Source organism: Lithobates pipiens, unplaced genomic scaffold (genome assembly GCF_037356315.1).
Source record: "Lithobates pipiens isolate NorthernLeopardFrog02 unplaced genomic scaffold, aLitPip1_a1.2 Scaffold_3, whole genome shotgun sequence".
Lineage (NCBI taxonomy): Eukaryota > Metazoa > Chordata > Amphibia > Anura > Ranidae > Lithobates > Lithobates pipiens.
The window spans coordinates 17,487,663-17,605,031 of NW_027507790.1; the positions used below are offsets into that span (position 1 = coordinate 17,487,663).

At 43.6% G+C, this 117,369-nt stretch overlaps 1 protein-coding gene across 1 annotated transcript; it reads right to left on the reverse strand.

The window, feature by feature from the left end:
• Positions 1 to 1,069: 1,069 nt before the first annotated feature.
• GLTP (glycolipid transfer protein) lies at positions 1,070 to 106,862 on the reverse strand. The gene is made up of 5 exons (XM_077461331.1): positions 106,654 to 106,862; positions 28,020 to 28,078; positions 19,549 to 19,682; positions 9,510 to 9,660; positions 1,070 to 8,078 (listed from the first exon to the last, which is right to left on the reverse strand). The coding sequence occupies exons 1-5, from the start codon at positions 106,754 to 106,756 to the stop codon at positions 7,896 to 7,898; spliced, it is 630 nt and encodes a 209-aa protein (XP_077317457.1). The 5' UTR covers positions 106,757 to 106,862; the 3' UTR covers positions 1,070 to 7,895.
• Positions 106,863 to 117,369: the final 10,507 nt, after the last annotated feature.

The following is a 117,369-nucleotide window of genomic DNA, read 5'->3' on the forward strand; positions in this document are numbered from 1 at the left end:
ACTGTACGTGTGGTGTGTTGGTGCAACTCACCGATCCTCTCTCCTCGGTGCCGGAACGAAAAATACCGACACGGAGGAGAGATTACATCACTTCCTCTCCTGTGTTTACATTACAGGAGAGGAAGTGATGTCACGGAGCATTTCTATTCGTCGGGAGCGATCGCGAGGGGGTGGCCATGAATGAATGGCCGCCCCCTCATCCCGGATCGCTCCCGAACGAATACCGACCGCCGCAGGCACCGGGGGGGGCCTGATCGGGCCCCCCACCCGCAGGAAGGCAGGGACTTGTATATACGCCCATATGCCTGCCCGTGCCATTCTGCCGACGTATATCGTCGTGCGGCGGTCGGCAAGTGGTTAATCACTTCAATACAGGGTACTTATACACTTTCCAGCGCTGTCCCACTTTGAATGACAAATTGTGTGGTCATTCTACACTGTACCCAAACTAAGCTTGTTCCCACAAATAGAGCTTTCTTTTGGTGGTATTTGATCACCTCATGGGATTTTTATTTTTTGCTAAACAAAAAAAAATAAAACATTTTGAAATACAATATTTTTTTTCCTGTTACAAAAAAAGTTTGTAAACAAGCAAGTTTTCTCCTTCACTGATGGGCACTGATATACACTAATAGAGGGTAATGATGGGCATCGCTGGTGGTCCAGTGTCTCTCTCTTCCCCCCCCCCCATCAGGAGTAGCCGATCGCCTCTCCTTTACTTGCATCTGAAAGACGTGAGTGAGGAAAGCCAATCAATGGCTCCTCCAGTTTTCACTGTGATAGGACGTGGCTGAGCACGTGGTAAAGAGTCTCCGTCAGACTCTCTACCTAGATCGGTGGTGCAGTGTGTAAGCCCTTGTACACACGGTCGGAGAATCCGTCGGAATGTGTCCTATCGGACCGCGCCGATTGTGTGTGGTATGCATCGGATTGATTCCGTCGGCGTGTGTACAGGGGCTTAGACTGGCACACCGCATCACCGATCGCCATGGGGCGGGCCCAGCAGCAGCTACTTTATAACAGGCTGTATTATATGATCATATTACACACCAATCAAAGACAGACCACATTAACAATTACAATAATTTTATTCATTATTTAAATAAACACACAGTCATTTAAAAACAAGCCGTTTGGTCAAAGTTTAGTACTAAACACCTCAGTAATGCTAAAGTCTGAACAATACCTTTAAAAACCATACCTAAAGTCTATACTGGACCCTGGGGGGGGGGGGGGGGGGGGGGAAAGCACAATGAGCTTTAAAAAGGACATGCTGGTGATATTTAAACCTTTTACTGATGTGATGTAGGAAAAACAAAAAATAATGCCTGGGTAAGTGAAGGTGTGGCCTGTAGTAACCAAATTCTAACAGCTTTCATCATAGTTTTGAAAACCAACATTTGGTTATGATGGATAACATTACATTTTGTGTAGCCATGCGTTATATCCTTATTGTTGCTTTTTATGTGTATCGATAGATTTTTATCCAGGCAGAAAATATTTAATTAAAAAAGAAGGGAAATGCACAATATATTTTTTTCTCCACTTGAAGCTTTTTTTTCTATTGCAAAATCCACCCCTAGTTATAGACTGGGATAATAGACATAAGGCAGAAGAATTTCTAGTACTCTTAGTCACCTTCCACCACCAACTAATGGAGTAAAGAGAGTAGAGGTTTTGACACCTTTAGGCTGGGTTCACACCGCTGCAGCTGGGAGACCCGGATGTGATTCACACTGCACTGCAAATCACATCCGATCTCTGTGCGATGCGAGTTCAGCCATACAGATAGTATGGCTGAATTCGCATCACACCCGCTCCAAACTCGCACAGGACCCTTTTTTGGTCCGCAGCAGAATCGGATCGCATGGGTGTTCACACCATGCGATCCGATTCCTGTCCGAGTTTGCAGATCGCACTGCGATATGCCAACTGATCTGGGGGTGTCATTAAGATTTCACTGACACTCCCAGCAGTCCGCATAGGGCAGTGTGAACTGCCGGCGGGAGGCATGCGATGCGGGAACCCGCCGTGGATTTGGGGCGTTCCCGCATCGCTTCAGTGTGAACCCAGCCTTAAAGCAAACCCAAGGGCATGAAATCAAATGTTTTAGATGTGTAGCAAACACCTCTAGGTGCCGATTTGTCAGCTCCAACCTCCTATGGAGTGCCCGGGGAGCCCATAAACAATAGGGCGTCTCTTCGGTCTTACTATTGGTTCGTGAGGCACCCTATGACACTGATGCATCAATACTAAGGCTGAGGGGGCTGTAAGGCAGAGTGGATGATCACAAAAGTTGATCCCCATATGTATATGTTGCCCTGGATTTCTAGGTTGCTCAGAGCACTCTCTAAGAGATAAAATCCAGTGCACAGACCCCCAATTTTTTTATTTTATTAACAGGTACACTTTAAAAGGGCCCAGTAAGGCAAAACATAAGTGTACAGAGCTTCCAACAGCCAAACATATGCATTAACACCCATATGTGTATGTGTTCTGGGGATGAACTCATTTGGCAACCCCGGAACTGTGACTGAGCAGGCATAACCAGTCAGATGGGCTTACAATGATGTCATCAGTGTCCAGAAGCCCCGCCTAATAGCCTTGGCCATCCCAGCTCACATAAAGCAGAAGTTCCATTTTTGGGTGGAACGCTGCCTTAAGGGAAGGTGACCCCCTGCCATGCCACATTTGTAATTTTTTTTTTGGGGGGGGGGGGGCAGAAACCCTCCTTTTAGAGGGTTCTAGCTCTCACTTCCTCCCCGGGCTCCGCAGCGCCAGAAGAAAGTTCACCTCTGCCCCCCCCCCTCCCTCTTGGCAATCATCTGGGACAAATCACAGGTCCCAGATGATTGCCCGGCCAGTCACAGCGTGGGTCGCGCATGCACAGCCGAGCACCGCTGAACCCTAGGTCAGGTAAGTGTCCAATTATTAAAAGTCAGCAGCTGCAGTATTTGTAGCTACTAACTTAATTTTTTTCTTTTCGGTGGAACTCTGCTTTAAAAGGGCTGGCATCTACTGTCAAAGGTGATAACTATAGGTCATCTTATATGTATGAGCTTATTCAATAAAAAATAAAAAAACAGTGCAAGGAACAAACGATCAGTACCTCATAGCAACCTATCCAAATTTCGTGAACTCAGCAGCGCCACATAGTGTAATCTGATTGGTTGCTAGGAGGTACAGAATTTACCAATTTGCCACTTTGTTTCATTAAAGAATATTCTCCTACTTCTGTCACTGATAGAACTATTCACTGGAATACAGGAAAACATGATCATTTGCTATCCTTTTCTAAAGAAACTAAGGCATACAAGTGATACATTACTACCCAATTTAAGGAAAAAGGCACTATGGTTACACTATTCAAAAATCTGATTTCCTCATCCACACATTCGTTGTGGATGATGGAATCCATCCCGCTGTGATATTGTATTCCAACAGCAGGACGCCTTTCTCCTCTCGCCACCTAAATAAAATTATCAGTGCTGGCTGGTTGTACACAAGTTGATCAATAGATTGACTTTTGTATAGCCAGCCTGCCCATACGTGGATCAAAATTTGTCCGCTCTCTGCTTAACTTAAGCCAGCCATACATGTATTGAAGTTTTCAGGTAATGTATTTTACATACTGCATGATAACACTGAACAATATAAATAACAGAACAAAAAATCGTAATGCATTATTACGACTTGATTAATGAACAGCAAAGAAAAAATATTTTCTGCGATTCCCTAGCCACAAACTGTAAAAACGATAGGTTGGAAACTCCAGTTTTGTGAAAAGTTGTTGCGTAATTAACACATGACAAGCCTTCCTGGTTCAGTGGGAAGCTCGTCATTGCTTCCTGTAACTGCCAAAACACTGCAGAAGTCTTTCCCTTGTGACAGTATTCAATTTACAGGACAGAAATGGCAACTGTGTCCAAGCTGGGACTAATAATGTGAGATTAGCAAATATAAGTAAGAGCCTTCCCATTAGAGACCAGCAACAATACTAAAATTGTCTCTCTCAATATCTACAAAATAGAATCCAAGTAAAGATCTGAAATAAAATTTGCTAAAACTCTTGCAATGTACATAACTGACCTGCAGGGGATTATTTTTATTTTTTTCCCCTTCAGCAAAACTGGAGTTTAACTTTAAATATTATTAAAATTTCAGAAAAAAAATGATGTCCCGAGACAAGCTGGGACTGTATATCTGTATATAGACTGGTGCAGCAAGTATTTGCTCATAGCAACCAGATTTAAAGTGGAACAAGAGCAAAAATAAAATAAAAAATCAAGAGCAGGCCGGTTTTGTTATTTCAGAAAAGATGGAATAAGTTTCTTCTGAAATAAAACAAAATATGTGCAGCTCAGTGTACAATCTCAAGACACCTTGGTGATGGAATTAATGAACTCATCTACGCATGTGCAGTAGTTAGGTCATCTGCCACCAGCCAATCAAGGCAGCTGAAGAAGCTGGGGAGATGCCAGCAAGGCCAGTATTTGCAGAATTTGGTTCCACTTTAATAATTACTGGGATAAGGACTATTAACGCAAAGCACCTTTCTTTTGGTTCAGTTTTTTAGCTACACCTGAAGCAACATGCATGCCTAGCTATCCCTTTTATCATATGCTACATATCAAAGCAAAAAGAAAAAACTCCTAAAAAAATGGAATAACACGAGACAGTTTGTCAGAGGGAGACAGGTCTCTCTTAAGAGGCATATTTAGTGCCAAAGTGCAAGCAACCACATTGGTTTCCCTGTTGAGAGTGCCCCTGCCGAGCAACGACTGTTGTGTCAGTTCACACACATGCTGAATGCCTTGTTCACGTCAGTCAAGTTAAGGCGGTACATACAAAGGCTCCATGTAACAATTTGCACTGTTATGCTACATGTACACTGGAACTCCCCTAAACGTTAACTCTCCTGGCAGCAGAAAAACCTCTAAAACGTGGGAAAAAAACTCGCGTAAACGCAGTGCCGCTTGGACATTTATTCATTTCATGGCCAGAGTACTGGCCATAGAAATGAATAAATGCCCAAGCTCTAAATACAGCTAGCGCTTAGGTGCGTTTACACACAGTTTTGGTTTTTGCCAAAACGTTCCTCTCCTAAATGCAGAAGAATTGCATTCAGGAGAGGAACATTAAACTGCCCCTAAACGCTAGTAAAAGCTTAGTGTGTATGGACACATAGGCTTTTACCAAGTTGGGGTCAGGAGCTTTGGCAAAAAAAATTAAATAAAAAAAAAAAAATAGCTCCTAAACTCACGTTTAGAAGCAGCAGTGTACATGAGGCCTTACATTGTACATAAGACAGGTCTGTCCATGTGTATTGCTCTCCCAGATCTCCTGAGGATAAGTGCATTTAGCTCTGGGATTTCAACACAGGCACTGAATGGATTTGTGAAAGTGAGACATCAGCAGTGCAATGCAAACACGATCAAGCTAGGCCAGATTTGTTTAGCAGATCAAGCACTTCTCTATTAATCTGCATACAAGACCTTCAGGATATATTTTATGCCCAAGATGAGAATACACTAATAATAGACGATTCTATGGCTGTCTATGAGCGAGTATTAATGTAGACAATATATAGAATGTCAGTCATATCGGGGGGGGGGGGGGGGGGGTTCCCCCTAAAATTTATGTGAATCATCTTTATGGCCACCAGTTAACAAATCCTCCAGTAGCACAATAAAAAAAAAAAATGCAGTGTACCAAACTATAGTATGACTTTACTGTACTGCATGATTTGATGAGCCACTGCATACTTTAACCCACACCAATTAAATGGAATATCACAGACTGCTGTGGCTGCATTGTAGAATGCTATATGCACAAGCATACAGGGCCAAGTTAACAATTAGACCGGTATGTATTAAGAATACAGAAGTACTGGTTGAAGCTCAAAGCCTTTAACTTTTCTTCTTGATTATAGCTTTATACCTGTACAGAACGGCTAATTAGAGCAGGCAAATGGGCCATCTCTGAAATTCACTGGTGAGGATCATGGCAAACGTTCAATTACGATCGATTGTATTACTGAATCAGTTGGTAAGTTAACACTCATGTTAAAACATTTCTGTCCTTTAGAATTACAATTCTGTTGTGGGGATAATTAAGCCATGTTAAAGTATTAAACACTCATTAGAAAGAAAATGAAAGCCTAACTCCAGGTTTGCTTTCACATTAAATAGTTCATAAGGGCCAGGCTGGCCCAAACTAATTATTCCCTTTACAAACTGCAGTGTACAGCGCTGAGTTTTGGCAGCAGTACAAGGACTTTCCATCTGCTGCCAGAACAAAACTGAGCCAGGCTCAACCATTTCCATTTTACTTTATTAAAAAACACAAGGCTTCCTCCGATTGGTGGAGAGGCGGGCAGATAATGCCACAATCTCTTCCTCAGTGAATTGAAGGAAGCCTTGTAATTATTAGTAAAATACAAAGCTTCCTGGGATTGGCTGAGCAGCGCTCAGCCAATTTCAATTTCATTCAGCCAGCAGACAGAATATTCCTATACTTGCTGCCGCAACACCGCCCTGTTTACTGTATGCAGCTGATGATACCTGCTGTTTATACAGTACTGACAGCACCCGCAGCAATTGGTAAAGGAAAATGATTTGTTTGTACCAGCTTGACCCAATGAATGATTTAAAGTGAAAGTAAACCTGGAGTTGGGCTTTAAAGTGGATGTAAAACCTCACATATACTCAGTGAAGTGAACAGCCTCAGATGGATACACAGAGCTGAAACAAATCACCCTACATAAGTTTTACATGTATAGGTGTCGTCTTCGGCTTTATATATTCTTTAGAAAGTCCCAGGCAGAGGAAGGATTGTGCAGAGCTGTGCTGTGAATTTATCTCGGTTGTCGGAGAACTTGTCGGAAGTTATCATGCTGATAACAGAAGAACGGAGCAGAAGAAAGACAAGGGACTCAGGGCATTGGAGAGAGATATGTAAACACTACAGATATATGTGCCTAGGTCAAATTTCATGAATCAGGTTTACATTCACTTTAAAGCCCACATAAACTGAGTTAAAAGTAGTTAAATACATTCCGAGTTGCACAAAGTCTTAAATTTAATCTACATTAAAAAAAAAAAAAAAAAAAAAAAAAAAAAACAGCCATGGCCTTAGGACTGTCCCCTGCCTGCATGCTGCACAGTAGGACCCTTGCATTCTGTGGGGAAGCCGGGGTCTTTCTACAGAGATTTGACACACCCTCCTGAGTAACTACTAGAGCTCTCCAGTCATCATAGCTCAAGCTTTCTGCCAGTTAGAATTTTGATACAGTGTAAAGAGAGGGAGGGGGCGGGGGCACATCAGACCTCTGCAGAGAGACCATTACTTATGCACAGAGAGCAAATGTCCTTCTCTATAGCATGCTGGCAAAGTACAGGCTGCCTTCTTAAAAAACAAATAAAAAAACATACAACTAAGATTTTGAATACCCTTAGTTTTCATGTACCTGGATTGTTTTTAGTCAATTTAAACTAAAAGTTTAATTGGGCTGTAATAGGTTTTCAAGTAGAAATTTTCTTTAATAAGGTTTGTGCAGTTTTCTGTTGAGATAACACTTCGAGTATATTTGTAGCATATGGAGGAGATAGTGTAAGTTAGTGTTCTAAAATGATCTTAAAACCATAGATGAAAGGGTTTGGAGGAGAAGTATGTCTGCAGACTCCTGTGTACCGGTTATAATAAAATGTTACATATGGAAAATAGTGCACCAACTCCCTGCATATACTTTGTTAAACATGTTTTCATTAATTAACTTTGGTTATGGACCTTCCAAGCATCTAGTGAACGTTTCCAGGAGACATTCACAGAGAAGAGGCCATGTCCTGAGCTGTAGCTGAAACCAATAAGAGGGTAGGAGTCTTTACGCAAGCCAGCTAGACTTTGTAATCCAACTCTGCACCCATCTTGTTGTACATGATATAGATTGCGTCAATAGTGGGGGTGAAATTGACCAGGAACTGACGGATCTTCTCTATACATTCTTCCTCTCTTACGTTTTGTCCTTTTGAGAGGGCTTTGAGGAAATCATCTTTATATGGAGCAGCGAGGAGTGCAGTCTGAAAGAGAGCAAGGCAAAACCTATTATCAGTATATATATCTTAAAAAAAAAAAAATTGCATGGGAGGGAAGTCTGTATATAGATTAGCAATTCATGCACAAGATAAGTAGGGTACCTAAAAGTAAGATAGAGAAACTATAAAAAATAAATAAAAAACATCAGTAACCAACAGGGATGTAATAATACATAAGAAATCCAGTTTGTTCAATTAGCACCAAACTCCAAGAAACCTCATACAAGATTCTCACTCAGTGGTATGCCACACCCGATCAGCCACATTCTTGGTATCCTCAAACCACAGACTCCTGCTGGAGATGCAATAATGACATTGGATCTATGCTACTCCTTTGGTGGCATTGCCCTTTTATCTCTGAATTCTGGAAAAAGGTTTGGGAATTGACAAAGAAGATCACAGGGACAGATATTGAGCTTGACTCAGCTTTCTGTCTTCTTAAATATCTCTACACAACCTATACATTGCTACAAAAGCTCTCTGACTAGACACCTGCTGAATGCAGCAAAAGTTCTAATCCCCCAGAGCGTGGACAACTACATATACCCCTTCTCTTAAAGAATGGTTATCTGAGATCAATAATTTTCAACTATGGCCATTTCATATGATCGTTTAGATGGGTTTCGTATAGATTCTCTGATGATTATAACCACATTATGGGAACTGTGAAAGAAAAACCTCTGCTCCCATCCATCTTATATATTCCCAAATACTTTTATTATTATTATACACGATTTATATAGCGCCAACAGTTTACGCAGCACTTTACAATGTATAGGGGGGGACAACACAATTACAGTACAATACAAAAGGTACAGGAGGGACCTGCCTTTACGACTTTATATCTACCTATTTACCCGCCCAGCGCACCCGCGATGTTGGCACCCAAAGCCGATCTCTCGATCGTCTCTCGGGTGCTGCCGCCGCCATCTTGGGTATGGAAATCAGGAAGTGGAGCCTTGCGGCTTCATTTCCCGGTTCCCTACTGCGCATGCGTGAGTCGCGCTACGCAATAAGGATGGTCCCCGCTGTCTCTGGGATCCGTGTGTTTCCCAGCAGGCAGCGGGGGACCTTCAAAAAAGGGGTGTCGATTCTGCGGAAAGGGGCGTACCTTCTGCAGAATCTACGCTGGAAGTGGGTGCAGATACCTGTACTGTACAGGTATCTGCACCCCCCTCCCCCCTGAAAGGTGCCAATTGTGGCGCCGGAGGGGGGGAGGGTTCCAATGAGCGGAAGCTCCACTTTAGGGTGGACCTCCGCTTTAAAAATGGAACTCTTATTGTATCTCCAAGTTCTCTTACATAATGTATACCTTGTTTACTTCTTTCAAAACCTTTCAACAAAACATTGTGGAAAAAAAAAAAAGAAATATAGTTCTTTCTAAACCACTTTTATCATTCATCTTAAATGCCTTACCTGGAATAGTTTTTGCACCAACCAGCCATGATATTTCTTAAGTGCAATCTCATAGGCTTTTGTCACGTTAACTTTCATGAGATTTGGGTTTTGCTCATCTCTCTCCCCATCAGAGATGCTTTGTAATAAAACCTGAATGTACTTTAGACCTCTGTGATGCAAGAAGAGCAGAAACAGTGTAAAGAAAGATGCATACGAATTTATTTTATTTTTTTAATAATAAAAAAGGAAAAAGCGATTTTCATCTGCCATTTTGCAGGTTATAAAAGGAAAATCGTATTGTTTCAGAGAAGCCAAACAACTCAGTATAGGAATAAAGTTGTACATTTCATTTTTTAACACCTACCAATGATTAGAGGCTTCAGATTTTATGGCCCATGGAGAAAAAACAGGATTTTTGACTTACTGTAAAATGATTTTCTTGGAGTTCAATAAAGGACACAGAGTTAAGTAGCCTAGAAACACTGGGTTGTGCTACTGCTTGAGTTTGGACATTGGCAAACAAATCTGTAAAGGTCCAGATAACCCCTTCCACTTTCATCATTCTCCAGTTGGCGGAAAAGCAAGAGTAAAAGTGGGTCATAGAAATTAAGGGGAGTGCACTTACCGTGTGTGTCCCTTAATCGCTTCAATACAGGGTACTTTTCCCCCCTTCCTGCCCAGGACAATTTTCAGCTTTCAGCGCTGTCACACTTTGAATGACAATTGCGCTGTCATACAACACTGTACCCAAACTACATTTTTTATCATTTTCTTCCCACAAATAGAGCTTTCTTTTGATGGTATTTGATCACCACTGGGTTTTTCATTTTTTGCTAAACTAAAAAAATAATGAAATCATAAAATAAAAAAAAATAAAAAGGTTTTCTTACTTTGTCAAAAAATATTTGGTTTCTCCTTCACTGATGGGCACCGATATGTAGAGTTGATGGGCACCACTGATGAGGTACTGACAGGCAGTACAGATGGGCATCTGTGAAGGGCACCGACAGGCATTACTGATGGGCACTGATTAGAGATTTGGGTGGGCACTGACTGGCATTGTGGTGGGCACCTCTGATAAACAATGTGCCGATTATCAGTGCACACCACTCTGACAGGAGAGCCGCCAAGGCACAAACTGAGGAAAGCCGATTACCGGCACTTCCTGGTTCACGCTGTGATTGGCCCCACTTGATCACGTGGTAAAGGGCCTCCGTCAGAGGCTCTTTACCACAATTGGAGATGCGGTGTGTCACACCACCAATCCCTGTTCTGGGTGCCCCCGCAAGTGCACGCTGGCTTGTTATCCTGCTGGACGTCATGATGCCCAGTCAAGATAACTGAACCACTTCCTGGCCGTTATTCTGCTATAGGCTGGGTGGGAAGTGGTTCATGAACTCCATGAAAATGAATTGAAGAGTTCAATAATGGAAGGGTGAGGCAATTTGGGTACACTGGGATTGATTTAATAAAACTGGAGTGCACAAAATCTAGTGCAGCTGTGCATTGTAGCCCAATCAGCTTCTTTGTTAAATTCTTTATTTAAAAGTGGAGATCCACCCAAAAGGGGAAAGCTCCACTTATCTGCCTCCAACCCCCCTTTGGTGCCACATTTGGTACCTGGTTTTGGCAGATCATCCTGAAGTTCGGTCCCCGCTTCTCCTTCCCCTGCCGTCGGGCCATTCACATAGCACAGTGTGCTTCGCGTATGGGCAGTAGGGAACAGGCGGTGAAGCCGCAAGGCTTCACTGCCGGTTTCCCTTACAAGCAATGGTGACGGCAGCACCTGAGAGCCAAAGGGAAAAATTGCCTGGGGTGAAGGAAAATTGGCTGGGCTGAGGGATCCTGAACCTCCTCTTTAAAAAAGGTATGCGGTTGAATATAACGGTATGCCATGACATACCATCAATGAAATCCGTCAATAGACGAGAATACAACCGAATCAATGGATACCAACAAAATAACAGACAGGGTTCTAGTACAGCAATATAAAGTATCTGTAAACTGTGGGCAGTAGCCTCTACAACAAATATATCCTGTATCATAACCTGTAGTGTGGTGGAAGACCAAGAAAGAAATGCATTTGTCATGAACATACCAGGAAAAACACTAAACTAGCAGGTACTGAACCACTAAGGTAGGGAGGAAACCGTGGACGCTGCACAAAATATGGCTCTCAGCCCCATCCTCTCAGTAACAGCGCATACCGAGATATTTTTTATGTGTAGTAGAGAAAAAGGATGACACCCTAGGTGTCTAAGAAGTAAGAAGAGGTAAAAGTAGGAAAAGTAGTAAGAAGAGGTAAAAGTAGGAAAAGGAGTAAGGGAGGAGGAAGGGTGGAGAGCTTCAGATGGGTCGACAGGCGAGAGGCGTCAAAATCCCATGAAGGGATCCACTTAAGCACATGTCAAATATTCATCCAAGGACCGAAATATGTCCCAGTATAGCCAGTGCGTGTTGTGTCCCTCCGTCCTGTCCCTAAGGGCAGCTGTCAGGTATCTGTTAAATATTGTTCACCTTGGCAAACCACTGTGTCCCCATAGGTGGAGATTGCCATTTCCACATGTTGGAGATGCATGCCCTAGCTGCATTCAGATGTTTCAGCAGGGATTTACGGTATTTTTTTACGGGACATTGGGGTTAAGTTTAGGAGCACTGCTGCCAGATTGTCATGAAGAGAAACGTCAGACTGTAAACAATCTGCAGGACTTGTTGTCATAATGAGGCTAGCTTCAGACAATCCCAGATGATGTGGAGTAGTATGCCAGCCCGAGTACTACATCCCCAGCATAACAGGCTATGTCTTGGGAATACTGACACTAGTACCTAGTCCTGTACCAGCGCATCAAAATTTTAAACATGATCTCCCGATACTTGCTGCACAGGGAAGACTAATAAGCAAAGAAAATAATATGGTTCTTTTAATCCTCTGAATAATGTAACGTTGAGGCCTCATTCACATTTACTCAAATATGGGGGATCTTGTTGAGATGTGCCTGCAAGTAAAAAATACTATAAGAATAGGATAGAGATTTCTATAGGGCTCATCTTCCAGGCAGAGGTCTTCAAACCAAGTGGGTTGTCTACGGAAACAAGCATTTTCTGAGAGGGACCTAAAAAAGTCTGGACAATTAAAAAAAACTTCCACTTGCCTGAAATAGAGAAATTGAGGTCGGGACATAAGACTGATGGCTTGATGCACTTGGAGGGGCCAAGAAAGGTAGAAGCACTTAACCAGGTTCAGGTCTGGCTGGAGATGAAAAGCTATGTCAGAGAACTCTGGCACAAAGTCTGAGTGGCCGATAATAGGCATCAATGGAGAGGGAAAGCTGGACATCTCAGCTATCCTGTAGTACCTGTGACATTCCAGGAATGTGTGTTCAATAAAAGGGTGAGGAGACGCATATCCCAGTCCATGGAAGGCCGGGTAAGAAGACCGGTACTGATTCCTGTTCCAGGAAGACCCATATTTTGAAGTTGAATGTCTACACCAGTTGATCACTCTTGTTCATGTGGACCTCCGTGCAATATAGGGTCGGGTCAGGTCAGGGAGACCAACCCCTCCTCTAAGCTTTGGTCATGGTAGAAGTGATCTCGAGGCACGAAGGTTTGCCTTGCCAAACATAATTAAAAGGGGTTGTAAACGCTCGTGTTTTTTTCACCTTAATCGATCAAGGTGAAAAAAACACCTGGCAGTGACCGAGCATCCCGTTTTACTTACCTGAGCCCTGGAATTTGCCACAGAGGAGACGTGCTCTCTCTGCCCGAGGTTCTTGGCTCTTGATTGGATAGATGGATAGCAGTCCAGCATTCGACATCTGAGCCCTGGAATTTCCCATGGAGGAGACGTGCTCTCTCTGCCTGGGGTTTTTTGGCTCTTGATTGGATAGATTGATAGCAGCACAGCCATCGGCTCCCACTGCTGTCAATCAAATCCAATGATGCAGCACCTGAAGGCGGGGCCGAGTCCAGCATTTGGCATCCATGTACGCCAAATGCTAGACTCAGGAGTGCGCCCGCAAGGTACCCCCCCACCCCCCCGGGAGAACTCTTCTCCTAGGGGGTTATACAATGTGGGGAGGAGCTGCCAGCGCTGCCAGGGGACCCCAGAAGAGGATGATCAGGGTCACTCTGTGAAAAAGGAACTGCACAGTGGAGGTAAGTATGACATGTTTAAAAAAAAAAAAAAAACCCTCAAAAGCTTTACAATAATCACTTTAACCACTTGCCAACCAGCCGCCGTCATTATACGGTGGCAGGTCGGCTCGTTCCCACGAATTGCCATAACTGTACATCGGCCCTTTAAACAGCTATTGCAGGGGCACTGATGCTCATGACCGGCGGCCACCCGTGATCGCTCCACATAGAGGCAAACTGGGATCTGTCAATGTAAACAAGATCCCTGTTCTGACAGGGGAGTAGAGAGTGATCGTCTGTTCCTAGTAATTAGGAACAGCGATTTCTCTACTCCCCATCAGTCCCTTCCCCCCCCCCAGTTAGGAACACCTCCCAGGGAACACATTTAACCCATTGATCACCCCTAGTGTTAATCCCTTCCCTGCCAGTGACATTTATACAACGATCAGTGCTATAAAAATGCAATGATTACTGTATAAATGTCAATGGTCCCAAAAAAGTGTCAAGTGTTCCGATCAGTCCACCTCAATGTTGCAGTCCCGCGCAAAAGAAAAAGAAAGTAAAAGATAAATAATAATAATTAATAATAAATAAATATTAAAAATAAATAAAAATGCCATAAATCCAATTAATATACTACGTATACATATTATACGTATACATATACGAATACATATTGGCCTAAACTGATGAGAAATGTTTTTTTATATATATAATATTGTTTTTTTTTGTTTCGTTTTTCAAAATTGTTGTTTTTTGTTTATAGAGCAAAATAAATAAAAACTCAGAGGCGATCAAATACCACCAAAAGAAAGCTTTATTTGTGGGGGGGTAATTTTGTTTGGGTACATTGACCGAACAATTGTCAGTTAAAGCGACGCAGTGCTGTATCTTCTAGTCCTTAAGTGGTTAAAGTCCATTAGGAGCTTATGAAAAAACCAAGGAGTCTCTACTGGCAGTCAGGGGCGGACTGACAACTTATGGGGCCCCCAGGCAATAAGAGATTATGGGGCCCCCAGGCTTACAGATGGCCGCCACGTGGCAGCCATTTTTTTTTTTTTTTTTTTTTTTAGAGGAGGGGCACCAAGCTCGGCAACATGCAGGGTGGCAGGAGACCTAGAGCTGGTGACCCAGTAAAGGCACCACGAGCCTCTCATGGGCAGTGCCACCTTAACATCATGGTCCCCTGGGAAAAATACTGCACTGGGACCCCTACCAGGGAGATGATGATCTGTGGCATGCATAGTGAACCATGGCGAACAATGGGCATGGTCAATGGGAGAGTCTTAACCACTTCAGCCCCGGAAGTATTTACCCCCTCCCTGACCAGAGCACTTTTTGCGATTCGGCACTGTGTCGCTTTAGCTGACAATTGCGCAGTCGTGCGAGGTATGTCCCCTAACAAAAGTGATGTCCTTTAGTTCCCACAAATAGAGCTTTCTTTTGTGGGATTTTTAGTTTTTGCGCTATAAACGAAAAAAGGCAGACACTTTTTTTTAAAAAGCAATATTTTTTACTTTATACTATAAAAAAAGTAAGATAGATAGAGAGATGGATAGATATAAACACATTTTTTTCCAGAGTTTAGGCCAATATGTATTCTTCTACATATTTTTGTTAAAAAATAAAAATCACGATAAACGTATATTGATTGGTTTGCGCAAAAGTTATAGCGTCTACAAAATAGAGGATAGATTTATGGTATTTTTATTATATATTTTTTTCTTTTACTAGTAATGGCGGCGGGACTGCGACATTATGGCAGACAGATTGGACACTTTTGACAGGCCCTACGGCAGAGCCCCGAGAGTGCCACCTTCCATGAATATCCCCCCCCACACACACACACACACACACACACACACACACACACACCCACCTTTGCACCTTGGTGCTTGGTGAGGTAGGCAGCTGGTGGGCAAGGCCTTTAAAAAAAAAAAAATAAAGCCACATGTTGCAGGCTCTGAACTGCACATGTGCGGTCGTAGAGTCAGCGGAATAGTGAACTGCAGTGGTTGGCCTCAGATCGGGCAGTGGGGCATATGAATAAAAGCTGTGCACCATGTTATCACTGCACAGGTGTGCACCCAGACCTGCCTTGCTGCCTGATCTGAGGTTGAGCTCAGCAGTGCACCAATCAGATGGCTCCGAATGGCAACAAGGGCATTTTTCACAGGCACAGGATTGTTGGATCAAATTCTGTTGAGCGGCAGTGAGCACACATGGATCATACAGTATACACACACGCATGCACAGTACACACAGATGCACAGTATATACACAAACACATGCACAGTAACACAGACACAGTATACTTACAGACACACACACACACACTAGTGCACAGTATATACACACACACGCACACAGTATAGACACAGACACATGCCTGCACAGTATATATACACACAGTATATACACACACTATAAAAAGTCTGATGGAACACACTGCTGCCTCCATCTCCTGGCATGCTGGGACTTGTAGTACCCCCAGCAGCTCACAGACACAGGAATGCATGTGAGGGGACTGTGCCTGTGTACTGGTAAGCAGGTAATGAGTAGGGAGGTGTAGCACAGATGGGGGGGGGGGGGGGGGGAGACATTCAGCACATCCTCCAGAAGCAGTTCACTTCTCCTCAGACAAACGATCTAACTGCTTCAGAGACAGGAAGAGCTCTGCTTGAGCAAACACAGCCTCCCCTCTCCCCCTTGCTGACAAGGGTAAACCACTCATAATAATATATTCAGCTCAGTTGCTTACCTTCTATCAGGCTGCAGGCTGTGCCCTCCCCCTCCTTCTTCTTCTCTCCTCCAGCTGTCGGCATCTCCTGCTCATATCTCGAATAAGCCGCGCTGAAGAAGGGGGCGGGTACACTGTTTTCCCATTGGCTGAGGAGGCAGTGGAGAGGCGGGGCAACTACAATCTCGGGATTTTTACATTAAAAGTATGTCGGTAAGGGACATTTCAGGGACAGAAGTAAAAAAAACAGATTTTTTACATACTGTCCCTGGTTTTTATTATGGCTGACAACCCTGATGGGGCCCCCTAGTGGCTGGGCCCTCGGTCCGTGACCGAGTGACCGAATGGTCAGTCCGCCCCTGCTGGCAGTGCTTGTAAAAGATACAGAAGCCACAGCATGATTTTCATCTTTAAAACGTTGCACCTACCGAACCAAGAAAAAGCCAGAGTCTTCCATTTGATTGGAAGTTGTATTGGAAAATGAAGTGAAGATCAAGGAATCTTGGTGCCAAGGTATTGAATGGCTTGAGGGGCCCAGTAGAAAAGGGAAGTTGCTACTAAGGCGAGCAAGGAATAAGACTTTTTTTATGCAGGTTGACCTTAAAGTCCTCTGTTGTCGGGACTGAATGTAAATGTTGAAAAAGTGGTAAAGAAAGTATGAAGAGGAGCGGGGAAAGCAGGCAACCCTGTCTTGTTCCATTATTTATAGTAAAAGAATTGGAGGCAACTCCATTCACCTTGACTGTAGCAGTAGAGGTTTGAGTAAATAGCAGAAATACAAGATAAGAGAGAAGCTGGCATCCCAATATGTCACAAGGTTGCCGTGAAGTCCAATTCACCGTCGAATGCTTTTTCAGCATATGTTGATAAAAAGATGCTAGGACATCAATATTCCTTATGTTGTTATGTCCAGCTTCTCTGTGCCAATGAGCTTCCAACTTGTTCAATTAAGCATAAAAAAAAAAAAAACTGGAAACTGATTGGTTTCTTTGCAGAGCTGCACCAGATTTTGCACGGCCGTGTTTTTTGCAGGTTGCAACAGCTAGCGGGAGGGAGAAAATCCCCTGCTAGCTGTCAGACCTGGGGTTCCGGGACGGGTGCATCTGTAACATGTTACACGCCGAATATCAAGTCAAGTCTGTTTAAAGTGGAAGCTATAGCTGGGAGATGAACTCGAACAGTAAAAACTACATCCAGACAGAGGGAAAGCTCATTGAGATGTCTTGGAGCAGGGCATATATAGAAAGACAACTTTTTTTTTTTCCTTCTTCAACCAAGGACACCTTGGGAAGATTATTGGTTTAATGCCTCAATTCTTTGTGTAGCCCATGAAAGGGTTCTTTACAGGTTCAGTTCACCAACTCAAAAAATTGCCACACAGGGGTGTTTCTATGGAGGAAGGCAAAGTTGAACCATGCAAGCATAGTTACAATATCCCTGATCGGTTTCTGAATAATCAATGCTGTCACTGGGGAACGTGCAGGGGAAGCAATGAGACAAGCCCTGCACAAAGACTTTCAGGAGCGATGGGCAGTGTTTGAAAGACTGAAGGAGAATTGTTAGGGCCAAAATTTTACTCTTGGTGGTACTTGGGACCAAATGCTGATCAAGGCCTGACTGAAGAAAAGACAGAATGCATCCTATAGGGCGTTTCCTGTGATCGAATTTCCTTGCCTCGCACAATAAGAAATACGCTCTCAGTGTGATGGTAGACTTTGCAAGATGTCAATTTCCCAGCAACAAAATTGTAGCGATAGAATCAGCTAAACCCCTAGCCTAAAGTCAGTGACTGAGAAGCAGGGTGGTAAACGGGTACTTGAGACAGAAAGTCCAGGTGATCTGGAAGAACCCACAAAGTCCACCAGAAGCTTGACAAGGTCCAAGAACCATGTTTGCCTGGGTCATTTAGGTGCAATTACAATCACTGGTATGGCCTCCTTCTGGATTCTATGAAGCAGGTGAGAAAGGAACAGGAGCAGAAAGAAGCTGCAGAGGAGAGGTGTAGATTAGGTTAGACTGATCCCATGGAGTCACCAGTGCATCCACTACAGTAGCTAGAAGATTCCTTGACCTAGATACAAACTTGGTCAGTTTGTTAATAACCTGGAAGCCAAGAGGCCCACAACCAGCATTCCCCACCAGGTTGTTGACTCAATAGTTCTCCCACCAATTTTCCATGCCTAGAATGTGTATAGCAGACAGGGCTGGAACATGAAGTTTCACCCAAGCCAGACTGATTGGCTTCTCTTTCAGCTGTGGGACTCCTAGTTCCTTCCAAAAGGTTGGCTTAAGTAATAGCGATGGTATTGTCCAACTGAATCCTGGTCCAATGACCATGCAGATCAGGGATTTCAAACTATTTCAGTGTAGGCCACATCAGCAGTATGATTGTCCTTAGGTTGCATCTCTGGTGCATTGTGTACAGAGTGCAGGCTTAAGGGGTGCGCCATGCACAGTGTGCAACCCCCTCCCATTTCTCTCTCCTACCTGCCTCTAGTACCTCCCTGTGTAGCCAGCTCATCTTCTGGGGTCACCCACAAGCACTCTTGGCTCCTCCTCTTCTGTGTGCCACCATAGGAAGCCCCTTTCTATGGTGGCACACCTGTTGGCTTGTTCCCAAGCTGAGCTGTGTGTGTCCATTGACACACACCATGCAGACTGACCCCACCCCAATGGCTCCCACTGCTGTCTCAGAGCCTGTGAGGAGAGGGAGAGAGAGACTGTAGATGGGCACAGCGTTGGATCAAGATAGTACTCAGGAAAGTAAAAAGGAGCGATACAAGTAGTGGGACATTTTTTATCTTAATGCAGGGAATGCATAAAGGTAAGAAATATCCAGCTTTCAGAACCAAACCCACATTTGTTTGCCTTTTTTATTTTTTATTTTTTATTATGTCAGACTCGTGGACAAATGATTTATTGCAATGAAGACATGTCATCAGATTCTAAATTGTCATCCAAGTTTTGTTTTTTTATAGGTTTTTCCTTGACTGCTTGACTGAGAACTATTTAAAAGACCTCTCAATGAAAATTGTGTGTTCAATTACATTTATAAAACATTTGTTTCGTAAAAACCATGCGGATGAAAATTGTGTGTTTTGCAAAAAAAAAACAAAAAAACTCAGAGGTCCTAATCAAACAAATGCATCAGCAAACACAATTGATGTCGGATTATCTCACCTCTTTAGCCACATAAGGGATAGGGTTGCCCCAACCTTCGGCCATTGTGGCCCATGCATCTCCTTTTCCCCTTCCAAAATCTGCTGTAGTGTTTTGAACTTGGTAGGGTTGGTTTCATATACTTCACGTATTTTCTAGCATAAAGCAAAAAAAATAAAAAAAAATTATTTTACATTTGGACAATGCATCTTAGAACCAATTTAATGATATCTGCCATCTAATTCATATTATGTCTTACAGGGATCAAACATTGGCATGGAGCCACAAAAGCAAACCTGTCTGAATGAATATGGTAGGAAAGGAATATGAAATATAAAAAGGGAGATAGAACAGGAACAGTAAGGACATGGGAAAAAAAAAAAAAATAAGGAACTAAAGAGAAGGCAAGGAAAAAAAATAAAAAGCAACCGCCGGATAACTTGTCTCTCCTGGACTCCAACATCAGCAAGGGGAAGCAGAATCCAGATGCTGCAAGACAATACCCTTTCTAAAAGGGACACTGTAGAACTCGTAAAAAAATGTACTTGATCAAGCATAGTTTTTAGTGTTTTTACCTCTTTTGCTCATTAGTTAAAGCAGAACTACACTGCCTCTGAGCACCACAAGCTAAACCTGCATTTTCATTTTCAACATTCAAAGCAAACTCCCCCCATCCATCCATGTCTCCATGCTTTATTTTGCTAATAAATCACTTGGAAAAACATCCCCTAGCACTTCTGGCTGTGGTCATCTTGAGTAAGGGCAGAGGATTCATGTAGCATTTAATTCCCGGAATCCATCTGCCCTTAAACAGGCATGCAGGCAGGAGGGGGAGAAGGGGTTTTCTCAGCTAAACACGCCCTCCTGAGGGCTCCTGGGATGTATGACATCTATTGCCTAGGCCTGGAAATTAGGAAGTAACTGAAGAAGAAATAAAAAAAAAAAAATACAGATAGGAAAGTATATAACATGTACTTGTTTTATCTATTTTCTAATGCTAGCAGTACAAGAATTAGAAATAGTCAACGTTGACTGGGAGAAGTTCCACTTTAACAAGGAGTAAGGATAGGTTTACATCTATTTCGCATTTTTGTGGGTGTTTTTATGCGCATTTGAGGCATTTTTAGTTTTGGCCGATGTTGATGTTGCCAGGAGGTGGTCTCTGTTGTCATGCAGGAAAAACGCAGCAAAAAAAAAAAATGTATGCACGTTTGACGAGACTATTGAAGTCTATGAAGCAAAAACGCACTGTGCGGTGTGTAAAAAAAGTGTTGGTCTCTTTCCCAAAAAAAAATGAATTGCAGGAAACTGCATAGCTGTGAACAGAACTCATAGGAAAGAAGGAATAATGGATTGTAGTACATTTATGCAGATCTGCAATTGCACAAACGTGAACCTAGCCTTAAAGTGGTTGTAAGTCTAGTTGCACCACTTGTATGGTGTAACGATGCATACTAGCCCATTAATGCAGGGAACAAAAAAAAAAAAAGGTAAAACCAATAAGGACCATAGGGCAAGTACATGGATTGAAAACTGGCTACAGGGGCAAGTTCAGAGGGTGGTGATAAATGGGGAATACTCTCAATGGTCAGGGGTGGTAAGTGGGGTCCCCCAGGGTTTGTGCTGGGTCCAATCCTATTTATTTTGTTCATAAACGACCTGGAGGATGGGGTTCAATCTCTGTATTTGCTGATGACACCAAGCTAAGCAGGGCAATAACTTCTCTGCAGGATGTGGAAACCTTGCAAAAGATCTGAACAAATGAATGGGGTGAGCAACTACATGGCAAATGAGGTTTAATGTAAAAATAATGCATTTGTGTGGCAAAAATGTGAAGGCAATCTATACACTGGGGGGAGAACCTCTGGGGGAATCTAGGATGGAAAAGGACCTGGGGGACCTAGTAGATGATAGGCTCAGCAATGGCATGCAATGCCAAGCTGCTGCTAACAAAGAAAACAGAATATTGTCATGCATTAACTACTTTCGGACCGCCCACTGTCGTTATACGTCGGTAGTTTGAAGAGGAATATCGTAATGGCAGCAGCTAGCTGCCATAACCCCAGTATCTTCCTCTTCAGCAGGCGTTCCGCTTTCAGATAAAAGGGGTCTCTGGCGAATTTTCCGCAAGATCACTTTTATTGATGGTGGGAAAGGGGGGCCCCCCCCTCCGGCACCCTCCACTGCTTTCCGGAGATGTCGGCAGCGGCGGAGGCGATCGGATGTTTTCCCTAGTCTCTCCATATCATTGCAGGACTTCTGCCCATAGCTCTTAAAAAGGGGCCATTTTTTTTTTTTATCTTTTTATTTATTTATTTTTTTTGCATTTTAGTGTAAATATGAGATCTGAGGTCTTTTTGACCCCAGATCTCCTATTTAAGAGGTCCTGTCAGGCTTTTTTTTCTATTACAAGGGATGTTTACATTCCTTGTAATAGGAATAAGTGTGACATTTTTTTTTTTTTTTAAATAGTGTAAAAAAAAAAAGTATGCATGTCCCGTCCCGACGAGCTTGCATGCACAAGCGACCGCATACGTGAGTAGCGCCCGCATATGAAAACAGCGTTCAAACCACATGAGTGAGGCATCGCCGCGATCGGTAGAACAAGAGCAATCATTTTAGCCCTAGACCTCCTTGATAACAAAAAATGCAACCCGTAGAATTTTTTAAATATCGCCTATGGGGATTTTTAAGGGTAAAAGTTTGTTGCAATTCCACGAGCGGACACAATTTTATAGTATGACATGCTGGGTATCAATTTACTCAGCGTAACATTATCTTTGATCTGCTGGTACTGAATAGAAACCACTCCTAATATCTGTACCACCACTGCGCCAATGAATAATTAAATAAAATGTGAATACGCTGCCACTTTAGTGAATATGAATTAACAAAAAAAAATAAAAAATCACACCCACCCTTCAATATTTAAACTCACTTTTTAAACTCACATGTTAAAAGAAAAGTACCAACATCAAAATAAAATGTCAAAGCACACTGCAAACAATGGCTCAGCGGTGCACTGCAGTCACGGAGGACTCAAAGTGTGCACTTTAGCTCTCACCCACTCCAAGGCCCCTGCTCTTGGCGTCCGTGTATTAGTCACAGCAAGCAGCGTCTCACGTCAATGGAGTTGATTTCCGTGTAGCCACGCCCCTGCCAGAATCCCAGGAAGAAGTCAGTGACAAAACATGTTGGGGCCATGGCTACACGGAAATCAACTCCATTGACGTGAGATGCTGCTTGTTCTAATACACTGACGCTGAGAGCAGGGGCCTTTGAGGGGGCAAGAGCTAGAGCGCACACTTCGAGTCCACCGTGACCGCAATGCACCAATCCAAGGTCTCAAGGCCTTTCATCAATCCAATCTTACTCCAGTTAAAATGAAAAAAAAAAAAAAAAAAAAAAAAAATGGGCATAATGACCGAATGCTTTTTCGAAAAATGTGAACACATAGCCGACTTCCTCCACTGCTTCTGGACTTGTCCTATAGTACAGAACTTCTGGGTGAACATGGGTGCATTTCTCTAATAGCAATCACTGGTGCTAAACAACTTGAGGATATGCCACTGTTTCCAAGATGTACAGTTCTCATATTAAATAATCTTGAATGGCAGCATGCTGTCCCAGTTGACCATTAGCCAGGTTCCTTGACTACCAGCCCAACAGAATGTCACCGATGGGGAGGTCCTCACTGCTTTGTTACATAGATGCTCAATTTTTATAAAGTTCATTTCAAAAGGGACTGGATGAAGCATGTACACTTTCTTGCATTTGATTTGGATGACCTAAAATCACAAGTATAACATACTCCAGGGACTAGTTAAAAGTAAAAAATATAAATTTTGCAGTTATAAATCAAAAATCCCATATAAAATATTCCTATTAATTGTATGCAGGTATTTAAAAAAATAAAAATGCAATTTACGGTAATGAATGTATATATCCCACAGCATACTTCATAATAGGTACTCCACATCAAGAGGCACTTGGTAAACTATGGGGGAGATTTACTAAAACTGGTGGACACAGAATCTGGTGCAGCTGTGCATACTAACCAAAACAGCTTCGGGGTTTTATTGTCATAGCTTAACTGAACAAGCTGAAGTTAGAAGCTGATCGTTGCTATGCACAGCTGCACTGGATTCTGTGTTTTCCCGTTTTAGTAAGTCACCCCCATTGTGTTTTTATTTTTTTAGGCTCCTGAGCGCGCCGCAGTTAATGGCGATATACCGCAAGTGGCTGCTCCCGTGCGCATGCACGGGAGTGACATCATCGCGGCTCAGACGAATGATAGCGCTGGAGCAGCGAGACCCACCAAGAAGATGGATGCTCCGTACTATAGGGGACAGCGGTGACTTCGCTGGCTCCTGTGTCAGGTAAGTGACACATAATGGACTACTATGCAATGCATAGTAGTCCATTATGCTTTACCTTTGCAGGGAATCAAAGAGGAAGTAAACTCATCAGGGTTTACTTCCTCTTTAACAAAGCTCTGAGGCAAACTTCAGAACATATCACTAAAAGCCTCATAAAAGAGATGAGAGGTGGGTAGTCGCACTGAAGTGCTGGAAAACAGAGTGGATGAAATAGAAATTTCAGCACAGGAATACATGTCTGAACTGGATAATCATAAGGAGGAAAATCTAGCTTTGCAATCAAAATGAGAAGATTTTGAGAATAGGGCTAGACGCTCCAATATTAGAATCAGAGGTATCCCAGAGTCAGTGACAGACCTGCCAACTACCATTACTGCCTTATTTCAGGAACTTCTGCCTACATTGTCAGCAGAACGTTTTGAAATGGATAGAATCCATCGTACTCTTTCACCTAAAAAAGTAGACGGTCCCCCACACGATATAATCGCAAAGTTTCATTTTTATCGCACTAAGGAGAATCTGCTAGCAGCAGCAAGAGAAAGAAATGAACTATCTTTTCAAGGACAGAAGTACCAACTATTTGCTGATCTCTCTCAACTCACTATAAAACAAACGCCGAGCAATGAAAACGCCTACTACTAATATTACAAAATCATCACATAAACCATCAATGGGGATTCTCCTTTTCTTTAGGATTTGCATGCAAAGGCTCAAAATTCATCTGCAGATCAGAGGCAGAACTACAGCAAACTCTACAAAATCTGCATTTAATGGATACCATGTCTGATCTTGATTCCCCACACAGACGATCAGCGTCAGCATCTTCACAAAAAACCTCCAAACTTTCTGGAAACAACGGAAATCATTCCCACTCTCACAAAAGAAGTCGTTTGGATTCCCCTCCTCAGCAAACTGAAGAAAACACAGACTGAACAATTTAAGCTGTTCCCCTGACCCGCTATTATATTTGAATCATAATTTACCTACCCATTATTCACCTATTCACATGCCCATTCATTTTGAAACCCGGATGAAAACTCATTTGACTTCCTAAATTCAAAACATAATATTGCAACTCCTAATCTGAGTCTACGTGTTATGATATAGAACATAATTATATATATATATATATATATATATATATATATATATATATATATATATATATATATATATATATATATATACATACACACACACACACACACACACACACACACACACACACATTCATATTCTTATGTATTGAACACATGTAGTTCAACATATAAGTTGGCTCAAATACAAACATGATCGGCTAAATGAACGTTTGTTTGTTTAATGCTACATTTAATTCCCCTTTCCCCATATTATATTAATATATATATATATTTTTTTTTTGGGGGGACCAATCCCTTCAAGACTAAATTGGAAGGTCTTATTTGATTTTATTCTATTTTATTTTATCTTTGGGGGGAGAATGAAAAAAAATGAATGTTCAGGGAATCAACATACCACAAAAAAAGAACAAAAGCATTTTGTTCTTTTCAAGTTAAGGCTCATATAATATGCCTACAAGAAACTCACTTTACAGAAAATTCTACGCCTAAATATACGAGTCCTTTTTACCCTCAAGTCTTTACAGCCTCGGCCAGCATCAAAAAAAGGGGTACCCTTATAGCCTTCCACAGATCTACCCCGTTCTTAATCAAATCAGAAATGAAAGACCCTGAGGGGCATTATCTCATTATTACTGGTCACATTATGGATAATGCGGCAACAATAGTATCATACTACGCTCCTAATAGACAACCAACCCCATTTTTTTCACACTTTTTACAAAGTAGTAAATACTCATAAAATGGGTACGGTCATCATATGCGGTGACTAACCAGGTCCTCCTCCCATTTCTAGACAAAAATCGCCTTATATGCCCTCTCGCAACTCAAGCAATCAGATTAGATTAGAGCCAACAGTCACTGGAATAGAACTAGGTGGAATTCATCATAAACTTAGCTTATTTGCTGACAATATTTTATTGTTCCCGTCATCTCCTCAGGTTTCAGGCCCAAATCTAATACCTATTCTCAACATATTTGCTGCCATATCAGGGCTACAGATAAACTCCAAAAAATGTATAGCATTAAATATATCACTTTTCAACAATAGAACTAACCTCAGCAAAAGTAGCACTCCCTTTCACATGGGCAGCGAGATCAATTCAGTTTTTAGGCATTCACCTTACAGCCTCTTTATCAGACTTATACTCTGCTAATTACCCTAACATTTTAAAACACATTACAAACCTAATGAACAGTTGGTCCCACCTTCCCATCTCATGGTTGGGGAAAATAAATGTTGCTAAAATGTTGATTTTACCCAAATTACTATATTTAGAGTATTACCGATTGCAGTCCCCGCTCACTACTTACGTATTATCTAGAAAAGAGTATCTAAGTTTATTTGGGGATCTTCAAAGCCACGTATCCCTCTCAAAATATTATACTTGCCTAAAAATTTAGGTGGTCTGGGAGTACCAAATTATGCTACTTACTATAGAGCAGCTCACATAGCTAGTTTAACTAAATATCACGCCACTCAGGAAATTCCTTTATGAGTATTGATAGAGGCTTGTGATTGTGACCCTTTATAGATCTCCAATATATTATGGTTACATTCCAAAAATCGTATTGGCTTAAGTAATCCTATTACTAAACATTACTTATCCCTCTGGGAAAGGCTTAAATTTAAATATAAATTGCAATCTCCGCACAAACCCTCCTCTCCTTCAAAACTCCAACATTTTACCCAGCATGGATTTATCCTCTCTCTTTTAAAGCATGGTCTTCTTTAGGTATACGGAACTTCCACAACTTTGTTAACTCGTCATCTTATCTCTTTTCCATCTCTCTGCAAAGTAAACGGTATTCCTCAATCGGAATTGTTCCGATACTAATAATTAAAAAATTTCTTCACACCTAATACCATTTCTGATGTACCTTTGACCCACTTAACCAGTTTTGACTACACATGCAAGAACGAACCACTTGCTAGAGAACGAATTTCCTCCCTCTACTCTCAATTACTAATAAACTCTTATAAAGATATACCTACTTATGTGCAAAAATGGGAGGAGGACTTGGAATACACACTAGACGAGGCAGAGTGGATTAAAATTTGGTACTACTCGGTGGTAGTTAGTACCTGCCAAAATCGCTAAATTTACCCCTGGATACTCAGATCACTGTTTTCGGGGCTGTTTGGAAAAACGTACATATAAAACACATTTGGTGGTCCTGTCCAATAGTACAGACATTTTGGAAAGAAATATTTACATATGCCTCCAAAATGTTCAATATTATCCTTCATCCTAACTCTACGACGACACTACTATGCCTAAAACCAGAGTGTCTAACTCATGCCCAATTTAAAAAACGATTTGTATTTTTGCTCACAGCAGCAAAACAAACTGTGGCGAAAGCTTGGAAAACCCCCTCTTTACAGTTGGCCGAGACCAAACAAAGAATGAATAATTTTATGATACACACTAAAATGGCTGCTATTTAACAAAACCAAATACCTACATTTCTTAAACTATGGCAGCCTTGGTTAGAACATTTCTTACCATTATCATTCAATGATATTGTTTTACAGCCATGGTAGAGGATTTAAACTTATGCCAACAATACTGGTTAGACTGACTTCTGGATCGACCCGGTGGACCCCTCTTTTCATTTATTTTACCTTTTTTACTCTTCCTCTTATTCTTCCTCTCTCTACTCTGTCTCTCTTTACACCTTATGATTTAGCTATACCTTCGGTTACAAAGAAATCATTAGTAATGTAACACATTTCATTATATCAAGATTATTCAGGAAATCTTTAGTTTTTTCATACTATAATTAAAATATAAATATTAAATAATATTTGAATGTCTTCATCAATATTGGTTTAGTTCATAATTGTTAGCTAATTAGTTCAATTTTTCACAATGCTTTACCCCACGATCAATTCTATAATTGTAAGCACATATGATTACTACATAAGTATTCTGAATTGTACAATGCTCAATATTAATTTATTGTACTCAATTTCATTGAACTTAATAAAGTATTTTTGACAAGGAAAAAGTACCGTTATATTTTTTGAAATATCAGCTTTGATTGGAGAAAAGACGGCAGATCCAAGGCAGTCTGAAAAACAGAAAAGAAACAAATGTTAATCAATTAACAGGCTTGTTCTTTTTGGTACCTAAATTTCTGAAGCATGGGTTATTGGTTCTTCAAAAATGAGGGACAGCCTGCAATATAATTAGTGAGATTCTGAGTGAAATGGACGTATCCCAGCATAGGTACTCTTTCCGAATCATAAACCGAGTAAAGTACAGTGGACAAAATAATTCTACTAGCAAGAGAAAATTGAATTCTGAAGAAGAGAGAAGAAAGAAGAAAATCTAGATCTACAAAATCTGTGATGAGGTGTGACTTTTCGTTTCCATTTTATATTTGCAGGTTTAAAAATAAAAATAAAATTATAAAAAAAATTTCTGAAATAGCTAGCATAGCCAGTGTCTCTTTACTTTTAACTTTATGCTACCAGAAGGCATAGTATTGTCGCCTACACATGATTGGACTTTCTGGCAGACTAGGTCCGACGGTCTTCACAACAGACTTTCGGCTGAGTTCCGTCGGACTTTCCGAACGAACTTGGCCAAACACGAACGTACTAAGTCTGCTTAAAAGTCCGTTCGTTTTGAATGCGATGACGTAAACAGGACTAAACAAGGAAGTTCAATAGCCAGTAGCTTCCCTTGCGTCGTATTTGGTCCGTCGGACCCAGCACACAGACTAATGGTTTCCTGATTTTAGTCCGTTGGATAGATTTGAAACATGTTCCATTTCTAGGTCCGTCAGATTTTGCTTTTCTAAAAACAATCGGACTAGCCCACACACGATCGGATTTTCCGATGGACTAATCCCTTCAGACCTAGTCTGCCAGAAATTCCGGTCGTGTGCACACGGCATTAACACTATATTGACCCCACAGGGTGACCACGCTATAGTGGCAGTTTTAACACATTTCAGAAAATCAACATCGAGGATGAGCCATTTCGTTTTCCTAAAAATGTCTCACCATATCCAAATTTTCTCGGTTTGGTCTCAAAAGTAACCAGCGTAACTTTTAAAAGGGGTCAAGACAATACCTGTAACCATTTATACCAAAAAAACTTTTAGTAAGCCGAAGCTCAAGAGCACAAAGGTAACCCAGGAGATCTCACACACACACACACACACACACACACACACACACACACACACACACACACACACACACACACACACTTTAGCAATTTCTCATCTTCTGCTCATGCCTCAGTTTCCATCACTTGGCTGCATTCACACCCCTGGTCTCTGCTCAGATATTCAAGCCTGAATGCATCGATGTCCCACAACAGTGGAAAATTACCTAGTGAGCCCTGTCTTTTGAATGCAGCCATCGGCATCCACACTGTGAATAAATAATGAGTTAAATCCTAATTTCTGTGGCTGCGGGTCAGAGTGGAATGGCCTACTGTATCAAATTTATTTCATTATTTTTTTTGGCGTCTGTAACAAAAGGAATGATACCTGATCAGGCAACGCTACAGAGAAGGGCCGGCAGGTATCAAGTAACCTTCTAACATGGCTTGCCTATTGTGAGGCTGCTAATCAACACCTAGTACACACCTGATGGAGGTAAAATCACACAAGAACACCCATAAACTTTGCTAGTTGTAGTGAATTATAATAATAGATATAGAGCTATCTATCTACACATTATATATATATATATATATATACATACATATACACATATATATATATATATATATTTTTTTTTTTTTTTTATTACAACTCAGGGATGTACCATGCCACCCTGTAAAGCAAAAAGAACAACAGTAATACAAGACACACTGCCTCCCAGTGCATTAGTAACCCAGCCTCGGTCCCACCTGGCAAACTAGAAGTGGTCTGTCAGATAAGTACGAGTGGTCTGCCAGATAGGAGGCAGGATGGGTTGCTAATGCAATGGGAGGCAGTGGGTCTTCTATCACTGTTGTATGTATGATGTAGGATCTAAAACGTTCTTGGACCATTGTCCTTGTTATTATGAAGTGTATGTTATCTGGGACTTTTTGCTTTATAAGGTGGCATGATCCATACCAGAGTTTAAGAATGGGATGTCCCATTCCATTTTTTGCAAGCTACAATGAAGAAATCTGTAGCAATGTTACATGCAATGGTTTTGGGTATACCAACCAGTATATATGTGAACTATTTCCTGCTTTGCCAAAACCATGAATGTGGTTATTTTAACATGTTTTTAAGGATTGTGGAATTAAAAGAAGTAAAATGTTTTTATATTAAGGGGTTTATGGACTTTTTTGATTGCCTTTAAAATACCAATAATGGATTTACACATTGAATATATAGTGCTGAGGGATGATGGCAACCCATTTTTCCCTAGCAGAGTCAACTATATTACTTGTTTATAACGTTTTTTTTTACCTCTCATTTTACTAGGACGTTAGCTAAATGGAGAATGGCAAGCCAAGCAATAAAGCCATCAGTGACCTGCCCATGGATTGGTACTGGAACTTTTAGGTCAGTCCTCGGAGCGCTATAGGATGCCCCAGCCTGTACTGGAGAATCAGAGCATAAAAACAGAAGGGTTGAATGGCTCATCTCACTCGCAGGTTCATTAGTTAAAGTCACAAGGGAAAGTGTCCTCTAGGTGAAGGCACATGCTTTATACATGAGGATCCCCAGACATCTGAGCACTCAAATAACACAATGAGACTTCTCAGTGTAAGTGAGACAGATGTACAGCAATCAGATCATCAATTGTAGATCAGACTTGACAGATCAGATGGTGACAGGCACAGGTTGACTTTCTAACACATTTATTTTCAAAGGCCTTGGAAACCTACACCCAATACAGCTTCAAAACAGAGCTCCCCAACCCATTTCCCAACTGAATTTAATCAGTGGTGGTGATCTAGTTGTAGTATGAAATAGCAGGGCATGGAAAAACCTTTCTAAACAGGGGAAGTTCATAGGAACTGGATAGCAATTGGTTGGCTCAATGGCAAGATGTTTAAATAGAACAGAACAGGTTTTCACATTAAATAAAAATAAATAAATAAATTTAAAAAAAAGGGGGGGGGGGGGTAGGAAGGGCACAAACTTGAGTGTTGAGGTTTTGCTAACTGCCAGCACAACAAGGATCTTTAATCATCGTCCAAAGGTTTTCATCACATCAAAGACAAGTGCAATGTTTCACAGCCACGCAGGGCCCCTTCGCCAGGCATGCGATGACGAAGAGGTCCTGCGTGGCTGTGAAACTTTGCACTAGTCTTTGTGATGTAATGAATGCCTTTGGACGACGATTGAAGATCCCTTGTGTGCTGGCGAATATGTACACTTTATTGAGGTTTCCAGTATCCAGCTGGTAATGGTTACAGCACCCTGTAGTCCAACACCGTTGGACTACAGAACACCTCCCCATTAGGTTAGTGAGAACAGGCGATGGGAAGGTGTTCTGCAGCAGAGAACCAATGTTGAGCCCATAACAGTATGGGATTACACAGAGCAGTGTGTTGTCAGATAAAACATGGGGAAATTGTCTATGTATTGATGTCCATGTTTTCTCTAATATACATTTTTACTTCAAGCCAACAAATTCTTCTAGGTACAGGAGGTACACAGTTTTTGAAGGAATTCGGCAGGTAGATTGTTCCAAACATTGTGGAGAATGAACCACAGAGCTTCCGTGAATGTAGGCTGCCTCAGGATCTTCGGTCTCTATGTAATCTCAGACAGGCTCGATGTTGACGCTTAATCAGCGGCAGGAGAGGGCCCACCCCTCCCGCCACGTTCCGGTGCCCTACGCTGCTTACCGGAGCTGTCAGCAGAGGCAATGGGATCTTCTCCCTTGCTGGGTATTGAGACGAGTGAGGGGAAGATGTCCCCCACCTGTCTCCATACAACTGCAGGGCAGAAAAGCGACATCAAAAAGGTCACCTCCACCCATAGCTCTTAAAAGGCCCATTTTTTTAATTGTATTTTAGTGTAAATATGAGATCTGAGGTCTTTTTGACCCCAGGTCTCATATTTAAGAGGTTCTGCCATGCTTTTTTTCATATTACAAGGGGTTTACATTTCTTGTAATAGGAATAAAAGTGATTACTTTTGTTTTTTTTGTTTTTTTAAAGAACAGTGTAAAAAAAAAAAAAAAGGTAAAATAAAAAAAAATTAAAAAAAAGTTTCTCTCTTAATTTAAACATGCCCCATCCCCCCGAGCTCGCTTGCAGAAGCGAACGCATACATGAGTAGCGCCCACATATGAAAAGAGTCTTCAAACCACACGTGAGGTATCGCGGTGATTGGTAGAGCAAGAGCAATAATTCTAGCCCTAGACCTCCTCCGTAACTCAAAACATGTAACCTGTAGAATTTTTTAAAGTCGCCTATGGAGATTTTTAAGGGTAAAAGTTTGTCGCCATTCCACGAGCAGGCACATTTTGAAGCGCAACATTTTGGGTATCAATTTACCCGGCGCAACATTATCTCTCACGATATAAAAAAAATAATTGGGATAACTTTACTGTTGCCTTATTATTTAAATTAAAAAAAAAGTGTATTTTTTCCAAAAAAAAAAGTGCACTTGTGTGACAAAGTATTGCAACGACCGCCATTTTATTCTCTAGGGCATTAGAACCCCCAAGCATTATACATTTTTGTTTCTATGTAATTTTATAGCAAAAAAAAACCTGTATGTAAACAAATCTAAAAAAGAGGCTCAGTCCTCAAGTGGTTAAAATGAAAATAGTTCTTAACCACTTCCCGACCAGCGCACGACGATGTACGTCGACAGAATGGCACGGGCAGGCATATTGGCGTACATATACGTCCAATATTCGTTGCCGCCGTGCCATCGGGAGCGCGCCGCCGGCGGCGCGCTCCCGCGCTGGTCGGGACCCCCGTGAGTCCGGTCGCGGGACTCGCGGACTCGATCGCCGCGGGCATCCCCGCGATCGTCTCACGGAGCGGCCGAATGGAGGAAATGCTGTATAAACAACATTTTTCCATTCTGTCTAGCAACTAGTGACGCTGATCTCTGCTCCATGTGATTGGAGCAGAGATCAGTGTACACTAAATGAAAGCCCAACCCCCCACAGTTAGTAACACACCCCTAGGAACACTTAACCCCTACACTGCCACCCACTGGTTAACCCTTTCACTGCCAGTGTCATTTACACAGGAATCACTGCATTTATATAGCAGTGATTACTGTATAAATGACAATGGTCCCAAAAATGTGTCAAAAATGTCCGATGGGTCCCCCACAATGTCGCAGTCACAATAAAAATCGCAGATCGCCGCCATTACTAGTAAAAAAAAAAAAAAAAAATTATTAATAAAAATGCTATAAAACTATCCCTATTTTGTAAACGCTATAACTTTTGCGCAAACCAATCAATCGCTTATTGCGATTTTTTTTACCAAAAATATGTAGAAGAATACGTATCAGCCTAAACTGAGGGAAAAAAATGTTTTTTTTATATATTTTTGGGGGATATTTATTATTACAAAAAGTAAAAAATAATGCGTTTTTTTCAAAATTATCGCTCTATTTTTGTTTATAGCGCAAAAAATAAAAACCACAGGGGTGATCAAATACCACCAAAAGAAAGCTCTATTTGTGGGAAAAAGGACGTTAATTTTGTTTGGGAGCCACGTCGCACGACCGCGCAATTGTCAGTTAAAGCGACGCAGTGCCGAATCGCAAAAAGTGGTCTGGTCTTTGACCAGCAAATTGGTCCGGTCTGAAAGTGGTTAATGACATTGGCTGTATGTTTGGGGTCGTTCTGCTGAAAATTTAATTTGGGGCCATAATAAATATTCTCAGTATTGGAGGACACCATTGATCCTGACCAAATCTCCAACTCCATTTGCCGGAATGCAGTCCCAAACTTGCAAAAAAAGCTCCCCAATGCATCACTGTTGCCTGCAGACACTCATTACTGTACAGCTCTCCAGCCCTTTGTGAACAAACTGTCTCCTGCTATAGACAAAGATTTCAGATTTTGACTCATCAGTCCAGAGCACCTTCTGCCATTGTCTGCACCCCAGTTCCTATGTTTTAGTGCATTCTCGAGTCGCTTATTCTTGTTTCCACTTCAGAGGTATGGCTTTTTGGCTGTAATTCTTCCATGAAGACCACTTTTGGACAGACTTCTCCAGACAGTTGATGGGTGTACCCACTAGTTTCTGCCAGTTTTGTGCCGATTGCACTGCTGGACATCTGAGAAGGTTGTCAAAAGGGTGCAAGCATGATGTCTCTGTATCTGCTACAATAAGTTTGCTTGGCAAACCACTGCATCTACAGTCTTTAACACTGCCTGATCAATGGTGTCCTCACTACTTAGCAATACAAGCATATACCGTATATACTCGAGTATAAGCCGAGATTTTCAGCCTCTTTTTTGAGGCTGAAAGTGCCCCCTCGGCTTATACTCGAGTCACCGCTGTCTGACTGCTCGATCAGCGTATCGAGCAGACAGACGGCGGACATTAAAATTCAAAAGCCGCGCCTCCTTCTCCGCCTCCGCCTGTGATAGGCGGAACACTGAATTTCCCAGCAGTCAGTGTTCCGCCTATCACGGACATCCGTTCATTCTCATACTACGGACGAGTATGAGAGGATGTCCGTGATAGGCGGAACACAGGCTGCTGGGAAATTGAGTGTTCCGCCTATCACAGGCGGAGGACGGAGGCGCAGCTTTTGAATCGTAGAATGGCCGCCGAGAAGAGCGGCGATCCATCGGCACGACACGGGACGGAGGAGGCACGGGACGGAGGAGGCACGGGACACCGGAAGGCACGGGACACCGGAGGCACGGGACAGAGGAGGCTCGGGACGACGGCGGCTCGGGACGGAGGCTTGGGACACAGGTAGGCTGGACACACACACAAGGCTGCACGGACACACACACACACACACACACACACACACACACACACACACACACACAGGGATGGATGGATGGATGGATGGATACACACACACACACACACACACACACACACACAGGGATGGATGGATGGATGAATACACACACACACACACACACACACACACACACACACACACAGGGATGGATGGATACACACACAGGGATGGATGGACGGACACACAGGGATGGATGGATGGATGGATGGATGGACACACACACAGGGATGGATGGACGGACACACACACAGGGATGGACGGACACACAGGGATGGACAGCCATGTCTCACCCTCGGCTTATACACGAGTCAATAAGTTTTCCAGTTTTTTGGGGGTAAATTGGGGGCCTCGGCTTATATTCGGGTCGGCCTATACTCGAGTATATACGGTACTTATGCATCATGCCATACCATCAGGGTGGGGTGCGACTGGACTCAAATTTATTCTGTAGCAGAACAAGGATTCCAAGAAGAGATGGTTTGGCCTCCACAGAGACATGATCTAAATATCACTGAGTGTCTGGGATTACATGAAGAGACAGAGGGATCTGAGGCAGCTTACATCCACAGAAAATCTGTGGTTAGTTTTCCAAGATGTTTGGAACAACCTACCTGTCAAGTTCCTTCAAAAACTGTGCACTGTGAGTACCTAGAACATATGCTGGCTTGACCCCAAAAGGATAGTCACACCAAATATTGATTTGATTTATATTTTTCATATCTGTTCTTACTTTGCATTTTGTAAATTGATGAAAAAAATAAAAATATATATTTTTACTTTTATTTTAAGGCGGTGATCTGGCCAGAAACCCACTTCCCATTGTACAGTGTCCCCACTCTGGATTGAGGAGCAACGGTGACATCTTTGGGCAGCAGCATTGTTAGTCTGGGGAGAGGGTAGTGTTAGTCAAGTCCATCTAAATCTGCTAGTGCATCTAACAAATTTAAGTCAAACCCAAACTAACACTTTATAAGCAGTTACAGGAACTTTTTTTCCCCCTTTCTTTTTAAAAGGTGTTAAATAAAAGCTGACCATTGTAAAATGGCTTGCCTCAAGCCTCTAACTGCCACTGTTGCTGGACAGCTTAGTCTGTTAAAGGAAGTTGAAAAATAAAATATACTGGCTAGATCGCCTATTGAAAAAAGGCAAAAAAAGTGGAGCAGCTGCTACTAAGATAAGTTGAAGCCGAGGGAGGTCGCACTGCACATTCACAAAGTTTGAACTGCCTGAAGCAGCTGCATTTTTGGTATATTCAGCCCATCCTGAATACGGCAGGCAAGGGGGAATGAGGCACCGACAGCTGCAGCTGTAATGGGAGGACTTTCATCATTTACAACAGGAGAAGCTCTAGTTTGTAATATTCAGTAGATACAGAATTGCATGCATAGAGGATTTTCTGAAAATCTTCCCCATACGAGAAGCAGCATTGTCAGCCTAGGACGGGAAGTGTTAGCACTACAGAACACACTTTTTGCAATTAAAACTTTCAACAAATTTTTTTTAGATCAAAAAGTAACCAAATAAAAGACGTTTCAATAAGGAGAGAAATAAGAGAAGTTTATGGTTAGGGTTTATTTGCCCTTTAATATCAGAATTTTCCTTTTGGTAGGGCTACAGGTCAAATGAAACTGTAACCCACAAAGCCCAAGTAGGAAGCGGTCACATATATTACAGCTTCACAGTGCATACATGCCCCCACCCGCCCTCTGAGCACTGGCATCTCTCTGTATGCCAACTTAGACTTGGTCTTAATTACTGCTGGAATGCTTATCTGCAAACTGGCAGGAATTCTTTTTGAATTTGCTGCAGCCATAAAACACACTCCTAAAGTGGTGCGAATGAGGAGTACCTGAATCTGGTACAAGTTTTGGAACTCCAAAAAAAAAAAAAAAAAAAAAAAAAAGGGAGCTGTTGCAAGTGGACATACAAGTGGATTACGTTAAAGAATCAATTACAGTTCCAGTATTAGGAAAAAAAAAAATATAACTGCCACCAAGTTTTCCTGACTCCCCTTACACCCACTTTGTGACTAGCCTCTTGTACTGCCTGTTGCGAGAGCGCTGAGGGGATACTGCTGCATAAGTTACCTTCCTGGCCCTGGTAATGCAGGCTATGCTCCTGTTCTCAGAAGAGCCAAACTTCTATACCTGGCGGACTCGAGAGTTCGGTAGATAAACTAACTGTGGGAATCATCCATTTACACTAGTGAGGGGCATTGCGCCCTAATGATTTCTGTCCCCGTCTCATGAACTATACAACTGTTCTGATCTACATGGGGACTCAGGCATATACTCTCACCCTATACATGTTTGTTTCAATTCCATAACTTGAGAATGGCTCTGTAGTCGAAGTGAACCGCTATTGGCTCTGCCATCTGGGTACTCCGATGCCCTCTGGATTAATTCAGACAACTATGTGCATTATTTACAGAACTGCCTTTTATTTTATTTCCCTGCTTCCACTGCCATATTGCTTCTTCACCTGCCGCAGGGTTTTCATCTGTGTGAGTTTTTAACGGTTACTAGTGTGTGCACCATGTAAACTCTTTATAGCTGTCATATCTTTCTATTATATGAAGGACCAAGTGCCTTAAATGTTTGTTTTTTTTCTTTCAAATGGGTTTTACACTATGCTTATCCATGGGTCTCCATTTTAGCTTTAAAGGTTCGACTTACACCCAGAGTTCAGTTTGCTCCACCCTGGCCCCTCGTGGGAAGGTTCATTATCTCCCCAGATTGTGGAGATGGCCTTGAGTTGCCCTGGACATGCGTTGGCCGGGTCACACTGTGGCTGGTTTCGAGGAATGCCCATTTATATACTGGGTGCAAAACCATATGAGCTGCAGAGACCACCCTTCCTGCCTCTTCGTGGGGTGTGAAGATGGGCCCCATTTAGCTCCCTACATAGCATCACCCTGCCTTACATGTGACCAGATAGGTCCCTTGACTGACATTTTTAGACACAATAGGCTGACTGACGATAACCACAGTAGGATCACCGATCCATATTTTGTTGCTAAACAACTGCATACCCTTCTTAGGCTAGGACCTGTTCAGCCTATACTAACAGCAAGGGTTTCACATGTATAAGGACTTACAAGCATACCAAAACTTATGGGGGACTCATGAGCTGTTGCAATTATGACACATGGGACCTACACCGTCTCAAAGCGGACAATAACTTTTTTCCAAGAAACCCACTTTAGAGATTGCAGACTACCTGTACTCAGTAACAAGTTCTTCCCTATGACATATCATTCTACCTACCTGGTAGCCAAGTCACAGGGTGTCTCTATTCTAATATCAGGAAAGGTACCATGGACATGTCTAGATACTGTTGCTGATCCAAATGGTCGTTTCTTGTTCGGAGGGGCACGATTGGTGGTGTCAAGGTGACATTGGCAAATTTTTATGTCCCTAATAGTCAACAAAACCTCTTCATCTGCCAGACTCTTGAAAAGCTCCTCGAGTTTACTGAAGGCCAACTAATTCTGGGTGGTGACCAATGTCCCACTAATCCCCTCAGAGGATACCTTTATTGGGGTCTTGCTCAGTCTCTCCTGGCTCTCGCAAACGTATTGCAAAATCCCTCCACAAAGCGCCATTAGTAGAGGTTTAGCATTTTCTTCACTCCCGCGAAAGATTACACATTTTATTCTTTGCCTCGCAAATTACTCGTACATAGATTTCCTAATCCTTCATACTCAACTACATGCGATATGAGACTCCTCATTAGGTTTCATTATATGGTCAGATCATGCCCCGGTAATCTGGTCATACGCCCTTCACAGATGCCTACAAGTCAAAAAGTGGAATGTGGAAACTGAATGAGAGCCTTTTACAAGATCAGCAAGTGCTGACGGATATCACTAAGGAACTGGGTTACAACTTCCAACTTAACAACACCTATGAGTGTGATCCTGGAATAGTATGGGAAGCCCACAAAGCGGTGATACGCAGGGCATTCATCAAACATGGCTCCCGGCTTAAAAAAAAAAAAAAACGTTATGACGACATCACTCCTATGTAAATTGCAGGCCTTAGAATCCCGACACAAAACATGTCCCATCACAACTTCTGGAAAGAGAACTTGTAACTCTGGGTAAAACAAAATTACTGGTTATGTTACACATTAAAAGCTAAGGCGGCATTACAAACCTGTCGTAAACTGTCTTACGAATCAGGAGAAAAAACAAACAAACAAAAGTGATGGACTGGTGGCCTAATCCATAAGAGCACAGAAATTAGCATCTTCTATACTGCACATCACATCATCTACCGTTCACAAAGCTGCTCTTCCTAAACATATTGCTCGAGAATTTTGAATATTCTATGACTCTACAATCTACAAATAGTAACTCCCTCTCAGGAACACATAGTAGACTACTTATCTTCCTCCAAGATGCCTCCATTACCTGAGACTGTAGGAGAGATTCTAGAAGACCCCATCACCTTCAAGCAGCGGTAAGAGCCACCAAACTAGGGAAAGAACCAGGGCCTGATGGCTTAAGGCTACAGTATTAAAACCCTACTGCCCTCTCTAGGTCATTATATGGTTAATCCATTTAATGCATTGGGGTCGGAAACAGCTTTACCAAAGGAAACCCTCAAAGCCCACATCTCGGTAGTCCCAAAGGAAGGCAAGGATCCTACATCTTGTGGGAGCTATAGGCCAATATTCCTACTGAATATCAACCTCAAACTATTCACCAAAATCATAGCAACTAGACTACAGCAACATCTACCACATTTGGTTCACTTGGACAAGATAGGCTTTGTACCAACTAGAGAGGCCAGGGGCAATACAGTCAAGGTAAACTTGCTACATGTAGCCACCACCACCAGTACTCTGCATCTTTCTGGGAACGAATCCTGAAAAGGCCTTTGATCGGTTTGATTGGGCCTTCCTGTTCTCTGTCCTAAGGTATGTAGGACTTGGCCGCACAATGCTTAATTGGATTTCTTCCATCTACTCTGACCCCACTGCTCGGGTTCGAGCTAATGGTGTTCTGCCTGACCCCTTTAGGATTTCTACGGGACAAGACAGGGATCCCCCCCATCACCTCTTCTTTTTGCCCCATTTCTGGAACCTCTCATGTACAGTCTGCCTAAACCCCGATATCTCCGGTGTGATCGTTGGAGGCACTCCACAAAATGTTTCAGCATATGCAGAGGACATGCTGTTCTCTTAAGAATCCCCTAATTTCACTACCAAAGCTCTTACACAAATTTGAGACTTACGGTGCATTATCGAACCTGAAAGTTATTTTGCCAAGTCTGAAGCCAAGAAGGTGGGTGTATGGCAGCCACTTTCACACCTTCAAGAGAGCTTTAAACTAAAATGGACAAAATCCACATTGAAACATCTAGGCACGTTCATCCCGCCTAAATTTCACAACCATACGATTTGAACATTCCCCCGCTTCTGAAAACTGTCAGGTTTGGCTGCTATAGTATACTACAATGAGCATTCTTCCCAAATTTATTATACCCTTTTCCAGGATCTACCAAACTGGATCCCTTCCAGTTGCTTTAAACAGACACAGTCGCTGTTCATCGACTTCATTTGGGCCCACAAAAAACCCAGTCTATGTAGAAGCCAACTTTCCTTGCCCAAACATGTGGGGCTTGGTAGCATCAGACATTCAAACTTATTACCACGCAACACATCTGGGTAGACTCATTGACAGCTTCCCGGTTTGACTAGTTGGGAACGAGACCTAGACCACGATGCAAACCAATGACACCACATTCTTAGGTTTACATACAAATCTTCCATCTGCACAAAAATACAAAAGACTAACTTTAAAATCCTGTCACGGTGGTTTTTTACACCTTTGCAATTACACGAAATCTTTTCCTCCATGTCAGACCGCAGCACACTCTTACACGTCTTATGGACATGTCCCAAATTCGAGCAATTTTGGAAAGAAATACGTCAAATACAAAAATTCATGGAGCATCCAATCCCGACAACCCAGCTTTCTTACTCCTTCAAGCCTCCGCTATACTGGAGAAAATTTACAAAAAGTCAGTTACCTGCCACCTTCTTGACACTACCAAGGCAGTTATCCCTCTTAAAGCACAACTCCAACTCCTCTTTTGTTGGGGGGGGGGGGGGGGACACACTATCCCCTTTGGGAGATCTGTGTACATTGCAAGGATTATAACAACCTTTGTTGCAGATTTGTTATTCTGAAGAAATCCATGTGAGTGTGTTTGTCTGTGCCTCTGTACTGAATGGGTCTAATAGGAGTGGTTTTTTAATTGACTGTCAAGTGTGCAGCTGCAGGGCACTAAATGAGGAAATCTGCTGGGCATGCATCTTTTTAGGCGTGCTCCTATTGAAAGTATCTCTCCAAAAATGACATTTTTGTTGCAGTGGATGCCTGAAATCCTAGGCAGACTTCTGGAAACATTAGTGAGCCAATCACACGAGCAGGAAAGGTTTCTGGGGAGTGATCAGTACACACTGTATACAGAGCAACTCCAGGTGGCCACATTTCAATGCATTCTTGGAAAATTACAGTGGCTGCAGATTGAAAAGGAAAGGTCATTTTTAATAACATTGAATTACAATTTGATTAGTGCCACAATTATATGTGCTATAGAGCTGCACAATTAATCGTTAAAAAAAGTCGTCATCTCAATTCAACCCCTCTGACTATCTATTGCAGAGTTTGTGGATTCTTTCATATAACAAGTGGAGAGACTTATCTGATCACTCAGCTGTCAAAAGAAAACATCTGGCCAGTCTGCCAAGTTTTTAAAATGAAATATTTTAACTAACTCTTTCTTCTTGGATCAAAGGTAAACTTATGTGTGTAAAGAAAAAAAATCCAGGCAGTCTGCCAATTTTTAAACAACTGTAAATGCAGGAAGTTTAACCAAATCTTTTTCTGACACTTGTTTAAGTTAAAATCAATATTTGCTAGAAAATTACTTGGAACCTACATACATACATACATATTAGCAGGTAGCCTAGGGAATAAAATGTCAGTTGCAGCAATATATTATGTCACACTGTATTTGCAAAAAAGAAAGAAAAAATAGTAAAGTTAGCAAAAATGTGAAAAATGTTACTCCACAAGAATCGTGATCTATCTTCGAAGCAAAAAAAAAATTGTGATTCTCATTTTAGCCAGAATCGGGCAGCTCTAATGTGTTATTTTTTTTTCTTTATTTGCTATTTTTCCCCCCACAAAAGTGGAGTTACCCTTTAAGTGGAAATCCTCACACCCCCTCCTTCCCCTCCCATTTTTTTTTTAATCTAACCTAAAATTTACTGACCCTTGAACCCCCCCAAGCTTTGGCCCCAACTCTGGCACTGAGCTAGATCAAATTCCAATCTAGCAAATCTTTGTTTACTTTCTTCTATTGCAAGGAGAAAAGAATACATTACATCATCCATTCAAGAGAGGGGAGAGGGAAGAGCAACAATCAGATGCAGGTTGTGCATTCCCATATTAGTCTTTAGGAATGCAAACCTTAATGCAGGTCAGGAGATCAACTACAGGACAAATGTACCCATCAAGGAGTTATGCATGATCTCAGAATAGTATTTATTTTTTATTTTTTATTTTTTTAAAGGGGAAAATAATTTTTTTTTAAAACAAAACAAACAAACATTGTACACCACACACAAGGTGGGCAGAAGGCTGCAGCTTAACAGACATGGTGTGAACAAGCCCTCAAATAAGGAAATAAATCAACAGCACTATCAAATCCCTGTTGTGTTCTGGATGTAGGTTAACCACTTGCTTACTGGGCACTTAAACACCCTTCCTGCCCAGACCAATTTTCAGCTTTTGGTGCTCTCACACTTTGAATGACAATTACTCAGTCATGCAACACTGTACCCAAATTAATTTTGTGTCCTTTTTTTCCCACAAATAGAGCTTTCTTTTGGTGGTATTTGATCACCTCTGGGGTTTTTATTTTTTGCGCTATAAATGAAAAAAGACCGAAAATTAAAAAAAAAAAAAACGCATATTTCTTCGTTTCTGTGATAAAATTTTGCAAATTATAATTTTTTTTCATAAATTTTGGCCACAATTTATACTGCTACATATCTTTGGTAAAAATAACCCAAATTAGTGGATATTATTTGGTCTTTGTGAAAGTTAGAGAGTCTACAAGCTGTGGTGCGAATCGCACAAAATTGATCACGCCTGATGTACTGGTGGCCTATCTCATTTCTTGCGACCCGAACAAGCCAGGAAAGTACAAATACCCCCCAAATGACCCCTTTTTTGAAAGTAGACATTCCAAGGTATTTACTAAGATGCATGGTGAGGTTTTTGATGTTGTCATCTTTTTCCCACAATTCTTTGCAAAATGAAGATTTTTTTTTTTTTTCCTCACAAAATTTTCAATGTAATAGGTTATTTCTCTCACATGGCATGTGTATACCACAAATGACACCCCAAAATACGTTCTGCTACTCCTTCTGAGTATTACGATACCAAATGTGTGAGACTTTTACAAAGCCTGGCCACATACAGAGGCCCATAATTGAAATAGCACCATCAGGCGTTCTAGGAGCATAAATTACACATTTCATTTCTCAACCACCTATTACATTTTTGAAGGCCCTGGAGCACCAGAACAATGGAAATGCCCACAAAGTGACCCCATTTTGGAAAGCTAACACCCCAACGTATAATCTATGAGGCATAATGAGTCGTTTGAATGGTTCATTTTTTCCCCAAAAGTTTTGGGAAAATGTGGAAAAAAATGAAAACGCATTTTTTTTTTTTACGCAAAGTTGTCCATTTATAAGATATTTCCAACACATAGCATGTACATAGCAAAAATGACACCCCAAAATACGTTCTACTACTGCTCCTGAGTATAACGATACCAAATGTGTGAGACTTTTACACAGCCTGGCCACATACAGAGGCCCAATATTGAAATAGCACCATCAGGCGTTCTAGGAGCATAAATTACACATCTTATTTCTCAACCAACTATTACAGTTTTGAAGGCCCTGGAGCACCAGGACAATGGAAATGCCCACAAAGTGACCCCACGTGGCACTGGAGGCAGGTGGGGCTGACAGATGGGGCTGGCAGATGGGGCTGGCAGATGGGGCTGGCTATTTGCTCTGGCTAATTGCTCTGGCAAATGGGGCTGGCAGATGGCACTGGCGCTGGCAGGTGGCACTGGCGCTGACGGCACTGGGGCTGACGGATGGCACTGGCAGGTGGCACTGGCACTGGCGGATGGCACTGGCGCTGGCACTGGTGCTGGCAGGTGGCACTGGCACTGACGGCACTGGGGCTGGCGGCACTGGGGCTGACGGATGGCACTGACGCTGGCAGGTGGCACTGACGGATGGCACTGGCGCTGGCAGGTGGCACTGGCAGAACTGGGGCTGACGGATGGCACTGGCGCTGGCAGGTGGCACTGGCGCTGGCACTGGCGGCACTGGGGCTGACGGCACTGGGGCTGACGGATGGCGCTGGCACTGGCGGCACTGGGGCTGACGGCAGGCACTGGCGCTGGCAGGTGGCACTGGCGGGCTGACTTACAGATCGCTCTCCCTCCTCACACGCTGTCTCTGTGTGAGGAGGGAGAGACACGGCAATGGGAGATGATCTCATATGTTTACATATGAGATCATCTCCCATTGGCAGCTGCGATCGCGCTGTGAACGGCCGCTTTGATTGGCGTTCACGGCGATCTGTATTTGCCTGTCTCCGGGAGACACGGCGAATAAAAAAAAAACTTCCGCGATGCGCGCCCCCGGCGGCGCGCATTGCGGAAGTAAACACAAGGCCGTCCAGGGACGGCCAGGCGAAGGTACCCGCCTGCTCTACGGCCGTCATTCGGCTATAGGGCGGGCGGGAGGTGGTTAAAGTAGACGCCAGAAGTCGCAATGATTCTACAAAACACTTTGGAGATAGAAAACAGCAATATACAGATTATAAGACCTGGTGATTTTGCTTGCAGTTTATGCAAGAAGTTATTTTGCATGTTAGTCACTTTTGCTTTGCATTGTTTAACCACTTCAATACCAGACACTTTTCCCCCCCTTCCTATCCAGGCCAATTTTCATCTTTCAGAGCTGTCGCACTTTGAATGACAGCTGCGGTCATGCTACACTGTACCCAAATTGAATTTTGTTCCCACACAGAGTTTTGGTGGTATTTGATCACTCCAGGGTTTATTTATTTTTTATTTTTTGCACAACAAATAAAAAAGATAGATATATGAGATATAGATTAGAGATATATATATAAAAAAAGGTTTGTTTTCGGTTATTACATTTTGAAAATAAGCACGTTTTCTCCTTCACCGATGGTCACTGATGAGGGGCACTTATATGCAGCACTGATGAGCGCTAGTATGCAGCACTGATGGGCAATTATAGGCGGCACTGATAACTGGCAGGCATTAGTGATGGACACTGACTGGCACCATTTGTGGGCACCGATTGGCATCCCTGGTGGCCATGGGTGGCATGCCTGGTTGTCTGAAGTGGGCATCCTGGGGGGGGGGGGGGGGGGCTGCGCCGATAATCAGTGCAGACTACCCTGAAAGGAGAGCAGCCGATCGGCTCTCCTCTACTCGCATCTGTCAGACGTGAGTGAGAAAAAGCCGATACATGGCTTTTCCTGTTAACACTGATCAGCCATGATTGAACACGGCTGATCATGTGGTAAAGAACCTCTATCAGAGGCTCTTTACCGAGATCGGTGTTGCAGTCCGTCAGACTGACAACACCGCACCACCGATCGCCGCGTACCGGCTGTTATCCTGACTGGATGTCATATGACGTCTTTCAGGATAACAACCACTGCCCAGCCATCATTCTGCTATAGACTGGACAGAAAGTGGTTAAGGATGGGCGTGTTCGTAATCCCATGTGCCCGAGCCCACCTGGAAGCTGACACTACGCAGCGCAAGATTTCTCGATCTGTGCAGCCGCTGACCAGGAAATGTCCCACAGCCTGCGATTAGCAATGTGCAGTGTCAGCTTCCTGGCGGGCTCAGGCAGATGGAGCATCGTTAGTAATGTTCTTCTGAATAAAGGGAGATAGAACATACATACAGTGGTGAACACTAGGGGGTTTATTCCCTAGAGAGAACAAAATTAGTCACAATTCTGCAGAGAAACCAGAAATCAGCTTCTAACCTCAGCTTGTTTAACCACTGAAGGACTGGGCCTAGTTTTCAGACTGTGTTCATAAGTTAAAATTAGCTAGGAAAATTACTTAGAAGAAAATATATAATATTTGGGGGTTCTAAGCATGGCGGGAGGAAGGGGGCCCTCCCCCACCCCCAATAAAAGTGCCACCGCTGAGACCACTTTTATCTGAAAGCAGACCGCCGGACGTTTTTAAAAATGATGGGGTTATGGCAGCTATCTGCTGCCATAACAATGGTATTTAACGTCAAAGTAGCGACATATAACATTGGCAGCTGGTCCATCCTTAAGTAGTTAATTAAGCTTCAGCAATAAAACCTGGAAGCCAATTGGTCTTTGCAGAATTGTGACTAACTTTAGTAAATAAACCCCTAACTGACACCACCACAAGTTTACGTGAAAAACTTGATGAAACCAGGCAGACACACAAATTAAAAAAAAATAATAAATATATACACAAACCCTCGAAGGAGCTGCTGGTTATTTTTGGGCTTACCATTACCTTCCGCTTCTCCTTGCTGCACGTCTAGGGGATGTCTTATGGTAAGTGACCCAGTAACTTGAGACTGTCAATAGATCCAATTGAATGGATTTTATTTGCAAACTTCAACCATTGAACAGTCTTAACTTGGGATCAGAGGGTTGGAAAGGAATTCAGGTACTCTCAATGTCAAAGTCTATAAATGTTAAGGAACTTGCTTACGTTGACTGCATCCAGAGAAAAGCCATTCACAGCTGGATGAGCACTCGGGTTTGACAGTCCCTTTCTCACAAGGCCTAGCAACCAACAAGGTGCTTACTCAGGAACAAAGTCTTTATCACCGACGTTGTTGCAGAACACATAGGAAACTAAGCTGTAGAACACTTGTAGGATACCTGGATCTTTCAGCCTACTTGGCGATATCCACAAGACCTGATTTTCTCGGTTACTTCAGCCCTGCCAGGCTCTTGTTAAGAAAACCAAACTCACCCGTGGTATTCTTCTATAGAGTCCTCCCCTGGAATGCTCGAAGTTCAATGGGTCTCTCTTGGACAAGAGACGGCACCCATCCACCTCAGAATCCATCTCTAGCTTCCAGCCTTGGGCTAGCCAGCCCCGAGGCATTAAAGTTGAGTGGAACTGCACCTCAGGCCATAGCCTTAATGGGGGCTGGTCAGGAGCACTTCATACTGGACCGGAACCCCAAACCATGTGATGTCCGTATCTTAAATACCCTCTCCCAGAGGGCACAGCAAGAGGGCCACTCCCACTGACCTGACTCCGAGAAAGAGTAACTTAAGCACCTGACCAGACCATAGTTCCACGCCTGCCACCAGAGACAGTGCCCCCTGCGGCCAGGCTGAACATCTCACGGTACCAGTCAGACTGACACAGAAGTCAAATTTAGACAAATAGACCCAAACCAAACTGTATTTTGGGTAAAGTTTTAACTTTGAAAAACTGCGTGCTCTTCAGGAGACCGGCGCCATATATATTTATTTATTTTATTTTTTATGGGCCCCCAAGAGGATTATGTCATAATATGTTATGAAGCCCTCCTTCCATCTTCTCCTTCCTTCTAGGTTTGCTCTGTTCGGCTGCCTAAATGGTAGGGTCACGATGACATCACTCCTGCAGATGGGACTTACTTCATCACAGCACAGATCAGTGCCATAAATGTACGCACTGGGCATGCACGGGGGGGGGAGGAGCACATATGACAGAAAAGGCCTACAAAAAGGTCCAATAAGGCCTCTTCTGTCATAAAAACCACACCCGTCAGCAGTTTCAACCTCAATTTATATAGTTTTACTGCAACTTTTCAATAGTAGTAGAACAGGGTGCCAAGCACTGGGGTTAGAACCAGTGCTCCCATTAACCAGAACAATGTAAGGCTTCATTCACACCAGCACTCCTGCGTTGGTTTTTCTAAACACAGAAGTCATCTGGGGATTAACAACTTTCGTGCCTCCAAGATAATTGTCCTACATTTAGAGCTTGCTGCTTCAAAACCTATTTAGCTGTGATTAGACATATTTGGTCATGTTCATGTCATGTATTTAGAGCGTCTATTCGGATCGTGGATGCACAGAATACGGTTTTCTTTAAATGCAGCCAAATCGGACAAGATCTAAAATGCAGGGGAAAAAAAACAAAAACAAACACACACACACACACACACACACACACACACACACACAGACTAGGCACCACTGAAAAAAAAAATTAGCATGCATTTATAGTCATTTAGAAATGTCCTAAAAAAAATAAAATAAAAAAAATGAATTGAAAACACAAGTTTGACCCTTCCAGTGTGAATGGGCCTCAATAGAACTTGTCTGATTCATAATTTTATTGCAAAGGAAAAGAAGGTTGTAAGAACACGTGTGATGAGGGGTGTAACTGCTACTCAGCGCTGCCAGCACAGAGCACTGTAGTGTCAGAGCAGAAAGCAGTATTTCACAGGAATTTCCAATCAGAAAATCACAATGTGGGGGTACAGGGCTATCAAGAGATATAAGAAACATAGGCAAGTTGAATTATTATGAATGATTGCTGAATCAAACTATACTGCTCTCTACACCGCTAATAGGTCCCCTTCTGCAGGATTACCCATCTGTATTCCCTTTGCAATAGACTTCCAAGAATAAACCTCGAACCAGCAACCATTCTGCTACTAATTAGCCAATTAACAGCCATAAAAAGAGCAGTAAATTACAAAATGCAGGCACAGAGCCAAGGCATGATGAAACAGTGTTTTAGTACGGTGTATATTTTACACTGATCATGTATTTGGTTAAAAGGTGACAGCACTACACCACCTACAAGACAGGTAGACATTCCTTTGTCTTAATCAGACTCACATTTCAAAAGAACTGACCTTAGAGAAGTGCTTGAGTTATTAACTAATACATGGGTGCTCAACCTGTGGCCCTCGAACTGTTGTTGAACTACAAATCCCATCATGCCTGGGAGTCATGCTTGTAACTGTCAGAAGCTTGCAATGCCTCTTGGGACTTTTAGTTCTGCAGTAGCTAGAGGGCCACAGATTGGTGCACCCTAGTGCAAGGTTTATCCAGAGATTGCTGGATGTTCCCATAGCAAGGAGACACTTTTCCCACCGACACCATTGATCCTTTGAGCCATCTGTAAGGTGGAATATAATATAATATAATATAATATAATATAATATATATATATATATATTTTTTTTTTTTTAGCAGATACCCTAGGGAATAAAATGTCAATTGCTGCAATATTTTATGTCACACTGTATTTGTGACTTCGTGACTTAAGCTCTGGTGAACTCCATGCCCAAGAGGGTTCACAGGTTGCCACTGGAGTCCTCTTCCACTCCTCCATAACATCACGGAGCTTCTCCACCTTCCGTTTGAGGATGCCCCACAGATGCTCAATAGGGTTTAGGCCTGGAGACATGCTTGGCAAGGCCATAACCTTTACCCTCAGCTTCTTTAGCAAGGCATTGGTCATCTTGGAGGTGTGTTTGGGGTCATTATGCTGGAATACTGCTGTGGGGCCCAGTCTCTGAAGGGAGGGGGGTCATGCTCTGCTTCAGTATGTCACAGTACATGTTGACATTCATGGTTCCCTCAATGAACCAAATAAGTTTATTATTGGTCTCATCAGACCACAGGACATAATTCTAGTAACCCATGTTCTTAATCTGCTTGTCTTCAGCAAACTTTGTGCGGGCATGCTTGTGCATCACCTATAGAAGAGGCTTCCCTCTGGGACAACAGCCATGCAGATCAATTTGATGCAGCGTGCGGCATATGGACTAAGCACTGACAGGCTGACCCCCCCCCCCCCCCCACCAACCTCTGCAGTAATGCTGGCAGCACTCAGACATCTATTTCCCAAAGACAACTTCTGGATATGACGCTGAGCATGTGCACTCAATTTCTTTGGTCGACCATGGCATGGCCTGTTCTGAGTGGAACCTGTCCTGTTAAACCCGCTGTATGTTCTTGGCCACCGTACTACAGCTCAGTTTCAGGGTCTTGGCAATCTTCTTATAACCTAGGCCAGTGATGGCGAACCCATGGCACGCGTGCCGCTGCCGGCACGCTGAGCCGTCTCTGTGGGCACGCCGTGACAATTACACTGTCATCGTTAGTCCGCTCCCGTGAACTACATTTCCCACAGTCCTCTTGGGATAGCGGTGACGTGTCCGAGTGGGCATGGTGCATGCTCCGAACGCTGAAGCCACGCCCCCCATTCTCAAACATGTGACGCACCTGTTGACATGCCTGCGTGGGAAATCTGACATACGGACACCACCGGAGCGACTGGAGCCTGACCCCGCACTGATTTCAACAACTCAAATGTGAGTGTTATAACCAATTGCCGACCGGGCCATAGGCAAAAGATGGCTTATTCTGGTAGAGCGTCCATGGACGCCCTCCCAGAATCGTTCTCCCGCGCGCCCTACAGTGCGAGGGGAGAGGGGAAGAGGGAGTGAGATGCAATGCTATGCCCATACTCTGCAGTACCCTGCCAATACTATGCAATACTCTGCAGTACCCTGCTCATACTCTGCCAATACTATGCAATACTCTGCAGTACCCTGCCAATACTCTGCAGTACCCTGCCAATACTATGCAGTACCCTGCCAATACTATGCAGTACCCTGCCAATACTATGCAGTACTCTGCCAATACTATGCAGTACTCTGCCAATACTATGCAGTACCCTGCCAATACTATGCAGTACCCTGCCAATACTATGCAGTACTCTGCCAATACTATGCAGTACCCTGCCAATACTATGCAGTACTCTGCCAATACTATGCAGTACTCTGCCAATACTATGCAGTACTCTGCCAATACTATGCAGTACTCTGCCAATACTATGCAGTACTCTGCCAATACTATGCAGTACTCTGCCAATACTATGCAGTACTCTGCCAATACTATGCAGTACTCTGCCAATACTATGCAGTACTCTGCCAATACTATGCAGTACTCTGCCAATACTATGCAGTACTCTGCAGTACCCTGCCCATACTCTGCTAATACTATGCAATACTCTGCAGTACCCTGCCCATACTATGTAATACTCTGCAGTACCCTGCCCATACTATGCAATACTCTACAGTACTCTGCCCATACTATGCAATACTCTACAGTACTCTGCCCATACTATGCAATACTCTACAGTACTCTGCCCATACTATGCAATACTCTACAGTACTCTGCCCATAAACTGAATAAAGCCTTTTTTAACTAACTTACTACTCTTAGAGCGGCACTGCTCTATCTAAAAAAAATAAAAATAAAAAAAAATAAAAAAAAAAAGGGGGGGGGGGGGGGGATCATTATTAGTGTCATTGTGAAACGACTGTACGAATAGTTTTTTCTAAACTAAAACCTCGTTGGGTTTAATTGCAGTGTTGGCACTTTGAAAAAAATAAGTTGTTTTGGTTTGCAGTTTGGGCACTCGGGCTCAAAAAGGTTCGCCATCACTGACCTAGGCCATCTTTCTGTAGAGTAACAATTATTTTTTTCAGATCCTCAGGAGTTCTTTGCCAGGAGGTGCCATGTTGACCTTCAAGTGACCAGTATAAGAGAGCTATAACACCAAATTGAACACACCTGCTCCCCATTCACACCTGAGACCTTGTAACACTAGCGAGTCATATGATACCATGAAGGGAAAATGGCCAATTGGGCCCAATTTGGACATTTTCACTTAGGGATGTACTCCCTTTTGTTGCCAGTGGTTTAGAAATTAATGTCTGGGTGTTGTGATATTTTGAGGGGACAGCAAATTTACACTCAGGAAATATTGGCCTACAAAATCTGTAGATACTATAGATGCAGGTGTTTAAATGCTAGGTGTGTGGCCACCCAGACCAAAAAATGTATTGGGAGCTTAATATGTACGTTCTATGAGGGAGCGTGCGAAAACCTCACCACTATCACATAATAGTGTTTGGGATGTATATTGAAGTGATATAAAAAAAAAAAAAAAAAAAAATATAGTGGTAAAAAACTAAATAATTTCTGATGTGATTTTTTAGGGTGAGCATAGGACTCTAAAATAGCAATGCTAAGCAGTAAATAGGTCCGTTCTTACAGCATCCCATAGGTAAAATCAATATATAAGAATTGTGATAAAAAATATATTGCGATTTGTTGCGACTAATCCAATCGCATAAAAAGTGCTGGTGCTAAGTGATACAATAAACGTGTTGCAATGTCTACTACACCGTGAACAACAATGTATAAATACACAATTATTAACTAAAAAACAGTTTAGTGCAAAAAGAAAAAAAGGAGATAGCTACTTGTGATTAGCAAAGAAATCGCATAACGTGCCAGTGTTAGACAAATTGAGTTGGATGCGTATGGGTGTCTCTTCACCCTATACTAGGTAATAACTGCAGTGAAGTGAGATAAATTCATGCAAAATTGGCACAGAAAAAAATTGAAAAATGCAGCATTAAAAACGCATAAAAAATAAATGTTACAGGTGAAAAAAACTATCTAACAATAATGCAAGTGAAATAGTGCTCAATGGTCAGAAACTATATGACATATACATTCCACAATAACGTGTGTAAAAATTGTGTCCATATACAACATGTGCGACAACCAATAGCGATTATATCCAAAATCGCATCAGGTAAAAAATGCATGCAGTACTGGTGTTAAGTGCTATATGAACTATAGCGATCTGGTCGGTGGTGATAGTAGTGAAAAATATCCCACGTGGTCCTGTGTACTCAGGATATGGGTGTCCCCTTACCTTACAGCTGTAAGGTAACAGCATGTAACATATATATCCTCAGGGTTCCTGGTGGTCTTTATCCCACGAGGTCTTGTTACTGTGTCCCCGTCTCTTGCCTATTCCGCTGTGTGGTCACTTTAAATTGGTTGTTCAGCGATGCCCAGTATAGGGGAGGGGATGGTTACCTCAGCAGGTTATGTAGGGGATTTAAGCAAATAAGGAGGAAGGGAGCCCCATAGTGTAGTATTTATGAACAAAGTTTCAATTTATTCAAGAAACAAAGAGATACTCACAAACAAACACAGTTCAAGCATAGAGTATAAACGAGCTGCGAGCTCGATTGCGTCACTTCCGGTAGCGTCCCGACGCGTGTTCGTCACGGTCACGTGACTTCATCAGGGGATCTCATCCCCTGATGAAGTCACGTGACCGTGACGAACACGCGTCGGGACGCTACCGGAAGTGACGCAATCGAGCTCGCAGCTCGTTTATACTCTATGCTTGAACTGTGTTTGTTTGTGAGTATCTCTTTGTTTCTTGAATAAATTGAAACTTTGTTCATAAATACTACACTATGGGGCTCCCTTCCTCCTTATTTGCTTAAATCCCCTACATAACCTGCTGAGGTAACCATCCCCTCCCCTATACTGGGCATCGCTGAACAACCAATTTAAAGTGACCACACAGCGGAATAGGCAAGAGACGGGGACACAGTAACAAGACCTCGTGGGATAAAGACCACCAGGAACCCTGAGGATATATATGTTACATGCTGTTACCTTACAGCTGTAAGGTAAGGGGACACCCATATCCTGAGTACACAGGACCACGTGGGATATTTTTCACTACTATCACCACCGACCAGATCGCTATAGTTCATATAGCACTTAACACCAGTACTGCATGCATTTTTTACCTGATGCGATTTTGGATATAATCGCTATTGGTTGTCGCACATGTTGTATATGGACACAATTTTTACACACGTTATTGTGGAATGTATATGTCATATAGTTTCTGACCATTGAGCACTATTTCACTTGCATTATTGTTAGATAGTTTTTTTCACCTGTAACATTTATTTTTTATGCGTTTTTAATGCTGCATTTTTCAATTTTTTTCTGTGCCAATTTTGCATGAATTTATCTCACTTCACTGCAGTTATTACCTAGTATAGGGTGAAGAGACACCCATACGCATCCAACTCAATTTGTCTAACACTGGCACGTTATGCGATTTCTTTGCTAATCACAAGTAGCTATCTCCTTTTTTTCTTTTTGCACTAAACTGTTTTTTAGTTAATAATTGTGTATTTATACATTGTTGTTCACGGTGTAGTAGACATTGCAACACGTTTATTGTATCACTTAGCACCAGCACTTTTTATGCGATTGGATTAGTCGCAACAAATCGCAATATATTTTTTATCACAATTCTTATATATTGATTTTACCTATGGGATGCTGTAAGAACGGACCTATTTACTGCTTAGCATTGCTATTTTAGAGTCCTATGCTCACCCTAAAAAATCACATCAGAAATTATTTAGTTTTTTACCACTATATTTTTTTTTTTTTTTTTTTTTATATCACTTCAATATACATCCCAAACACTATTATGTGATAGTGGTGAGGTTTTCGCACGCTCCCTCATAGAACGTACATATTAAGCTCCCAATACATTTTTTGGTCTGGGTGGCCACACACCTAGCATTTAAACACCTGCATCTATAGTATCTACAGATTTTGTAGGCCAATATTTCCTGAGTTAGTACTGCGCACCACTACTCTCTTACCTTTCTTGATTCTTTGGGGTTCAGGTACCCCGTATTCAGTGTGTGCAGCGGCACTAAAAAACTATTCCCCTTCCTGATTAGGCGCAGGAATAACTCCTATACTTAGCAAATTTACACTGTTATACAAGCTGTACACTCAACATTTTACATTGTAGCAAAGTGTAATTTCTTCAGTGATATCACGTGAAAAAGATAATAAAATATAGTTACAAAAAAATGGGAGGGGTGTACTCACTTTTGTAAGATTATGTGTGCAATAGATATTTATCACACACACCTCATTATATATATATATATATATATATATATATATATATATATATATATATATATATATATATATATATATATATATATATACATATACATATACACACACACATATACATACACATACACACACACACACATATATATATATATATATATATATATATATATATATATATATATATATATACCGTATTTTCCGGCGTATAAGACGACCTTTTACACTTAAAAAAACTGGGCAAAAAGGAGGGGTCGTCTTATACGCCGGGTCAGCTGCTGGGATGCCTTCTGGATGTCCGGTAATACTGTATGTAGCTTCGGCTACATACAGTATATACCACTGAGCCAATCCCAGTGAGCGATGTATTCAAATGAATACAGAGCCTGCTCGGATTGGAGTAGCAATCTCTGCCAATCCGAGCAGGCTACACACAGTAGCCTGCTCCGATTGGCTTTGAGAGTGAGAGAGGCGCGTGCTGATGATGTTACAGCCTCCACCAATCCCAGCAGGCTTTGTATTCATTAATAGAATACATTGCTCGCCGTGATTGGGTCCAGCACCAGCAAGAAGGAAGAAGGAAATGGCTCCAGCAAGAACAAAGAAGAGGGATATGAAGCGTCGGAAGCCTCGGAATGGGGGGGGGGGGTCATCTTAAACGGTGAGTACGGGCAAAACATTTTAAAAACCTGTACAGTTAGGGGGTCGTCTTATATGCCGGGTCGTCTTATACACCGGCAAATACGGTACATACATACATACATACATGCATACACACACACACACTTATCTTATATATAAATCACATTCGTACAGCCAGCTTTTTCATCTTACAAGTTCACCATAGCATGGAGGAAAAAAAAAAAAAAAAAAAAGAAACAAAACATACACGGAGTGGGGTGCCCCCAAATTTCATACCAGGCTGCATGCCATGTTAAATTAATGCTCTGCTGAGCCACCACCAGGCATGTACTGGCCATCGGGACTACCGGGAGTTTCCCGGTGGGCCGATGGCTCAGTGGGCCACTCTGATGTAAGAGGGCTGGTGATGGTTCACTCTGATGTAAGGAGGTGCTGATGGGACACTCTGATGTAAAGGGGCTGGTGATGGGACACTCTGATGTAAGGAGGTGCTGATGGGACACTCAGATGTAAGGGGGCTGGTGATGGGACACTCTGATGTAAGGGGGCTGGTGATGGGACACTCTGATGTAAGGGGGCTGGTGATGGGACACTCTGATGTAAGGGGGCTGGTGATGGGACACTCAGATGTAAGGGGGCTGGTGATGGGACACTCAGATGTAAGGGGGCTGGTGATGGGACACTCAGATGTAAGGGGGCTGGTGATGGGACACTCTGATGTAAGGGGGCTGGTGATGGGACACTCTGATGTAAGGAGGTGCTGATGGGACACTCTGGTGTAAGGAGGTGCTGATGGGACACTCAAAATGTAAGTGGGCCGGTCTGGATGAAGTCCAGGGCCAAATTTCTGTCCCAGTCCAGCCCTGGCCACCACTCAGTGACCTCAGCTCTGCTGATCACCCACTCAGTTGTAACCCCCAGCTCTGCTGATCCTCCTCTCCAAACCCCACTTACTTCCCACTATATTGCTCCCGCATTGCGCACCACATGTAACATTTTCTAGTTTCTCCGGCTCAGGTCCCCAAGCTCTGCTGATCCTCTGCTGCTCAGTCCCTTCTCTTAGGTCCTGGCTCACCTTAAGCTATAGCATTCTCATGTTGCACACCACATATGCCATCTGCTAGTCTGGACCCTGCTCACCTTCCGGTGTGATGTCTACGCCAGACACTCCCAGAATATATACACATGAACCAAAAGTGACTGCTGATGACATCTCCCAATTGCTTGCTGTTTCCTAGTGGTATCTCATACCTGCAATATCTACAAAAAGTGCAACTCTGAAAGAACGCAGAAAAAAACAAAACCATCTAAAAAGCTGCAGGTGCCGTTAGTGAGTGTGGTCACAGACTGACTTCTATTGAGGCTTTGGAGACGCTTTGAAGCACCAAAAAAAAATAAAAATAAAAAAGGGACATGAGGTATAATTTTTGAAGCAAAGGAAGCAACCAACAAACAGCAAACACAAGAGAATAAACAGGACTGTAAGGTAACCATTTTTTATAGTGAAAGGTGCTTTGATTGGTACATTTTGAAGCAAGGGTAAATGAGCCCTTTGGGTTTAGATATGCTTTAAACAAATAATGTGCAACTACCAGAGCCGTGTACATTTTAAATGATTTTTTTATTGTTCTTGTGCATTTCTGCATGATTTGTACAGTAATCCAGCATGAATTACCTACTGCACTTTATTACAGGAATTAAATTCTGTACAATGCCCAAGACCAGTCACTGCTGCTCCCTCCCCTTGTGCAGGGTGACTGGTCTTGTGTCTGCCCCCTCCTGTAGTTTTCTGCAGGCAGCTTGTAGGAGGAGGACCTGCTACAACTTTCCCAAAGCTCTGTTCTGTTCTCTGCACAACCGGCAGTGATGATGTCCCACTGTCTCAGCTAGAATTATATAGAAAACTAGCCTTGCAGTGTAAGGTAAGGTGACCAGATTTTTTAAATGAAATCCGGTGAAAAATTTTTTATTTTTTTTTTACTAGCAATGGTGGCAATTAGCAACTCTCTGCCCTTCGCCGCCACTGCCTGCCTCACAGCCTGTCAAGTCTTACGCCCCGGCTACTACTGGGTGAAGAGCGGAGGAAGATCACTCTGCCAGGGAAGTCAAGGAGATGGGCAGGTGGCTGGCCAGGACTTGAGCCAAGGCAGAAGAACATGCGAGCAGGAACTGAATGGGCATGCACCCGAAATGGAAGAAATATTCTCTCTGCTCTGACCAGCACATGATCATCAGAAAGGACACAGATAATGAAAAAAAAAAAAAAAAATACACCCCCACCCCCCTGTAATTCAGATTTTATTTTTAATTCTGCAGTCGTTAAAATTGCCCCAGCCCCTGTTCAAATCCAATCCGGGGACAGACTTGGTTCGGGGACAGTGTCCTCAATCTGGGGACTGTCCCCGGAAACCCAGGATGTCTGGTCACCCTACTGTAAGGGTTACATGCTAGTTTTTGTCTAGGGTACCAGTAAGAAGCACTTATTTATCTTGCCTCTTTCTTATCCGGAAACCAGAGTTCACATCCAGGTTTCCTGTTTGTGGGCAGGACCTCGGCATTCTCAATACAGGACTGAAGGTCCTCTATTGTACACAACATCATCTGCAAGTGGCAGGGTAGAAAAGAGGCAGCATGGTACATATCACACAGCAGGAGCAAGGGATAAGGTAAGAAAATTAGCTTTTTACAACCTTAGGCAAAACAAGCATTTAACCCATGTAATATAGGTGAAGCCCCTCTGCAAGGGTATTTATTTGATTTTCCCTTGTGCAGCTTTAAAAGTCAGATGTTGAATAGTATACAGTCTTTTTAGTTTTCATGTGCTTTGTAGGTCCTAGGTTGGGCTTTCACCCTGGTTAGTACAGAAAATGCACAGGTAATTGATCACCTGCAAATCCTTCAAGCATGTTATGTGGGTGAGGCTGACAAAAGACTTGAGAACTGGAACAGTGAGGGCACATCTTAAATAATGAGCAGCAAATGTCAGATTAGCCTTGCTTGTTATTTTTTTCTGTAGAACAGAGCACTGTCAGCTTAAAAACCAGGCAATGACCTATCGATGTAATGGGGGAAAAAAAAAAAAAAAGAGAAGAAGAAGAGCACACAGTCTGCCGCAGCTGAGCTCACCGAAAAATGCAGATTTTTGTTTTAAATTGATATAAAAAAAAAAAAATGGGGCTTGGTCACTGGGTGATGTCACCCAGTGCCCCTGCCCCTTATGACGTCACAGTCCTGGGGCATTCCAAAGTATCCAACCCAACTTTAGATAAAGGCAACCTACGACCAGACAGTTTTTAATGGTTTCCCAATTTCATCCAAAAAACTGTTAGGTTTTAAGTGCTGTAGAAGTGATCAGAAGGCTTTACAGTCACCCAAGTCACTTCTACTTAAAAGCCTTGAGCGTGCTTATAAAATTGTAAAATAAGCCAATGGCTCCTGCAGCCAGTTAAGAAGCAGAGACATCACAGGATCGGAATCTGGCTTGGGAAAATGTTAGGGGTGTTGAACTGGGGCTGGGGACTGCATACTGAAAGCATTTTGCAGCCTTTAGATTGAAAGGTTTAAACAATTACATGATGTTATTTAAACATCATTTGCAACAAACATCTTGAATAATAATTATAAGATGTAAACAAGCAGGAGAGGTAAATTTTTTTTTAAAAAAAACCTTTCATAAAGGGAAGCATGTAAATCAGGGGTAGGCTAGTAAAGAACACTGCTATGGGGGTGGCCCTGCCCATAATAGTGTCCTCTTCCCCCTTCACATCATCCCCTCCCACACACACAGTGGTGTCTTCTGCCCCCCACCCTCCCATAGTAGTGCCCTACCTATTTTTACAGCAGAGACCAGGGAGGCAGCACAGCTCTGGACAGAGGGTGGGAGCTGGCAGTGACTTTTCGTATTAGCAAGCTGGTGACTGGCTGCTTAGGACCACTTTGTGTTCTAGCAACCAATCACCAGCGGTTTAACATAAAAAAAAAAAAAAGTAAATTTAGTTGGCTCCTCCTCCTGCCCTCAGATCTGAGCGGTGCTTCCTCCCAGTCTCCGCTGTTCAAGAATCACAGCGGCGGAGGAGGATGGAGGAGGGAGGGAGCGAGAGAGACCGGGGACATAGATGACGTAGTGGAGACGCAGAGGAGGCTGGGAGGGGAGACAAGGACCGGCACGTAGAAGACAGGGGTCGGCGGTGCAGGAACTTGTTTGCGGTCCACCTGCCTGCGGGTGGACCACGATTGACGGGTTGCTTCCCCCGGATGTAAATGCCAAGAGGAACGGGTAATCATATTTATTGAACCAGTATGTAAACTGTGCCCATGATCTGCCACGTGTCCAAGAGACGGCATGGCAGTTTTATTAATTATACAGATTTTTTTTTTTTTTTTTTTTTTTTAACCCAACCAACTTAACCAGTTCTCGACCGGCGCACGCTGATGTACGTCGGCAGAATGGCACGGGCAGGCGTATTGGCATACAGGTACGTCCATTTTTAAATGCTGCCCTGCCAGTGGCGCGCTCGCGTGCCGGTCGGGATACCCGCGATCATCTCACAGGGCGGCTGAACGGGGAGATGCCGTTGTAAACAGCATCTCCCCATTCTGATCTCTGCTCCATGTGATTGAAGCAGAGATCTGTGTTCACTAACACAAAGCCCAGCCCCCCCACAGTTAGTAGCACACCCCTAGGAACACTTAACCCCTACACTGCCACCCCCTGGTTAACCCCTTCACTGCCAGTGTCATTTACACAGGAATCAATGCATTTGTATAGCATTGATTGCTGTATAAATGACAATGGTCCCAAAAATGTCCAATGTGTCCGCCATAATGTCGCAGTCACAAAAAAAAAAAAAAATAATAAATTCGCTGATCGCCGCCATTACTAGTAAAAAAAAAAAAATTATTAATAAAAATGACATAAAACTAGCCCCTATTTTGTAAACACTATAACTTTTGCGCAAACCAATCGCTTATTGCGATTTTTTTTTACCAAAAATATGTAGAAGAACAATACGTATTGGCCTAAACTGGAGGGAAAAAAAATGCTTTTTTATATATTTTTTGAGGGATATTTATTATAACAAAAAGTAAAAAATTTGTTTTTTTTCAAAATTGTCGCTCTATTTTTGTTTATAACGCAAAAAATAAAAACCGCAGGGGTGATCAAATACCACCAAAAGAAATCTCTATTTGTGGGGGAAGAAAAAAAAAAAAAAAAGGACGTTAATTCTGTTTGGGAGCCACATCGCATGACTGTGCAATTGTCAGTTAAAGCGTTGCAGTGCCGAATCGCAAAAAGTGGTCTGGTCTTAAGCCAGAAAAATGGTCCGGTCTGAAAGTGGTTAAGGTCCCCTTTACACTCACGCATTGCGGTAAAAACCACAACTCTTAAATGCCTAGTATCAATGCACAGCAACACAAAATATGTGATCAACCGGTCTCTGCTGTGTCATGGAGAAGCAACAACTTCTGTTTAGCCCCATTTCATACTGCAGCAATTTGGCATGTGATTTGACATGTCAAATTGCACGCTAAATCGGCGGCTATTGCCGGCAATGGCACGGTCCAAATCGGTGAGATGCTGCAGATTCCCAAAAGTAGTTTCTGTACTACTTTTGGCAACTTTGCAATGCAGTTTCAATAGACAACTGTGCAGAAACCCGCACAGATGTCTCTGAAATCACCCCCAAAGTCGGGACTAAGATGTAGGTATTTCATTCCTGCTGTCAATGTGAACCTAGACTTAAACTGGTTGAAAGATAGCGATGAAGAAGATGGCCGCTCCTGCCAGATGAAAGGTTCTTCCCTCTTCACGCCAGGGAGTAGTTTTTCTACTGGGAAAAACTGATCGCAGAACCCTGGGGTCAGCCTAAAGAAACTCCAGGAAGAGCCATCGGGCAAATAATCTTCCTAAGTTTTCAAAACCCTGTCCTCCTTATTGCCCACCTGGCAGTTTCTCTGTGTCTCTTGGCTTTGTCGCATAGCAACAGGCAAAATTACCTTATTGCCAAAAAATCTTGTATCTTTTTAGAGTCCTCCCAATAGCAATCACATCTTGTTTTTCTTGGGCTCTACAGAGCTGTGTATTTAAGTACATATGGGGCTTCATTAAACCTAGGGTCCCTAGAACAGTATTATTGTGGAGAAAGCTACACAGTGGTTTAGGGGTCCCCAATTTCCTTAGATACTATCATGCCGGTCAATTAGCCAAGATTGCGCTCTACCATGCAACTACTGAGACGGCGTTATGGGTAGGTCTTGAGGCGATTGATCTATATCCCGTGTCACTTACTAACTTGTTGTGGATGACTCATTCCAACCATGAGCTTATAGCTAAGCTGAGCATTTACTCGTATTGTGGGATAAACTCAAAGGTTCCTTCAAACTAGCATCTCCTCTTGCTCTATAACTTTCCTTCCTGAGCCATCCAGCTTTCTATCCAGCCTGCTCTAATCCCGCTTCATTTCAAACCTTGGCAATCCCTAGGTTTAACTTGTATAAAAGTGTGACTCATACCGACATTGAAAAATGTTTCCCGCCTTACCAGAACAGGTTCAAATTCTATCTCGGGAATACTTTCATCTCCAGATCACCCATTTCTTTATGGCAACCATACGCATATACTCTTCCCTTACCAGCCTGTCCCTCTTTGAAGGTATATGCAACTCCGACATGCTCAGGACATTATATCGCATCTATATACCCATCTTATGTCCCTATAGGCCAGCATGCAATCTTATACTTCACAATGGTCTAGAGACATTGAGGTTAATCTGGAGGCGGAAGATTGGGATGATATTTGGGTGACCATTAAATCTTCCTCTCAAACCATTTTAAACATAGGAAACAAATTATAAAGTCCTCATTTTTGGTACCGGTAAGGATCTCTAGGTTTTTACTTAGTTATCCCCATGTGCTTCCATGCTTGTGGTTAAGAGGGCACGCACACACATCTGGTGGACTTGTCCTATCTCCCAGAGGTAAGGTGCCATTATTGGGGTCATACTAGGATGTAGTGCCCAATGCAAGAGATGCCCATGCAACGTGGGGCTCTCCGCAGGTTCACGCTCTCTCTCTTTGCACAAGAAGCCTGTACTGCATCAAGTTTTGAGAGGGCAGAACTAAAGAAAATACATGGTGGTCACCAACCAGGTCCCAGTCACTGTTCTCCTGAACTTGCAGAGTATGGGGACCCTGGTACACAGAACATCCTGGTTGGTGAGGTTAGGCCTGTGACCAAGACACTTTGGGGGAGATTTACTAAAGCTGGTGCACACAGAATCTGGTACAGCTGTGCATATTAACCAATCAGCTTATAAACTACAGCTTGTTTACTTAAGCTTCGACAATAAAATCTGGAAGCTGATTGGTTATTATGCACAACTGCACTAGATTCCATGTGCACCAGTTTTAGTAAATCCCCCTCATTGGGTTATCTACACCCATAGAGATACAAGGACCAACAACTTTTGTCCACGCCCATTACCACCATCTGTGAAGCTGTCGAACACAAGGTCGGAATGGTAAGTAATTTGGCAGACTCGGATAGTGGATTGTGAGACTTTCCCAGATTCTGGGAACCGTGGTAAACTATGGGGAAGATGGGGGACTGACTAGATGGGTAGAACAGACCTCCAACATTTAGAGGACATTATCATAAATGGAGGATTAAGGCAATATGGAGTTTGATAAATAGTCTGCATACCTAGCCCAAAATGGGAAGGTTGCCAGTACTGGCATGCCTTCCACTCGCAGTACAAGCTTCACCCTTCAGCATGTCATCTCCTCCCATGTTGACAGACATTGCTCTCTGGCTTCCTCAATACCTTGCCAACACCACATCTCTTCCAAACCATCTAAGCTCCCTCCCCACATACTATCTGCCATCATAACCTCCACATATAGCTGGTGGTCATTGTACCTTTTACACTCCTCTCCTGCACATGCTGGTTGTCCCTGTACCTTCTGCACATACTACCAAAAAGGTCATACCTTCTGCACTCCTCACCTGTACATTTTACCTATTATAAAACAATTATTAGTTATATATCCAACCACACCCATTCTTGAAATAGCACAGTTATATTATATTCATACATACACACACACATTATTATTATATAAATATATTATATTCTAACAACAACAACAACAACAAAATATACCACAGGCTAGGCTTCAGAGAGAAGGCTAATAACCCCCCACCCCTCCAAACACCTACAAGTACACAAGATCTGTCAGTCCATTAACTGTAACAGGATCTTTCCAAGGAAGCCACCTTCAGTCCCGCTTTACTTATTTGTACCTTGTGAAATATTAACGTTCCCAATGAATTACACGACATCAGCCATTGGTGTCACTCTAACAAATATAAAGTCATTCTGAACACTTTACTAGAGGCTCAGAAGAATGACAAACACTTGTATCAAAGTTACTAAATAATGTAGTAAACAACAAATTCATTCTGCAAGTCATTGTGTCCGTGGAATAATGAGAGCGTAAAGGCCCGTACACACGGTCAAAAAACCCGAAGATAGATTTCGTCTGAAGAACGATCTGCCGATTTTCTGTTAGTTAGTATGCTGCTTTTGACAGCCAATTACGAATTTTTGGCAGACAAAAACTGGCTGTGCAGGCTTGAAAATTTTTGTCTAATGTGACTACAACGTCCGATTTTCTATTCATTAGTACGGTTTTCTGACAAAAAAGAAAAAAAAAAAAAACGAAGAGCAAGACTACGCATGCTCAGAAACGAAAGAACACATACAAAACAAATCAACACATTACATCACTTCTGACGTTGAATTCTGTTGTCAGAAAATTTTGATGATGGAGAGTACCCTCTTCATTTTCGATTTGAGACTGGCAGCAAACAAAAAACTGACAAAAATTCTCCAATAATCTGACCGTGTGTACAAGGCTTTAGACCCCAGACACACCATTAGATTTTCTGCAGATTTTGTCTTCAGATTTACCAAAACCATATGAGGTCAAACCTTAAGAGTTTCCATTTGTATGCAATCAGGCAGGCCCTTGCTCTACATGGTTTTGGTAAACCTGAAGACAAAAATCTTCAGAAAATCTAATAATGTGTATGGGGCACATGCAAAGGAGCCTGTCTGGCTACTGCTAGTACATAACTAGTGTACTCTTATACACCTATAATTTAATATTTAAAAACAATATACTACAATTCCTTGCTACAACAATAATCAACAACGCCTTACAATTAATTACAATTCTGCCATACATAATTGTAACTGCATGGGTTCTATATAACAATCAAACATCAATAAATTTTATGACAGGTGGGAGGAAAGGCAGTTTGACGAAAAGTTCACGCATTATTGGGCAACAGCGTTTTGTACAGACGTTTCTTAAAAGCCGCACAGTCCTGTTTAGTGTCAATTGCAGCATTCATACCTCTTGAAATTTTCCACATTTTCTCATGTTACAACCAAATACGTAAATTTATTTTATTGGGATTTTATGTGATAGACCAACACAAAGTGACACATATTTGTGAAGTGGAAGGAAAACGATAAATGGTTTTCACATTTTTTTTTACAAATAAATATCTGAAAAGTGTGCCATGCATTTGTATTCAACTCCCTTTTCCGATGCCCTTAACTAAAATCTAGTGAAACCAATTACCTCCAAAAGTCACCCAATTAGTAAATAGAGCCCCCCTGTGTGTAATTTCATCTCAGTATAAATATGGATGTTCTGTGAATCCCTCGTGGGTTTGTTAGAGAACCTTAGACTGGCCATACGCCTATAGATTATCTGCAGATTTTCTATGGTCAGATGGAAAAAGTGGAACAGATTCTTCCATCTACGCCGAACGGTGTGGATGGAAGAATCTCCCACTGGCCCAAGCTTCCATATCTTGCTAGTCAGCCCAGCTGGCTCTCACAATACCTGAACATTCTGATTGGGTGTAGGCATGGTTTAGGTTGAGAGCCAGTGGGGCTGACTAGCAAGATACTGAAGCTTGGCCCAGTGGGAGATTCCTCTGTCCACACAGTTTAGCATACATGGAGAAATCTGTTGCACTTTTTCCATCTAACCATAGAAAATCTGCAGATTTTCTATAGGTGTATGGCCACCTTCAGTGAACAAACGGCATCATGAAGGCCAAGAAACACACCAGACAGGTCAGGGATAAAGCTGTGGAGAAGCTTACATGCAGGGATAGGTTATAAAAAATATATCTATATCCAAAGCTTTGAACACCTTACAGAGCAAATCCATCATCCGAAAATGGAATAGCACAAGCGCAAACCTACCAAAATAATTGTCGTCCACCTAAACAGACAGGCTGGGCGAGGACAGCATTAATCAGAGAAGCAGCCAAGAGGTAAGGCTGGAGGAGCTGCAGAGATCCACAGCTCAGATAGGAGAATATGTTCACAGGACAACTAAGGCTCCATGCACACAAGCTCATAAACGGCCGTTTTTGGGAGTTGGGGCATTTTTTTTAATTTTATTTTTATTTTTTTAACAGCCCATGAACTCCCCTCTGTGTTATGCTATGTGTCCATGCACACGTGGACTTTTTTGGATGTTTATCAGCAGTAGAGTTTATGGGCTGTTTTCTAAACGCCATAAAAAAATCGCTTTTAAGAGTAATCTTTCTGAGCACAAAAAATGTCAAACGCTCATAAACGTCAATAAAAACGCTAAAAAACATTTTTGATCCAAGAAAAAAAATGCCAACATGGAAAAACACTAGAAAAAGCTATTGCAAAAGCTTAACAAAAATATTAAAAAAAAAAAAAAAAACACACACACACACAACACAAACACACACCTCACTGCAAAGCCACTGTCGTTTTTATCGTGTCATTTTAACATCCAGAGTGCATGGAGCCTTAGTTGTGCACTCCACAAATCTGGCCTTTATGGAAGAGTGGCAAAAAAAGTCATTGCTGAAAAAAAAAAAAAAAAAAGCCATAAGAAGTCCTGTTTGCAATTTGCGAGAAGCCATTTAGGGATACAACAAACATGTGGAAGAAGGTGCTTTGGTCAGATGAGACAAAAAAATTAAACTTTTTGGCCTAAAAGCAAAATGCTATGTGTGGCAGAAAACTAACACTGCACATCACTCTGCAAGCACCATCCCAACCATGAAACATGGTGGTGGTAGCATCATGTTGTGAGGATGCTTTTCTTCAGCAGGGATGAGAAGCTGGTCAGAGTTGATGGGAAGATGGATGGAGACAAATACAGGACAATCTTAGAAGAAAACCGGAGTTAGACTTACCGGTAACTCTTTTTCTAGGAGTCTTCCAGGACAGCCTTTGAGATATAGGGCTCCTCCCTCCGGGACAGGAAACACGTCAAGCCAATTAAATAAAAGGTGTGGTCCTCCAGGCCCTCCTCAGTTTTACTCCAAGAACCGCCGGGAGGCTCTGAAAGACATAACACACTAACAATCACGTTAATACACATCCTCACCACTTAGTCCAATTTAAACAACTTTGGGTGGGAAGCCAGGCTGTCCTGGAAGACTCCTAGAAAAAGAGTTACCGGTAAGTCTAACTCCGGTTTTCTCATATCGTCTTCCAGGACAGCCTTTGAGATGATAAGCAAGGAGCTCACCTTGTCAGGGCGGGACCACTGCCTGGAGGACCTTACGTCCAAAAGTCTGCTCTTTATCAGACCATAAATCCAGACGGTAATGTCTTGCGAACGTTGAGTAGCTGGACCACGTTGCTGCTTTGCAGATCTCCTCCGGAGAGGCTCCAGCCCTCTCTGCCCATGATGCGGAAACCGCCCTTGTAGAGTGTGCCTTAACTAAGGGTGCCTGCTTCCCCTCTAACTCATAGGCTTTAACTATCGCCATTCGTATCCACCTGGCGATAGACGCTTTGGACGCCTTGCAGCCCTTGCGGGCGCCCGAAAAATTAACAAAAAGTGAGTCTGACTTCCTGAAGACCTTAGTGGCTTCTAAAAAAATCAATAGACTTCTCCTGACGTCTAACAAACTTAAAGATCTCGCCTCATCCTTGTCTGAGGTTGAGAAAAAAGTTGGCAAAATAATATCCTGTGTCCTATGAAAAGTGGACACCACTTTAGGAAGAAAACTAGGATCAGTCTTAAGTACTACCCTGTCCTCTAAGATTAACAGAAATGGCTCTCTGACCGAGAGCGCTTGTAGATCACTGACCCTTCTAGCTGACGTGATCGCTATCAAAAATACAGTCTTTAGTACAATCCACTTAAGTGAAGCTCCCTCTAATGGTTCAAATGGATCTTGGGTCAGAGCTCTAAGAACCAAGGCCAAATCCCAAGTAGGACAGGACTTCATTCTCACAGGCCTGGATCTAGATAGAGCCTTAAAGAAGTTCCTGACAAATGGATTCTGCTGAAGGGAGGACTGAAGGAAAACACTTAAGGCCGCCACCTGTACCTTTAGAGTGCTGATAGATAGGCCCAGTTCTACCCCTGCTTGTAGAAAATCTAGGACTGCCGGGACCCCGGGACTTGCAATCCCCTGTTCTCGCAACCAGGAATTAAACCTCTTTCCTACCTTGGCGTAAATTGCCCTAGTAACAGGTTTACGGCATTCTAACAAGGTCTTAATCACTCTCTCTGAGAAACCCTGTGACCTTAAGATTTGTTCCTCAGATACCAGGCCGCAAGCTTGAGCCTCTCTATCTGAGGGCACAGGATCGGCCCCTGGGAAAGTAAGTCCTCCCTGACTGGTAGAAACAGCGGAGGATGTACGGCCAATCTCTTTATGCTGGCAAACCAGGGTCTCCTTGGCCAAAAAGGAGCTACTAAAATGAGGTCCGTAGTTTCCGAACGGAACTTCTGCAGAACCTCCGCCACCATCCTTACGGGAGGAAAGGCGTAACACAGGCCAAACAGCCATGGATTGGCAAGGGCGTCTATCCCCCTGGCCCGATCCTGTGGGTGAACCGAAAAAAATTGTGTCACCTTCCTGTTGCCTTCTGTTGCAAATAGGTCTATTTCTGGCCTTCCCCAGCATGACACGATCTCCTCGAACACTTCCTTGTTGAGGGCCCACTCGTCCTGACCTATCTTCTGGCGACTGAGAAAGTCGGCCAGGAAATTCTGAGTTCCCTTTAGGTGAATGGCTGATATTGAGGACAAATTCTTCTCTGCCCAGCAGAAGATTTTGTCCGCAATTACCTGTAGTGCAGGGCTTCTGGTTCCCCCTTGCTTGTTCAGGTAGGCTACTGCTGTCACATTGTCTGAGCGAACTTGCAGATCCCTGCCATGTAACCGGGACTGGAAGGTTTCTATAGCTTTCCAGACTGCCAGAAGTTCCTTCTGGTTTGAGGAACGACCTGTCTCTAGGTTCGACCAGGAACCCTGGGCTAAGGTTCCCTCTAGGTGGGCACCCCAACCCAGCGCACTGGCATCGGTCGTGACCACCACCGTAGCTTGTGGGGACCAGGGAAGACCCCTGTCTAGGTTGACCTGGGCCCGCCACCACCAAAGAGACCTCCTGACTGCCGAGGATAGGGGCATAACCTGATCCAGGCTCTCCTGCCTGCCATCCCAATAACGGAGCATGAGTCTTTGTAAAGGACGCTGATGATGTCTTGCCCAGGCCACCGCTGGAAAGCATGATGTCATCAACCCTAGGACTCTCATCACCTCCCTGATCTGGGCTTCCCGACCAGATTGAAGCTGGGCTACCGCCTGTTCTAGCTTGCCGATCTTCTCCTCCGGAAGAAATACCCTCATTTCCACTGAAGAAATCCTGTATCCTAAATACAGGACCTCCTGTGAGGGGGTCAGCTGGGATTTTTCCTGGTTTATCAGCCACCCCAGTGAGCGCAGAAAAACCAAAGCCTCCTGTATGTCCCTCTGCAGCTGTTGGGCCGACTGGGCTATGAACAGTAGATCGTCCAGATATGGGATCACTGTTATAGCCTTGAGCCTTAATGGGGCCAGTGCCTCTGCCAGAACTTTTGTAAAGACTCTTGGTGAGGCTGAAAGCCCGAAGGGGAGAGCTCGAAACTGGAGGTGTAACACACCCGTGTTCAACCTCACCGCCAACCTGAGAAATCTCTGAGATTCCGGATGAATCGGGATATGCAAATATGCATCCCTGAGATCCACTGTGGCCATGTGACAGCCCTGAAACAGGAATTTGGTTACCGAGAAGATTGACTCCATCCGGAACCGCTTGTATTTTATAAATCTGTTCAGGGGACGGAGATTCAGTATTAACCTGAACTTCCCCGAAGGTTTCTTTACCACGAATACGTGGGAGTAAACCCCCAAGCCTCGCTCCTCCTGAGGTACCTGCACCATTACTTCTTGGTCCACCAGATCCCCCAGAAGAAGAGCCAAAGCCTCTGCTTTCTCTTGGTCCCTTGGTAACCTTGTTACTTGAAAGTTTGGGAGGGGAACTGAACCAAACTCCAACCTGTAGCCGTTCCTTACAAGATCTCGAATGAACGGACTTTCGGTTGAAGCTTCCCACTGTGGGAGGAACTTCCCCAGTCTTCCTCCCACCGGGACGCAGGAGTCACTGGGTTTTAGGGGAGGGTTGAGGAGGATTGAATAAGATACCTCCTCTGCCTCTTCCCTTGTGACCCGTCCAATGCTTTTTGGGGCGAACCTCCCTTTCCTGCAGGTTTTGCTGCCTGGGGCTTCGAAAAAGGCGTTTCCCTTCAGGTCTCTTTTTCCTTTCTGGGAAAGCTTTCTTCCTATCCTGCGTGCGCTCTAACGCCTCTTGCAGGCCGGGCCCAAACAAATGGTCCCCTGAAAAGGGTAATCCACACAACTTTAGTTTTGAAGCTGTGTCTCCTGACCAGGTTTTAAGCCAAACGGCCCTTCTGGCAGCGTTCACTAGTGCTGCTGATCTAGCAGCCAGTTTGACTGATTCTGCAGAGGCATCCGCTAAAAAGCCCACAGCCTTAAACAGTAGCGGAAAGGACTTCAACAGCTGTTGCCTAGAAGTACCTGCAGAAATATGTGATTGTAACTGTGTAAGCCAACACTCCAAGTTTCTGGCCACACAGGTAGCTGCTAGGGCCGGTTTAAGCCCAATGGAAGAGGCATCCCAGGCTCTCTTGAGCAGCAGATCTCCCCTCTTATCCATAGGGTCCCTGAGTGAACCCATATCATCAAAGGCCAAATCTGTCTTCTTAGAGACCTTAGCCAAGGGAGCGTCTAATTTGGGAACCTTGTTCCAGGGATGCACCGCATCCGATTCAAAAGGGAACCTCCTTCTAAGGCTACCTGAAAAAAATGGCCTTTTTTCCGGTTGTTCCCACTCCAGCAGAATCGCCTCCACTAGCGACTTATGGACGGGGAATACCCTGTCTTTCATTACACTCGACCCTTGATACATCATGTCGTGTTTTGAAAGCTGGACCTGTTCTTCTCTGATCTCCAAGGTGTCATATATAGCCTTGAGGAGGTCACCCACATCATCCAAAGACAGCTTGTATCTGGCTGATCTAATGGCCTCTTCCTCCCCCTCAGATTCTGAAGAAGACTCTGTCCTAGAGGAGGCTAATGACCTGGATAACCTCTCCCTATCCACCTCCTCCTCCTGACTTGGTTCGGATAAGGAAGGCATACTCACGGCTCTGGGTAAAGAGACAGAAGGACCCTGCATCCTATCCATCATGTTTTTAAAAGATTGGAAGGTGGATGCAATCTCATCCTTTACGGATGTTAAAACATTGTGACAAGCTGCCACCGAGTCCTCTTTTACCAGGCTACTGACACAATCTGGGCAAAGCGGCTTCTCCCAACCGGTGCCTAACTTAGCCCCACACACGGCACATTTCCTTCTGGGTAAAGGTATCTGGGCTCTGTCCTGTTTAACCTAAAAACAAAGAAAAACAGGGTCCCATTAAAATACCACCCCTGACCACACCACTGTGCTTCTAGGGTCTGTTTAGGAAGTGCCCCCCTTCACCAGCAGGTTCTCCACCCCGGGAAGGTACTACGGGTCAGAGTGACCCCCCACCCCCCAGTGTAAGTCCTGGTCTGCCCTCACCAAGCTTACCTGAGAGGTACTGGAGCCTGTTGAACCGGAGTCCACCTGCACAACCGCACTCTCCATGGTTCCTGTGTATCACTCAGTCTCTGAGCCTTCACACTGCTCCAGGCAACCCTGTAGTCACACCGCCGCGCCCAAAGGACTGGAACGGGTCCTGCGGCGCCCCCTGATGACGCGAATCCGGCGGAAGTGCGTCTCTCCCACTTCCGTACGCCAGAGCGCAAAAACTCCGCCCCGACGCCGTGCGTTCCTTACGAACGCACCGCTCACAGTACCCGAACGCCGGTCGGTAGAGCGAACGTCTCCCGCCGCCTCCGACCGACAGGTACGAGCGGTTAGCGCTCCGGGGGGGAGATTGCCGCGTATCGGGGTCCCGTTCTCTCCGAACGTTTAAATGGCAGCGGGGACTGAAAGCTACCCTCTCCTCCCTTCGTTCGGACCGAGGGGTGCTAAGGGCCAGGTCCATCAAGGCGCTCTCCCCAGGCAAAACCCCTGAGAAGGAGCTCCCCTTACCAGTTCCAGACGTGCTCCTTCCCGTCCGGCAGGAAACACAAAAACTGAGGAGGTCCTGGAGGACCACACCTTTTATTTAATTGGCTTGACGTGTTTCCTGTCCCGGAGGGAGGAGCCCTATATCTCAAAGGCTGTCCTGGAAGACGATATGAGAAAACCTGTTAGAGTCTGCAAAAGACTTGAGATTGGAGTGGAGGCTCACCTTCCAGCAGGACAACGACCCTAAACATACAGCCAGAGCTACAATGGAATGTTTTAGATCAAAGCATATTCATGTGTTAGAATGGCCCAGACAAAGTCCAGACCTAAATCCAATTGAGAATGTATGGCAAGACTTGAAAATGGAGCTGCTTTTTTACTGTCCCCCACCTCATCTGCAAAGTTACTATAAAGGCGGTATACACAAAAACTGTTCCCCCTGGTTGATGGCCAGTACCACCCACTGACCATGACTTATTCCAGGGATCGTGGCAGAGTCACAACTTTGTGTAATGCACACGGTGTGAGCTTGTAGGGGTTAACACATGTGGTGAGGAACATACCTAGTATTTCCTTGAATGCATGCGTTTATATTATGGAAGTACCTCAGTTGCATCTGAGTTGTTGCATTTCTTGTATGCCTTTCACATGCTCACCTGCACATTGTGTACTAATGGCCATTACTGCCGTGCATTAAAAATGTCAGATCTCTCAAAAATATAGAAATGGCTTAAAATTTCATTTTTGCTTATGTTATTCAATTATATAAAATTCAGACTGCATTACTATAAAATTCATCTTCCAAACCTTTAACTAGTCACACTGATGTATTCTATTTGTTTATACCATATTGCACAGTCAATTCATACGATATTTTTTTTACTGTAGTTTTTGCAATGTATTAAGGCATAAGTATCATCCTTTGTCTCTCAAAAAAAAAAAAAAAAGTATATAAAATAATAATAATAAAAATACACACCAGATTTCTCACTTTTGTAATTTCTGGTGTCGCTATAATGTACTTTCATCACCAAGACTGATGCTTCTACATAGTTTCCTTTAAAGCCAGTGTGCCATATCACAAGTGATTGGCATCACTGGGATACCTGCATACTATCCCCGCACTGTCCTGAACTTCATAACAGACTTATTCTAATCCAGGCTACGACAAGATATAGAACACTGTGGACTTTATAAAAGAAATAACAAATGCTACAGTCATTTTACCACTATGTGAAATGCATTCAAATATAGAAACCAAGTAGGCCCTTGTTGAAGGAGGACCATCAAATGAAGGACACGACAGATCTCAGAGCAGCCCCCGGGTCAGTTTTTGTTTAGCGGCTTTTAAAAAGCCTTTCTCTACCCAAATCACACCCGGGGTTCATGAATAAACCTCATAAATTTTTCATCATACTAGCCATGTTTTTATTCAACTTGAAGTTGCTTCTCCAGATGTTCATGGTTCAGGCATTAGGAAAATAGGGGGAAACTCAATACAGGCAGTCCCTGAGTTACATACAGCCGACTTACATACAACTCATACTTAAAAACGGAGGGAGACAACAAAAATTGAGGGGCAATGTACCCCATAGGTTGGAAAATTCACTCCTGTAAGAGTTATCATGGGAAAAATTCACTTGTCACAGGGACAGAACGTAAGATGAAATCTTCTGAACAGAGGCACAGACAGCAAAAATAAAATGTTACAGGGGTGTTAACTCTTTCCTATGCTATCCAAAAAAAAACTAATAAAAAATAAAAATAAAAAATAAAAATAAATAAAAACTTGGACTGGAGCTACACTTAAAGTTTTATTTTTGTTGCCATCATTAACCATTTCCCACCCCCCATATAGCAATATGACATTTGTAGCACAAAAAATAAAAACCCCTGTAGTGATCAAATACCACCGAAAGAAAGCTCTATTTGTGGAGGAAAATAAATAAATAATAATAAAAAAAAAAAAATTAAAATTTTGTTTGGGTACAACATCACATGCAATTGCCATTCAAAATGTGATCGTGCCAAAAATTGGTCTGGGCAGGAAGGTTTATAAGTGCTCTGTATTGAAGTGGTTAAAAAGATGGACAAGCTTGGTGTTTAGTGTAATTAAGCACCTGCTAGTGCTTAAAGACAGAGAAGTAAACACACACACACACACACACACACTATATTATCTGCACCTCATAACCAACCAGTCCAAAACAATGTTATCTTCCATTGTGGGAAAAACGCCTTCAGCCTTTCTCCCACCAGAAGGCTGGCATCACTGCAGCGTTGGGTTCTGACTGGGAAGGTTAAAGAGAATACCTAGCTTCCCTCCCATCCAATGCTCCTTTGGTCTGAACTCTATCTGCTTTTGGGGGTTCTCTTTGGAGGACGAAAAAAACTTTTGGAAAATTCCTTTTTTCGCAGGTCTTCTTTTTAGGCACATCTTGGAAGCAGTGTCTCCTCCCCATGTCTTCATCCAGTCTGACCTTCTGGCTGCTACTGAGTGCGCAGCGGTCTTAGCTGCAAACTTGACGGATTCCGTTGAGGTGTCGGTTATAAATCCTTTTGGATTGAACAGCATAGGAAATGATTTTAGCAGTTCTCCTCTTGGGAGGTACCCACGACCAGATGCTCTTGCAGCTGTGTCAGACAAAATTCCAGGTTCCTAGCCACACATGTTGTGGCTAATGCTGGCTTTAGATTGGCCATTGCCGCATCCCAGGCCCCTTTTAAGACTGTCCATCGGGTCCTTTAAATGCCCCATGTCCTCAAAAGCTAAATCAGACTGCTTTGAGACCTCACACAGTTTGTATCTAGTTTTGGATTTTTTTTCCATATGGCCTCTGGGTTCTCGTCAAAAGGAAACTTTTAGACAATTAGAGCAAAAGGCTTTTTTTTTTCTTTTTTTTTTTATCTGGCTCTGCCCATTCTTTCCTAATAAGGTCAGAGAGTATGTTATGTACCGGAAAGACTTTTGCTTTCTTTCCAGAGTACCATATACTGCGCTTAACAAATCGTCCACCTCTTCAAGGGACATTTTGTACTTTGCAGTCTCGCTAGCTACGGCCTGATCTTCGTCCTGCTCTGAATCAGAGGAGCAATGGGATACAGGCCTAACTATTGCCAGGCTCTGCACCCTGACTCTTCAGGGCTCCCTTGAGCTAGACATTGTAGGGCCTGGAGAAGAGGGTATTGCAGCTGCGTTACCAGTTGAGGCCGATGTGTTTACATCTGAAATTAGCTCTCTGAGGGTTTTAAATGTTGAGGCTACCTCATCCTAAAATGAGTTGAAAAGTTTAGCCATGGGGGAGTTAACTTCTGATTTGAGGAGGTTTGCGTTGCACCATTTGCACAAAGCGGCATTAGAGCCTGAAGAAAGCTTATTGGCACAATTAAGGCACTTCTTGTGTTTTGACTTGTCCTCCCTGGATGCCTCTTGCCTGCAACACAGAAATGGGTAGGGGGTGTTTGGATACCAAGCATTCCCCCATTTAAACACCTGTGCTGCATATCAGCCCACTGCTGTACCCCCCCCCCCCCGGGACAATGAGGTGAGGAATCCACCACCAAGGGGTTCCCTAGTCCAGCCATAGCCATCCACCACTATACATGGTACAAGAGAAAAAAAAAAAAAAAATAAGTAAAAATAGTCTGCCCAGCAGCCTACCTGTGCTTGGCTGGTGCCTACCTCACCTGGAGTGTCCTGGGGAATCGCCTCCCGATCCCGCCGCTAGTCCGGTTGCGCTGGACACTGGTTGGGAGTATGTATAAAAGTTTCCAAAGAACACCCATTGGGATGACACACATACAAAGGGCGAATATAAAGCAGGGAGGAGTTTACCCTTCTCTTCCCTCTGACTCAGATGAAAGTGACGAAGTAGTAATAACTTCTAAACAAAGGGAGACAGGAAGAGCATTACCAGTGAGAGAGCAGAGAGATAACAATGGTGACAGCAAATTAACAGGAATTATAGTTTACCGTGTGCCCTTGACTCCTGGGGAGATGAATACGTTCTTAAAATTTGATCCCCAAGCCCAGGCATAGTCCTCATCTGTTTGCTAAGCAGCTGTGCAACATCGCTACAAGCTACAAAGCCAATTGGTAGGACATTTTACGAATTATAAAAGGGGGTTTCGGTAATAAGTGATGCTGATCTTAGGATACGGGAGGCAGAGTTAGTGAAACTGGAGGAGTTGGGGACCACCAAACTGGACACACCGGAGATGGCAGAGTGTGAAAAATGTATGGAAAAAAATAGGGTAGATTTTTCCGGCGGCCTCCCGGAAAAAGGCGAGTTCAATGGCACAGGAGAGTAAGGAGGAAGTGCTCCAATACACTGATCGGTTTAGAAATGCAGTCATTGATATTGGGCAGGAGCCAGATAGTCCAGCCTTGGCCTCAATGATTTTCACCATGTGGGATACAGGTTTGAAAATAATCTGCTCATAAAAAGTTAACCACCTGTTATCCTGAGTGGAAGACCATGGGCCTGCAAGCTCTGAACCAGTGGCATCCCATATCCAAAAGAATATGGATGACATGGAGGCCAGAAAGCCACAAAGGTGATGCTCTCCTACCTCCTAACCAAAGAAGCCCCACAGGGCAGAAAGGGGAGGGACAGAGGGAGATTAAGAGCTATGGGTATGTGCTTTAAATTGCCAAAAACCTGGCCACGTAGCTAGATTTTGCAGTGCACCCAGGAGGTTTGGCAAGGATGCATGGGGAAAGAGGGATTGAGGCAGAGGCCCCAGTATGGTCAGTGATATCTGAAACCAATGTTAATGATGCTTTTGTAAAAAAAAGACTTTGGCAGAAATGCCCTATTAGAATGAGCTCACAATCCTAACAGATACTGGGGTGTCAAAATCAATCCTCTCTTCCCATTGTACCCCACCTCTCCCCCACTCAAATAATAGGACAGTGATTGGTTTGGATGGTTCTGTAACAACTCTAAAAGAAACTGCCCCTCAATGTGAGGATCGGAGATGTTACAGTGCAATCTACCTTTTTGCGGTCTGATATCCGTGCCTTGTAACTTGCTGGGAAGAGACATCTTGTCAAAAATTACAGTGCACCATAAGTTACACTCCTGAGGGGGTCTTTGTTACCTCTCCGCTGACTGAAATAGAGCAAGATGTGTGTGTGAAAGTCTTCATGTTTTGGTGGGTGCCCTGGAAAACTAATTCATCACCAGCCTTGCTGGAGTTACCAGAGTCACTTTGGGCAGAGCCCAAGGAGGACATAGTTCTCTTAAAACGTGGCTCCAGTCAGCGTAAAAGGTTAAATCGGGATCCACCTTACCGAAATTACCTCAGTATCCTCTCTATCAGCAACGGAAGGGTATCAGGGATCAAACAAAGATATACTTAGAGAAGTGGGTGTTGCAGGAAGTGAGCTTCCCTTGCACTCCTCTATATCCAGCGAGAAAGAAACCTACAGATAAGAAAGCTCCAGTTATGTACCAGATGGTACATGACTTGCGTGCTATAAATAAAATAATAAAAAAAAAAACGGACGTACCCATTGTTCCAAATCCGTATACTCTTTCAGGTATTCCCAGTAATGCCAGCTGTTTCACTGTGATTGACCTGACAAAAGCTTATTTTAGCTTAAATCTGGACAAATCATGCGTCTACCTGTTTAGTTTCAACTTTGATCAAAAACAATACACCTGGCTCCGCCTTCCTCAAGGCTCTCCAAGCTGTTTTAATCAAGCATTAAAGCAAGTGTTGGACCAATGGCAGGCAGCACCAGGGGTAACACTGCTCCAGTATGTAGATTACTTGTGCTTGGCGGCAGTGAGCTGGGAAATGTGTGAAATTACTTCACTACATTTTTTGGCAGATCAAAATTGTAAGGTGGCAAAAGATAAGCTACAGTGGTGCCAGGAAAAAGTTGGTTTTCCTGGGGCACTGTATTTTTAAAGGGGAGTAAACACTTAAACTCAGAAAGGAAAGAGGCGATACGCTCATACCCCCTTCTTAAAAATCAAAAAGTCTCCAAGAGCATTTTTGGGTTTGGTTGGGTATTGCAGACAATGGATACCTAATATATCTCAAATCGCTAAACCATTGTATGCTTTGACCTCAGATAAGGCCGTGCATTTTGAGTGTTCTATGATTTCCCCCCCCCCCCAAATCTGAGACATAAAACGATAGTAGCTTTAGCAGTTACAGATCCCAATTTATTTTATGCATTGTTGATGAAAGACAATCAATAGTACCCTGGCTGAGAAGCCTTGGAAACTGGTGGGAGAAAAAGGGGTGTTGGTGCAGGGAATATCGGGGAAAGGAATAAGACTAATCCTTAACCATAGTACTGACCCAGAGATGGTTGAAATGGGGATTACTGAGTCTTATCAGGACCCTGGGAATGTTCAGGTTGTGGTGAATGGTTGTTTTAACGTAGAAAACTAATGTGCCAGTGCCTTAAGGATTGCTCTAAGGCTGCTTTCACACTGGGGCGGTATTCAGGCGTTACAGCGCTAAAAATAGCGCCTGTGTAGCGCCTGAAAAAAACCGGCCCCTTTCACTCCAGTGTGAAAGCCGAAGGGCTTTCACACTGGGGTGGTGCGCTGGCAGGACAGTGAAAAAAGTCCTGCTAGCCGCATCTTTGGAGCGGTGAAGGAGCGGTGTATTCACCGCTCTTACCCATTGAAATTAATGGGACAGCGCGGCAATACCGCCGGCAAAGCGCCGCTGCAGCGCCGCTTTGCGGGCGGGTTTAACCCTTTTTCGGTCGCTAGCGGGGGTTAAAACCACCCCGCTAGCGCCCGCAGACCGCCAATAAAAATAGCGGCGCTTTACCGCCGACGCCCGCACCGCCCCAGTGTGAAAGCAGCCTAACTGTTTTGATGAGACCTTGAAAAAGTAATTGAAGCAGTTGAATGTAACTAATGAATGTGAAAGGGATGCGTTCACTGATTTAAATATGTACAATCATTCTTTGAAGGAAATAGACTCCCAACTAAAATTCACCATATAAGCATTGAAGCTAGAGTCCTGCTAGCCTCATATTATTATGTGTGATGTGTGTGGCCGAAAGGTCTATAAGTGGCTACCAGTAAAGGCAAATGGTACTTGTGTGCTTGTTAGGCTGATTTACACCACTAGAGTTGTTAATACTATGGAAATACGAGAGGCCCATAAATCTTTTCTGTTTAAGAGAACTACGGGAGATAAAAGGTGTACTCTATCACATCAGTACAAAATAAAAATGAAATGAATTGGGGGGGGGGGGGGGCGGAGTACCCATTTGCCAGTGCCCCCTCCAAGAGCAAACCAGGCCCTTCGGTCTGGTATGGATTTTAAGGGGAACCCCCACGCCGATAAGACAGCATGGGGGTTCCGCCAACATCCATGTCAGACCCTTATCTGAGCACGCAGCCCGGCAGTTTAGGAGGGGGGGGGGGGTCGAGCCAACGCCCCCCCTGAACCATACCAGGCTGCATGCCCTCAACATGGGGGGGTGCTTTGGGGCAGGAGGGCCCAGCCCCCCCACCCCAAAGCACCTTGTGACAACCCTGGCCTTTGATTGCCGGGGTCTGCGGGCAGGGAGCTTATCGGAATCTGGAAGCCCTATTTAACAAGGGGGCCCCCACCCTATGTGAATGAGTATGGGGCACATTGTACCCCTACCCAGTCACAAAAAAAAAAAAAAAAAAAAAGAAGTGTCAAAAATTTAACACATTACAATGTTTTTAAAGGAATTATGGCAGCTCCGTCGTCTCTTCCGATCTCTTCTCCCCTCTCTGGCTCTTCTGTGTCCTCCGCTCATGTCTTCTGCCTTTGTTGGTGCCTCTCCCTTTGTCCGCTGTCTTCTGCTCGGTCTCCCCCGCTGTCTTCTCGCTCTTTTGCCCAGTCTTCTCCCTCTCCATTACCGGGTGCCCGGTGTGCCACTACTTATATTGGCATGGGGTGGGGCCACTGGAGGCACGCCTCTTATGACGTCACTGTCCAGGGCATGATGGGTGGTGACATAAGAGGCGTGTCTCCAGTTACCCCGCAGAAGACAGCGGACAGAGGGAGAGGCACCAACAAAGGCAGAAGACATCAGCGGAGGACACAGAAGAGCCAGAGAGGGGAGAAGAGACGACAGAGATACCATAATTCCTTTAAAAACATTGTAATTTGTTCTATTTTTTACACTTTTTTTGTGACTGGGTAGGGGTACAAAGTGTCAAAAATAGAACACATTACACACATTACACACAGATTATGAATATATAAAAAATTTATTTTTATTTTTTTAAACAATTTAATTTGGAGCCAGTCTTGCTTTCAGGTATTTCCCTTTACACAACCAAGATGGAGCAAGTACGGGGCTGGTGACCAACCACCAACAGGGGGACCCGATCAACTCGGGTGGATGTTGAATATACCACCAGCCGCCACCAAGTACCTTTTTCCTCATTGATATACAGTTGTAACATGAACCTGTTCATTCCCAGTCTGTCTGCAGGGAAACAAACATACAAATTGAAAGTGCTCAGGTTTGACCATGTATGGTTTTAAAAAAAATCTAAAAAGTAATACATTCAACGTATGGCCAGGTTAAGAGTTTCATTGAACTCACATTATAGATTTGCATGTTTCTTTGACCTTCCAATACGATGCTCATTATCCAGAATAGCAGGGATAAGGGCTTTCTAGAGTTGAAGTTTGTATTGTAGTATCCATAGCTCCCACGTCCCCGATTTTGACAGACTGACCCTGATTTGGAACAACGTCCCTCTGTCCCTCATTTTGGTCTGATCTATATAGATGTATATAAAATGCACCTAATATCAAAAAGTGTTTTCCAGCGTTAAACCTTTCATCTGATTTCTAAATAGCTGCATTTGTACATTTCAAAAGCAAATATAAAAAGTTATACTAGTGGAGGAAAAACACTCGTGGGTTTAACCAACCTCGTTTTTTGTTTAATTCTCCCTTAAGGAGGCGTGGCAAGGGGTGTGTCCTATGCCTAGATACTTTTGCTGATAGGTGTCCCTCAGTCCCATCTCAAAAAGTTCGGGAGGTATGAGTATCTAGTAAAAGTATCAAGTGGGGGTGACCAGAAGCCGACCTGCATGAATGCGAGAGCCTCTAGCTCCCTCTCAGCCCACAGCTACATAGCCTGCTTTGGGGTCTTTCCTTCACCTACATATGGGTGGTTCTAGGAAAACCCGCTCCACGAGACCCCGGGGATCATCCCAATCACCGCTTGGCTCCTCCACAACCATCAGGGGATACCTTACATCCCCCACCATGCCGGCCGGCGGGAGAGACAAAAATGGCACCGGCGTCCTCCTCCACTACTTCTATAAAGGCCTCGCTGCTGGGAATCCAGGCTCAGCCACACCCACAGAGCTCCCCCGCACTGGAGTGGAAGTCGCCTGGCCTATGGACTGCTCCGAACGATATGGCGAGTCTCCCTCACCACCCTGCCTCCCGGGAGACGCCGCCTCAGGGAACTCACTGGAGCGTACTGCACAAAATGCACGGACGCCTTCCCACGGCTGCTGCGCACAGCCTCAGATCCAGGGATCTCCGCAGAGGCCCCCAGCTCTCCATCCCTGTCGGAGGGCTCAGAGGACGCCCCCCCCCCCGCCAGCCCCACAGCACCCACACAGGACCCTGAGCTTACTCCGGATCATCAGGGGCACCACAAATCCCAGCAAGCCCACTGCCAAGCCCCAGCCCTTCCAAAAGCCCAAAGGAAATCCCGCTCTAAAGTCTGGGCATCCGCGGGGGGGGGGGGGGGTGACATGGATCAAGAGCCACAACATATGCCCAGGCTGTCAGCTTCCCCACCTGCACAGAAGTGGGGGACACACTAAGGCGGTCAGTACCACAGCCACAGCGGGAAAGGGATTCATGGAGCCCCCAGCCGCAGCACAGGCCCACAGTGGGGCACCCCTCCATCAGGCAGGCAGCACGAGACCTCCATGATCAGCTGCTCCCCTTATGGCAAACCTACCTCCAAGCCATCCCAACCAAGGAGGGCTTTAAACAATTAATTGAAGGTGTTAAATCTACTTGCTGGGCTGAAATCCAAGCACTCCAAACTAAACTTTAAGCACCTGGCAGATAGGGTAGAGATGGCGGAAGAAGAGATACAAGAAACGAAACTGACAGTACATCGCACCCAATTGCAGGGAACAGACCATCGCATACTCTTGAGGGACATGCAATGCCATGTAGAGGACCTGAACAACAGGGGGTGCAGGAACAACATTCGCATCAGGGGCCCCCTGGATACTGAAGGTCCAGAGAACTTACACGATACCCTGCAGATATTAAATTACCTCCTGGGAGACCCCCCCCCCCCCCCGGACACACTCAGAATGGATAGAGCTCATCATGCCCTGCGCTCTAAGGATATGACCTCTAAACCGCATGATGTAGTCTGCTGAGTTAACTCTTACCCGCTGAAAGAAGAGGTTATGCGCAAAGCGCGAATCACCCGAAAAGTGGTCTTTGACAACATGCAAATCCAGCTGTACCCGGACCTCTCCTGGATCACATTGCAGAAACACAGGCTTCTACAACCCCTCCTCCTCTTACAACAGGAAAGGGATAGTATACCGCGGGGGCTTCCCTTTTAGCCCGACAGCACGAAAAGAGGGTCAGTCAGCTGTACTCCGCTACCCTGAAGACCTGGCGGCTTTTTGTGACACTTTGGAACTCCCCGTTCTCCCGATCCAGGAGAGGGACTTAGTGGGTACTCCACCCACCCTCAACCTGGCAGAAGGTTCCTCTGACCAAGTGCTCTGGGGCTCCAGGTACCCCCCATAAAGCTGCCAAGCCAAAAAAAAAGGCTGAGGAGGGCAGGTTCCTTGTACTTGCCTCTTCCAGTTGAGAAAAACAGTCTCCTGATGGACTTTTTAAGGCCCGAAATATGAAGCCTACTACATATCCCCCTAGGCCCCCCATAGTTATTTCCCTGTACAGAATACTGGGCACTTCTGGTTGAAGATCTGAGAGTGGTTGATCTTCCGCTCACTGGACCCCTCGTAGTTTACCCCTAGAGTTCCTTTGAAACTTTTTTTGTTATTTCTTACAAGTTACTAAACTACTGCTGCAACACTTCCTTATGTCCTCCCGGCCCGTTTTAAATTCTAGCCGGACGGACTTATTGGAACTTACTTACTCCTGCGTTTTGCAGGCCATGCAGAATATATATACACACAAATGTTTGCAATTTTTATTATGCATTACACTAACCTGTCTCTTTTCTCTCTACCCCCACCCTCCCTTCTCCTACCCTCCCTCCGGCTCCACCTGAACCTCTGGCAACCAACCTAACCTTCTCTCGGCTCATGGAAATCTCCACGATCCGGAGTCGTGGCTCCCCGACAGCTGGACCAGATAAGTACCTTTGTTCTTGCACATATCCATCATCATGGCTAAGGTAATGTCATTAAATGTACATGGGCTGAACTCTAATAGGAAGAGACATCTGGCCCTAACCAAATTCAGGCACTCCAGAGCTGATATAATCAATTATGATCCAGCAGACTAATTTTAAACAAGGGAGACTCCTTTGCGTTCACCTCTAGACACTACCCCTAAATTTATCAGGCGTTCAATCCCCGTAAACGAGCAGGAATAGCCATCCTCTTCAGGCATGGCTCACCTTTCCAATGCTCGGAGTCCTACAGAGACCCGAAAGGACACTATATTATACTCCACGGTCGATGGCAGACTCGAACACTCACCAGATTAACTTCCTCACTAAAGTATTCGCACGGTTGTTCCGAATACCCAGCGAATGCCTGATAGTTGGTGGTGACTTTAATCTGTCCCACTCCTCAGTGTATGACCGTCACACAGTGGACCCCAAAACATACCCAAACTAGAACCTCTAGAAACTCAAAACGCTTTAGACAGATCACTAGGTGAGGAAGAACTTACCTCCGCTATCAAAACTATGCCTACACGCAAATCCCCAGGACCAGATTGGCCTCCCCTACGAGTATTACAAGACCTTTCTCCCCATCTTACTACCGCACATGTGTAAACTCTTTAATGCCTTCCTCCAACAAATGGCCATACCCTCAGACATGCAGAGATCATTCCTCACACTAATCCCAAAACCTGACAAAGACCTCTCTCTATGCTCGAACTACAGGCCCATTGCACTCCTGAACTCGGACCTTAAAATTATTTACGCAACACTTATCAATGCGTCTAAACGAGATATTGCCGTCGGTGGGCTTTGTCCCCCTCCACCAAGCGGGGGATAACACCAGACGGGTCATTGACCTGATAGAAGTGGCGAACAGGGAAGGTCAGGCATCCTTGGTCCTGAATGCGGAAAAGGCCTTTGACCGCCTTGGGTGGCCTTTCCCGCTTGCCACGCTAAAATACATGGGATTCCAGGGACCCTTTCTGCGGCAATACAAAACCTATAACCTACCTCCCAAGATAAGATGCCCTTTGCTCTCTCTCCCACCTTCCCGATAGCGAACGGGACCTGCCAGGGATGACCGCTTTCCCCTCTACTATTCGCACTGTGCGTTGAGCGGCAACCATTAGTGAAAACCTAAACATCTGGGGTATATCGGTTAGAGCAGGGTAATGCAATTAGTGGACCTCCAGCTGCTGCAAAACTACAAATCCCATCATGCCTCTGCCTCTGGGTGTCATGCTTGCGGCTGTCAGAGTCTTGCTATGCTTCATGGGAATTGTAGTTCTGCAACAGCTGGAGGTCCCCTAATTGCATATCCCTGGGTTAGAGGAAGGGAATTCAAACTAGCATTATTCGCGGACGACATTATACTCACTCTCACCCAGTCTAGGATATCTCTGCCCAATCAGCATGCCGAGCTGCATATGTACAAGACCCTCTCTGGCTACAAAATTAACAACCGAATCAGAGGCACTCCCAATTAACATACCGAACACGGAAGCGCAACATCTACAGCAATTCTTCCCATACCATTGGAAAACGACAGCCCTGAAATACGTAGGAGTCCAACTTAAACCATCCTTATATCAAGCAAACTCCACCCCCCCCGCTCTTCTGATATATACACGAGACCTCCTACAGAAATGGAAAACCCACCACATTTCTCTCTTGGGTAGAGTGGCATCGATAAAGATGACTATCCTCCCCAAACTCCTGTATCTGTTCCAGACAATTCCCATCCCAGTCCCTTATGGACAACTGAGGACACTCCAAGCAGATTTGATATGCTTTGTCTGGAACTACAGGAAACACAGGATACCCCGCTCAGTACTGGTGGCCTCCAGACTAGACAGGGGTCTGGTGTTCTCTGACCTGGCAAATTATTACCAGGCAACTCAATTACAAGCAATCACTTCCTGGTTCCCCCAAAGGGTGTATAACAAATGGATGGAAATAGAGAAGATCTGGCTAGCGCCCACACACCCAAATAGTTTACTCTGGAGTGCGAAGATGGACACGGAGAGACTCCTGGGGTCGATGGCCTTACTTAGGTCGCTCTGGCGAAAACTCTCCTGCATTCACGGGCTCAGCTCAGAGAAATTTCTGCATACCTCCTTTTTATATACAACCCTGAAATGCCTGACGGCCTTATATGTCAGAGGTCTCTTCCTTGGCGTAGAATCTTTTTCACATCGGTCACCTGGTGGATCCTAGATCACGCTAATTGTTATCTTTCACCCAACTTGAAATAAAATATGACTTAGCTCACCAGGTATTCTATGGTTATCTGCAAATAAGGCACTACACCCAATCCATTGCACAGAGCCTTCAATTCTCAGCGCTGTCACCCTTTGAGAGCATCATTTTAAAAGGAACAGCACGCCGAGGCCCGATATCTATCGGCTGCTCAACTCCTATTCTATTGCCAATCAGGGCAAGCACGCGTACATGCTCCGATGGGAGAAGGTGCTGGGAAGAGGAAATTCCGGAAGCAACATGGCAGACGATCTGGTCCCAGGCAGCAAAAAGCTCTTACTGTACTCTATACAAGGAGAGCGCATACAAGACCTTATACTTTTGGTATCTGACGGCAGCTATACTTCATGCCATCTATCCCTCCTCCTCAGATAGATGCTGGCACTTCCAGGGAGACGGGGCTCCCTCTTCCATATATACTGGAACTGTCCCAAGATCATACCATTTTGGGCAGAAACACAGCTCCTGCTATCCCGCCTTCTGGGAGTGCAGGTTCCCCTGTCCCCAAAATTATTCCTACTGGGGGTCTCACCTCTACGGATCTCCAAACCATCCAAATAATTATTAAAACATGTCCTCACAGCTGCCCGATTGTTCTCCATTGGAAGCGTCAGACTCCCCCCTCCCAGGAGGACCTATATGCTAGAAAAAAAAAAGATGAAGAAATCATGGAGAAGAGGACAGCTAGACTACAAGATAGGCTGGAAATGCATAATATGGTCTCGGAGGAATGGCATCGCCATGAGGCCCCGACCTTGAGCCGAGAGATGGACCCTTACCTTCCACCCCCCTCCTTTTATCTCTAATCTGTATGTCTTGCTCTCTGCTGCTTTTATTTTTTTCTGATCTTCTTCTATCCGGAGACCGACGATGGCAGATCACACTTAACCACTTGCCTACTGGGCACTTAAACACCCCTCCTGCCCAGACCAATTTTCGGTGCTCTTACACTTTGAATGACAATTACTGTCATGCAACACTGTACCCAAATGAATTTTTTGTCCTTTTTTTCCCCCACAAATAGAGCTTTCTTTTGGTGGTATTTGATCACCTCTGGGGTTTTTATTTTTTGCACTATAAATGAAAAGAAATAAGGAACATTTTGAAAAAAAAAACATTTAATAGATAAACAATTTTGCAAAATTTTAGCCACAATTTATACTGCTACACATCTTTGGTAAAAATAACCCAAATTAGTGGATATTATTTGGTCTTTGTGAAAGTTAGAGAGTCTACAAGCTGTGGTGCAAATCAAAAAAAAAAAAAAAAAAAAAAAAAAAAAAAAAGGGGGGGGGGGGGGAAAAATCACATCCGATGTACTGGTGGCCGATCTCATTTCTTGCCAGGAAAGTACAAATACCCCCCAAATGACCCCTTTTTTGAAAGTAGACATTCCAAGGTATTTAGTAAGAGGCATGGTGAGCTTTTTGATGTCATTTTTTCCCACAAGTCTTTGCAAAATGAAGATTTTTTATTTTATTTAAATTTTTTCCACACAATTGTCATTGTAATAGGTTATTTCTTTCACGTGGCATGTGTATACCACAAATAATGCCCCAAAATAAATTCTGCTACTCCTCCTGGGTATTACAATACCACGTGTGGGACTTTTCCACAGCCTGACCACATAGAGAGGCCCAACATGCAGGGAGCGCCATCACGTGTTTTAGGAGCATAAAATACACTTTTGAAGGCCCTGAAGCACCAGGACAATGACACGTGACACCGACGTGGCACTGATGACAGATGCCACTAATACCTGGCACTGATACCTGCCATTGATGGACGTGACATGCTACTATGTGGCACTGGGGACACATGGCACTGACAGGTGGCAGTGGGGGCAGATGGGCACTTTATTTTCTATTTTTTTTTTTTTTTTTTTTTTTTTTACACTAACCGCTGCATCTCTGCAGCGGTTCATATCTCCCTCCTCACACACTGTCTGTGTGAGGAGGGAAAGCCGGCGATGAGAGATGATCTGATATGTTTACATATCAGATCATCTATCATTGGGCACACCGATCATGCTGTAAACGGCCGCTGTGATTGGCCGTTTACATCGATCTGTGTCTGGCTGTGTCACGGCCAGCACAGAACTTCCCCAATGCGTGCCCGCAGCGGCGTGCAGAGTGGAAGTTAAAAGGAGGACGTCCAGGGACGGCCTCCCGGCAGATAGAATCCGTGCTGCAGCCATCTTTTGGCTATAGTGCGGGCGCGCAGTGGTTAAAAACTGAAACTATATGCCAGTGATGGTGAACCTCGGCACCCCAGATGTTTTGGAACTAGATTTACCATGATGCTCAGCTACACTGCAGAGAGCATGAGCATCATGGGAAAAGTAGTTCCAAAACATCTGGGGTGCCGAGGTTCATCATCACTGCTATATGCAATGTGCAGAACAGAGTCCTTACTACATAGAATGCTCTTTGCTGACACCAAGTATAAACTGGTTAAACTTTTGCCCTGACATTGCTTGCGTGTCACAATACTTAGGCTGTGTTCAGTTGTTGTATGATAATCTCAATAAAACGTTATTTGAAAAAAAAAAATAATAATAATAAAAAGTATCAAGTGTATTATAAACTCCTTGCTCTGCAATAAATCATGTGTAATCTGTGATAACTTTCCTACCCCTCCTTCATGCACAGGTAAGTGTACATTCTTCGCATACCCTTATGTTGAGCTGATCTGGACGGTAGGGTGAGTATAGGCAGTTTTAGTTCTGCTTTAACTTCCAGGCTGTGTACTCCAAAGAGCCCGTTTATTATCATGCCACCCTTTGTTTATCAGTTCAGTGGTTCTTAATATTTTTTTGAGTCACAGGCCCTTTAAAGAATCTGATGAAAGCTATGGACCTCCTCCCCTGAAATATTCACCTAAACACAAACTTTCCATGCAGTGAATTTATGTTATTTATTTTATGGAGATTGTGGAGGTTATTTACTAAAGGCAAATCCACTTTGCACTACACGTGCAAACTACAAGTGCAAAGTGCACTTGAAATTGCACTTGGAAGTGCAGTCGCTGTAGATCCGAGAGGGACATGCAAGGAAAGGAAAAAAGGAAGTCTTCCTCTTTAATTGTACCTACAGGCAAGCCTATAGTAGAAGGAATATAGGAGATATTTACTATATTACGCTGCTGCCGATGCCATCGCTACATGCGCACCAGAGGAACAGCCCGCTCGTGCCGTTTCTTCAGGATCCTTGCCGTGACCGGCAGCACCCGCGTACATGTGTGGGAGTGACATCATCGCAGCTCCTGCCAATCACAGCAAGGAATGCCCACAAGTAACACCGGGAAAGATGCCAGCCATGGGACTGGAGTGCGCTGGAGTGCACTGCAGGGCATCATTCTAAAGGGAAGTATTTCATAATTAGCTAGTAATGCGATGCATACTAGCTCACTATGCCTTTGTCTTGAAGATTTATATTTTGTGAATTTTTTTGTGGAGGTTTACAACCTCTTAACGCACATGGTGGCGGGAAGATACAGTGATCACGTGACCACTGATTGGCTGTCATAATGGTCACGTGATCGGAAGCCAGTGCTGCTGGCTACCAATGTTTTCTCAGGGAGGAGAATCATTTTTGGCAGCTTGGTCTTTGTGCTGCTGTCCCTGGCATCCCCTTTAAAAAAGTTAACGTCCAGGGAGGTGGAAAGGATTGACAATCATGTGACCAATGTGATTGGCTGTCACATGATCAGAAGCCAGCGTTTTGGACACCGTTCTCCACACAAACAATGCCAGCCCAGCTTTTTGCCACTGCACATGTGGGTTACTGAGGGGTAAAAGGCGTTAAGGGTCCAAGAACCCCTGTACTATGTAATCAAAGCACACGGGAATACCTAAACAAGTTTTAATTAACTCAAGGCTGAAAACATGCATAGTGCCAAGTTGTTCCTTCTCCCCAGCTTCATGTGACAGTGTTCCGACCTGGTGATTCATAACTCTCCCCCCCCCCCCCCATTACAGATACTTATTTAGCGCCGTCAATTTACGCAACACTTTCCTGTATATTGTATATACACATCAGTCCCTGCCCTCAATCAAACAGGTCCCAAACTCACATTTATACATACACTTACTAGGGCCAATTCACCTACCAGCATGTCTTTGGAGGGTGGGAGGAAACCGGAGTACCCGGTTGTTGTGGTTGCGATTCGAAAAAGACAAACCTAGTCCTGCCAGGTGGAAGTGCTAACCACTTAGCCACTGTGCTGCCCACCATGGAACACATTTCTTACCAGGGCTCTGGCACAGCAGATCAGGCAACAGAGAATCATTCCTTAGGTAAAAGGAATAAGCAGGGAACAGCTTCAGTAGACCATATTAAAAAAAAAAAAAAAAAAAAAAGTGGGATCCTGGAACTAAGCTTAAAAAATGGTTAAAGTTGACGGTACATAACCAATCCTGATGCATCAGAGCTGCAATTGTAGCAATCGCTACTCAAATATACTGCTGCTGTGCCAGAATATCATCTAAGAACTCATGAACTTTACACAGCGGATATTACCTTGCATAGGCCAGAGAGTACAAAGGTCACAGGTATAGAAAGCTACCACAGATTGCATTCAAAAAACTGTCACAGAACTAGAAATTTTGAAACATCCCCCCCCACAAAAAAAAAAAAAAAAAAAAGAAGAAGGAGAGAGAGAAGATAAAAATACATGTAGACTAGCAGTTGCCAAGTAGGTCTTCCTGATGTCTGATAGAGACAATAAAAGGACCATTTACCGATGTCCACTCTCCATTGTACAATGTAACCTGCAAATTCTGTTTAGCATTACAGGAAAGGGAAAAAAAAAAAAAAAAAAATCATTGATTGGACATGACTAAACAGGTGATAACTAGGCTATCCCCTGGCCTCCCCCCCCTTCATTAAGACAGCATGATGCACCATACATAGATGTACTTTTGTCAATGCCTGCTGTTTGATACGGTTTAACAAGATAAAAAAAAAAAAATAATTATAATATATATATATATATATTAAAATGTTCTGTTCCTAAAGCATTCTTGTGTGGCTTAGGCCCCTTTCACACTGCCGTGACTTTAAAAGTTGGGTGGATTTCAGGGAATGCCTGTGTAAACTTGAGGTCTATGGCCTCAACTCTCTTTAGTCGCACAGATACGAACCGCTATCATGGGGTATGACTTGTCATGCAACTCTGATGTCCAAAGTCGAACAAGTGCGAAAGGGGCCTAACAAGGCATTGTGTATATTTTCTGTGGCATTGGGGTTATTATACTCATGTGGCAGATGCTTTTCCAATGCGTTGCACCAGTCAAAACTGCATTTACCCTGTGCGATGTGGGAACAAACGCAATTCCTGTGCGGGTTCCTGCATCGCACACAAATCACCGGCGGTTCACACTGACATCTGCGAAGTAAAAGGTAATGACACCCCCAGATTGGTCCGCAGATCGCAGTGCTAACTGTGAAATAGTACATCCATTTGAATGAAAAAGTCGGATGGATGTAGGACTGAAGTGGTATTGTTTCATAGGAACTGAGGGTCGTGTCCATACAGTGAGCATGAACCTTCTGGTCATCTTTTAAAGCTTGTTTGACTCAACAGGTGTAATACCTGCACAAGTCCAATATTTCCGGTAAGCGACCGGTGCTTCTTCTATGGAGAGGGACTGCACTGGCAATCAAATCCCTAAAAGTTGAAAAACAGTCTTTCCCCCATATAATGAGGAAGATGTCCATGTAGTTGCCATTAAAGTGGATCTAAACCCAAATTTTTTTTTTGTTTTTGTGTCATAATGTAGAGTATACGATTTCCTATCATTTGAGCCCAGTCTTGCCACAAAGAGTTAACCCATCTCTGAACAATCCTCTTTTATTGTTCAGTGAGATAAATCTTGACAAACAGAAAAACGTTGTCAAATGCTCCCCCTTGATGTGAGTGACAGGTGATTTACTTATCTCGTGCACTAGCCTAAGAGACATGCTTTGTTTTTTAATTCCCCCCACTCCTTTCTTCTGCTGTTCTGCAAGGATTGGCTGTTCCCCACCTCAGCATGACTGGGCATGCTGTAGTCATGTGGGGACTTTTCTGGGTTTTGACTGGATGTAGAGATCATAGCAGAAGTTCAGTGTAAGAAATACACAGGAGAAAATGCATATTGATAAGGGGAGTGTAGAGGTAGGCGGGGAGTCTACTGACATCACATCCCCACCCACCGAATCTGAAGTTTTTCAGGTCTCATAACAGACAGAGGGGAGACATTTGACAGGTAAGAATACATGCAGGAGGCATCTATATCCTTCTAGATAACCAATATTGCAGTAGTTTAGAAAAGGATGACATTGGGTTTACATCCACTTTAATTACCTATGCAGTAAAACATTACACAGCTTATCAGTTTCTAAAGAGAATCTTCTTCCAAACACGGACATACCATTGTCCTCTGTATAGTAATGGATGACTAGTTCCCCTCCTGCTGGATTGTACTTTTTTTTTTCTCTAATCCAGTAAATACAATGGAATTCTGTGTAGCGTCCTTTAGCCTTAGCGAAGAATGTCTATAGGCATGGGTAGCACATTGCTCACATTCACATGGCACCCACTGTCACCGGACGTCATTTAGGCTTTGGATCGACTATATTCCTTTACATTATTTTTTTTATATATTATTATATATGCCTTTACATTATTAATGTGCCAGTTATACAGGTTGTGGGAGTTGTGCCTACAAAAGGAAGTTGTGCAATAAATTTGGATAGTAATAAAAAGGGATGACCCAGCCATTATAGGCATAGTGACTAAGGCAGTAAATAGTTGAGAATCAAAGTACTGTATTACTGTGAATCTGTCAGGGTGGATTTGACTTAAATCACTAGTAAATAGGCTTGATTTAAATCATAATTTTTTTAAAGAGCAACTGTCATCTGTCCCACAGCTCCTCCTCCTCCTCCGATCCGCTATTGACTCCCCGACAGTCCCATTCACTTTAATGAAAGTGGCACAACAAGGTGAGGGATGTGGTGGCAGCAGTTGAGTGGATGCCCGCTAACAGGTGCTGCCATAATGGATCTGAAATGACAGGTGCTCTTTAAAATGTAAGGACTTATTCTTGCTGGTAGTTCAAATCTTTATTTGCAAACAAAATGAAGTTTTCCCATTAATAAGCTGTCAGGTTAGTAAAAACAGCAATATCAGACCAGATTTTAGGTTAATCACACATAGTTGGAGGACTACCCATATAAATTTAATAAAAAAAATAAAAAAATAAAAAATAAATAAAAAACACACAAAAATTGCATGTCATCTTATCGAGCTTCGATTTACTGAATGAGTTTACCAAAAATGAAAATATTCCAGAATATACAGCCTTGTGCTACATAACTAAGCTTATAATGCTTTTGCTGAATAAATTAAATTATTAATGCATCTTAAAGCGGGAGTCCACCGGGACTCCGCGTTTTTTTTTTTTTTTTTTTTTTTTTTTTTAAAGCCAGCAGCTACAAATACTGCAGCTGCTGACTTTTAAAATAGTGACACTTAACTGTCCAGCGCGCCCGCGATGTCGGCACCCGAAGCCGATCTCTAGGTCGCCCGTCGGGTCCTGCCGCCGCCATCTTGGGTATGGGAATCAGGAAATGGAGCCTTTCGGCTTCATTTCCCGGTTCCCTACTGCGCATGCGTGAATCGCGCTGCGCAATAAGGACGCTCCCCGCTGCCTCTGGGATCTGTGTGTTTCCCAGCAGGCAGCGGGGCACTTGCGGGAAGGGGCGGGCACTTGCGGAAAGGGGCGTACGTTACGCCCCTTTCCGCAGATAGCTATCCCGGAAGTGGGTGCAGTTACCTGGATTATCCAGGTAACTGCACCCCCCTCCCCCCTGAAAGGTGCCGATTGTGGCACCGGAGGGGGGGAGGGTTCCGATGAGCGGAAGGTCCACTTTAGGGTGGACCTCCGCTTTAAATAGAAAACTATTAGATAGACTTTTGGAGTAAAAATAAAAATCTATTAAAATAAAGCTTCATGAAAGATTATTAATGAGTAATGCTGGTGTACCCATTGTAGCCCTCATTCTTGAGTGCTGGGTGAGTACAGGCTGCCATGCATTAGCGGATATCTGCTTCTGTGCTGACCAGCAGTTAATACCCAACAGTGTGCGATCACCAAACAGGGACATATTATGCAAAAGAAAAATTTCCAACATTCAGATTGTCTGTTTTATTGGGCCATTATGCAGGTCAGCAGTTTCCTTCACTAATATGCCATTTATGTTCCAACATTAGGCAATCTTTGAAAAGATATCTGCTTGGGACTAGCTTAAAGTGGTTGTTCATCCACTTCTACGAAATGGTCTGTCCCATCATAAGTGTCCCTGTGTCATGGGAAAAAAAATAATAATTATATAATATATATATATACCGTATATATATATCTCTGCGGATCATTACCTATATAAAGCTCCTCTCCGGGCGCTCTCTCTCAGCTCACAGCTCTAGTGGGTGGGGCCCAAGCACGCCCAATGACGTCAGTAAATTGATACTCAACATGTCATGCTTCAAAATTGCACCTGCTCATGGAATGGCAACAAATGTAAAAATATTCATAGGCGACGTTGAAAAATTTCTACAGGTTACCAGTTTTGAGTTACAGAGGAGGTCTTGTGCTAGAATTATTGCTCTCGCTCTAACAATCGCGGTGATGTGTGATTTACGTATGTGTTCGCTTCTGTGCGCGAACTCGGCGGGAAGTTGTTTTGAGATACTATTATTCCTATTAAAAGGAATGTAAACATCCCTTGTAATAGAAAAGAATGAGAAAGTAGCATGACAGGACCTCTTAAAATGTGAGATCAGGGTGTCAAAAAGATCTCACATTTACACTAAAATGCAATAAAAACATTTTTTCCATTTCAAGACTATTGGGCGGAAGTGAAGTTTGACGTTGCTTATGGCCGAGCGGGGGGCTCTTTCCCTCACTCAGCTCCATGTCTCAGAGAGGAGAGAGGCCCTCAGAGGGAGTGACGCTCAATGCCCGAGTGGCCTTATCTCACCCCTGATAAAAGTGATCTCGTGGTAAAACCACTGCGGAGGCCACTTTCATCTTAAAGCACACAACACCCACCGTTGTTGAAAATACCGAGGTTATTGCAGCTAAAAAGATATCTAAATCGATACACAAACACACACACATTATCTCACAAAAAAATGAGTACACCCCTCACATTTTTGTAAATATTTTATTCTATCTTTTCATGGGACAACACTGAAGTTACACTTTGCTACAACATGAAGTAGTGAGTGTAAAGCTTGGCTAACAGTGTGCATTTGCTGACCCCTCAAAATAACTCAACACACAGCCATTATTGTCAAAACCTTGAATATAAGTGAAAATGTCCAAATTGAGCCCTAAGTGTCAATATTTGTCAGCGTCAATATTTTGTGTGGCCACCATTATTTTACAGCACTGCCTTATCCCTCTTGGGCATGGAGTTTACCAGAGCTTCACAGGAGTCCTCTTCCACTCCTCCATGACGATATCACTGAGCTGGTGGATGTTAGAGACCTTGCGCTCTTCCACCTTCCGTTTGAGGATGCACCATAGGGTGTAGGTCTGGAGACATGCTTGGCCAAATCCATCACCTTTACCCTCAGCTTCTTTAGCAAGGCAGTGGTCATCTTGGAGGTGTGTTTAGGGTTGTTATACTGCCCTGCAGCCCAGTCTCCGAAGGGAGGGGAACTCATGCTCAGCTTCAGTATGTCACAGTACATGTTGGCATTCATGGTTCCCTCAATGAACTGCAGCTCCCCAGTTCCGGCAGCACTCATGCAGCCCTAGACCATGACGCACCCACCACCAGGCAAGACACTTTTCTTTGTACTCATCATCTGGTTGCTGCCACACACACTTCACACCATCTAAACCAAATAAGTTTATCTTGGTCTCATCAGACCACAGGACATGGTTCCAGTAATCCATGTCCTTGGTCTGCTTGTCTTCAGCAAACTGTTTGCGGGCTTTCTTGTGCATCATCTTTAGAAGAGGCTTCCTTCTGGGACAACAGCCATGTAGACCATGATGCAGTGTATGATCCGAGCACCGACAGGCTGACCCCCCCACCCCTTCAACCTCTGCAGTAATGATGGCAGCCCTCATATGTCTGTTTCCCAAAGACAACCTCTGGACATGACGCTGAGCATGTACACTCAACTTCTTTGGTCGACCATAGTGTGTTGCTATGGCCATTTGTATAGTGACTTTATTGCAATAATATACAGTTAGGTTTAGTAACAGCATATGTTTACAGAGGCCCTTCCCCCTCCATTGATATTTAAATAACTGAGACAGGATGTTCTTTGCAGGAAGTTGGTGTATGCAGGAAATGGGTGGGAAGGACTTGGGGAGAATTTGTAAGAAACATGTGTTTGGGAGAACAGATGGTTTTTGGGAGGACAAAAATGGAAGACATGGATGCAAGGAGCTGGAGAACATCTTGACCCCTTAGTTGAGTAATTGTTTGGTTTACTTAATGTGTACAAATTGTACATGCTTATATGTGTAGGCATATTTTTGGAAGCTATAACTTTTGTTGTATTGTGCAGCCTACAGTTTGTATGTGCAGATTTTTCCCTGTTTAGTAAAGCAATGATACACTTCAGAAGTCTAAGCTTCCTTGGTTTTACCACAAGAACTTAATAGACGCAAAGCATTACACATGGTGAGGCCTGTTCTGAGTGGAACCTGTCCTGTTAAATCGCTGTATGGTCTTGGCCACCATGCTGCAGCTCAGTTTCAGGGTCTTGGCAATCTTCTTAGAGCCTAGGCCCTTTTTATGTAGAGAATATTTTTTTTCCCAGATCCTCAGATAGTTGCCATGAGGTGCCACGTTGAACTTCCAGTGACCAGTATGAGAGAGTGAGATTTATAACACCAAATTTAACACACCTGCTCCATACCCGAAACCTTGTAACACTAATGCCACGTACATACGACCAGACTTTCCGGCTGACTAGGTCAGACGGAATAAGTCCGGACAATCCGATCATGTGTGAGCTAATCCGACGATCGCTTTTCATATACACATACATATATATATATATATATATATATATATATATATATATATATATATATATATATATATATACACACACACACACACACACACACACATACATATACATATATATATATATATACATATATATATATATATATATATATATATATATATATATATATATATATATATATATATATATATATATATATATATATATATATATATATATATATATATATATATATATATTTTTTTTTTTTTTTTTTATTATTTTTTTTTTTTATTATCATCATCAGACTGACCTAGAAATAGAACATGTTTAAATTAATTCCTATTGGGAAAACCATTAGTCTGTACTTTTTTTTTTTTTGTCCCGTCTTACATCATCACGTTCAAAAGGAACGGACTTAGTCCGTTCATGTGTGGCCAAGTCCGTTCGGAAAGTCGGTCAGAACTCCGTTGGACCTAGTCTGACGGAAAGACCAGTTGTGTGTACGCGACATAAGTCTCATGACACCGGGGATGGAAAATGGCTAATTGGGGCCAATTTAGACATTTTTCCCTTAGGGGTGTACTCACTTTTGTTGCCAGTGGTTTGGACATTAACACAGCTTCCTTACCAGACCAATTTTTAGCTTTCAGCGCTCTCACACTTTGAATGCCAGTTACTCAGTCATGCAACACTGTACCCAAACAAAATTTTTATCATTTTTTCCATACAAACAGAGCTTTCTTTGGGTGGTATTTAATCACCACAGGGTTTTTTTTTTTTTTTGTGGCATAAGTGAAAAAAAGAGCGAAAATTTTGAAAAACAAAAACCACACTTTTTTTTAGTTTCTATGATAAAATTTTGCAAATAAGTAATTTTTGTTCATAAATTTGGGCCAAAAATGTATATGGCTACATCTCTTTGGTAAAAATAAACCAAAATTAGTGGATATTATTTAGTCTCTTTGAAAGTTATAGAGTCTACAAGCTATGGTGTAAATCATTGAAAATTGATCACATCTGATGCACTGACGGCCTATCTCATTTCTTGAGGCCCTGAAATGTCAGGAAAGTACAAATACCCCCCAAATGACCCAATTTTTGAAAAGTAGACAGTCCAAGGTATTTAGTAAGAGGCATGGTGAGTTTTTTGAAGTTGTAATTTTTCCCACAATTCTTGGGAAAAAGAAAAAAATTATGACAATTTTGTAAAAAAACAAACAAGTTATTTCTCATACACAGCATATGCATACTTCCAATTACACCCCAAAATACATTCTGCAACTCTTCCCGAGTATGGCGATACCACATGTGTGGGACTTTTACACAGGCTGGCCACACAGAGAAGTCCAAAATGAAGGGAGCACCGTAAGGGGTTCTAGGAGCATAAATGACACCTCTAATTTCCTAACGACCTATTAAATTTGTGAAGGCCCTGGAGCACCAGGACAATGGAATTACCCACAAAATGACCCCATTTTGGAAAACAAACACCCCAAAGTATATTCTATGAAGCATTATAAGTCTTTTGAGCGGTTAATTTTTTTTTTTTACACAAGTCTTCAGAAAACAAAGTTGTCCATTTATAAGATATTTCTAACACATAGCATGTATATAGCAAAAATTACACCCCAAAACACATTCTGCTACTCCTCCTGAGTATTGTGATACCACATGTGTGAGACTTTTACACAGCCTGGCCATATACAGAGGTCCAACATGGAAGTGGTACCTTTAGGCATTCTAGGAGCATAAAATAAATTACACATCTCATTTCGTTCCTACCTATCACACTTTTGAAGGTCCTGGAGCACCAGGACAATAGAATTACCCACAAAATGACCCCATTTTGGAAAGCAAACACCCCAATGTGTATTCTATGAGGCATGGGCTGCAAATAGGTACTCGGATACTCCGACGGGCTGGTGACAGGTACTCAGGCGGGCTGGGATGGGTGATGACAGGTCCTCTTTATGGGGGGGTAATCAGTGTGTGTTGGTGTACACTGAGCGGTAACGAGATGTTACAGCAATCTCCTCCTCACACACGATCAGTGTGTGAGGAGAAGAACCTGGTAACATCTCGTTACCGCGGTTTGTTTACATTCTGTGACCGGCTGTGATTGGACACAGCCGGTCACGTGGTAAAGAGCCAATTTCATTGGCTCTTTACTGCGATCGGGGTTGGGCTGTGTCAGGGTGACAAGCCGCATCCCCGATCAGCGCTCTGCACGCGCCCTATAACGGCACAGTACATGTTACCGGCTGTGGTTGGACACTGCCAGTCGATGGGGAGGAAAATCCCACAGATCGGGGATGGGCTGTGTCCGAGGGACACAGCTCATCCACGATTGCCACGCCGCGGGCCCCCTATACAAGCTGTACACTCAACACTCTACATTGTAGCAAAGTGTAAATATTTTCCAAGTTATTTACTAGCAAAAAAAATAAAATAAACAGATTTTTAACTTGTAAGCAACAAGTGTATTAAAAAAAAAAAAAAAGGGGGGAAGGAGGATCCTCCATTCACTCCCATCGAGCAGCAGATGTCAGCGGTGACATGTTCACTGACACCTACTGCTATCTGATCCCGTCTGAAATCCTGACAGATGGTGACCCCATTTTCCATCCATCTGATGGATCGGATAAAAATGTACGGGAGGTCCATTTTCATCGGATCTCATCGCACCATAGAGCAGAGCAGAACTCTGACAGGTCTGTCTCTGCACAGTGAGCTGGAAGGGGAGAAACAGCAGTACACTGGTCTTCCCAATCAAAGACTGGGCGGGGGATGCATGTCAGCACAAGCCTGACCACTGGAGGAGAGTAGGCAGAGTTCTCAGCACAACTACAAAACTGATCATGCTGTGCTCTCATGCCTAGTGTGGTCGGTTTTTGATTAGGAGAGCAGAGGTACTGGCAGGAACACCAGGGATTTCACATAAAGGAAGGAAAACAAAGAGAACAGGATACTTTCTCATAGGAGTACATGGTACAGCAGGCACATATCAGAAAACTGAACATTCTGGGTTTACATATTCTTTAACAACAGCTACTTTTGTACTAGAATGCAATCTGTTCATCCAGCGAAAGACTCCCCAGCAGATTGCTTTCGGCATATACGAGTCTCTTCCTGCTGAGTAGTATGCACTAATAAGCTTCATACTATTCATTAGCTTAGATACCTCGGGACTACATGTCCCATCACTCGTGTGCTTAACTTTGAGAATTGAACTGCTAATGTGAGGACGGAAAGCCCCGGTAATCCTCCCCAGAAGTGTGCAAGCAAGGTAGACTTCCAGCAGGGCTCCATAGGAACCTGCAAGAATAAGGAGCCACCCTGAAAATGGAACATGAGGCCAGCTATTGGAAACTAGCATAAACTGGAGCAAAGTAAAACAGAAAAAGCATACATTGTAATTCTCATGGTCTGAAGTAGACATCGCAATACACAAAAAAAAAAAAATGGCTTTAATATACGCAACTTTAACATAGTGAGCCTCAAGGCACAAAAGTGTGTGTGGATGCAAAGCATAGTGCAAAGGTTCTTAAAAATCTGTCAGTCAGCTTGATATCAACAAGTTTTGTAGATTACATAGGTTGTAAAAAAAAAAAAAAAGGCATAAGTTTATCTAGTTCAAACAAAAACCACACCATACAATCCCATATACACAATCCTATACCCAGTTGATCCAGAGGAAGTCAAAAAAAAACCCAGCAGAGCATGATCCAATTTGTTCCAGCAGGGGAAAAAAAAAAAAAAAAAAAATCCTTCTTCACCCCCCCCGAGGGGCAATCGGATTTTCCCAGGATCAACTTTACCTATAAATGTTAGTACCCAGTTATATTATGTACATTTTGGAAAGAATCCAGGCCTTTTTTGAAGCAATCTACTGAGCTGGACAGAACCACCTCTGCAGGGAGTCTATTCCACATTTTCACAGCTCTTACTGTGAAGAAACCTTTCTGCATTTGGAGATGAAATCTTTTTCCCCTCTAGGCGTAAAGATTTCCTCCTTGTCCTCTGTGATGACCTTAAAGTGAATAACTCAACACCAAGATCACTATATGGACGACTTATGTATTTGTACATGTTGATCATATCCCCCCTTAATCTCCTCTTCTCAAGAGTGAATAAATTCAGTTCCTCTAATCTTTCCTCATAGCTGAGTTCCTCCATGCCTCTTATTAGTTTGGTTGCCCTTCTCTGCACTTTCTCTAGTTCCCCGATATCCTTTTTGAGAACCGGTGCCCAAAACTGAACTGCATATTCCAGATGAGGTCTTACTAATGATTTGAACAGGGCCAAAATGATATCTCTCTCTCTCTGGAGTCCTTACCCCTCTTAATACAGGAAAGGACTTTGCTCACTTTGGAAACCGCAGCTTGGCATTACATGCTATTATTGAGCTTATGATCTACCAAAACCCCCAGTTCCTTCTCCACTATGGATTCCCCCAGTTGTACTCCCCCTAAAATGTATGATGCATATTCTTAGCCCCCAAGTGCATAACTTTACATTTCTCAACTTTAAACCTCATCTGCCACATAGTCGCCCAATTACACAGTGCATTGAGTTTGACTTATAAATTGGAGACATCCTGTAAGGACGTTATTCCACTGCATATCTTGGCGTCATCTGCAAAGATTTTTTTTTTTTTAACGTACGCGCCGTTGCTTCAGCTGGTGTGCCGCTACCGGCGGCTCCTGGCGAAAAACAGGCTCTGGACTGCCGCACTCTTCAGAAAACCACTTTCTTTTATTGGAAAATCACATCACAGCAAACAAAGAAAATTGTTTTTCCTTGTTTGCCATTTTTGTTGAGCTGTGATGTGACTTTCCAATAAAAGAAAGTGGTCTTCTGAAGAGTGCGGCAGTCCAGAGCCTGTTTTTCGTCTGTTGCTAGTGGTAATAGCCAGCACCTGTGGCTTCCCAGCCGAAGAGAACAGTTTACAGCCTGCATGTGCGCTCCTGGAGCGGTAAGATCCCTTCTCCTTCATATTACAATTTCTGTACCGGCGGCTCCTGCGTGCATGTGACATCATCACGGCTCCGGAGTCCGAGATACCCGGAAATAACTCTGGGAAATTGGTAGGCCAGAGCAGTGTGCTGGCACCACTACGGGTGCATTGATCTAAGGTAAGTATTTCATATGCATACTAGCCCATTATGCCTTTGCCTTGCAGGGGTTGTTTTTTTTGTGTTTACCATGTGATTTTAGGATGCTGCATCTGCTACTAAAAAGTGGAACATCCCCAGAATTGAGCATCTGTGCAGAAAAAAAAAAATAAATAAATAAAACACGCAAGCACAAAGTTTCACATTAAAGCAGAACTTCACCCAAAAAGGGAAGATCTATTTTCATGCTTCCCCTCCTCTTCTACTTTTGGAGGTTTTCTTTTTTTTGGGGGGTGCCTGTTTTTGACAGGTACCCGCTCCCACTTCTGCCCAATCATCTAATCAATCGACCCAGGTGGAAATCTGCTGCCCCCCACGGGTCCCAGAAGGCTGTGGGGCCATTCACGGAATCTCAAACTTTTTTTCCAAGGGTTCTTCCTAGGTAAAAAGGATTGAGAAAGGCTGCTTTAAGCTAATCATCATCATCATCATCCCTAACTGTTCCAGTCCATGTGATCACTCAGTATAGCAGCTAAAATGATACACCTTAACCGTTTATTGTAATTATTCCAGAATGACACAAATAATTGCCAATGGAGTAATCTGTGACCAAACTGGTTTCCAGCTCTACAAGTAAATATGCTGACGGTAAAATATTTAACGCATACATATTGTCTGTGACATTTCTACTTTAATGTACTAGAAGGCAAAAGAGTCTGAATCGTATGGGCCCTCCCAGGTTACTAGAAATAAAAGAATGGACTGGAATGACATTGATTTCTATAGAACAAATCAAACCAAATAGTTGTGCTCAGCACGGTTTTTAGTATTTTTTAATGTTCTTCTATGTGTGCCCAATAGGCTTTGTTTTGTACTTTATATTAAAACGCAAAAAAAAAAAAAAAAAAGGGGGGGGGGGGGTCATCAGACCAGAAGAAAGGACTGTCACATTGTGGAGATTTCCAGACACAACAGTGCAGTCAATACAGCGGTACCATTCACTCCAACACACCAATAACACATTGTTCCACATCTGACACAATGAAAGTCTTGTGATCGGGTGATGCGCCAACTTCTATCACCATCACATTGGATGAAATCAGACAAAAGACAAAAGGTAAGATCTAGAAGAGAAGTCTAACATTAAAACAACTTTTAGGTCTCAATTACACTTGTGTCACCTTCTGCAAGCGATAGGTTTTCAGAGGGCATTTGACAGGCAGCTGGGAGACACATCACCTCCTGCTCTAACCCCATACCACAACCCCCGGCATTGCAGCTTGGTAATGGCGCGGCTCCATTCACTTCAATGGTCGCATTCGGTGGGGGTACTACCAGCAAAAACACCAACGGGGGGGGGGGGGGCGTTATTTTTGTCGCAGCATGTATACAATCCCCTCCAGCCATTGTTAGATTTAGCAGCTCAACCACTTTTATTTACTGCCCTGCGGCTACATATGTCAAATAGCTCTAGGGCCCATTCACACCAGCCCCATTATGAACAGAGAAAGCAATTTACCTTATGTCTAACACACTGCACTGGCGTTTGTCGAAAGTGTTAGGACAGGTTGCATTTAAATGTGACACAGTACACCACAGTGCAATGTACTGCGATGGATAAAAGTTGAACGAGATGTAAGGATTGTAATATTTCAATAAAAAGGTAAAAAAAAAAAAAAAAAAAAATAGCGCAACAGTGCGATCTGTAGAAGCAACCTGATGCAATGTTGCAACACAACACACACCAGTGAGTGCAAGTTATACAAAGCATAGAACACACACACCTACTGATGTAAAAAATAAGGTAATTTTATGATGACATTACCAGGAAGTCTTTATCTTCATTCACATGGCTGATTAGGGCTCTACACCATAAATAAAAAGGTGTAGACTAGCAGCAGGGATCACAAGTGTTGCAATCCATCATGGACAGAAAGGTTTGTGTTACATTAACATACATCTTCATGCATTGTTAGCGACAAGGGCTATCATTGCACACCTCTGAATCTGTTCATTTCCTGGCTGCTGGCCCATTGGCTTCAAAACTTCTGACCCACAACGATTACACATATCAGGAAGGTCAAGAGCATTTTTCCTCATCCTTTTATTGGGTCCATCTAAAAGTATCAGAGGGTCACTGTGACAGCCAGGTAACTAGCATTATCAGAAAGAAGTCCACAATGGCCTCCATGTTCCTCTAATGACAGTTTGCTTTAAATCTCCCAATGGCGACACGTGAAGATTGCACCCACCTCTTTGCACCCAACTTCCCGTGTCTGCCCTTCAGCCATCTCGGTAGGAGAAACTTTAAAGTTGACCAGACATGCTTCAAAAAAAAAAAGTTATATTTTTTTTCCTCCAATCGACCTCTACCAAAAGAAATAATGGATTTTAAATTACAACCCAATTGATCAATATGCCACATGTGGGGGGGGGTGGGGGAGGAGGAGTGGATTTTGATCAATATCTGGAAGATCTGATTGCACGTCTCATAACCCAATTGAAATACAATTCATGACCAAAAGCATCCCAGTGCTGCCAATCGATGCAAAATGTTGCATAATTTTCCACCCTTGCCGATAAGACTCAGCTTGATCAATTTTAATCAAAAACGGTTCCAAATCAATTGGAATGGAAGTTATGGCTACCTGAGTGTTTGCAGATGTGCTCACTTTGATCAAATCACACAGCAATCAGGTAATAAAGAGTGTATAGCTACCATAAGGTTGGCCACAGATTTTTCTCATTCAGCCATGCTAAACAGTGTGAATGGAGGAATCTCCACTGAAGCTATTGCATTCCGACAGCTGGCAAAGACAGCAATCAGGACACCTAAACAGCGACTGCACCAAATCAGATGCAAGCACTGTTTGGCCAACAAATTTCAGATTAAAAGGATGTCAGGAGGACCGGTGCCAACAAGGCCACCCATGGCTCAAAGTTCAACTGGTCCATAAAGATGTGGAAAGAACATCTGTACAGGATTTTTTCCACTAAGAATGCAGAAGAATGTGTGAGACTCCAAAAAGGTAGAGATGGGGAGATCTCACCCTTGAAGTCCTTGCACGATAAAAAGATCCTGGATGCCTATTCAGCTCACCAGCCCCAACCTAATTCCGGATTGTCATCATCATGTGGAATGACCCTTTAAAGTGGAAGTCTGGATGGATCTAACTAAAGCTGGCCATAGACCAGTGATGGCGAACCTTGGCACCCCAGATGTTTTGGAACTACATTTCCCATGATGCTCAACTACACTACAGAGTGCATGGGCATCATGGGAAATGTAGTTCCAAAACATCTGGGGTGCCAAGGTTCGCCATCACTGCCATAGACAAATCAAAATCCAGCAAGTTCAGCAGGATCCATCAATCGACTTCAGTAGAATCAGCCTGTTTTTTTTTTTTTTAATCACGACTTGCGGCGGTCGTATTCTGACATATAAGAAACCTCTCGCTATCAGAATACAAAAAGGCACAGCAAGAGGGATTCCCCCATCTACACGGACTGCGTTGATGGGGGAAAAAAATAAAAAACGCATGATTCCCTCCCCCCCCCAACAATTGTATGATGGATGACTTGCTTAAGCCTAAAACTGCTCCCACCCCCTTTTAACTTCCCTGTAGAAGGAAGCTACTTATACTTCCCTATTTTGGGGGCATTCAAGTCAGATCACCCGATTGGCTCTCACGGCCAGCTTCAGGGGAGAGGGGGGACAACCAACAATGAATGGCCTATGGGCGACATCACTTCTTGGGTATTCCAACCATTGACAGCACTCTTTCCTCCTCCCTGAAGCCGACTGCTGGGGAGATCATGTGACCAGACTGGAGCATTCTGGGAATAGGCAAGTATATGCAGCCTCATATTACAGGGTAATTAGAACAGTGGTTGGAGCTGTTAAGAATAATTAGTTCTGGACTATAAGTGGTTCAAAAGGTAAGCGTTTTTTGTTTTTTTACCTTAATGAGTTTTCTGTGGCGAGTAGAGGCGATTCCGTTTGCATTGTGCGCTATACAAGTATTTCATTCATTCATTCATTCATTCTGTAGCACTGGCGTGTCAATGGACACACAACGCGGCTCAAGAGTGAGCCTGAATGAATGCCCTTATAGCAACTGGCTCACTATGGGGGGGGGGGGGGGGGGGGGAGGAGCCAGGAGCACTGACGGGGGACCCAAGAAGTGGAGGATCGGGGCTCTGTGCAAAACCATTACACAGAGAAGGCAAGTATAACATGTTATTTAAAAAAAAACTCCCCCTTTTCAACAATCATTACAGGATTTGAATAAAATAATCAAATCCGCAAGCAAATAGCCACTTGATTGGCCAGAATAGAAAATGATTGTTTTGCATTGATTGTCAGCGGTGACTTACTTTGTTCATTAATACAATCGTATTTTGATATTACATAGTGACAGAGAGGCAATCAATAGCTGGCAATCATAAATTATGATTCTATTCAAACTATCAACTGAAATCCCCTTCATATAGTAACAGACTGATCAGAAAGTAATCGATAATTAATCAAACCATGTACTGTATGGTCACCGTTGGGCTGATTTTATACTATACAATCTGATTGTACAAGAACTACCATTAACTGTAATGTAGTGCAGGAGTCTACAGCTCTAAAGAAGCCTGGTAACTGCAAATCGTACAATCAGATTGTATAGTGTATGGCCAGCCTGGGGTTCCTTATGTCAAGAGCAGCAATGATGGCCATCCGATGCCTAGCAGTGTCATCCCTCCAATATAGTATACAAAGCCCCGGCTGGGTTCGGTGAAGCCTCTCCTATGGAAAGTATCGCGATGACTTTCTGACACCGATCAGACTACAACTTACCGAAGAAGGAAGGCAGATGGGACACGGTGTCCAGGAAACTACACGTATCGATCTGCTTGTCGGCAGGTAAAGCCTTGAACTGGTGCTGGAGGAGTAAAGCCATTCTGGAGCCCCTGTACACTGATCGCCGGTAAGTTCCCCTCTTCCCCTCCAAACACGGAACTGTACAACTCAACTCTCTCCCCGTGCAGCTGACTGCCGGGGGCGGAGCGTTCCACACGCGTCCTGTCCAATCTGCAAAGGCCGTCTCGGTCTATAGAATCCGTGTGCTGCGGGAACGCCAATCATCTCGGCCACGCCAGGAAGATGGAACGCTTTCTGGCCAATCACGAGAGGGCGACAGCAGCCTGGCCAATAGGCGTGCCGGTCTACAGTACAGCAGTGACAGCTATCAAGAAAGTGAATTAATAATAAAGTCTAAGATGAGAGAGAGGTTCGCTTATCAATTATTTACCATGACTTTCCACAGACTTTACAAGCTACAGGGTCAGGCATTGAACTTTAAAGCTGAACTCCACACAGGACCTTTCATGTATAGCTAAACTCCAGGCAAAGGACCTTTCCTCTAAAGCTGAACAGCAGGCACAGGACCTTTCCTTTAAAGCTGAACTCCACACAGGACCTTTCATTTATAGCTAAACGCCAGGCAAAGGGCCTTTCATTTAAACATGAACCCCAGGCACAGGACCTTTCCTTTAAAGCTGAACTCCAAGCACATGACCTTTCCTTTAAAGCTCAACCCCAGGCACAGGACCTTTCCTTTAAAGCTGAATGCCAGGCACAGGACCTTTTCTTTTAAAGCTGAACTCCAAGCACAGGACCTTTCCTTTAAAGCCCCCATCCAAGGCACAGGACCTTTCCTTTAAAGCTGAACTCCAGGCACAGGACCTTTCCTTTAAAGCTGAATGCCAGGCACAGGACCTTTCTTTTAAAGCTGAACTCCAAGCACAGGATCTTTCCTTTAAAGCCCCCATCCAAGGCACAGGACCTTTCCTTTAAAGCTGAACTCCAGGCATGGGACCTTTCCTTTAAAGCTCAACCCCAGGCACAGGACTTATCCTTTAAAGCTGAACTCCAGGCACAGGACCTTTCATTTACAGCTGAACCCCAGTCACAGGACCTTTCCTTTAAAGCTGAACTCCGGGTACAGGACCTTTCCTTTAAAGCTCAACCCCAGGCACAGGACCTTACCTTTTTTTTTTTTTTTAATCAACCAGGTTTATTGCGATTTACAGTGCATACATGTTACAGATTACAGTTACAAAAATGCTACAGATCGTACAGCTCCTCAAATAACAATTGTATAACCATCTCAAATCTTCAATGTCCCATCACGTTTTATGCATGAAATAAATAAAGCAAAAGGGTACCTTGTGTCAGTGTTTTGGGTTACTTCACTACCCAGGGGCCGGAGGATCTGCTTGTTATTTACATTACTATGGATTGTGCATAAACCGGCTATGAACAAGTGCTAGACTCCTGCAGCCACCTGTCCCAGATTTTGTAGTATTTCTCAGGACATCCCCTATTGGTGTATATACATTTTTTGTAGGGGAGGGTGTTGTTTATTTCTGCTTTCCATTCTGCAACGCTCGGGGGATAAGTCCTCATCCATTTCCGAGGTATTGTCTTTCGTGCTGTGAATAACGTCTCGTGTAGAAATGTCTTCATGTACCTGTCGGTCGAGTCTGGCAAGAGTCCTAAAAGGCACATTTTTGGGTCCAGCGTGGCTGGAGAGCCCATGTTGTCATGGAGGAATCTTACAATCTGCGTCCATAGTCCCTGTACTTTGGGGCATGACCACAGTAAGTGAATGAATGTTCCTGTCTCCCTTCCACACATTTGGCACAAGGTGGACTGGGAGCCTCTGTACCTGGCAACCCTGAGGGGGGTAAGGTACGCTTGATGGAGTATGTAAATTTGAGTCAGCCTGTCCGACAGTTTTGGGGAAACTGTCTTACAGAATTCCAGAGCTTCCTCCCATTCCCCGTCCTCGATAGGTCCCACCGCCCTTTCCCAGCGAGGTTTAAGTCCATAAGCTATTTTAGTTGCTACTGGGGTGGAAAGTAGATTGTAGAAGGCTGAAATTAGTTTTTGAGGATCAGTGTTTTTGATGATTGCCATAGCGACATTTGAAGCGGGCTTAGGGGGGGACAATGGGAATTGAGTGCGGATTGCATGCTTGACTTGCAGATATCTAAAGAACATATGGTTGGGAAGATTGTACTCCTCTTGGAGTGTGTGGAAGGTTTTTAGAGTCCCATTGGTAAGTAAATGATGGAGATAGAAGATTCCATAGGTGGACCAGCAATCTACATCAGGAATTTGCAAGAATTCAGGTAGAACCTTGTTGTGCCATAATGGGGTGAAGTCGTTATATTGGGGAATCTCTAGTTTAGCGGAGGCAATGTCCCATATGCGTCTGTATTGACACAGTAGGGCCAGCTCACCAGTCCTCAAATCAGTATTTCCGGTGTTTATTGTTATCGCATAAAGAGGGTCTTTAGTGCATCTGGCCCACTTGGGGCACATCAGCTGGAGGAACCACTCCCTGTCAGTCTTGTCAATGTGGTATAGTTGTGATAATTGGGACGAAATATAGTATAGGTTGAAATCTGGTAGTGCCATACCTCCCAGGTCAGGTGGGTTTTTTAGCGTCTGCCATGCCAGTTTGTGTCTGTTAGGACCCCATACAAAAGATTTGAGGAGGGCTTCTAGAGTCTTGAAGTATTTCAAAGGTAAGTATGTTGGGGAGTGCCACATAACATATAATACTTTGGGGAGTAGAACCATTTTAATTAAGTTTATTCTGCCCCATACCCCCAGTGGCAAGCGAGTCCAGGTCCGCAGCTTAGTTTTTACATAGGACGTGAGGGGTTCAATATTGAGATGTACAAAGTCTGTCGACATTCTGGATACATGGATCCCAAGATATTTGATGGTACTAACTCTCTGAAGTGGCAGACTGGCCTGTGACTCGGTTGGTGGAAAACTGTCTATTGGTAATATTTGCGATTTTTCCCAGTTAATTTTTAAACCAGAGAAGGTCCCAAATTGTTCGATTGTATGTAGTGCCACCCGCAAGGAGGAACCCGGATCTGCCAGGTATAAAAGGGTGTCATCTGCGTACATACTAATTTTTTCAATCAGATTACCTGAGCATAGTCCCTTGATTTCTGTATTATTTCGGATGGATATGGCTAGCGGCTCAGCAGCCAGGGCGTATAACTGGACCTTACCTTTTAAAGCTGAATTCCAGACACAGGACCTTTCCTTTAAAGCTGAACTCCAAGCACAGGACATTTCCTTTAAAGCTCAACCCCAGGCACAGGACCTTACCTCTAAAGCTGAAATCCAGGCACAGGACCTTTCCCCTAAAGCTGAACTCCAGGCACAGGACCTTTCCCCTAAAGCTGAACTCCAGGCACAGGACCTTTCCTCTAAAGCTGAACTCCAGGCACAGGACCTTTCCTCTAAAGCTGAACTCCAGGCACAGGACCTTTCCTCTAAAGCTGAACTCCAGGCACAGGACCTTTCCTCTAAAGCTGAACTCCAGGCACAGGACCTTTCCTCTAAAGCTGAACTCCAGGCACAGGACCTTTCCTCTAAAGCTGAACTCAAGGCACAGGACCTTTCCTCTAAAGCTGAACTCCGGGCACAGCACCTTTCCTCTAAAGCTGAATTCCAGGCACAGGACCTTTAATTTAAAGCTGAATTCCAGGCACAGGACCTTTAATTTTAAACCTGAATTTCAGGTACAGGACCCTTCTTTAAAGCTGCCCCCCAGATAGAGGACCTTTCCTTTAAAGCTGAACTCCAGGCACAGGACCTTCCCTTTAAAGCTGAACTCCAGACATAGAACCTTTCCTCTAAAGCTGAACTCCAGGCACAGGACCTTTCCTTTAAAGCTGAACACCAGGCACTGGACCTTTCCTTTAAAGCTGATCACCAGGCACTGGACCTTTCCTTTAAAGCTGAACACCAGGCACGGACCTTTCCTTCAAAGCTGAACTCCAGGCACAGGACCTTTCCTTTAAAGCTGAATGCCTTTCATTTGAATATATTCCTTAAAAACCACAAAGGATATAAATCCACTTTGCAAACCCCGATATTGCTTTGTAAAAGAAGCAGTCGTATCATAACTGTCATGTACACAGACTATACAGAGAGCATAGCAGTGGGAGGGGGCCACCAGGCCCCACCCACTAAAGGCTGCCATCAGAAAACTACAGGAAGGGGCGGAGACAATACCAGTCACCCTACACAAGGACAGAGAGAAGCAGAGACTGGTCTGTAAAACAGGAAGCTCCTGCACAAAGGCGACATTTAATTCTGGGTCACTGCACAGATCTGGAAGAAATACACAAAGCACGCCAAGATTTAAATAAGAATACACATGATGAATGTATTTAGAAAATGTTTGTTTAACCTGGAGTTCAGCTTTAAATAATTTATAAATATTATACAGTATATTCCACAATAGGCACCGAGGATATATTAAGCCTTATTTTATTTTTGTGTGTTTAATCATTACAGGAAATAACCGAGTCATGAAGAACAACTGGCACACAGATTGGAGTCAATAACACTATGTAAGCGCCAAATGCCATTGTAAACCTAGATGATGCCTTATAAAAGTAGTAGTGATATCATCACTGTGCTGTACATGTATACCTGGGAACTTTAGCAATCTCTAATTCCAGAGAATGTGGGCAGAGTAGAGAGTGGAGCAGTGTGATAAATTGCATCGAATGGTAGGTGTGTCCATATGCTGTTTAAAAGAGGGAGGGACTTAAATTATAGGTTTAAAATATACAGTAAAGTACCATGTTTTTAATAGGCTACAAAATCCCTCTGCTACTAAGAAGAAAATGCATATATGAACCAAAAGTCACTAGTATCTTTTATATCCATATCCAGAGTGTCTACAGATTGGGAGTAGGATGGAGATCACTGAATCCCTGTATATCCATGGATATGGAGTAGGATGGAGATCACTGTACCCCTGTATATCCATGAACAGGGAGTAGGATGGAGGTCACTGTAGCCCTGTGGATCCATGGATGGGGAATAAGATGGAGTTCATTGTACAACTGTCTATCCATGGATGGGTAATAAGATGGTGATCACTGTACCCCTGTGTATCCATGGATAGGGAGTAGGATGGAGATCACTGTACCCCTGTGCATCCATGGATAGGGAGTAGGACCAAGATCACTGTACCCCTGTGTATCCATGGATAGGGAGTTGGATAATTATCACTGTACCCCATATATCCACAGATGGGGAGTAGGGCAGAGATCACTGTACCCCTGTGTATAAATGGATAGAGAGTAGGATGGAGATCACTTTACCTCTGTGTATCCATGGATGGGGAGTAGGTTGATTGAACATCCTCAAAGCTAGGCAGCCTCGAAGTCCTGCAGAGATTCCACATCCCAAAAAGACTTAATCAGTGACATCGGCATCAGGGGCTTCATAGCTGGTAATCCAGGACTGATTCATTTTTATAAAAGTCAAACGGTCCACAGAGTCTGTGGACAGACGCATTCTACGATCAGTAACAAAACCTCCTGCAGCACTGAATGCCATTCGGAAAGCACGCTGGATGCAGGGCAGCCCAACAACTCAATAGCATACTAGGCAAGTTCTGGCCAGTGGTCTATTCTCATGACCCAGTAAGTCAGTGGATCGTCAGCTGGAAAGCTCTCCGTCTCTGTTTTGGCCCCGAGGTAATCGTCCACCATGTGATGCAGACGCTGCTGATGGGATGTGAAAGCTGACAGTCCTGGGCGGCGAAGACTAAAAAAATTCGGAAATGCCTCACTTAGGCGGATGCCTTGTCCAACGCTCCTCTCTTGACCAACAGAAGACTCAAAACTACGTTTTCCACGACACTGTAAACCACTGGAGTCAGGAAAAATGTTCAATAAAATCCTCTTTAACATGTGCTCAAGAGATCTTCTGCACTCTCTGTGGGGACGGGATGAGTTCTGAGATCTTCCCCTTATAACGGTGGTCAAGGCGGGTTGCCAACCAGTAATCATCCTCCTTTATGCCACGTATTCTTGGGTCCTTTCGCAGGCTTTGAAGCATGAGGTTGCCCGCATGCCTCAAATTTGCCCAGGCTTGAGAAACAGACTCCTCGGGGTCACTCAGGATGACAGCATCTGGAACTTCCTCCTCCCAGCCACATACTACTCCCAAGGTTCCTGGGGTTGGAAAGCCATCACTTACAGATTGACACATGTCTTCCTCTTCTTTGAAGCTTATGAAAGTGCCAGAATCCTCCTCCTAATCCTCCTCTCTCATCCTGTGTGTTCTGTGACATAGGAATGATGGTGTCTGAATAAAGTGGGCCTTGAGAGGAAAGGAAGTCCTCTTCCTTCTGCTGCTCTGCCTCCAGTGCCCTGTCCATAATGCCATGCAGAGTCTGCTCCAGCAGGAACACAGCAGGGATTGTGTCACTGATGCATGCACTGTCATTGCTCACCATCCTTGTGGCCTCTTCAAATGGTGACAATACAGTGCATGCATATTTAATGATCAGCCGTTGGTGTGGGGAAAAAAAAGCTGAAGTGGTCTTAGCCTGTCGTCATGCCGTATTCGCACAGGTACTCATTGATGGCCCTCTGTTGCATGTATAGCCACTTGGTGGCCATGTCACAAATCAGGCTGTTTATGGGCAGGTGGATTTCCCACTAAATTTCAGCCAACCAAGTACTGGCTGTGTATGACTGCCTGAAATGGCTACAGACTCTTCTGACCAGCTTTAACACATCTTGCAACCTTGGGTATGTATTTAGGAAACGCTGCACCACCAAATTGAGGACATGTGCCAGGCATGGCACATGTGTCAACTTTCCCTGTCTAAGGGCGGACAAGAGGTTTGAGCCATCATCACACACCGCCTTTGCTGGCTCCAGCTGGTGTGGTGTGAACCACCTCTGGGCCTGTCCCTGCAGAGCTGCAAGAATCTCCCCTGAACACACCAGCTGAAGCATGGCACCTTTTAGCCTGACTCTGGGAATAGGTCTTTGAATGGAAGGGGGGTGCCTGATGTTCATAGGACAATTCTACAGAGGAGGGCATGGAGGTGGCGGAGGAGGAGGAGGGGTTGAGCTCACATGTCTGACATCATCACCACAAGCTGCAGCACCTAGCCCTGTCCTGTATCCTTTTGAGTTGCAAGCAGCGTTACCCAGTGTGCTATGAACAAAATATATCGTCCCTGCCCATGCTTGCTGGACCACGTGTCAGCAGTAAGGTGGACTTTACGGCTGACTGCCTTATCCAACGATGCCAGGACATTCCCTTCAACGTGATTGTAGAGAGATGGAACGGCCTTATGTGAAAAGAAGTAGCAGCTGGGAACCTGCCATTGTGGTACAGCACATTGTGGGAATTTACGAAAGGGGGCAGAATCCACCAGGCTAAAAGGCAGAAGTTGGAGTGCCAACAGCTTTGACAAGCTTGCATTTAGACCAGGGATCTCAAACTGGTGGCCCTCCAGCTGTTGCGAAACTACAAGTCCCATCATGCCTCTGCCTGTAGAAGTCATGCTTGTAACTGTCAACCTTGCAATGCCTCATGGGACTTGTAGTTTTGTAACAGCTGGAGGGCCGCCAGTTTGAGACCCCTGATTTAGACACTGGGCATGTGGGTGGCAGGGGGACTGTATTGTTTTTCCCGCTGCAGCAGATGGGGCAGAGAAATTTGCCGGCTACAGTCTACAGCTTGTGGTGTGGTGCTGGCAGATGTGCTGCTTGGACCTGGGACACCCTGTGCTATACCATCATCCCTGTCAGTGGAGGCTGCTGAGAGGTAATGACTTGGTATAGCAGAGGCAAACTGAAGTGGGTAAGGAGGAGGAGGGACAGATTTGTGCACTTTTTGTGTGGCTTTTAGGTGCTCTTGCCAACAGGCTGAGTGGTTGGATGTTAAATGCCTTGTTAAGCATGTGGTACCCAAATGGTTGGTGTTTTTGCCACTTTGGTGTGCCTGAGACACACTTTGTAGATAGCAACAGTGCGATCTGCTGCAGATGTACTAAAAAAGTCCCAGACAGCTGAGCTTTGGGGAGTGGGCCGGAGAGATAACAGCTGCAGAATGTGATGGAATAGGGTGGCTGCTATCTACTCTTTCTTGATGTCGGCCTCACCTTCAGTTTCCTCCTCTGCACTATCTGGCACCCAAGTTGCATCAGTGACCTCATCATCATGATCTCCATCTCCTCCATCTTCATCATTACCACTGGAGACAACTTGGCAATACTACGCTGCGGCTTGGGGAACATGAATGCCAATTTGTCTACCAGTGTTCCTCCCTCTCTCTAGGCTCATGTTCCTGTCATCCTCAACCTCAGAACCAACATCTGAATCCAGTAATGGCTGGGCATCATCCAGGAGCAAGTGCTGAGGTCAAATAACTCAGCTGACTCCACAATGGCTGGTGTTGGGGCTATGGTAGGAATAGATGTGGACAAGGAGGCAGGTTTATCCACTCTGGCAACTGCAGGGGACTGCACACACACGTCTCTGATTGCGTGACAGAGGATGAGGGAGGTTTAGTAAGCCAGTCCACCACCTCCTCTGCATGCTATGGCTGGATAGCATGGGCAAACTCACTAAACAGAGGAAATGATGACCTGCCTGAGGACTGACCACCACGCCACCTTTGCCTGTGGACACATTTGTTTCTGGCCTCCTTACAGTGCCATGGGAACGTCTGACTCTCCTTGTTGATCTCCCAGACATTATTGGGAGGGAGGGGCGGTGCCTATAAACAAATGTAAAGAAGAAGTTGAAGTCTGTATGTAGATGCACTTTAATCAATGTAAAGAGGTGTTTGGTGCACTTTAATTTGAGTACTCACACTACACAGACGCGCTACATGGATACACTATAATATACTGCAATATAATGCGCTAAACGTACAGTGACGGACAGAACTATATGGCGTGAAACTGGCAGTAATGCAAACAGAACTATATGCCATTAAACTGGCAGTAATGCACACAGAGGTATATGGCGTCAAACTGGCAGTAACACACACAGAACTATATGGCGTTAAACTGGAAGTAACGCACACAGAAATAAATGGCGTTAAACCGGCAGTAACACACACAGAAGTAAATGGCGTTTAACTGCTTGTAATGCACACAAAACGATATGGCGTTAAACTTTCAGTAACGCACACAGAAGTAAATGGCATTAAACTAGCATTAATGCACAAAACTATATGGTGTTAAACTAGCAGTAACGCACATAGAACTATATGGCATTAAACTGGCAGTAACGCACACAGAAGTAAATGGTGTTAAACTGGCAGTAGTGCAATTAAATAGATGGTGTTCAACCGTCACTACACTGACGCTATCTAAACTGTCCCTACTCTAGCTATACACTAATTTAAAGATTACTTACACGTTCTCACTACACTACACTGAAACTATATGAGCTGTCCCTACTCTACACTAAAGTATGTATGAATGACAAGGTCTCACTACACTACAGTCAAACTATCTGAGCTGTCCCTATCTAAGCTGAATGATGGTCCTCCTCACTACACTCACAGTATCCCTAGAATGACACTAAACTAATATTCTACACTAACGATTGAAGCAAAATAGCACAGTATAGCGCACTAATGAAACTAATAGCACTGCATTCTGGTAGGTTCGGTGGGCGAACAAATGGTCGAACTACCTGTTTGTTCGGATGTTCGCCAAACGACCAAACAGAAAAAGTTCGGCCCGAACTGTTCACCCATCCCTAATAGGGAATGAAGAACAACTGGCACAAAGGTTGGAATCAATGACAGGCTGTGGCTGTATGCGTTTCACAGCACCTCTGAGCCTTAAAACAGGTCAGTAGCCCTGGATACAAACGGTCCATGTCCAGGCAAGCTCATCCATTCCTGTACACATGCAAATACTCACAGTGAAACACATACAGCCACAGCCTCTGTGCCTGTGTACATGAGGCCCAAAAGTATATCTTTTTTTTTTTTTTTTTAAAAAGCTCTTACTTACAATGATATAAAAATAACAATAATAAAAAAAACATACGAAATGTACAATATGGGGCCTTGCATGGCTTACATTCTTACTAGACTAGTCTAACTAAAACACAATGATAAACCCTCTCAATTCACCCACCCCCTCTCCCCAAAGCTATAAAACAGCAGAGGCCCATCCACAAGGGGCACAGGGATGCGGCCCCCCTAATCTCCATGTGCCGCCTCTTAATCCCCATGTGGGGTTTCTACGAGTTTGTCTTTTTTTAAGCACATGATTAGAGCCTGAGGCTCTAATTGGCTTCAAAAAGGTTGGGCTGGGGGGCAGTGAACCCACCCACTTGTGACATTAGCGATTTAATATTCGTTATTGACTTCCGGTATCTCCTCCCAGCCAATCAGGACAGGAGGTGGATCTTAAGACTGGATTAGCTGGGAGGAGAAGCCAAGGAATCCACGACCTGGATAGGGTAAGTGCGGACCTGGTGGGGGGGTGTTTGACCCTCCCCCCAAAAAATAAATGACCAGCTGTCACTCCTTCAAAAAAGAAGACCCCAAAACACAAAAACTGGGATGGTACATTTTCAAAGTGACCCCTTAACCTCTTGCTGCCCGCACTATACTCGAAAGACGGCTACATCGTGGGCCTAAATTGCCGTGAGGGCAACGCATCCATGTATGTCCTCCCATATATGTGAT

Excerpts from the sequence above, each read along its gene's own strand:
- GLTP (XM_077461331.1), bottom strand. The coding sequence starts at position 106,756 with ATGGCTTTACTCCTCCAGCACCAGTTCAAGGCTTTACCTGCCGACAAG. Across the intron at positions 19,683-28,019 it reads ATATTTCAAAAAATATAACG|AAAATACGTGAAGTATATGA; the intron begins GTACTTTTTCCT and ends GCTTTATGCTAG. Across the intron at positions 8,079-9,509 it reads TGGTGCAAAAACTATTCCAG|ACTGCACTCCTCGCTGCTCC; the intron begins GTAAGGCATTTA and ends GCTCTCTTTCAG.